This window comes from Eschrichtius robustus, chromosome 15, assembly GCF_028021215.1.
Source record: "Eschrichtius robustus isolate mEscRob2 chromosome 15, mEscRob2.pri, whole genome shotgun sequence".
Classification (NCBI taxonomy): domain Eukaryota; kingdom Metazoa; phylum Chordata; class Mammalia; order Artiodactyla; family Eschrichtiidae; genus Eschrichtius; species Eschrichtius robustus.
The window spans coordinates 6037423-6158342 of NC_090838.1; the positions used below are offsets into that span (position 1 = coordinate 6037423).

Here is a 120920-nt window from a genome sequence, read left to right on the forward strand (position 1 = left end):
AACATTATTAAGCATTAATACTATTTAATAATAGAATATAAAGAAAAATACACATAGTGGTATTTAAGATTGTAATCTAACACAGAATACTGACAATAGACATATAGAAGAGCAAGTGTTTGTATACGAAAGCCATATAACAATAAGACTGCAAGTAAAATGAATATATCCAACACTATGTACAAACTTTAATGTAATGGTCTAATTCATGAATAATAATGGGATAAAGGATGTTAAACACAAAAAGTAGATTTTTAACCAAAAATTGAACATCATTCCAAAATAACTAGTAGGAACAAAGATGTTTGATGTTTAAAAAAATGATTTTTCCCTATAAATACAGTTTACATGGATATAGATTTTTTTTTTTAAAGACTTTTATCTTTCTTAAACCCCAAACCCTGGTTTAAAACAAGTAAGACAATGGTGATGGTACAGCAAATAAAGCTGTAGTTAAAGTGCATCTTGGAAAAAAATGTAAGAATTGACGTTAGCTAAAGTCCCCAGTTAGCTAAAGCACAATGAAGATGAATGTAATATAAAGAGTGGGCATTCTGGACCCCCACTGCCTGGGCTTGAATCCTGGCTCTGCCACTTCGTAGCTGTGTGACCATGGGAAATTACTTAATCTCTCTGTCTCTCAGTTTCTCATTCGTAAATTGAGGATAGTAGTAATTAAGTCATGACGTTGTTGTGAAGATTAGTTAATACATGTAGAGAGATCTTGGGAAAATGTCAGGCACATTGTGTTCAACAAATGCAAACTTTTAAATTATAACAAATGCATAACGATACTTTAAATATCCAGAATGAATATTGAATAATAACTGATAAAATAGTCAACACAAAATGTTGAATTTGGGGGGTCAGTTGAACGTAAATCATCACTAGTCCATTACTGTTGCTAAAGATCACAACCCAACGTGACCATGGCATATATAATATTAAAGTCGTGTCACGTTTCATCAATCCAGGCAAGACTCCATCAACTGCAGGATCTGTCGTTACTTTAGGAAACACTGAGGGGGAAATGCTGCCATTGATGCTGTGGCTTATATTTCAGAAAAATCAAAGTGTGAAAAAATGTGCACCTCGGAATGGATGAAATACCAGTTGGAAAAAAACGGGACAGTGGTCAACAGCGTTAGATGGCAGACGGGTTTCTTTAAAAACAAAATGGTAGACACACAGTCTAGTTTTCCCGTTGCCTTCTAAGGGAGGGAGCTGTATTTCCTGGACGGGAGTGGCCACTAACATAAGCTTAGCTTCTCTTCAACTACCAATCCCTGCAGTGGGAGCAGGGGCCTCCCAGGGACCGCGTCCTGCCCTGCCTGCCAGGTACGAGGAGGAGGAACCAGGAGCCCCTGCGTCGCTCTAGGAGGAAGAAAGCTGAAAGGGTTGGTGGTGACGGCAGGTCTGTACTTACCATCAGATCCCAAGAGTCAGGGAGTCTGGGTGGCCTGAGTCTTTGGATTACAAAAAGGGTTCTAGAGAAGTTGTGAAACTTTCTTTTCCCCATTCCCAACCTTGCTTCGTTCTTCCTGCAACCTGCTCCATATTAGAAACTTGTGAAGTTTCTGGAGATGTAAGGAAAGAACTGGCTAATTGAAAACTACCTTACTCTAAAACCCTGAAATCCTAAATATCTTCCAGGTTAGGTGTTATGATTTTAACAGACTTCCCTACCAGAATGAAAAGCAAAATGTTGAAGAGATGTCTTCAAAAAGCACTGCTACTAAAGTTGAAAACAAGATGAGTTGCAGCCTTGAGTCTGCCATGGATCATCCACGTCAAGCACCTACGTGGCCGGATGCCTACGAACTACACGGATGTTTGCTCCTCCTCCGGGGCATGCAGTTCACCCAATTCCCCAGCCTCCCCTGCCCCTCAGCACGACCAGGGGACTTAGGAAGGCCGATGGAATGGGCAGACACCACTTCCGTGCCGGGACGATACAAACTTCCCACGCACGGTCCTCCACCCTCTCTCCTCCCCCGCGTATCAACAGAACACAGAAGATGGGGCAGAGGACTCTGAAGCCTTGGAGGCTGGTGGAGCCACAGAACGAAGGAATCACCTGGGTCCCTGAATCTTTGTCAACCTAGGTAACACTGAACTGTTACGGGAACAAGAAATAAAACTTCAAATGTGTTAAGTCGATGAGATTTTGAGGTTGTTGTTACAGTGTTTAGCCTACCTTAGTAAAGAAATTTTCAATGAACCCACAATGGCCCACTCATGTATAAAGGTCAGTACAGAATCAGTATAACCAGTATAACACATGAATTCTAGTTCAAATTTATCAGAGTGGTCAACCTGAGATAAGGAATGAGAGACAGCAATGAGAGCTGGTCAATGAAAATAATAACTAACTAAAAAAAAAAAAAGGTTGAAAAGCTGAGCCAGAGAAAGGGTAAACCTACCTACCAGATTCGGGGGCGGCCCTGATGCTACGTGCGCTCACTGTAACGGTTTACCCCGATTCGGGCTCAGAGAAAACAGGCTCACCGTAGCCGAGTCATACCTAAAAACATTCTCAGTGTTCTGAAGTTAAATGCAGGACTGAACCATTAATTTGATTCTATAACTGTATTAATTTATAAGATGGGCATCTCCACAAAGGACTAAACAAAGGGCTTAAGGCACACAGCGGGTTTTAAAATACATCCATGTAGAACAGAGAGCCTAGCACTTTAAAATGACAGCACTTAGCAAGATGGGCTGTGGATATTCTTCCCTGAGGGCTTTTAACAAAGCATGGTATTATGTCCTGAAAGATTCCCAGAGTCATAAGCTGAGAAGCTTACAGGGCCAGACAGGTAGCAGGTGGGTATAAAGTGATAGGGAAGGGCGGGGCCTGTAAGGAACTACAGCACACACACACACACACACACACAGTATGAAGGCATTCAAATTCAGCATTTTTACAATGTGTGGGCAGACTCTCCTAGTTTAGGTATACCTTATTCACTCATCAAGTACTGACTGAATGTCCACTGGCTATCTGAAATCCAGGATTTGGCCTTTCTTGAGGTTTCTTTCCCATTCTAATGCTCTGAAGAATGTTTTATGGTAAAACGGATGAATACATGACAACCAATACAAAACTTAAGACACAAAAAGAGAGAAAAGAACCCAGGTAAAAGATAGAGGGAAAAAAACACAAAGAACTCAAAAAGCAAATAAATTCTTTAAAAACAAAAAGAGTTAAGTTCACATTAAGTATAACAACATACAGTCTACAAATGCTCAGAAACACAGCCAGAAAGTGCAAGTGTCAGGAACTATGGTAATTTGAAAATAACAATCTGAATACTTATTAGACATTTGACCAAGAAGATGCTATAAGATATGAAATGTCAGGTTATGTAGAGTTTGTTTACATGCATTTTGCTATACATTTGGGCTTCCATCTAAAATTTTATAAAAGGAACACTTCATTCAAACGAATTCAAATTTTACAACTACTTGGAACAAAGAAAACTGGCCGAGGTGCACAAGTCTCTCTTCTTCAATCGACTGGATAGCAGGATTACTGAGTGGCAGATAGAATCTTCATTGCCCCCTTGTGCCTGGTGAGGAAGCCAGCAACTGGGAGAAGGTAACCGAATTGTCAGGAGGAATGGTCTATGGGCGGGGAACTAAGATCTAGAGCCCTTCTTGCCTTGAAAGAAAATGAGGTAAATTAAGTATAAAATGTATGTTACAATTAGAAAGTGATAGCGGGTAATCAAAACAATCTTAACTATTTCAAACAACTCCTTAACTTGAATAATATGGAGCATGTAGTTCTACACTCTTTTTTAAAGTAAAATTTTATTTATTCAAGTTCTAATAATTGTTTGATAGATTGTTTTGTGTTTTGTTAAATCCCGGCAAAACTAAGGGCTCGTAAGATATATCACTGGTGTTAAGTAACCCTACACCAAGCACATTAACCTCAGGAGATTAAGGACCTAAGCATACTCTTTGTAAACAGATGACTGCGGATCATCCTGTATAGACACTGTCAGAATATTCTGTGGACTTTAAAACAGTCACACTGCCTTTCTTGTACAGTAATTCACATCTTTTGTAATTCACATCTTTGGCCAATTTTGGTTGGTCCTCACTCCAGTTAGGTCAAATCACTGGCATTTTTATTGACTTTTAAGGAATCATCCTACTAATAGTCTGGAAAGAATTGCTCTTCCTTCTTGACTGATCCTTTTAGTCTTACAAATTCTTTGTTTTCTTAATGCCTCACTGTAACTGGAAACTCAGGATAGAGCTCACCACATAGCCAGCCAGGCCTATTCAAAGAGTCTTCTGCTCCAAGTGCTGGGAAGCCCCTTTAGGAAACCTCTCACCCACAGACCTGGGCACAGCAGACTTGGTGTTAACCAAGGTGGTGCTTTACCAGTAATTTTGCTTAAAAAGCTTTGACCATGTAGGTGACCGTGGTTGATTTCTAGCAATTGTTCTAGATATTTCTTACTTAACTCTACTTCTTAAAGTGGTGAGAATGTAAATTCTCTAATTGGTGAGAACTGTTTCAACGGCGGCTTAAAACTAATTACTTGGAAAACTAATTTTTTACATACCTTAGCTTAAACTGGATCCCTCTGAAGATCTATCTATCTCAAGGGCAGCATTTTCTTCCTAGGCATGAAAGGGTTTAAAATACGTAAGGTTTTAGATTCTCTTTCTAGTTAATCAGTCTCAACCAAGGATTCTCAACCTTTCTCAAGTGATGAGCCACTAAAAGACCATCCAAGTGCAGGCTCTCAGTTATAGATCAATTTCTTTCTATTTTTCAATTCATTTGCATAATTATAGTCTATGCTCAGAATTCTGAGGTAGGGAGGGGTAAGGGGCACCACAACCTGGAAATTAAAAATGCAGTCATTTCAGACAGCCCACCCAGGCTGGTCCAGCCCCACCCCTACCCCAAGCAAAAAAGGCTCCCCGGCTGTTCGGCTGTTTCTTCCCTTCTGCCGAGTGTCAGCACGGTTCTAGAAGGGCAGGCGGCGAAGGAGCCTAGATGTTCAGTGTCAAGTGTTTGTTAAAGAAGTTAATTTCATTGCTCCTTCCCTTTTACCTGCTTCTTCCCTCAATGTCACTCATTCATAGAGGGCACAGTGCCCTCTGGTTCTCTTTTCCTGGTAGTTACGCTGATTTACTCAAGGGTTAACCAGGAATTCAGGGATTTTTAAGCTCTAGGATACCTCTAAACAGGCTGAGAATTCCTGGTACAGCCAAAATCTATGTAGTTTTAAAACCTTTTAAATTTAGTATTTTAGCCAGAAAGATAAAGGATGTAATTTCATTTGAAAATATTTTCTAATGGTTAGTATTTGTAAGAAAAAAAATCATGATTACAAGTATATTTCACTCAGAACTATAACGTGCAAGTGATCCAAAGAGTCCTCAATTTAAGAATTCTAGCAAATTAAGTTCCTAAAACTATTTGGCTAGGCAATTAAAATTATTCTGACTGCTACAGAAAACTCACATAAATCAAATAGAAGACAAAAACAAGTTTTCCTGTTAATACTGAAAACGTGGGTTATTATGAATTTCACATTTCTCCAGATGTGAGAGCTGGTCCTTCAACGCTCAGCACCCTGAAAGCTGGATCAGCTGAGAGAGAGCAACAGCTTCCACGGTGAATGGACCTGGCTTAACGTTATGGCACAGGAACAGAACTATCGGTGGCTTAAAGTAAAGGCAAAACGGTTTATAAAACATGGCAAGACTCTGAGGCAGAATCTAAGGGACTAGCAAATTTAGAGCACCAATTCTCTTTTCTATCATTTTTCACCCAGCTTAAAGCAGAGTTTTGCATATGTGAGAGTCAGGCTGAGCTATGGATTATAAATAGATAACAGATACACATACACATAGACACACAGATTCAAAGGGATGATGGTGTGACTCAATAACCCATCTGGTTTGTCAACTTCTAAAACACTATGAAAAAGCAAACTTTTCCAGAATGTTCATACAACAATTAAATTGATACCCTCCCGGGATCTGGAAAACCTACTTCTTATAGTTACAGAAATGCACGCTACAGAGCTGTGCCGTGGGCACTAATGCTTCACAAAGGCACCATTCAGGCACTGAGCCACGCTCTCTCGGAAAGACTAGGGAGGGCAGCTCAGAACACTCCTGCCAGCTGCACGACTGCTACATGCACCTGAACATCTTTAATGAACTTTAGGCCTCTGACAAAACAAACACACAAATTATTTTTTATTTTTAATCGAATTGTGAATCATCGTCACTACAGTGAATAAAAATTCATGACTCGGAATAGCATGCAACTTTTTTTATTGTTTTCTAAATCTATCTGTACACTTAATACTCTGGTATTAACTTTACAAACAGAATAAAGAATACACTACAGTGATATTAAGCTGCATCTACTCACCTGAAAAGGAACAAAGTATCACCCCTGAAATAATTACTAATTACACAATACTGCAGGCTAATAAACACTGTAAGTACTAAAATGTTAACATTTCAACATACCATGTCAACAACATCCTGCCTTCTTTTTTAATTGGTTAAAACATTTGTTAAGGTCATGCAAAATAAACACTTTATGAAAATGCTAGATTACACTCAAACATCAAGGCGATGAAACCCAAAAGAGCAACTTTTTAATGCAACGACTGGTCAAGTAGATAAACTGCTCAGCATATTAATAAAAATCCAGTAAGTGAAAAACATCAAAAATATAAACACTAAATTTAGGTAACTGCTCGTCTACGATCTCACCACCTATACAATCTTATCTGTGACTGAAGGTATACTGCCAAAATTGTTCTACATAAGAAAGCTATGTTAAAATGACCAAAAACATGTCAGTGCATGATGCCAGGGTAAATGTCTAGTCCACACGATACTTAAATGTGATCATTCTCTCACCTCTGCCAACAGTAAATGAAAAGTCACACCCAGATTTATCTTCTTTTTACTCTTGCTTTGTTACATGTCTTTAAACTTCTGTCTACAAGTATTTCTTATGATCCTCCCCAAGAATTAACATGCTGATTTAGGAATAGGTGAAGCAGATAAACCCTGCCCTGGTATAGAAGGCAGTGATTTCGTTTTCCCTAACTAAATATTTCCTTGTCACTTGTCAACTGTCACTGACCTTTCTGCTACAGTTATGTCCTCAGTCTCCCATTCCAAAAAGATTTTTAGTGCCTATTATTATCCACGTCTCCCTGATTCTCCCAGAGGAAGAACTCATGTTTTTCCTCTCGTCGCTCGGCTCACTAAGGAAAGCTGAGCACACAATTTAAAGGAGTTACAGAGTAGACCAGGGCGGGTTCTCGGGCAGGTGGATGGTGCTTGAAGCCAGGTCTGGGATCTGGAGAGAAGAGCATCCAGGTCATAGGAAGGTGATCAGCCCCTCTCCACAGGCCACTCCCCTAGCAGCTCACAATGACCCAGTTACTGGGGGCTCTGCTTTGGGCACTGTTGACTCACTTTCTTACCAATTTTTAAAGCCCTCTTTATATTTTCTACTTAAAATTTAAAAACTCTTTGATAAGCGAATTTGTCTATCATAAAGAACACCGGTTCGCAACTTACAGAGCGTTAACCTTTAGTCTCTAGGTTATTCCATAAGCTGTAAGGTCTTATCTTTCACCCCTTAAGAGCAGAATGTGCTTCTGGTTCATTTAACATCATGTCTTCCCGCAAATATTTAATGAACGAATGTTCTACGAAAGGGGTCTCTAGCTTTTAATTTCTGTTGGCGAATTAAGCCCTTTATATTTAATAAACTATTTCTGACCTACCTTTATACTCAGGTCTTGTCTTGCAGTTATATGCCAACGAAAACAACATTGGGTTTTTAAGCTTCTACGTACAAAGACACCGGGGGCTGACAGATGAACCAGGCTATCTTATACTTCCCTCTGTTGTATAGTGTATGTCTCTTTCACCAAAGACCTTCTCATCCGTTAATTATTTGTGAGTGAAACGTACAGGTGATGTGCGTGGAAGGAGTCACGATAAAACTCAGGTCAGTCTTGTCACAGGGATTATAGCAACACTATTCTACTTTTGCTTGTTTTTCTTAAAGAATGCTTTCTCTTTCTTCTCCAAAGCCTGTACTATCAGAAGAGGCTACTGCGTGCAGCTCTGAAGCATCTTTTGAGAGCCTCGTATAACTCGAACGCTGGCTTCTCTTATGCGTCATGCCTTTTAGATTTTCGTTCTGAATGGCAGTTGAGTGGGAACTGGAACCGGACCTCAGAATGACTTGGGGCGTCTCCCGAATCCCCTCCACTTCATCAGAATTCTGGTTGGCTCTGTTCGCCGGAGCACTGTTGTTGTTCAGAGTCACTGTGCTGGGAGTGCGATTCAGATTGTAGGCTTTGTGGCACGCTGGCCAGTTTTCTTCAGGGCTGCTGGCTATCAAGCTGCATTCGGAAGGGCTTTTCTTGTCTTCTGAACAAATGGACATCCGAGCTACACGTGGGTCTTGCAGGCCACTCAAGCTGTGTGGTATTCCCCGTTTTCCACTGTGGCTGTCATCTTCGAGCTCTATGAGATTTGCCTTTTCAAGCTGGGGGTCATCAGCCGCTTCATTGTGAAGGGAGTGATTGGGAGAGCTCTCATTGGATCTCACTCCCGAATCAGATGAGTCCTTTTTGTCAAGGAGGGCGTCTGATAAATACTCTTTTGCCTTAATGAAGGTTCTAATAGGCTCTGCGCTGTGTTCTGGAGACTTCAACACTCTCTCTACTTTCCCTTCAGCTTTTTTGTCTCTGTCATCTTTGAGCAGCGGAGTATTGTCTGATTCTTCTGTCCCAGACTCATCTTCATCACTTGGAAGTTTCTGATAGCGCAGCCCACCTCCCTTCAGCTTCAAATCTGTCTGGAAGAGACTTGACCTTTCTGAGGACTTCTTGCTTGGGAGAAGCTTGCTGCCTGACTGATCAGATTTTTCATCTTCTTCAGTGATAGGATCCAGGGGTGAGGCATCGTTAGTGGAAACTCCTGATGAGGAATAATCTATAACATCTCCCCTCTTCATTAAAAATGACTTCCTTCCATCATCTGGCTTTGGTTCACTATCCCTCCCTTTCTCTGGTTCTAGAGTAGAGTGAATGGAGCCCCCGGATGAACTCTGACCCATATAATACGTGCTGTGTGGAGAAGACCTGCCACTCATTGTTGTGGAACCCGTGCCCCCTTCTAACTGAGACATCTGGGCAATATATTCTCTATAGGCATCTCTATACTCAGCCTGCACCTTATCAGTAAGCTTTGAAATTTCAATACTGGAATCCTGGGAAGTGAGACTCGATAGACTTGGGGTTCTGCGAGTTTGTGACTGTGAAGACAAAAAAATAATAATAATTTAAGAATTCAGATAAACCCAAAAAAAGGCACAATAAACATCAGCTTAGGAAATTTTATATATATATATATATATAAATTAAAATATATAAATATATATATATGGACAATAAGAATTTTTAAAGTCCTTAAAATACCAAATTCTTTTAGAAGAATTCTGCATAACACAGCTTAACAAAAGCTGTGAACTTATGAATAATTTTACCGTTATTAGAAAGCTTTACACAAATTTTAAAAAAATTAGTTTATTGTTAATATTTAAAAGTATAATTTAAGGTTATAGTAACAAATAACCTTAGGACTTGTTTTTATCATTTCAAACTTTTAAACTTATTTACGGAAAAAGTCACCTTCATTGATAAAATATAAAAGTTCCCCTTAGAAAAGAGAAAGAAGATGAGAGGTAAGGTATATCTCAAAAACAAAATACTCAAGTCTTTAAATGTATGTTAAATAGAACCTTTCTCAACTTGCACGACATGGAGTTTCTGTCAAATTCCAATTCAGAGAAAAAAAAATGTACTCAAATGCAAAAAAAAAAAAAGAAAAAAACAGATTTTAAAAGGAAAAGTATAAAGTGCAATGGAAAAGATAAAAAGATAAATACAGGATCCAAATGAACAAAAATGGAAGCCTTGAGGTCAACAGTCAGGTCCAAGTAAACAGAAATAAAATATTTTTAAAAGTTTGATTTCCAAGGTGAAGTTTTAGGACGAGAATTGCTAGAGACCCAGAAAAGGTTAATAACATGAGGAATAAAAAGTAAAGATTAGGAAAAACAGGAAGGAAATGGAAGAAAAAGAATCAAGGAAGTTTAAGAAAGGGCAAAAGCAAAGGTTGAAGCGAAGCAGAAATAAAGCAGAGTCTTCCTTCCACCGGGAGAAAATGACCCAGCTCCCTGAGAAGGTTCCCTGAGATCCAGTTCAGGACAGTGCTGCCCTCACTCTCAAATGCAGTATGTGGACCCCTTCTCAGGGGATCCACGAGGTCTAAACTATTTTCCTAAGAATACGAAGATGACCTTTGCCTTTCCACTCTCATTCTCACAATAGTGTACAGTGGAGTCTCCAGAGGCTGCATCATGTGTGATCTCCCAGGAGATTCAGTGCAGAAGCAGATATGGGAATCTAGCTGTCTTCTACAAAGCCAGGCATTAAAGAGATTTGTAACACAATATCATTTTCAGTAAATATGTTTTGTTTTGGAAAATAGTCATTTTTCATAAAAATGTTATTTATGTTAATATATAATTGGTTTAAGTTTCTCAGTTTTTATTTCTAATATAGTAAATACTGACAGATAAAACTTACATAAACGAAGGCTCTTTGGGGGTCTTCGATAATTTTTAAGAGTGTAAAAGGATTCTGAGATTTAAAACAAGTTTGAGAACTGCTGCATTGATAGGAAGGCTGTGAGAGTTTCCAGGTCACGGTGGTCAATACCAAGTATGGAAATGCAGAGGATGAGGATTTCTTAAGAAATGTTAAAAGGAATTCCAGGGAAAAGAAAGGAATTACTGTTGTTGAAACAGGGAGATAAAAGGGTCAAGGGCTGACTTATCGTAAAATAAGGAAATTTTTATCTTAGCTAACACACAATAAAATGGCTTCTCAACTTAAAGAAATACGATTGATAGTATGTAGGAAAAGATAATAACAACCAAAAAATATTTTTACTACCAAATCAAACACAACACCCTTAAAAATTATGGTAGACCTAACAGGTACTCCTTTCTCTAAATACGGCTCCGTTTCAGTAGAGAGTTCTTGGCAGCTACTTACTATGCTTCCTCCCTTGCTTGTCTTCTCTCTGTTCTGTACCCTGGCTCTAGGTTTTTTCCTAGTTTATTTCTCTCCTTGTCCAGCCCTTACTCCTTCTCACGTTCTCTCACTTTTGTTTTTATTCCTGAGCCTCGCCTCTCCTCCCTCTTCTAAGAACATCCAAAGAAAGAGCTCACCCATATCTAACATCAGATAATAAAAAGAAAACGGATATCCATGAACAGTGTGCAACATACGAACTGAAAAACCAGGTTACGGCGCTCAAAGGGATAACACGGCAGGTTATCCAATAAAGATGTGTTTTAGCCGATGATTACTGACTTTAACAAGGAAACAGCAAGTGAAAGATGAACTCAGCTAACCACCTAAGTAGGCCAGTTCCTGTTCACCCTCGATGCCATGACTCTATTTCATTATTTTCTCAATTCTTATCAATTTCTGAAATCACGTTATTTTCTGTGTGTTTTACTGACCGTCCTCTCCAGAAGAACACAGCTCCTGGAGAACAGGGACTCCTCCCTCCATCCTCTTCACTCAGGGACTCACTAAAGATTTTCTGAATGACTATACAAACGCACCGACATAATCTCGGAGAATTAAATACCACCCTCTTCTTCAGTAATATGAAGAATGGCATTTAATAAATACCTGCCAGCTTAGGTTACTGTGGCGTGGAGCCCCTTCATCCAGGCCGAGTGTGTTGAGCTCCTCAAAGCTGAAGTTCAGGGTGTAGGGAGCCTGATTGGAGAGCTCGGTGTGAGGCAGCTCGTGGGCCGAGCGGAGCGCAGATTCACCGTGAGCAACTGCGCTGCTGTTTTCACTCAGCAAACGTGGGTCCTCAGGGACCACCTGGTTTTCGGCATTTCTCATTTCTAGTACCTTAAGAGAGAGAGAGAAAAAAAAGTCATCAGTATCTGCACTGACAAATCACATTTTAGAAGCTTTAGAAATTATCTTAAAAATTAAACATAAAGTTACTCTAATGGAAATGAGAAAGCATACTTCCTGTAAGTGAATTTCAAATAATTTGTCCTTATCTGCTTATCTTTCTATATTAATAATACAACTGACCCTTGAACAACACAGCTTTGAACTGCACAGGTCTGCTTACACGCAGATTATTTTTCACTAGTGAAGACGGCAGTATTTTCTACATGGTCCAGGGTAGGTTGACTCCGCAGATGCGGAGGAACCTTGGATACGGAAGGCTGACTCTGTTATCAGTGGATTAATCTCTGAGTTGTTCAAGGATCATCTGTACTAAAAGAAGTACAGTCGGCCCTCAGAATCTAGTGGTTTTGCACGTGCAGATTCAACCAATCACAGATTGAAAATATTCGGGAAAAAAAATTCCAGAAAGTTCCAAAAATCAACACTGGAATTTGCCACACACTGGCAACTATTTACACAGCATTTACATGGTATGAGGCATCATAAGTAATCTAGAGGTGATTTAAAGTATACAGGAGGATGTGTGTAGTATGCAAATATTACTATGCCATTTTATATACGGGATTTAAGCATCTGAAGATTTTGGTATCCACGGGAGTCCTGGAACCACCCACCCACAGGTACTGACAGATAACTGTAATGACCACAACCAGCACACATATACTATACTCTAATCTGACCACTGTGTTACTACTTTAATTTAAAATTTAACTTAAGAACAAAACAAAATGCAACTGGAGTGTGTCAAAGAGAACCAGAGCTGGACAGTAGCTAAAGCAGTAAAAACAGATTTTAACCAGGAACTATCGCAATGGGGAAAAACGGACCTCAGGATAGAACTGGGCTCAACTCCAAAAGCAGCGTGGACACGTGGGCATTTACAGCCCAGGAACGAGGCGGGGATGAGTGGATGGAAAGTTGCTAAGAGGAAGCATCAGGGGTAAGGGGTGGGAGGGGGATTCTGGTTGAATTGACCTGACAGGATTCCTTCTGGAGGCAGGCCTGGGGTCTAGGACCTCACGGGGAGCGGAGGAGGGGTGGGGGATGAGGAATGTAATCGGATAGCGAGGGTGATCAGACACTGAGGGCGAGGTTCTTTCTCAACTGACTTAGCAGGATCCTTCCTACAACTGGGCGATGCAGGCCCAACGAGGACAGACACCAAGGTCGAGGCCTAGAGGCTTCGGGAAGCCTGACTGAGTGAGGTCAAGGAGAGTGTCCTGGTCAATGAAAGCAGGGAGAATTGGCGGGTGGCCTCTCTCCCAGATTTCCAAGTGAAATGCCCAAAAGGCAAATGTTGCTAAGCGCTGCTGTGTATATTCCACATAACGGGATATACAAGAGTTGTACACGTAAGTGTAAAATGTAATTTTTACATATTTTTTTTTTAAATATAGGAAAATATCAGTTCAGACCAGTACTTACTGGCACTTGTTTTATAAAATGTTGTAAATAATTCTACAAATATTAAAAATATCTTACTGTGCTCCTAAAAAGATGCCAGTCTCCAAAATTCATATTCATTTCCTTCTTCAGTTCATCAATGTTACACTGAGCTAACACACGGCCATTTATGTTTGCCTGAATAAAAAAAAACACAAATACAAAGATAAACAAAATGTGAGAGATTCTGAACTTCCAGTGATCAAAAAGTACATTTATATTAGAGACTAGAAAATATTGACCTAAAGAAGGTTATCACCCCATGTAGTAATTAATAAACAAGTAGACTCTGAATAACGTAAGCCACTCCATACTCTTGCAAGTGTCCTAGGCGCTCAAGTAAAATAAATCATTCTTCAGGGACCAACCCAAGAGCTAACCCTCCAACTATTTCCAAAACTACCTATTCTGCCATGAGCAATAACAAAACTGTTAGCTTTTTCCCTCTAATCATAAAACATGAACACGACGGCAAGCTGCTGGGAGGGGACAAAGACATCTGTCAGCATGTCGGTCACTGATGAACTTCTAAATGAAGTGAAGCGCGGACAAACTTGTTTATCAACTATACGAGATAACTTCAGCCACCAAGAATGTCCACCCACAAATTTCCCAGTCTATTAAATTCACAGAAAATGATCTTGTCACTATTGGGTCTCTGTAATTCTAGTCCCTTCCAAGTAAGAAATGATAGAATTTTCTTTATTAATAACAGGTAGCTTACTTATTTTACAAAATACAAAACCTGACTTTATTAACTGTGGTAAAATTATGGAATACCTGGGTTTAAAACCGGCAGAATGCTCAGTTTCCAAGTTAATTCTGAAGAAAAGAATGTCCAGAGCAAGCCTACGGCAGAGGTCCTGCTGTAGAAATGCAAGGAGCTTAGCAGCACTTAAGAGACCAGTTGCTACAATCGGCTTCAAACAGCCAAGGCCTGAGAGTAAAGAGCTGAGTTGGGGAGAGAACCACTGTCCTGAGGGAAACAAAATCGCCACAAAGGATCCATGTGGAGACCTCCCTCTTTCCTGACGCTCACCAAGCTGCCTTGAGGAGAGTCAGGTTTGTACCTTGGAAAGGCAGTGCTTGACACTTTCGCAAATGGGGATTAACACTAGCTAGATCTGTGAGAAAACTAACATTATCCGAACCTTTCTGACCAAACATAGTTTAAGATTAGTGAAATGGTATATGTGCTCATAATTCTTTTAAAAACTTTTTAGATGCCAATCTTTAAAGTATGTAAATATTACAGGCTTGTGGTTAATGTTCTCCTTCACTGTATCTCTGATAGAAAAAGTATAACTTAGTGGAAGTATCTATTAAAACTGGGACTGGGTTAGCCTTGTATATGGGAAGCCTCCTCAAAAATCCCAGGTTCGTGGTAGTTACTGGAATTGCAAGAAAAGATCTAGGAAGAAATAAACTTCCTCAAATGCATTAGCCCTTGCCAACCCAAACCTCTGAGGTATTATCAAACGGGACATGATCAGAAATCCTCTAAGACATGAAAGTGAGAATTTGAGGAAAATGAAGCAAGTATGGTTTACTTGGATAATTATTAAGTCACAAATAAATACTATAATTAAAGAAAATGTAACATAAAAGAAAAGGCCTTCAAATGTTCTATGTTGCATATTGGAAATATAAGTTATTTTCAATCTTAATGTGAAATCCTTTAGAGCTTTGTACTTCTCATCAAAGCATTTTTGACTTACATTAGATATTTTTTTTTTTTTTTTTGGCCATGCCACGTGGCTTGTGGGATATTAGTTCCCTGACCAGGGATGGGACCCAGGCAGTGAAAGCACCATGGCCTAACCACTGGACCGCCAGGGAACTCCCCCTTATATTAGATCATTTTACAGGAACGTTGTAATACAACACTTTATTTTCTTTTATCCGTTTCTAAACTAAGGGATAAAGGGGCAATTTTAGGATACAAATAGTGGGAAACCTGTTTCCACCTAGAGCTTTCCCATTTCAACAGAGACCTCGTCTTTGAGAAGCTAAATACAAAGTGCTCGCCATGCACTGAGCCCGCCACTGGTGCCCTCAGCCCTGTCTCGAGTCAGCGGGGAAACATGCTGGTCACCTTCTTGATGGTCGCACAATACTGAGGCAGCATGCTCTGGTCCAGCCCTTCTATTTGTTTCAGCTTCTCACAAACCGCATCCACATTCATTGAATTCAGTGATATTGTTCCTGAGGCTGGGCCCGATCCCTAGATAAGTCGTGGAAAAATACACGTATGAATAGCATTTAATGTCAGATACACGCAGTCACGTGACAGAGAAACTTGTGACGTTACACTATAAGTACTTTGATTAACAATACATTTTCAAACTAAAGTAAAGACAGTGAATGTGTGCAGTATGGGGAAATGCCATTAGGGAACAGATTTAGCTACTGTTATACCTTAAGAAGTATCTTTTATTATAGCAGATACAGCCTGATCAAAACCACTTTTCTAAGAAGACAGAACATTCCACGAGCCAAGCCGAGGCCAACTGCAAGAGAGCCTAACTTCAAACCGCAAGAGAGAAGGGTGTAGCCCTTAATAACAGAAGGACAGGGGGTTAAAAAAAGAAAAGGAATGGGGGGAATTACTGATGCCTACACTACAAAAATACAAAAAGTAAAGGTATGAAATAATTTTAAAAGTGCCTATACCAAACAGCTTTAAATGTCTTTACAGACTACCTTAACAGTCTACGACTCTTAACTACCTGAAGTTTTCAGATCGTGACCGCATTTTATACCCAAGGGATCTAAAACTTCCCCTTAAGAATCTATACAATAATCATGTCAATATGAAACAATAGTACTACTTCTTAACACATGTGGAAGTAAATATGATCCACTAAAATTTGTTCTCATTTAAAAGAAAAGTCAAAATAATAAATCTAGTATTTACTTAGAAGAAAAACATTTTCTGAATATGGTGACATACTAAAGAAGTATTTGCCTGTGGCCAACTGTATATGAAGCTCCTCAATTACAGATGTGGACACTGGCTTACAGAGAGGTAAGTTCTGGCTTCAAAGTCAAAGAATAAATAGCTAGTTAGTGGTAGATTTGGATGGGAACCCTAACTTATCAGGTCTTATAACTTCCTATTTTCTTTGTTGCAACTGTCTATTTTTAAAGAGTTTATAGAAACTATAACCAAAATAAAGAGAAGACAAACCAACTAGTATAGAGGAAAACGCTCCAAATGACCTGTCTTGTTTACCAGTCAATCTAGTCTTAAAATAAGTACAATTTATCCTATCCTCAAGTACGTGTAAACTTATATTTTCTACTGCCTCTTTTATCATTACCAAGGTAGACTATGACAGCCAAAACTGCCTGTTAGCTACCTGTTAAACATGATTTGTAACATGAAAGCGTAACATAATACTCTATTATGAACTGATAAATAAATAGACACACATAGTATATAAACAAAATATACCTATATTACATATAAATGTAAATACAGCTAGGAGATGAGACCATATTGAACAGACAGTGAGGCAGTAATTTTATGAGAGGGAGTCTTAGCACGTTTACAAGTGTGAGACAGTCCCATAAAAATTTGTAAATTAATGCCTTGGAATATACTGCACAAAACACATTTATTTATAGTTTGTTTTCAATTAAATATAAATTTAAAATATGCCATATATTATACGGTCTGAGGTTCAATTACTTCAAAAATACTAAGAGCAAAACACTAGTTATTTCCAGAATTTAGTTTTCATATTTTTATACATAGTTCTGTTTTCTGCCTGGATGAGTATAGCCAATATTCAAAGTGTTAATTATCCAGTATCTACTATGGAAACTTAAACTGCTTTCTATGAATTTTTAATAACCATATTTGTTTTGTTTTTCTTTCTTTCTTTTAAACAGGTTTATTTGAGATATAATTCACATACAATTCTCCCATTAAAAGTATACAATTCAATGATTTTTAGTATATTCACATAGTTGTGAAACCATCGCCACAATCAACTTTAGGACATTTTCGTATCCCTAAAAAGAAATCCTGTACCATCAGCAGTCATTCTTTATCCCTTCCAACACCTAGTCCCAATTCCCTAGCAACCACTAATCTACTGTCTCTGTGGATTTGCCTATTTTGGACATTTCATATAAATGGAACCACACAATATGTGACCTTTTGTAACTAGCTTCTTTCACTTAGTATGTTTTCAAGGTTCATCCCTGTTATAGCATGGATCAGTACTTCATTCTTTTTTATTGCTGAACAATACTTATCTTTTAAATGATCTTTAATACTGCCTTTCGTATGTTTTTATTCCTCAACCTAGCTCTTCTTTCTGGGTACATTTACACTTGTTTCCATTTTCTTGATTAGAAAAATCACAAACAAACAGTTTGATCACCAAAATAAATAATGATCATACCGGATTATAATTCATAGAAAAAAATATCCATGAATCCACACTGATATAAATAAAAAGTTGAATAAGTAAATAAATGAGGAAGAAGAGACAGCTTTTACTTATAGGATTCCAATTAATAAATGCAGAAGAAGGGAGCGGAAAATCCCCATCAGGAAACACACCACAAGTGGCTGTTCACAAGATGCGCCGGTGGACATGAAAGTTAATGGGCAAAAGTATGAGGAGAAACAGGGTATTTGCAGAGTTTTAGAGTATCTCCCCCTAAATATTTACTCACTACAAAGGGAAAAATAAAACTTCACAGTGTTGAAATCTGGCAGATGCCACCTTAACCACACGACTGAGGTTCGCATGACCAGTGGGAAGATTCAGGCCCTCACAGATGCTCAACTATGATGCCCTGAGAAGGACACGGCATCACTTCTGTGGGTCTCTTGCCAAAGATGTACAATCTTCTAATCATTAGGAAACAGCAAACAAACCCAAATAGAAGGACGGTCTACAAAATATCTGATCAGTTCTCTGCAAAAGTTTTAAGGTCATAAGAGACAAGGAAAGACTGAGGAATTGTCACAGATTAGGGAACGCTAAGGAGAAATAACAAAATACAACCGGATTGGATCCTGGACCAGAAAAATGACATTAGTGGAAAAACTGGTAAGATTCAAATAGAGTCCGTATTAAGAGTATTGTACAAACTTTCACTTCTGCTCTTGAGAAATACACTACAGTTAGGAAAGATGTTAACATTAAGGGAATGTTATTTTTGTACCTTTGAAGTCGAAAGTTATTTTAAAGTAAAAAAAATTTTTTTAATCACAAAAAAACTCTATTTCTGATTGTGCTAAAAAAAAAAAGCAAGTATAACAGACATGGAACAGATTAACTCTGTCTGCATGGGGTTGAGGGGGGGAATGTAAAATGTTAAAGAGTACCTTAAAGGAATCTGAGAATTCAGCAACGGAGACACATTAATAAAGATACTACCCTTTTCCTTTAAAACAAAAAACTCCACATTATTTTACTTTCATGATCCTTCAAAACTTTTACATTTTATCACTTGAAAACATATTTTGTCCCTCATTGGGGATTATGTAGAAAATATATATTATCTCTGAATGGCTTTGAGACGCTATAAGAAAAGACACAATGGATATCCCTGTAATTCCATCAAAGCTATATAGTCTGACTATTAATTATTTGTGAGTTGGGTTTTATCAAGAAAAGGGGTAAATTATCAATAAATTAAAATACATTACAGTATGCTTCTTTGAACAAAAGAGAAATAGTGATTACTTGCCAGGTCTTTTCTAAAATAATCATATATAATAAAATTATTTTGAAACCAAATGAATCTTAGTAGCCAAAATAATGATCTTTAGATAGAACTCTCATAAAAAGAAGGAGAAAGAGTATAAAAGTGATAAGGAAAAAGCATATTCAATAACTCAATATGTAAATTCTTAATTAGGAAACTAATTACATTACTTTGGCAATACAAAGAATGGTAACACTTTAAAGTTTATCATGCATTCTTACTTGAAATTTACTTGTTACCAGTCAAGAAAAGATCACTTCAGTATACATCACAATTCATTAAAACAATTTTTTTTCTAATACAGAAAGCTGAATGCAGAAGATGTTAGTCTGTTTAAACTGTTAAATATAAACTTCAAAATACATACAAATCAGAATTCCTCCGGGTCAAAGTAAAGCTAGTAACTAGACAGATTTAAATTACTTTGATATAACTATATGATTTTATATTATAAGTAGATTAAAGCTACACTCTGAAACATTATCATCTTTGGTAAATTTATTAAACAAGCACAGAATTGATTAGCCAGAAATGAGAGCCATGCAAAGGCTGAAAGCAGCTATTAAAATAAACCCAAGGCACCGAAATGAGCACAGATTTATAAACAGCCCAGCACGAAGCTGCCAATGATTGCTTCTAATAGTCTAAAACAAGAAAAGTGAGTAAGATTTCACTGAAAGTTTCTGTACCTGTCTCTGTTTGTTAAACCCCGAGTCACACGGCTTTAAGGAAGGAATAAAACAGAATGAAGGACACGAGCTTAAAGTAAAACATCAAATACACATACGTAATAAAAACAGGCAGCACTTTTGTCACCCCTCTTACTTTCCCATGACTTCGAACACACCACCTCTACAGCAACACAAAGCAAGGAACACTCGCATACACACACACACACACACACACACACACAGTAGTTTCATTTCATTAACATGTGCTTGGTAATTTTAAAATTGTACTCTCAAATTTTATATTCTTTCTCTTAAAAGAATAAATCATGGGCCATACATTCAACAAGAAAACCAGGTAAATAAAATTTGCTACAAAAAGTCAATATTCCTACTATGCACAAGTTTAAAATTAATTTTTAAATATTCTGATAAAAAAACTGCCACTATTAATTGCAGGGCAATTTAATAAGGTTTAAATACTTGGAATTCACACGCTCACTTCATAAGATAAAATATTATCTAGCCACACTATAGTTAACATTCAGAGATATACTTTTCAAATTTGGGTTTTGTTTCACTGGGCATGTGGCACGTAATAGATGCACTAAAATACCATTTGAAAAGAAAGGCCCTAAGAGCCTTTCAGCTCAAGAAATCGTAAATATAACAGTGAAAAATATCTGCATACTGTGAGTAATGTAACTATTTTACTGATGTAGTTCTTTAAAACTCTAATTCAAAGCAGACACACTGCTACTAATTATTCTTCTGTACAAATTAGGTTGGTCATAAACATTCTTAAAATAGTTAAAATAATCTACAGATTAACTTGACAGTATTGAGTCAAAGTTAATTTACAATGTTTTTCTTTTACTATGTCATTTTCTGGAGTACCTTACGGGAACCCTGTTTTCTAGTTTACATATCAACCTTATTATAAGTAGGTTTTTTAGAAAGTTAACTATGTATATCTGTGGAGACTTGAACTACATGAGAAGCTTTGGGTTGGCCAAAAAGTTCATAACATCTTATGGAAAAACCCAAACGAACATTTTGGCCAATCCAGTAATAATTAGGTCAAAGTTGACAGATGAGGTTTAAACACCACATGTAAGGGGGCAATCTTTAAAAAAACACAAGTTCAGGACACAATTTTGTTATTTTTTAACTTTTAACTGTACTCTAGGATTTCAATGATATCATTACTGCAGTATCCTACTTCTTCGATAATATCTCAATCAATTTAGTTGCAGTTTATTGTTTAGGAAAAAAGCTTTCTTGAGCTGAAGTCTGCCACAAAGACTTTGAAGCTGGAAGTGAATATAATTTTTCACTACATTACTAGAGAAAAAATATGTTAAAACTTTTCCAAACTGAAACAGATCAATAAAAAAGTGCACTCCTAAAATGCTTTAGAAAGTGTGAGTGAACCTCCTGAGAAAAGGTGCTGACTGCTGGCAGAGAGCACCCGCCCTAAGCCTGCATCTAAATGAAACCTGAAACGCGCCCTGCCTTACCCACGGCATCTTTAGCTTTCTCATCCAAGTCTGCTCCTGAGCGATGAGAGACAGCTTGATTTGGACATATATTTGTTTAATAGGTTATGAGTTCTAAACCAGTGGTGGAAATAAAAATGATCTACAGTCGAGTCCCATCTTTTTTTCCCTTTTAACTTGGTCACTCCACCAACTGGGTCCGGTTTAATGAAAACCAAGACCTTCGTTTTTAAGACTTTTATGAATTCAGTAAATTTCATCAATCTCTAAAAGTAAAAGTAACAGCACACTGGAAGGCAGGATACTGTTATTAACACTGCCTCTGCAACTCTGAAGTTCTCTGCAATTAAACGTTGTGCTAATTATTTTCATGGCTTTTCAGTGAGGTCGCTGATCTAAATGAAGCTATCTAAAGGTTTCTAGTAAACCCTGCGGCACAGAAGGTCGAGGAAGAATGACTTGGTAGCAACACTGATCGTTCCCGCTTGGCGGTCTCAAACCCATCACCTCCATGAAGGCAGGATTTCCATCAGTTTTGTTCACTGCCACATCCCACTGTAACAGTGAACCAGTGGATGATCACACAGGCATCTGAAGGACTCAGTGCTAAATAATTCAAGGAAGGATAAACGGGTAAAGAAATGCTCTATCACTCCTTCCTTCGAAAAAGTGCTTTTCAAGGAAACACAGTTACCACCATGAGCAGCATACCCTAAATAAAAACACACTGAATACAACACTCATAAGAACAACTCTTTGAAAGACCACAACAAAATGCCACGGAGGAGACCTGGCTCAAGACAGGCCCTCCTCGGTGGGTCCTTCCCTTCATGGTCACAGAATGGTCTGAATGCCACCACTTCCTAGGGGGGACCTGGACTGAAAGAAGGTAAAGGCACCAAGTAAACTTCTCCTGGGAAGCTTTCAAAACTGTAAAATATTTGGAGCATTCAGATAAGCTGGAAATCCTTCTAAATTCTAGGAAGACAAACCGACTCTAGGAAATCAAACCACCTTGTGGGCCAGAGAAGCATCAACAGATAAAAGGCGGAGTTAATCTAAACTGACTGGAGTGTTTATACACTACTCCCACCACTGAGAAGAGGTTATTTAACACAAAACAGTTTTAGTTTCTGAGTCTTTTTAAAGCTCCATGGAATTTGGTCTTTGGGACAGCAGTAATAATAACGATGATTAAGCACTTAAAGCATGCAAAGGCTGAGTAATCCTTAAATCAGACCTAGGAGGTAGGTCTGCTTTCTCCAGATGAGGAAGCTGCGTATCAGAGAGGTTAAGTAATTTCTCCAAGGCAAAGAGCTAATCACCAGGGCCTATTTAACTTGAATGACCAAGTACCTGACCAAGTCATGCTTAGCATTAACAGGGGCAAAGAGGGCAGCACGGTGGTGACAAACGGTCCCGGGTAACAGCCACACGGATTCCAGGTCGGCACCTGGTGCTCCCCTCCTGGGAGCCTCAGGTAAGTCTGCACCGTGGCACTGGACTAGACCACGGGTACTAGGCGTTCTCTGAGGATCCCCCAGAGGGAAGGCAAGTCCAAGGTGGGGGGCCAGAGTTCTTCTTTCACTGGTTTTGTAAACTAGAATTCTCATTAAGATTTCATTTCTAAAAAAGGCTTCTCTGCTTTGAAAGTTTGAAAAACACTAGTCCTTTCTTGCTCTAATATCCTGGGGATCATATCTTGGGCCCAATGTTAATATTATTTTTTTCAGTTTTATAAGATTTGGCACGTATTTTCTCTATTGTAAAATCACAGTGGAAAAAAGCCAGCACAGAGGCTTGTATTTTACGTCTTCGCCTTAGTGAGACACTCGGACATCTCTATAATTTATCTGGTAAGTCCCTGGCTGGTCTTCACAAGTCACAATCATTACAACGTTCCTTAATGTGAGAAAACTCAACTATTTTCATAAGGCTCTGCTTTATGAAGGTTTATGAGAAATTCCTTGAGGTAAAAAAAGATGGGACCACCCATATTGAAAAGACCACAGAGAGCTGGTTAGCTCTCTATGATCTGGTTTTTTTGGCGTTTTTTTTTTTTTTTTAACGCATTATTGTGTGTCCATAATGACAAGACAATTTGTCCAAAAATGTCTGCGTAGCTCCTGACTTATCTATAAGCAGCTCTTGTCATCAAGTGTTGCATACAGGAGACAGATGAATGAGCGGAGATGAACTCACCTGCAGTCTTCTTATCTCAGAAATCACATCGTTTTCTACTACAGGACTGGAAAACTACAGGAGCCATGAAAGGCTAAAAAAATTTTTGTATTATATTAACTACTTCTTTGTTGGTTCAGCTATAAAAATCCCATACAATGTTCTCATGTATAGATACTTCTCCACATTTCCACCACTGTTTTTGACACGGCTTTGAACTGTCTACTTGAACTAGTCTACTTCTAAATAAATTTTACATGCTATTGTCATTGTTAATTTCTTAAAAGCAAAGGAGGCTTGGGAAGCAACTATTATTCACTAAGCAGATTACAAAACTACCTTTTAACATTAAAAGAACAGCAAATAGTATGGTTATTTTACTAAACAAAGGCACTAATATATTCAGAGCATTTTTACTCTTTGTTATTGCGCTTGTAAACACTTCTTAAGAATTGCATTATTTCCCCTTCCCCAAAAACTCATTTTAACATTTGCCCAGTGCCCCTTCACTGGTCCCTGAAATTACAGACACCTTTCACTCACAAGTGTTTGTCCTTAAGCATGGGAATAGCTACTACTTCAGCATGTCTCTGTCATTAAGACCATCAGATTCTTCACAGGATCTAACTTTCATCAAAACTAACTTTAGCTCAGAGAATTGCACTGCATGCAGGAGACTATGTATTAAAGGCTCTCTGACTAAACTAAAAGCCAGTCGTGCATACAGTGGCAATGATCCACGGATTACATGTTCCCTCGACACCCAAATGGAATTACTATGGTTTATTGTGCCTGTCGTTCGTGGATAACGGAAGTCTCTCAAACACTTCAGCTAAAATGTTAATGCCTTAAAAAGAGTCATCAGCTCCTCAATGAAAACACCAAAATGGCTCTCTTCCTATTTCACTAATATTGCCTCCAAGAAAATTAAAGTTTAAAAAACGATTGCCTATTCAGATGTATGTTTTAAGTGAAAAATTATGCATAGATTCAGGATGCACTATTTCACCAAAGTCATTCTAACTGCCGTGCTACATTTCTTTAGATTAGATTGATCATGTTTACATGGGCATAACATTCTGCAAATAAATCAGCAGAACTTAAGACACACGCTGGGTTCTTAAATTCCACATTGACAGAATGAATGAAGATTTTATGGCTCACCACATTAAATGTATTTCTTATTAAGTACAAAGCCTTGAATAAAAAATATACAAAGAGACTGCCTACAAAAGTTGGTCTTTTAAAGACACCCATCCTAAAGTGTTGGGGGAAAAAAGTTTTAAATAATTCCCTTTACATGCTGTACTAGCTCTGTTTATCTGGAAATTTTATCTTAATAAATACTGTTGACCCTTGAACAACACAGGTTTGAACTGTGCGGGTCCACTTATACGCAGATTTTTTTCAATGGTAAATACAACAGCACTACACGACCTGCGGTTGGTTGAATCCGGAGATGCAGAACCACGGATAAGGAGGAGCTACTTCCGCAAGAGGGCTGACTATAAGTGACAGTCTCTGTTTTAGACTGCTAGGATTTTAGGCTGGTAGGAGGCTTGGTGCTCCTAACCCCTGCACTGTTTAAGGATCAACTGTATACAGATAAAGAAAAGTAGCGCTGCAGTAGTACTGAATTTACACTAAGCATGGGCACCTAGATTAAGCATGAGCCACTAAGGATCCATTCCTGGTCTATACCATCTAGCTCATAATGCCTTTTTGCAGTCTCAAGGTTGATCGGAGGTATTTTCAAACCTATTCTACATGTGTGGTACCAACGGCAGGCTTCAGAAAAACAGGCAAATGCGAAAATAAAGCCCAACATTAAGGAACTAATACCACCAACTGAATGCTCCTGACGACTGCTGGAAAAACCCCTTCCTTATTGGACGACAAAAAAAACCCCAGCCCATGTCATTGAAAAAGGGGAAAAGCAGGAGGAAATGAAGGGTAAAGTTAAACATTAGCTTTTTAATTAATCCGTGAACTACAATTATTAGTATTCAGCTACTCTACAGCAGCTGCCCATCACACTGCAGATGCACAGTTAGTGAACTGCTGTCATCGTGATTAAGACAGTCGTTACTGCTGCAGAAGCGGGAGAAGCTCGCGTTCCACACCACAAGACTGCTCCGTTACCCGCGAGGAGTCTGTGGGTGAAGAAGGCCCCTCGGCAGCGTCCTCCTTGATAACCTCCTAACAACACAGAACGAGAGTGTGGGTAAAAGGTGAAGGGTGAGCCAGACAAGGACGATGAATGAACATGATGCTAAAATAATACATAACACTGAAACCTGGCCGTGATTAGATGTTTTTCCTTCAATGATAATATTTTAAAATTTAAATAACAGTTTAATTTCTATAGCTTTTGCCTCCTAATTTAAAAACTATATTAACAGGGAATTTCTTTTTCTTTTTAATTGTTAACCTACGTTTATCATCAGGAACACCTAAAATTTTAGGCACAAATGTATTTTGTTTTGGATTAGAGTTAATAGTACATTTGAATACTTCCCTGATTCTACTTAATTTCTGCTATTCAATCAAAATGTTCTTTCAATACGTCCTCTAATTTTTATACCATAGGGCTAGCATATATATATAGATAGATAGATAGATACAGATACCATATATGTATGTCCTTTAAAAAGAAATCAGAAATTAGCAGATGTAAAGGTTTAGTTTTAAAAGTTTGATAACAAACATTATTGGCCAGAAACTCTGGTTGTAAAAAACTCATCATTTACTTCCTGACGCTGCAAGTCATTTTCCTTTCATAGATATTTACCAGAAATGAAAACAAAATACATTTTGTGTTAGTAACAGCTTATGTTTCTTAAAACTACTTATAAAATAAGTTGCGCTTTTACTACAGAAAGGACATAAGCAAACTTCTAATGCTGACTATGTTTCATATTAGAGTAATACTTTAGTTACGCTTTTTTATACTTACTAGGCCATTGCTCTGATCTCTGGGCAAATTCGTTTTTACTGATGGACGTGAGATGAGATGTTGGGAGCCGCCAGGGTAGTACCTTGGCGTGTAAAGGTAAGGGGCAAAGAATGGCTATGGAGAAAACACGTAACAAAACCATTACCGAAATCAAAGCGAAATGAGATGTAGCAAACGAAACTAACCAATAAAATACAACTCCACGTTTTTAATGTAAGTGACAAAACCAAAGAAAAAATGCCTCACTAATATTCTATAAGATATCAAACCCAAACTTAAGACATATTATTTAAATTTTTATATTGTTGATTTAATAAAGCTTTTTAAAAAGCAACTAAAGTTTTGTACCTTACAACTTGACACCAGAGCTTCTCTTTCCATTTAACAATTTTATGGGTTTACCATGTGTCAGGTTCTAAGTGATTTACAAATATTAACTCACACTCTCATTAAAAAAAAAAAAAAAAAAAAAAAGCAAAATAGAATCTCAGTAGAATACTCTTCTTTACCAAAAAAAGATTAGCCTTAAGTAAGACCAAAGAAAGTCTGAATTATATGAGAACCTCCTAAGCATGGATTCCAGGAATACTGTTACTCTGAATTCCTAGAGTTTACTTTATATTCTATATCCTGGACTTTACTCTGTCTCCTAAATAAGCAAGCGTATTTTTTAAAACGGGGAATTCATTGTTTAGAGGAGATCTATAACTACACCATTTATTTGTATCCAGCTTCATATAAACAGGAGCTATCAGATTATATGGGCTAAAAATAAAGATTAAAACATATTAACTTTCATTACACTGATGATCTTCCCTTACGTTTTTCACTCCTGCCATTTTAAGAAAACTGCTCTGCTTTTAACTTTCAGACTAAAAACCTCAAATAACTAGAGCAAAAAATAATTAGATCTAAAAACATGAGAAATTTTTAAATGTTTCAAAAATAATAAAACGATATTAAAGCATCACATCATTGTTATTCATGTGAAATTAGTGAACACACGGTCTCCACCTAGACGGTATGGTAATTTAATATTTAAAAAAAAAAATTCTTGGTCTCAAAACTTCAACTGTCATCTAACTATCAATTGAACCATTTTATGAAAAAATATAGCAGATTTTAAGACTGGCAAATAAAAACCCTGCATTTCACACTGCCTACCACTCAGTTAAAGTTTACAAGGATGAAATTATAAAATTCTATTATAAAATGCTATTGTTCCACCTTTTTCTCCGTATTTGAGTAAAAGAAGGGAATAACATTCATAGGACCTCTATAAATGGTATACCTAATAACTTACTTACATGGCTGACATTTCTCAAAAACTGGAAGATTTAGATTTTAGAATTCCCGCTTTGCCACATTTATTCAAATTTCTCTATCTTCCTAGCGTATATGAAATTTATTTAGGCATGCACTTGGCTTCTATGAATACTAGCCCCTGTGTTTTCTCAAATTAGACTAAAGAGGGAGAAAACAAAAATAAAGAAACTGCAAGGGGTCTTAGAGTACAGTTCCAGAAAAGTATAATACTAGAGCAGATCCTCCGTTTTCCTATAGGAAATATTAGGGTTTAAGACCATTAAAATGAGGATAGCTTGGACCTACTAAACTTGATAGGGTCTGAATACTGCTGATAATTAACTGTGCTCTCATCTTTTGAAGTAGAAAATTATCATATTTATACTCTGCAAATAATTATACAGGACTGAAGATAACCTGAAATAAAACTCTAGAAGTTGGCTACAGTGCTATTATTTGGCAATAGCACCTGAGTCCTACCAGCAGTATTTCCCATTATTATCTCACATTTAAAAGCTGTAACACATATTAAATACAGGTTTACTGAACTACTATAAAAATTATCATTGTTTTAAAGGCCAATATAAACTATTATACAAGATTCAACAAATGGAATATTTGCTTATAAACAAACAGAAAAACAGATCCCTTTGAAGCATAGGATAGTCTCTGCTGACCCCGTAGAGTTCACTTTCTTATTAAGATAATAAGTAAAAGCAAAAAGCATCTCTAATGTTCAGACTCAGTTGAGCTCTAGAACCGTTAAAATTCAAAATTCTTCTGATTTTTAAAAAATCATACTGCATTCAAACTTAACACTTTTTGTCTTTAAAGCTAAAGTACAGTTTTAAAATAATAACAGACTCCATTAGCAGAAAACTTCTAATACTTCCCTGGAAGAAATTCTTAAAATTTAAGATTCCTAGCACTTGCTTACTCTGTTGTAGAACGGATGCTGGGGTCCCGTCATACCGCTGTAATAGCTGCTATGGGGCTGTGGTGACACAACCCCTCCTCCAAACGGGGCATTGAAGGAGGTGGAAGAAGAGCAGACCGACGCAGGCTGACTGTAGCCCGACGGTGGTCTAGGGGGAGCTTCGTGCAGAGGTAGCGGGGGATACGCAAGTCCTCCGATATTAATCTGGTCTCTTGCAGCCCGAACATCTAAAAGATTAAACAACACCCCAGAAGGCAAAAGAAAATAGAACATTAGTATTTAGTCCAATTACCATTTCCTCCTTTAGGTACCAGACAGAAACATGACTGTTATCACTCTTGCCAAGGATTTCAACTGGGTTACAGAAGTAGACAGGAAATTTTGAATACTCCATAGACATTTTAGCAAGAGAAACTCAACTACTTTGCATAAAAGCTTTTTTTCACCATTTGAAAAGTCACCAACATTTGGATTCTTCTCCTCAGTTACCAGAACTATAAATTTTTTTCTGACTTTTCAAGGTATTTGTGCTATTCTAACAGTTCTTGTGACTCATAAAGTTTTGTTAATTTTTAATAATTCAAACTTGTGTAGTAAATATAACGTTAGCTAAGACTGTGGGTTTGCAAACTATATGTCTCATCCACCTCTGAACAAGAACAATAAACAATTCCATAGTCACAAAATACACCCCTGACAACAGCCTTGTAACAGGTATCTAAAGAAAGAATGCAGGAGTATAAGGCTCTCTCTTCATAATTCCTGGAAAATGCAAAGGTGGGTCAGGAGCACCTGCATCACACAGAAGATAGTACATTCCAGCAAAGGTTCTGTGTGTGCTCACGTGCATACAGCGGTGCCTCAAGAACAACTTAAGTTTCTCCAAACTCCTCATGTCACTGTCCGCAAGTTCTAGTCCACACATTTCAGTTAAAATTTTAAAAGTGATATAGATTTTCTTACCCCTCTGGATAGAGATCCCTATTAAAGACAGAAAACTGGTGACAGAAAAATTACAATGGACGGACATCTTAAAGTGGTGACTGTACCGTTAAAAGGAACCTGATTCCAAAGAAGGTTCAGCTGTGTAGGCTGGGAAACATAAAAAGGTCAATTTAACAAACAGCATTTTCCTAGCATTCCCAAAAGATGTCAGACTGCCGGTCCTCGGTTTCATTAATTCTCCTGTGTAGTGCTTGGTTCAATATTTCTCGGTGTTTCATGGAGCAGGAGAAACTTATTCAGCTAAGTTAGAAATAGGAAAAGTTTTCAGTACTTCAGAGAGGAAAAATTAAATTTATTACTAATACCCACCTGCAATTATTTCCCGTAGTTTGGGGTCTAGATTTACAGTGCATGGCAAAAAGGTTTTTACATCTCGAGCCACAAGAACTGGGGTCCTTGAAGACAAAAACACTTCAAAATTTCTTATATCTCCATCTATTTCCAGGAGTGGCTCAACATCTTTAGTTGTTGGAATATTCTTTGATATTCTTCAAATAAGAAACAAACAAAAATGGTCATTAATGTCACTATTGGGCAAATTCCGCATGTAACTTAAAATTTGTTATTTATAAAAATAACACATTATACACCTTGCTCTCATAATTTTTTTTAAAAAAAGAAAAGAACGAAACAAGTGGTACAGTTACAAAATTACTAAGGTAACAAGTGTGAGGTCAGAATTACATTGCCCTAATGAAAGGCAGGACTGGGGCTAGGAAAACAGAGAAAGGAAAGTAACATATACCAGGGATGTCACATGTTAATGATCACCTCTCAGTGAAGACTAAATGAGTTACCATTTTACACACGTGAGCAGTATAGCCTCAGACAGATTACACAGTGTGTCTAAGCCACACAACTAAGAGAATCTGACTGGCTCTAAAATCCATGCTCATTATAAAATACCATGGTTCTTGCCTTTGCAAAGAAAAGAAGAAATAAAGAATAATTCCTAAATAAATTACATGAACTAGAAAAAAGCACAGATTTTTCCTTTTTAAAAAAAGGTTCTATTTTCTATTATAAAAGTAATCTGTGCTTACTATATAAGCATATATGTAAGGCAAAGAAATACAGAAAAACAGAAAGGGGAAAAAAACCACATCATTTTACCAACCAGACACGATAACTATCAACTACCGTGTCACTTAGTCTATTTTTCATTATGCATAACTTTTAACCTAGTTGAATTTATATATGTAAATAATTTTGTATCAGGCAGAGGTCTTAAATTTGTAAAAACAAGTGACATTCATTAAAAAATACTTAGTAAACACTTCTATGTTGAACTATATGAAACTGCCATTTTTATAGGTCAAAACGGTCAAATATTGACAATTCCATAGGGTCCAACCTACTACATGCCAGGCCATGTGCCAATCTGAGGCAGTGAGTAAAAATACATCACAGAGAGATAAAGGAATGGAAAATATGAAGGAGCTTAAAAGACAAGGAAGTAGATGACAAATCTGGATATAACCCAAATGTCCACTAACAAGGAAAAGATAAATAACTTGTGGTATAGCCATACAATGGAATACTACTTAGCAATAAAAAGGAATGGACTTATTTATATATGTAACATGGATAAATCTCATAGTAAATTATGTTGAGTGAAAGAATATAGCAAATAAAGAATACATAGTTGTATTTTTTTCATTTCTATAAAACTAGAAAATGTAAACCAACCTACAGTGACAGAAAAAGGATAAAGGTTCCCTGTGAAGTCAGGGATGTGGGGAAGAGACACGACAGGGAGAGACTTCAAAGGAATGGGAGGGGACTTTAGGAAGTGATATGTCTGCTCTCCTGACGGCGGCGACAATTTGGTGGGGATGCGTGTGTGTGTGTGTATATATATATTTAAACTTCAGGAATTGTACAATTTAAATATGGCAGGTTATTGTATGTCAATTATATCTCATAAAGCTGTTTTAGAATCACTGTAAATCTGAAGATGTCTTCAAAACACTCAATTCCCAATTAGTCAAGAATATTAACTGTGAGATTATACCGAGTCTAGCTTCAGAGAAGCAGTAAGATTTTCATGCCCTTCAAAAAAGTGAAGTGGAATCTTACTCTAATACTAGTTATAGTTACGTTATTTCTCTGGGACTAGCACTTGACCACTCAGGCCCACTACTTGGCTAGTAGCCATTTATTAAAAGCCATCTAAAAGAAAATCCAGAGAACAAAATTAGCAAACAAGAAAAGAACAGGGTGCTGGTGAGAAAATAAGGATAGCAATTTTGTCTTAATGAATTTCAGGAAGTCCCTTTTATGGACTCATGCACACGTGCACAAAACAAAAAGCCCTCTGAAATGGGATTACTTCTTAATAAATTAAACTGGCTTTCAAACTGATTATTAAATATATTTAAAATGAAATGGAAAACTTGAAGAATGGTTTCACAGAATCATCTGCAGAAGTGGCCAAAATACCAGAGCTTAAACAGTTAAAAAGGTAGTTCATCTATTTCAGGAGTTTAACATAAAAGACTAAGAAGAGAAGCTAGAAAGATTTAGATGAAAACACACAGCTGACAAGTCACATGAAACAAATTAACTGGATTTTAACGCCAGCTCTGCTTAAGCTTGAATGTGGACAGTGTTCTCGATACGATGAACAATACTGCTGTTCACAAGCCAACAGTCTGCGGCTGGTTTCCAGATTGAAGTCTCTATTCTAACCTTTTGAGCTCAATACATTAAACTCTTCTACTGAAAGAGATATTTATGTAAATGATAATCTTTTGGCAGTAGGCCACCAAAATCATATGTGCCTTTATTTTTCAGATATTTTTCCGAAGGTTAGTATTTAGAGAATTTAAGCAACTTCACTTTTCAATTAAGAGTGAATTTAAACTTCCAGTATTATGAATCATGTGAATTAAAGTTGCCAGCAGTTAAATGGCCCACAGAAGGCATTATAAAACCTCAGGCATCAGTGATCTCCCAGTAAGTTTAAATGCAATCTCCTTCTATGCTACCAATCTAGCAGTACTTGTTAATGCCAACATCAATGTAAGTTAAAAGCATTTTGATTATAAATGACAGCAGTTTATAGAAAGTCCCTATTAATTCCTTGGCAGAAATTACATAAGCCATTCATATCACTTCCATTCAAAATAAGGTTTTAAATTACATAGAAAAAATTCCATTTTAAATCAAAATATAAATAGGTTCTAAGAGCATAATTTATGAAGGCATATTTACCTTACTTTGTCTAAAAGCAGCTGCCCAATAATGTCATTATTTAGTCGTAAGAGATTAAAAATTAAGATAAATTTTCTTTAAAAATTTAAAAAGGGAAAACTTTTAACTGCCTCAGAATTGAATTACTTTGAAACAATTTAACTTCCAGTAGACTCTCAAATACTTTCTATCAGTGAGTATCCATTTGTTAAATACTCTCTATGCACAGAACACTTGGAGATTCTGGAAGATAGATGGAACACACAGAAAACAGCCACTCAGCATTGTAGCCAAAGGGTGAGAAACAAAAGATACAATGAAATCCATTGTTAAGCCCATTACTATCTGCGGACAAAAACCCTAGACAACTTTGGAGCTAACCACACTCTCCCCTTCCGTCTTAACCAGGTTAATTCCTACTCATCCTTTGTCTCTCAGCTCAGCTCCCCCGCTTCAGGGAAGTCTTCCGCGAAATCACGTTGCATTCCTCTATTACAAACCCTCATAATAGCACACATGCTTTCTTACATACACATGTCACAATTAGAATGTTACATTATTCAGTAGTAGAATTATTTTATTAATGTCTACCTCCCCCCACTACACTGTAAATTCCATTAAAGCTAAGAACAAGTTTGGTTTTGTTCACCACTGTATCTCCAGTGCTTAGCGCAGAATGCTGTCATATGACTTTTGCTTAATAAATATTTGTAGAGTGAACAAACTACACAAAAAAGTATCGTTCGCAAAGAACTCTATTCTTTTAAAATAATTTTCACTTTAATTACCCTTTCTGATATTGAAAAACAACCTTGTGCTTGGGAAAGAGTACACTGATCCATTTCAGTTAATTTTTGTACATGCTGTGAAATAAGGGTCCAACTTCATTCTTTTGCATGTGGAAATCTAGTTGTTCCAGCACCATTTCTTGTAGAGACTATTCTTTCCCCCACTGAATGGACTTGGCACCCTTATTAAAGCTTAACTGGCCATAGATGTATGGGTTTATTTCCTGACTCTCAACTCTATTCCACTGGTTTATATGTCTGTCCTTATGTCAGTGCCACAGTGTTTTGCTTACTATAGCTTTGTAGTTTGTTTTTTTTTAAACATCTTTATTGGAGTATAATTGCTTTACAATGGTGTGTTAGTTTCTGCTTTATAACAAAGTGAATCAGCTATACACATACATATATCCCCATATCTCCTCCCTCTTGCGTCTCCCTTCCACCCTCGCTACCCCACCCCTCTAGGTGGTCACAAAGCACGGAGCTTATCTCCCCGTGCTATGCGGCTGCTTCCCACTAGCTATCTATTTTACACTTGGTAGTATACATAATTCCATGCCACTCTCTCACTTCGTCCCACCTTACCCTTCCCCCTCCCCGTGTCCTCAAGTCCATTCTCTACCTCTGCGCCTTTATTCCTGTCCTGCCCCTAAGGTTCTTCAGAACCATGTTTTATTTTATTTATTTATTTTTAGATTCCATATATATGTGTTAGCATATGGTATTTGTTTTTCTCTTTCCGTAGTAAGTTTTAAAATCGAGAAAGAGTTCTCCAACTTTATTCTTTTTCAAGATTGTTTTGGCTATTTGGGGTCTCTTGCAATTTCATATGAATTTGAGGATCAGGTTTCTGTTTCTGCAAAAAAAGGCTACTGGAATTTAGAAAGGGATTGCACTGAATCTGTAGGTCACTTTGGGTAATACTGACAATATTTAGTCTTCCTACCCATGAACATAGGATATCTTTCCATTTATTTAGAACTTCTTTAATTTACCAATGTTTTGTAGTTTTCAGTGTACAACTCTTTTACCTCATTGGTTAAATTTATTCCTGGATATTTTATTCTTTTAGGCACTATAGTAAATCGAAGTACTTTCTTAATTTCCTTTCAGATTGTTCACTGCACGTGTATAGAAACTCAACTGATTTTTGTGTTAATCTGTACCCTGAAACGTTGAATTTATCAGCTCTAGTAGCTTTCTTGTGAAACTCTTTGGGATTTTCTACATACAGCATCATGGAATTTGCGATTAAAGATAGTTTCACTTCCTCATTTCCAAATGGATCCACTTATTTCTGTTTCTTGTCTAACTGTACTAGCTAGAACTTCCAGTATAATGTTGAATAGCAGTGGTGAAAGCAGGTGACTTAGTCAACTCAGACTGCTATAACAGACTACCATAGACTGGTGGCTTAAACAACATTTATTTCTCACAGCTCTTAGAGTCTGAAAGTCTGCGATCAGGGTGCCAGCATGGTCAGGTTCTGATGAGAACCCTGTCTCTGATTTGCAGTTAGCTCTCCGATTCTTTTTACAAGGACACCAATCCCATCATAAGGACTCAGCCCTCATGACCTCATCTAAACCTACTTACCTCCCAAAAGTTCCACCTCTGAGTGCCATCACATTGGGGGGTAGGTTTTCAACATATGAATTTTGCAGGGGACACATTCAGCCCACAGCAGCAGGCATCCTTATCTTGTTCCTGTCTTTAGCGGGGAAGCCTGCAATCTTTCACCATCGAGAATGTTAGCAGTGCGTTTTTCCATAAATGCCCTTTACCACATTAAGTAAATTCCCTTCTACTCCTAGTTTTCTAAGTTTTTTTAAATCACGAAAGGGTGTTGCATTTTGTCAGATGCCTTTTGTGTATCTATTGAGTAGCCTGCAATCCTTTTTACTTTTGTAAGGTGGGTGGTAACATCCATATTTTCTGATTTTAGTTAATTCTGTCTTTTTCTTCTTCTGTCAATCTAGTGAAAGGTTTGTCAATTTTGTTGACCTTTGCAAAGAGCTTTGGTTTCATCAATTCTCACTACTGTTATTTTATTCTCTATTTATTTCCACTCTGATCATTATTATTTCCTTCCTTTTGCTAGATTTGAAATCTGTAAAATTTGCTCCTCTTTTTCTAGTTTCTCAAGGTTAAAGTTAGGCTATTAATACAAGATTTTTCTCCTTTTTAAATATAAGTATTTATAGCTATAAATTTTCCTGTGTGCTGCCTTTGCTGCATCCCATAAGTTTTAATCACCCCTCAAAAGTACCCTGAAGGAATTCCCTGGTGGTCCAGTGGTTAAGACTCTGCGCTTTCACTGCTGAGGGCATGGGTTCAATCACTGGTCAGGGGAACTAAGATCCACATGGCCCAGCCAAAAAAAGAAAAAATTACCTTGAAAATGATTCCATGCGTCACCTTTCATATTGTGTTGGAGAGAACGTTAGCATAGAGGGTCAGAAAAATAGACACTTTCCTTGCTATAGCTAAAGTAACAGAATTACTTTATTACTTCTGTTACTAAAGTAATTAAAAGCTGAAACTGTCCATATGCAGAAGGTTGTGCTGAGTGCAAAGCAACATTCAATGGAGCAAAGAACTTGTCGCAGAGAAAACAAAGAGGCATCTCCACGTGGTGGTCAGAGCTGATTTTCGAGACAACAGTGCGCACACTGTCAGGTTTGCTCACTCTCTAAAGTCACAAAAGTAATGTTGCATTTTATAGGCGTCCTATTCAGTAAGCACACTAGGAAACAACAAACAAAGCACTTGTACATGTGGCACACTGGGTATGTAATCATGCCAAGCTTCAGGCTTGCTCATTTGTTTCTGATGTCTGATATTTGATATGTGTGACTTGTATGCTCAAGGGTGATCTAATTAGGGTTGGTAACTACTGCAAACCATAAAAATACTTGTCCAGGTTGCCACAGGGATCACTGGCAGAGCTAAACAATGTTACTCTTTTACTTACTAGAAGAGCTTACTCTACATTTTTAAAAAACTATTTCCCATTGAGGGTGTTCATTTCCAAGGAGATCTATTTGGCAAAAACGTGAGGGCCCAAGATTACTTTTTTTTCCACTAATGGAGGAAACATGTAGGCCTGTAATTTAATGGATAAAAGAGTGTTCAATATGCAAACTCAGCAGACTACCATTAGACACACAATTTGTATATCTGTAGCTGGGCTTCAGCTGAGCTTCACCTGGGTAGCACAAGGTGTAACTTTGGTGGTAGAAGTAATAGGAGGAACATTTTATGACCACAAAAATCTCACTCTTGTTAAAAAAAAAAAAAAAGGCGCTGAATCATTTTGACACAAAGGCATTTACACTCAAAGAGAAATGAGGTTGTTCAATTGACTAGGAAACAAATGTAGTATAAGCAGAGTGTTTACTGCAATGACTTTCCTTAGATCCAGACTTGATGATCTCAGATTCCTTAGAATAAGGCTGTGATGTTTGACAATTAAAATTAAAAGCAATGAGACTTTTTTAAGGCATAAAAATGTATTTAAAGGCTGGGTCACTTGTTATCTGTCTGTGATCTGGGACAAGTCATTTAAACTCTCTAGACTCCAGCTTCCTTATTTCAAAGGGGCTGAGGCAGATTTCTAAAACCCTATCTATGGCCCTCCAGATGCTTCCCACGCCCCTGCCATGTGGGGAGATGCTCTTCCTCTCAAAGTGATGAAGGAAAGCTCTGGCCTACGCACATATGTCCCTTCCACGTCCGAGCTCCCTTGATTTGTGGTGCAAACACGAGACACGTAAGCATAATTTTACTGGCTGTAAGATTGTAATTTTGGTAACTACAGGGATGAGAAAGGATCAACAGGGAAGGTAAAACATGAAAGCCCAAAGAAGTAACTAAGAAAGTATCTGCTTAGGCTCAACCATAATACTGGTAAGGCACTGCCTTCATTCATGTGTATTATGTAAAATGTTCTGAGTGAGGTATCCCTTTCTCATATAAAATCTAATAGAAAGGATATCTAAATGTTGTAAAGAATTGAAAGGAAAATTTTTTTTAAAAACCAGTATTTGTTGAATACCTACTGCTTGCCATTCTTTGAGCCAGATGTTTTATCTGGTTTATCTAATTTCCCAACGTTCCATGAGGTGTTATTTCAGTTTTTAAAATGAGGAACCTGAGGCTCAGAGAGGAGAAGCAACTGGCCTGACATGGCCCGGCTGCAAGGGGCAGAGCTGGAGCCTGCGTCTGCCAGATTCACAACCCCGTACCCTGCTCCCTGCGCTGGTTCAAACCGAGTGCCACAGACATGGCTCACGATTCTTAAATTAATGATTTACCTGTTTTTAACTCCTTAAAATATAATAAAATAGAATGCTGTTACACACTAAATTTTAACACACTGAAGAAGACCAACATATAAGCCTGTGTTAGCAAGTTATCCTGGTTTTTTGTTTCAATTTTTTTGCAGACTTTGAAATAAAGTTTCTCCTCCATCTTCATGTATATATTCAAATTCCTTCATTGTTTTAAAATCCAGACCAGCACTTTTCCGTTAAAATTATGCAAGCAAGTACACTACTCCACCCTACGTGCCTGAGCACAGAGTGCCAAAGCTAGTTAGAAAATCTCAGTAATAATTCATGACATGACCTGGGTGACAGGACCTAGTCAGAGAAGCGGCACCCAACACTTCGACTATTAAAAAAAAAAATGTGAGCAGCTGTAAAATTATATTAGTGATTCACCTAAGAAACAAAATCCCCAATTAAACTTTCAAGTCTCTGAATCAGATTAATTGAAAATATCCCACCATTGCAAAGCAAGTTTAAAAGTTGGTTAACATTTGCATCTACTCATGATTTAGAATTTTCTTGATATTACATTACCAAAACTAAGTACAGAAACAAACAGATGCTTGATCCAACATCGGACTGCAACAATCATCCACACGTTCTAATTTTAATATTCTTCAGAACAGCTCATCTTCCTAACTGAATTTATCAGGAAGTGTTATAATTTAAATCAATTAATTTATATTCATTCTGCTTTATTTATTGGGTTTCTACGTAAGATTGAATTTGCAACAAGGTTTCCACCAGGGGGGAAAAAGCCTGAAAAACCATGTGCTATAGCATGATGCCTACCCCGTTATGCCCATGCAGGTGGTCAGATGATAGCAATTCAGATGACAAAACAGTAATTTCAAGCTAAGGTAACAGAGAAAACTTCAGTAAAGAGGTTAAGAGAGGCAAAACATTTCACAACAGACAATATGAAAATAGTTATCTCTCATTAAAAAAGCAAAGCCCTAGTTTTTATATCAAGAGTTTATATGATGATATGACATTTTAAAATATTCTGACAAAAGTAAATAAGATCCAGTTTTCATAGCTGTTTGAGGAACACTAATAACATCGTGAGGTGCTAGCAAGCAATAAGAGATGTTCATGTTATTGTTGCCTTTAAGAAATCTTAAAAAGTGTTACACTAATCATATACAGGGCGCAAATGTTTTGCAGTAAAACTCTGAATAACAAAGCAGGGGATGGAGGCTCTGAACTCAGAGTCTGCCTATAAATATGCCCAAGATTAAAGCAAAACTTTTATTATACAAGTTATCTTAAAGGTTTAACGTTTCATCAGTAAGGAACCCAAGATCTACAATGTTTAGGATTTAGTATTTTAATATATAAACATAAATTGGTAAGCAGATCAATTTAAAAAAACTCCTTGTTCTTCATATCCCTTTGCCCAATAGTAACTTTAAAAGAATTTCAGGAGAAAAAAAATACTACACTAAACTTAATAAGAACTATACCATACAATCAGATAACCATTCATTTGTTTATGATCATGATTCTCAGTGCTTACAAAAGTCCTGTGAAGCCATTCTTTAAATAATAGGAATGAAAGTTGAACCTTAGACAGTTTAAAATGTTCATTAAACTCGGTGTTTTTCTTGTTTTTCTGCCATGGAAAAGGGAAAGCAAAACGCATTCACTCTTATTTCTTGGCCGACCGTGCTAACAATGTTTCTGGTGAAATACTCCCCCCTCGTGGACTTTTTGGACATTGCAAACAGAGGTCACGTGCCTCGTGGTTTTACATAAGCATTTCACCATTTCCTTAGCACTTCAATTAGCTGGCATTTTTATTATACATTACTTTTGCTTATTCTCAAATTTTGAAGAGCCTTAAAAGTATTTTGACTTGAAATTCTGAAATCACAAACCTCTGTTGAAAAAAAACAATTTCAGGGAAAATACTGATCTCTACCTGATCTCTAATGGTATATTTAATTTTTTTGACAAATTTGAATCCTTCAATAATCGTATTTGTTTTTTAATGTAAATATGCATAATAGTCTTACTGTATTATAAAATAAACTATAAACCTGCATAGGTAATGATATTTTTTATTTTACATATTAAAACATATTTTAGAAAAACTGATTTTTTAATACTGTTTTCAAATAGTCTTAGTTAATATATTTTAGTTTTTCATGTTAAAGTTAGAAACACACAACTTTGAAACATTTAAAATTCCTTCTTTGTTCTATATTAGTATAAAGTACTGAAAATGGCATTATGAGCTTAAATGAGAAAATATTTAAAAAGTCAATTTTATCCTATTGAAAACAAAAGAAAAGCTATTGAAAACGCTATCAAGAAAAAAACTACAGACACTTAGCGTACATAAAAATGGTATAAAGGCTTAAACACACAGATGTACCAGCTGTTTAAGTGCTGAATATCACAACTGCTTTTTTTTTTTTTTTTTTCGGTTTTCCGTACAAAACCTACTGCAGTTAGTAGACACAATCAGAACTGAATGAAGCACTGATTTGGGGTTTTACATAAGTTGGTAAGAAGTTTGCATTTTTTTAATGGAAAAGATAAATTCCATCCTCTAAAAAAATGTGGATTTGCTATAACATTCCCATTGATACACAATAAATGATTCTAAATATTCACTTGAAAATGAATAAATTATATCTGGAAATAATAAAATTAGTTTAGTTCTGCATTTCTAATATCTCAGACCCACTGCCTAGCTCTGTAGTCACAGACAGCTTTCTGGCTTCCAGAAATGGGCTGGGGAAGCTCCAACAGCTACGGCCGTGTGACCTTAGGTAATGCCCACTCTCTCTGCCTCCCAGAGTTACGAGTATTAAATGAAATAATCTAGGCAAATCCAATGTGTGGCATATATTGAGGGCTCAAGTAATACTAGTTACTGCTTTTATTAGCACGTGCCGGCAGGTGATAAACTCTATAAAACATTCGGTTAATGAATGAACACAATCAAAATGTTTAGCATAACAAAAACGGAGTCCAGCTAAGTCAAAGGGCCTTTTTAAACAATACTGACAACAGCCTGTAAATAGAAACTGAAGAAGTGGGAGGAACCTGTCTAAAAGCGTGCCCATAGGAAGCAACACCAAACCGGGGCATTCATAAAACCATTACGAATGTAAGAAAAATTCCAAATGCAGCTGAACTCACCGTTACAGGGAAATGCCTACGAGAACACTGCTTTGATTTTACTGTCACCTGACAAAAGGCAGAATCTACTCGGTGTCAGCTGAAATATGTAGTCACCATTCAACCTCTGTGTTCTGAGAACCTTCTATGTGCCTTGCCCAGGGATCTACTGGTATTAATGACAAAGGAAAATGTTTACCCACGTTTAGAACCAAAGAAGGACACGTCTGTATGGACAGCTATTTTTTTCAAGATAAAATGTGGCTTCTCATTTACCACCTTCCCCAAATCCATGCTTTCCTCAACGCAAATGTCATCATCATATTTCTTTATTCTTTCAGAAATACCCACTACTGCCTACTCTATGCCAGGAATGTCTAGAAACAAGGAATTCAGAAAGGTTTAAGGAAGTTACATTTCGTGGAGTTAACAGTCTCGTTCAGGAAACAAATATTAAAGAAACAGCAACGCAAATATTTATAAAAGGTAACTATGGGAAGTACCATGAAGTAACATACCAGTCTATAATGAACACATCTAATAAAGTCTTGGAGACTGGGATATGCCTGGATACAAAAGGCTTCCTGAGGTAGTGACATTTAAGGTGAGACCAGAATAAGGTGGGAGAGGGGAGGAGGGGCCAGAGAGAAATACAGGTGGAAAGGTAAAAGGCAAGAGGGAGAAGGCATGAGAAGGGGCTGGAAATCCATGCTGAGATTGTTTGGAGCCCCAGATAAACCTGATTCCTGTATTTAGAATTCTGACCAACTATTTCTCGTTATCCTTAGAACCCAATTTGATATTGAAATGACCACCATTTCCATCTTACACTACTCATACATCAAATTCAATACTACTCTACAAGCAAGGTGCTCTGTACACCTATCAGTTTTCAGTGCAACAGGAAGCACCTTTCATCCACTCTCAAGCAGGGGTTTAGATGTGAAGGGTAGCGGGGCGGGACAGGACATGCAGTTGGCAACTCCAAAGGAAAGAGGCAGGTGAAAACACTGACCCAAAACACTGACCCAAAAAGTAGGCCCATATAAATCCATCGTTTTATTAGAAAATAAAGAATAAAATGATCTTAAGAAACACGAAGCTATTACAGCAGGAGAAACCGGCAGGGAAGTCATATAAATTCTTGCAGATGTTTAGAGTAACTAATGAGTTTTCTATCAGGACACTGCAACAAGACTATAGATGATGTTATTCATTTCTCAGCTTTCTCATATTCATGGAGTGCCACCATGGACCATTCTCTACCACTCATTTCATCTTTACTGTGCGACTGCCACCTACTTTCTCCACAACTTTCCATTTACCCTAATTTTTCTACCCAGTTTCACTGTTATCTTCTTCCCAGCACAGGATTCTGAAAACACACTCCCCCTTAGGTCAACAGGGTTCCCTAAGTCTGTTCCAAGTTATACTGATATGACCAAATAGCAGGCACCTTAGAGCATTCCGGGTATGTGTACAATTTTTTCAAGACCCTGCAGTGGATCTCCATTTTACTCAGAGTAAAAGCCAAAGTCCTTACGGTGGTCCTCCTAAAAGCTGTCGGTGACCCGCACCCCCTGACCTCCCTGACCTCATCTCCCCCATTTCCCCCTACAGAATTCCCTCCAGCCACACCAGATCCCTTGTTACTGCTGTTCCCCAAACATCCCAGGCCACTCTCTGGCCTTAGGCCCTTTGTCCAAACTGTTCCCTCTGCCTAGAACTGCTTTCCCTAGATACCTACTTGGCTAATTCTCTCTCTCCTCCTTCAAGTCTTTGGTCAATATTTCTCTCCTCAAGGAGGCCTACCCTGAGCCTCTTGAGCAGTGTGGACCCTGCACCACTCCTCCTCCCCCTAACTCTGCTTTTTATTTTTTTCCATAGCACTTGTCACCTTTTAACATGCTGTAGAGGTATGTGTTACAGAGACTGTTTGTCACTCATACCTCCCTGCTAGAGTAATAAGCTCCTCAGCTTAGGGATCTGTGTCTGTATTGGTCATGGACATATCCAGGCTCCTACAATGGTGCCTGGTCCATAATGGGTGCTCAATAACTATTTTCTGAATAAATGAATGAATTCTAAGCTTTCTCCCATTAATTTCTCTCATACCTTTGGATGTTGCTATGAGTCTGGTAGCAACAATAGAACAAAGAAGTAGCAAAATATATAAATAGATAAACTCAAAAAACAGTCAAACATGTCTAGTTTTCATGCTTCATTTTTTTTCTCCGAACAACAAAAGTAGGCGTGATTTGCAGGTATATCGAAGTAAACTAAAAAATTCTGCCCTTCACCTTTATTTATCTTTAGGAAACTGAATTTTCCAATCAATTTCCACAAAGACAATGAATAAAAATAAACAATGCATAATAAGAAATGCGTGTTTAACTGTCAACATTACATCTGTTTACGGCATCTTTGTTCATGGTTTGAAGACTCAATCTTCACATTAAACCTGGCAAATACACTGTTATTTATTTTATCCAGTTAAAATATGATTTCTATTTTAGATTATATTTTATTTTTTTCAACACAAACCTGCTTAGTTTCCTTTCCTATATGGAGAATTATTCATGATTTTGCAAAGAATTCGATCAGGTTTTTATTTTTTTTAAAGATAAAGATATTGATAAAGTATTGAGCCCCTGAATAAAGTATTTACATTATATATACATTAAGGGCAAGAGTGTTTTGGAGGAAAAAATGGAAATAATAATTATACACAAGACAGTAATTTAATAATGGTGGAATGACGACAACGCCAACACCTACAGAGAAGTCACACCGTATCAAGAAGATAGAATTTCATTAAGATTCTCAACTATATATAAAAAACACTAGAAGAGCATACATAAAACAGTATCGGGAAAAAATATTTATAGTATCTCAAAACCTAAATTAAGAAAAAATCATCAGCATAAAGAATGTACTTTGTACTACAAAGGAGGTAAGACTTCTTCACAAGTCTAAACTAACTACTGTCCAATTTTTTTATGCTATTCAAATTCATAACTTAAGTCCACATGCAAAAGAAACAAGCCTGTGCATAATCTGGGCCACATAATGGGGTAGGGAGGGTATCAGTAATCACCCAGAACTTCAAGGAAAGAGGAAGGCGGTTAGCGAGAGCTAAACAGAGGCATGAGATAACTAGGAGTGATAAAACTAATAAGCTTATGAAAACTTCGGCTGAATATCAGGAAGGAATATCAGACGATATGATGTTTTATTATGAAAAAGTCCTAAGTACAGAAATACTGCTACTTGAATAATTTAAAGATATTGAATTTAGGATAAATGTTACAAACTTGATGTCTGCAGTGTCTAGTCAGCAAGTAGTAGATATTTCCGTGAAAAGAAAATGGCTATGATTCTGAGGTTCTCTCAAAACTTATTAAATTGTTTTTAAAAAATCAAAATAAAGGACCAAAACAAAGTATTGTTTGGTAAAGCATTATCCTTATCACAAAACTAATTCTGACCACATCATCCTAAGTAAAAGGTTGGTTGAGCAGTGTCAAAACAGAAATTTGAAACATTATCTTCATGAAAACTATTTAAATTGATCTTTTAAAAACCTCTATCATTGCTTAAAATGCTTACTGAAAAATGTCAGAAATAAAGTTTTATACTAAAACATCTCAATGGTGTCTAAAACTCTGTAATAAAAGTAGACAGAAAATCTTTATCTACAGTTTTTATTTTACTCCCTTTCTTCTTACTAAATGTATGTTAACAAAAAAAACCCTCAAATGATCTAGACAAAAGCTTTTAGCTCAACACATAATTGCCAGAAAATTACAATAATTGTACCAATTAAAATAATCTTGAATGAACAGTATGTCATCTTAATGTTCCAATGGTTTACAGAGGGATCTACTTAATTAGCTGAAATTGCTTTCCAGTGTTAGTATCAAATGTCATTTGTTAAAAGTTGAACAATTTAGAAAATAATTTAACAAAGCAATTTTACCAAACACCAAGAACCAACATTTTCTTTTTCAGCTGAATAAAGCAAGCAGATGTGTCATCAAATTGCTATAAAAATAAATGAGGCTTTTTATGGATGAAAAAAATTTTACTACTAGTGTTAAAAATACTATTTTCTGATTGTTTTCACCAAATCAGATTTCTTTAATAAAATAAATGAATATCAATTATATACTGCTGCTTTTTCTCTGTTGTAAATAACACTTTTTATTATTCAAATGACATGCAATAGCATCAAAGAACTCAACTATGGTTAGCTAGAAACAGTCATCTAAGTTATTCTAACATATTCCAATATACGATTTTTCAATATGTTGATCAAATTGGCTTCCTATAGTTTTTCATTAAGAAACCATCTTAAATTACTTTGTCAATTCCTTAATGAATTCTCAGATTCTTACTACACTGTCTTTTTTCTCTTCCTTAGACTAGCTACAAAGCAGTCTTTGTTAAGTATTTGCAGGCATATAGGACACAATTATTTCTTTAAAAAAAAAAAAGGCATCTCAAAATCACCCTGAATCCAACCCATTCATGGATGGCAGGCCCACCAAGAGCTGAAGTCCAAAATAAGAGATTAACTTAATGGCAAAACAAAGTTCCCATTACCTCATTATACCTCTAATATGTTATATATTAGAGGTATAATGAGGTAATGGGAACTTTCAGTCTATAGTTATTTGAACAAAATAAAATATTCCCCCTACAAAAATTTACTCCAAGCTATTTTTATTACATGATTAAAAATACCCCCCCCCAAAAGCATTTCTCTGACAAATGTTCTACTGATATATTAATGAACAGGGTGAAAAATTACTATTATCTTTAAACTACAGGTGATACATTCTCTTTTGTCTGTAAGATATACTTTAATTAATTAAAAATATAAATTTTTGAAAGTTTCCTTGAATATTAGGAAGTCATATAAGCTTGAGGCTCAAATGCTGGAAATTAGGGTGAAAGTTTTAAAAGGTCAAGTAATTGCCTATTAGCAAATAACAGTAGTTTTAGCCTGAAAAGTTTTCTATCATCCAGAAGGCAATGTTTTAGCCTGATATTGATAAAAACCTGTTAATTGGCTGTTTGAGCCATCACATTTTACTTTCCTCCAGTTGTTTCAAATATGTATGTTTTACCTTCAATCAGAATGTAAGTTCCTCAACACTTGAGTATTTAGGGACAAAAGATATGTTGTAATGTAATACACCCTCTAATGGTCTAGGAAAAAAAAAAGTGTGTGTGTGTGTGTGTGTGTGTGTGTGTGTGCGCGCGTGTGTGTGTGTGGGGTAATGGTGTTTTGGGGAGATTCATGCTGAAGTATTTAGGTGTGAAATACACTTTTGGATGGTTTGGCAAAAGGAAAGTGTATGTATGTGTGTGTAGATATGTGTGTAAGTTGCTCAAGGGCCTAAGATGCTTTGTATAGTTGTCTCTCCATGTACCCCACCTCCTCAGCCAGCCCCTGGAACGCGTGAAAGCACAAAGGACAACAATCTAAGCCCTGACCCACAGTAAGAACTCACACTAAATACACATTAAATGAAGAAAATTAACTAGAATGGATAAACAAAAATCAAGGAAAGCCATTTAGGTCTCACACCTACTCATCTTGGTTTCTTTAAGAAAAGAGACAAGATTTCAGGAAGACATGTTTTATTCAAATGATAATATCTAAAGTGAGACTCAAATACTCTTCATCCTTTTTTATATCTTTTGTCTTCCAGCGACCATCTCAGCAAAAAAGTAACTAGAAAACTAGAAAACCATGACTTTCTAATTTAAATTACTGCCAATGATAAGTTAAAAGCTCACTTTCATAAAAACATGCTCAGTATTTTCTATATAGTTTGACAACATGCAGAAGAAATAAGATAAATTTCTGCAAAGAAATTAGACACTGTGCATTTGTAAAACAAAATTTTTTTAAATATCTATGATTTTTCACCTGAATAGCTCATTAACCCAAGAGTTGCAGATTCTAATCATACTTGACCTCATTGATGGACTGTCCATCTTACTTCCTGCAGGATCAGAACTGGCTAACTTGACTTCTTGGCATTTGTGGATTGCAGGTCTTAAAATACTAATGAACACTGCACCGTCGGCATCCACTTGCTCCGTGCCTTTTAGAGGTACCAGCTGATTCTAACATTAGAATCAATCAATCAATAAAGTGTGGTTTGTGACTCATCCTGCCACCATGAAACAAAATGGTAGGTTTTTTTTTTTTTTAAAGCTTTCAATAGAGCTATGTATATATACATAATGATTTTCAATTACACATGGCATGTGTGTAAAGGTTACTAAAATCACATAAGTGCACTAAGGAATACAGTTCTTAGATTCATTTAATGTAAACTATGTCCTTAAGTAAAAATCTTAACAAAGCAACAAATACTTACTGAACAATCGCTATGGAGAATAAAAGGAATGGGAAGAGGAAAATTTCTTAATAAGAACCAGGTACTTCATATTTGTATCCCTCCTCTCTTTTTATTTGCTCAAACCATAGCATTTATCGTCCTATATTTTACTTATTTACTGTGCTTTTCCACTGCTTTAAAATTTCTTTTTAACTCACGGAAAAGCTGAAAGAACAGGACAACCAACTCCCAAACACACCTCACCTAGATTCACAAACTGTCAACATAATGTCTCGATACACCTGCTATCTCCCTCCTCCCCTTATATATGTACATGTATACACATCCACACAATATATACATAGGTATACTTACAGACATATGCACATCTACACACACATACATGCACCTTCCTTTTGCCAAACCATCTGAAAGTGTATTTCACACCTAAATAGTTCAGCATGAACCTCCCCCAAATACCCTTACCATGCCTAAGGAAATTAACATTAATTCAAAAATTCTTACTCCCCAGTTGCCCGCCAAATGCCCTTCAGTGCCCTGCTTTTCTTCTGATACAGATCCCTATCACAGCTCACACACTGCATTTTGGCTGTGGGATCTCTCTCTTCAGTCTCCCCCAGTCACCAATATGGAATTCAAGCCAGATGTCTTGTAGAATGTTCCACATTCCGGATTCATCTGGCTGCTTCCTCAGAATTAGAATCATAGTACAACACGGCTGGCAACTGTACCAGAAAGGTGATGTGGTACCTTCTACCGCATTTTATCTAGCGGCATATGATGCTATGCATCCCATTAATGATGTCAGGCTTGACTATTTGATTAAAAATGTGGTGACAGCCAGGTCTCTCCACTGCAAGGGCATGTCTTCTCTGTAATTATATGTAACCTGGGGAGTGATATTTTGAGACCATGTGCGCCTCCTGTTCCCCAACAACTTTCCTCCAGTGGTTTCTGCAACCACCGGTGATCCTTGCTTGAATCAATTATCATACTGGGGATTTAAAAAAATGATAATTTTTCTATTTCATTCATTCCTTCCACACTTATCTGCTGGCATTCTCCTCAAACAGAGAATTATTCCTTTTTCCTCTCTTCTAAGTATTACTATGGACTCACTGGATTTCTTTTGTTGATATGCTATAATCAATTACCATCATTTTTCTTTGTGATTCTCAAATGGGCCCAAGTTTGAAAAAAGGTGCTCCTTCAAGCTAAGTCCTGTGCCCTTCTGTGCAGACCTCACTGTCTTTGAACAGTTCCTTCCTTGATTTCTGGCACATTACAATGCAGGCTCCCCTTGAGCTTTCCCTGCCTTAGACCTGGAATTAGCCATTTCTCCAAGGAGTCCCAATCAGAAAGCAAGATCTAGGCACCAGATGTGCTCACAACTTGGGGGTATTTTTGCTCCCTTTTGGTGGGCAAAACTAGAGGAAACCTCATTTTAAATTATGAGTTAGTATTTAATATCTCCAAATCCAGTCTACTACCATAGTGCTCTTCCTAATTTCTTCCATTCAATATCTGTATCTCCCTTCTCCCACAGGGGAAACACCAGCTTCCAAAAATATCTATTAATTCATTTTTTTACTCTATCCTATGACACATTCAAAAGGATTTCAGGAGTATAATACCAATACTATTATCAACAGCGAACCTACCAAGCTCAAGATTTCTTTGCAGTTAATTTTGTCTTCAGTATATTGTACTAAGAATAAAGAATCAGAGAACTGAGTTCAAAGGTGTTTGCATTAATTTTTTTCTGTGTGGTTATGTTTTCAATTCCATGTACCATTGGGATCATTTCTTTCTGTTTGTATTGAATATTAGGGTTTGCTTTTCCCACCCTTTTTGTTTCTCGATTATGATACAAAAGGCGGACTACATAAAAATGTGCATTCAGAGACATTTCCTTCCCCATCTAAGCATCCTCTTTAGGTAAACATTTTTATTAGTTTCTGGCTTACCCTTCCCATGGGTTTGTTTTATATTGTCATGAAAAATAATACATACCTACATATGTGTATGCAGAGGTTCTAAGTCCCCCTTCTTTCTTATACAAACAGAAGCATGTTATATACTCTTTTGCACTTTACATTTTTCACTTACTAGTGTATCCTGAAAACTCCTCCATATCAAATCATAGTTTTTCCTCATTTTCTACAGCTACAAGGTACTCTACTATGGTGGCTGTGCCATAATTTATCCAACCAATGTTCCCATGAATGTGCATTTAAATTATGCTGCTACCGATAAGGTCACAATAAGCAACCCTGTATACCCAGTTTTATAACTGTGGAGGTGCGGGTTTAAATTTCCACACGTGAGATTATAGGCTCCAAAAGGAAACATGTATTTACCCGGTCGCCTTTGTACCTCCAGCATCAGGAGCAGGGCCCCCAGGTAGCGGACACTTCACAGATTTTTTTTGATTGAATTCAATTATGAGTATTTTCGAGCTTTAAAAGCTTTTTATTTTCACATCTCTTCTGCTTCTATTTCCTGAGGACACAGACCCTCGTTCACCAATTACTCGCCCTCTTCACAGGACATGCAGAGGGCCCAGTGCCGGAAACCCTGAGCGCACAGTCCTTAACATGTGAGAAACTGATCAGTGTTCCTGGACTCCTGAGACACAATACACTTCTAAGCATTATATTCAGTTAAAGGAAGGCGAAGAGACTGACTTGAGTCCTACGTGTATCAAACCAAGAACTGTGCTCACCTAGCAAACGTTCATTCTTGGACAGCACCTGTGCTATGACGCAAACGTCTATTCATGAAATAATATTTCACCGCACGACCAGGGGGAAAACCAGCCGTGTTTCTTGCAATAGAAAGGCGATTTCTGCAACATCGAAGAACAGATGCGGTCAGTGACACTGCTCTACAGGCCCATGGTAGCTGTTGTGCCGCTGCCATCGACGCCGGCAGCTGTGTGACTTGACACAGCTCAGAGAATTCAATCTGTTTAATGCAGCACAAATTAAACAGCAAAACCTACAAGAGCTCAAGTCCGCAGACTAACACTACAAGCAGCCTCTATCTCCTAAAATCACTTACTCACCGAGAAAATGTGAGATAAAATAGGCACATGAAAAACGGGGATTGGAAAATAATGGAAGCCGCATGCTGACAATACGCTAAGAAAAATTACTTGGAATCTTAAAAGTTTTAATGTATAAACTCTACACTGAATGGCTCATCAGATTTCATACTTCATTTCATGTTCAAAATAATAGTGTCGATTATACCAAGCTTTATACAATTGCATACTTCCCTTGTATTATACGTTTTCTAAGAGGTAGTTTTATTTAGAGTTGTAATTGAAAACTTTGAAGGTATTAAGTATTCTGGTAAACAAAAAGGATTATGATTTTATTTGTTTATTTGACAAGAAAGTCAAACTCCTAAAACTTGACATGCTTGACATTTCATTGAGCGTTAACTGTCTGTCTTTCCAGAAAAAATTATTCAATTTCTTTACCAGGGGTAGATTTAAAAAGTACTTCAAATGACTGACTATAAAAGAAAAATAAATTGTCCTTTTTATTGTTTTGTAGAACAATTTATTGTTCTATCAAAGCACAATAAATTGTTCATACATTTTATAAATCCTTTATTGTTTAACGCAAAGAACGCTTTCCAGCCAGTATCCACAGTTCCCCAAACCCTCCAGACATAAAGCTGTGAATATACCTGCACTAATGATTCGGAAAATGTAACCTCCTTAATATTCTATAAAGACACTTAGAATAAAAAATAAAATAGAAATAAATAATAATGTTTTAAGGTTTGCATTTTGTGTATATGAATAACATAGCGCTAACAGGACTATGAGACATTTTTCATCATATAGGTTACATTGAGAAAGGAAGAATACAGACAAATAAAGCTGTAAATTTTACATAATGGGATATATACCTGTGCTAATACAACTCCAAATTATAACGGAATTAATGAGAATGATTAGTTGAACCCAGAACTCTACATTTTATACATTTTGTATTCATTTTGCTTTATATGCATTAACTTTCTTCTGAAAAGTCAACTCAGTCTAAGATAAATCTAAATACAAAGAGGTCAGATAGAGTACCTTTCATAGATGGTTTTTAATGTCATTTGATCTGGAATACCTTCAGTCTCTTCCAAATATAATATGAGCCATGAAGTTCGGTATGGCCACTGCTCAGTAAGGTTGATCCAGCTAGCAAGCCTGTCCCAGTTGAAACTTATCTGATTGGCTCTCAGTAATCGCCCTTTAAGGAACACAAAAAATGTTTTAAGTTAATAGGCATGTACTGTTAAGCCAAATATTCTGTATATTCAAAAATAATCCAACTTTAAATGTTTTAAAATTTGCCATTTAATTTACACTACAAACTGAAACCTAGTATTTATGTGGATATGGCTTAAACACAACTCTGTTTAATTCTAAAGTAATTTTTTTCTGATTTGCCGTTGGTGCTATACACTGCTTTGATGACATTTACGCAGGCAAAAATCTTTCAGGATGGCATGTCAGACAGTCTCGACCCTACCCACAATCATACAGCAGAATATCAATGCACCCATGATGAGCCCCATCCTCCTACGGACCTTGAACAAATCCAAATATGCTAGTCCACTCGTTTTATTACGGGTAAATGTACAACCCCATACCCTTTCATTTTTATGTACTAAGGGTGGCTTATGTAAGTAATCTATCAAGTGAATAATAATATGTTTCTAAAATTTGTTTACCTATATTTTAAAAATCCTGTCTCTCACCGGGGTTTTCTTAGGACTCTAATTCAGTGTTCTACCATTGGGCATGCCTACATTATTAGGACACTTGCAATCCTTGAACCTTCAGAACAGGTGATTTGTTTCATTGCTGCATCAATTTTTCCTTGATCTCGTTGGGATTCTCAACTGCTGATATCATTGCTTTTTACTTTTAAACACTGTCAGTTTTATTTCATCATTATCTAGACTAAGATATCTATTTGTTTTGGTTCAAACATGAATCATCCCTTTCCTTACTACTAATAGATGTAGATTTGTAATTCCCCCATCCAGTTCTTCCCATATCCTCAGACACTCATTCCCTCAGCAAATCTGCTTTTATGGGCAAACCACATCATCATCATCACCGGATTCTTTTTTCCCTAGAAAATGGGATCTGGTCTGCTAAATCACTGACAAGGTCCTTACCTTCAATCCAAGCGAGCTATGGTCACATGCATTTGAAAGCTACAAAAACTCACTGAAGTATCACAACATATGGATATATGATACTAACACAATATATGGATATATGATACTAATGCTTAACAAAAGAGATACGATCCCAGCCTTCATGAAGCTTACACTCCAGTGGGCCGGACAAATAAATCAAACAAAAATCATGAAATGACTGAGTCACAAGTTGTGACGAGAGGAGATCTACCCTCAGTAGAGTATAAACAGGTTAACACAGAACTAAAAGTTTAAAAAACTAGGCAACTAGAAGCAAGGCATTAAAATGTGCTTGCAACATTGACAACATACTTCTTGAACTTTAAAAGATGAAAAAACTGGTGAAAAAAACTTTTAGAACTGAATTGGAGACGTGGGTTAAAACAATATGTGAACTAATTTTCATCCCATAATGATTAGGCTTGATCCCCCAAACATTTGTGGGAAGGCAATGAAGGCTTCAAATCTAACTACAGTTGCTCTATTGAGTTTTTAAAACTCATTCATTCAGTATGTTAGTTACTGATGACAGACATAGAAGGCTTACTCCCCACCCTAAAAGAACTCAAGAGTGTACTGGAAAAGATGGATAGATAAGAAAACAATTACAATCCTAACAGATAAGACTCTACTGGAGATACACACATGTTGTTGTGAGAAAATAAAAAATGCACCCCAAATCCAGAAGCAGCAGTTACGGGAAGGTTTCCTTAAGAAAGTAACCCCTAGAACTAAGCTGTGCAAGATGAGTATGAGTCAATCTGATGAGGAAGGGCTGAGGCAAGAGGAGAAAGTTAGGGCAGTCAAACAAAGGGAACAGCAAATGCAGTCATGAATTCATGAAACTAGCAGATACAGAGAACTGAAAAACTATTTTAAAAGTATGAGTGAATAAAAATAACGTTAAGTATTTGATGTGTTCTAGCATACAATGGTTAAGAAATAAAGCAGTAGCCGGGGCTTCCCTGGTGGCGCAGTGGTTAAGAATCCGCCTGCCAATGCAGTGGACACGGGTTCGAGCCCTGGTCTGGGAAGATCCCACATGCCACGGAGCAACTAAGCCCCTGCACCACAACTACTGAGCCTGCGCTCTAGAGCCCGTGAGCCACAACTACTGAGCCCGTGTGCCACAACTACTGAAGCCCACGCGCCTAGAGCCCGTGCTCTGCAACAAGAGAAGCCACCGCAATGAGAAGCCCGCGCACCGCAATGAAGAGCAGCCCCCGCTCGCAGCAACCAGAGAAAGCCCGCGCGCAGCAACGAAGACCCAATGCAGCCAAAAATAAATAAATAAATTTATTTAAAAAAAAAAAAAAAAAAGCAGTAGTGGGAAAAAATTTTGCTCAATGGATGTGTCTACGGTTATCTTTCGATATTATCCTCCAAAATAATCCAATAAAACTAATTTTAAATAAAGCACATTTGATAAAATAAAGCACAATTTTAAAGTAGGAAACCACTTAATTAAATACTCACCAATACTTTATATACTAAAGTCCCAAATTATTTTCTGATATTAGCTCCATCCATTATATACCTTTCCTAATAGCAGCAACCATTTGCATAGTGTTCAACAGATAACATTATACATTTTTACATATAAGGGAATGAGAGGTACCAGAGGCTAATCAACATGCCCAGGGCTCAAACTCAAGTCTTTTGTCTTCAAATTCTAACTAAATAAATAATTTATCTATTCAAATAAATAAAATGTATTTCCCTATATACATCTAACTAATGGTAGCTAACTGAGTGAAAAATTTATCATGAAAACTATCAAAAATCCATTAAAATACAAAAGTTTAAATCTGTAGGTTATTTTCAACATAACACTTTTATATTTAAGCAATGAAACTAACAGCATTAAGATGCTTTCATAAAATGAAAAACTTACCTAGAATCCTTCATTTTCAGGCAGAGCTATATTTGATGAAACAAAAATATTTCTGATGTAACAATCTAGAAAGACTCTTTACAGTCAAAGACTAATACTAGAGAAATTCTTACATTTAAAACAAGGCTTGAGGAAAAAACTTTGGTTCTACTCCAAAATGTGTACACATCATTATTTTTTTAATGTGTATCTAAATATCAGCTGTTAAATGATATTTCCTTGCTCATCTTTAGAGGGCCTAAAGATGTCTAAACATAATACAAAGTCCTTACCATGGATATGGGGCTTGTAAGGCCCACAATGAACTGGCCACTGGCTATTTCTCTGACATCACTTCCCACTACTCTCCCGTCTGCTCCCCAAACTCCAACCAGACTGGCCTCAGAGTTGGGATCCCACCTCAGAGCATTTACACTTGCTGTTCCTTCTGCTTAGAATGCTTTTCTCAAGTTATTTGTAAAGTTCGGTTTCCACTTCAGGTCTCAAACTCATTCAACAACAGTGTCCCAGACACTGTCCTGGGTATGGAGGAAAGAGAAAATAATACAGACAAAAATCTTGGCCATGTGGGTCTAACATTCTACTGAGGGGAGACAGACAAAACACAAAATAAGTAAGTATGTTCATGTGTTAGAAGGTGATCGATTCTATGGAGTAAAATGAAGTAGGGAAGAAAGGAGTACGAAATAGGGAGGTGTAATTTTATATAAGATAACAGAGGGATGGTCTCATTGAAAAGCTGATAATTAAGCAAAGAATTAAAAGAAGGTGAGAAAAGCCATTATGCATCTCTCCAAAGAAAGATCCTTACAGACAGAAGAAATAGCAAGTGCAAAAGCCCTTAGGCAGGATCATGCCTGACGTTTTCAGGGAACAGCAAAGAGGTTGGTAAGGGCTGGAGGAGGAAAGTAGATGAGGTCAGAGGTAGGGAAAGGGGTGGAGAGAGACAGATCAAACGGCTTGTAAGAAACTGTATGGACTTAGATTTTTATTTTCAGTAAAATAGGGGCACATAATAGAGTTTTTAGCAGAAGCACAGCATGACTGGCTTCTATTTTTAATGGATCTCTGTGGCTGCCACATGGAGAATAGACTGTAGAGAAAAGATAGGAGCAGGGAGACCTGTCAGAAGGCTATCGCTATAACTAATACAGATGAGACATAATGGTGCGTTGAATAAGGGTAGTATGCTAGAAATGGGAAGAAGTGGTCAGATTCTGGATGTAGTCTGAAGACAGGGCAAAAGAATTTAATGCAGACTGGAGAAGATATATGAAAGAAAGATATCAAGATCTCTTTTTCCAAGGAAATGGAATAGGAGTGGCACTAACTCAGAAGGTAAACTATGGGTGGATTAAGTTTGTGTCACAGGATCTAAAGTTCATTTTTGGACATGTTAAGTGTAAGACGTATATCAGACATCATCAGGTATCAATTAGGCAACTGGAGAGCAACAGGGGTGAAGATATGTATTTGAGAGTCTTCAGCATAAAGATGGTACATCTGGTTTAGACAGAAAGAGAAGAACCAAGGACTGAGCCAAGGGCATTCCAATGCTAAATGGTAAGGGAAGATGAGGTTTTATGGCATTTATCATTACATGACTTTACATCTGTTTTCCCCCAAAGGGTAAGAATTTTATCTTGTTCACTGCTTATCTCCACAATGCTTAGACCAATACCTAGCATATCCAGACACTCACTATGTATTTGTTAAATGACTACATAAGTATTACTGATAATATACTAAAACATTTCCATTGTAGAACATAATCAAGTATAATGAGGTCTGTGACCTCACTTAAAGGAATTTAGTTATCAAAAAATTATGAATATACTTGATACAACCTCAGTTGCAATATAGTTCCATAGCATGCACCCAACATTAGTATAAAAACAAATTTCAGTGTAACTATCGTAAGAGAGTTAACACTGGTCAATATTACAAAGTACCATTCAATATCATGCAAAGAAAGAAATATATATTTTACAAATATTTATATTTATAAGTAAGCATTAACATGGTGGAGAGCAGAATTCCATGCAAGGAATTCAGTCACAAGGCAATAATCCTTAATTTTCTTGTCAATATTTTTATTTAAAATATCACTTGGAAACTAAAATAGAAGTGTAGAAAATGTGAATTTCAACATTTTAAAATATAAGCTAATTAAGACATCTTATGTTCACTGATTGGAAGACTTAATATTGTTAAAGTGTCAATATTTGCCAAAGCAATCTACAGATTCAATGTAACCCTGTCAAAATCCCAATGATATTTTCTGCAGAAATAGAAAAACCCATCCTAAAATTCACATGGAATCTCAAGGGACCCTGAATAACTAAAACATCCCTGAAAAAGAAGAACAAAACTGGAGGAATCACACTTCCTGATTTCAAAACTTACTACAAAGTTACAGTAATCAAAACAGTGTGATATTGGCAAAATGCAGACATACAGACCAACAGAACAGAATAGTGAACCCAGAAATAAATCCTCACATATATAGTCAGATGATTTTTGACAAGGGTGCCAAGACCATTCAATGGGGAAAGGACAGTCTTTTCAATAAATGATGCTTGGAAAACTGGATATCCATATGCAAAATAATGAAGTTGAACTTACCTAACACCATATACAAAAATTAACTCAAAATGGTTCAAGGACCTAAATTTAAGACTTAAAGCATTAGAAAACATAGGATAAAAACTTCATGATATTGGATTTGGCAATGATTTCTTGACATGACACCAAAAGCACAGGTAACAGAAGAAAAAAATAGACAAACTGAACTTAACAAAAAATTTTAAATTTTGTATATCAAAAGACACTATCTGTAGAATAAAAAGGCAACCCACGGAATGGGAGAAAATATTTGAAAATCATATATCTGAAAAGGGATTAATATCCAGAATATACAGAGAACTCCTAAAACTCAACAACAACAACAGCAAAAAAAGTCCAACTCAAAAATTGGCAAAGGACTTGAACAGACATTTCTCCAAAGAAGATATATTAATGGCCAATAAGCACATGAAAAGATGCTCAACATCACTAATCATTAGGGAAATGCAAGTCAAAACTACAATGGAATACCACCTCCCACCCACTGGGATAGCTACTATCAAAAAACCAGAAAACAACAAGGTTGGTGAGGATGTAGAAAAATTGCTTGTTTACTGTTGGTGGGAAAAACTTCTTTTTTAACTATGGAAAAAAGTATGGAGGTTCCACAAAAAATTTAAAATAGAAATACCATGTGACCCAGCAATTCCACTTCTGGGTATATACCAAAAAAAGAATTGAAAGCACTGTCTCCGAAACATATTTGAACACCCGTGTTATAGCAGCATTATTCACAACAGCTAAAAACATGGAAGCAACCCACATGTCCAACCCACATGTCCATAATGTTAGCAATGGATAAGCAAAACTTGGTATATACATACAGTAGAATATTAGCCTTAAAAAGGAAGAAAATTCTGAAATATGCTACAACATGGGTGAACCTTGATAAAATTATGCTAAATGAAATAAGCCAGTCACAGAAAGACAAATATTGTATGATTCCAACTATATGAGGTATTTAGAGCAGCCAAAATCACAGAGACAAAGTGTAATGGTGGTTGCCAGGGGCTGGGGGGAGAGGAGCGGGAGGATGAGTACAGAGTTTCAGTTTTACAAGATGAAGCGTTATGGAGATGGATGGTAGTGACAGCTACACAGCTATGTGAACTGTACCCTTAAAAATGGTTAAGATGATAAATTTTTATGTGTATTTCATTTAACACAATAAAAAAAGAAAAAATATATATCATTTGAAAACAGAAAGAGCAGCATGTAAAATCTGAATTTCAACATTTTAAATTATAAATTAATGATACTCAGTTATACACATTAGCATAAAATTATATTTATACAAAGAGAAAAATTAAAGCTGAGATGAAATTTAAAAATTTTTAAATCATCGAGTTTTAAAATAACAGTAGACAACTGGTAGTTGATTTTCATTGTCAAAGCTAATATTGGTTTTATTAGACACACTTAATGCAAATAAAACTGGTATGCAGCAGTGTAAACATATAAACCCAGTACATCCTTTTGTTTCTGAAATTGAATTGCTTTGTTAATGTTAAAACTTATTATCTACCATACAATAGTAAGAAAACAAAATTCACCTGTCACAGAAACAATATTAAGTAATCTTCTCATGGTCTGAGGACTTATGTCACTGAACCAGTCCTCTGTAACCAGCAGTTTTGTAAGATCAAAGGACATCTGCCGAGTAATCGTGCGCTGCATCTGCCTTCTTCGGTAAGTATCCTGAAACAGTGAACCCATACTTCGAGCCTGAGAACTTAAGGCTTTTTGAGAAGTTAATGTATGTTTATGTCAACAACAAAAACAATCCAAAATTTTAGTCAAAGAGGAAGACTACATAGTAATAAAAAGTATTATTATTACCTCCTGAGGCAAAATATTTACAGAACAGTTATAAAGTAACATTAGCAGCAACTGCATCAAATGCTATGGTTTAGCTTCAGATGTATTTTGATTTATAGCTGTACAGAGAAAGCTCGATGCCTTGAAGATCATAAATAAGCAGAATTGTGTAAAGAAAATTCAACTCAAACTCTTATGGGAGCTCAGTATTTATAGGAACCCTGAAATAATAAAGCAAATAACCCCTCCTCTAGATTTAAGGATTACAGCATTTTGATTTTTAGGTTATTTTTAAACGTATGACACAGCTGCTCTAACTATCCTCACATCTGCATAAGAATTAAAGGCTCTCTCCTGGCTGGGGTGGGGCAGGGAATCCCATCTAATCCGAGGAGGAACAGGCACAACGAAGGTGTGTTCTCATCTAAGGTCATGAGACAGGGGAATGTGGATACAATTACAGGGAACCCAAGAGTCCAGACTCCCAGGAGAGAAATTCAAAACTGTAAATCACACCCTGCTCTTAATTTAGAGCTGTCAACTGTCATTCATAATATTATTTTCACATCCATACTTGTACATGGTAGAGGCATAAAGTCAAAATATCACTGAAGACACATTTTTTAAAATGTAAAATGTCCCAATTTAATGTTAGCAAACCAGGGGGAAAATAAACGGCGCCAATGCTAGCCCAACCTAGCCATCCTTAAGCAGCACTACCACCATAACTTACCTGCAAGTGGACATCTTCCTGCCTTGTAATACTCCCTTATTCTTTACAAAAGAAGGTTCCTAAAGATAGGATAGGACAGGGAAACTATGGTGTTCCAGAAGAAAACCAAGGGACTGGGAAAGGCACAAAATCACTACGTGGGGAGAAAAAAAAAAAGAGTACACATCTCACAAACATCAGGGAAGGAGGAAGGCCAACAGGAAAACAAAGCAAGGAATTGTTCTCACACTACGAGCCTCTCTCTCCCTTACAGCTATGGTGACATGGGTCCCTGGAATGAACACAACTTGATCTGGAATGAACCCAGTGGTTCTCTAACCCTCGATGAAACCATCTGGGGAGCTTTAAAATCTCACTCTCAGAGGTTCTGATTCAATTGGTCTGGAGTCTGGAGTGGCACCTGGGCTGAGAGCAGGCTGGGAGAGGGCAGGCACTCATATATAATTTACAGTTATTATGGCTCTAGGTTCAGACATTCCTTGAAAAACCACCTGAAGCTGAAAGGAAATCCAATGATAAAATTTACTTGATGAGCTCAACGCAGTTATTTATAAAATATTACGTGGCATCACCTTGGTTTTACTTAAATAATAGCAATACAAACAAATGGCTCAAAACATAAGGTAACTTACCCGTCTATTAAGGGCCGTCTTACTACCAAGTTTTGTCATCTCTCCAAGGCTGTTTTGTGAAACTCTCCTGTCAGCATCTTCCTGCATCCCTTAAAGAATTTATCAAGAAAGCACCATTGTATTAAAACTCTGTTGTATGTGATATTTAAAGAGTAATGAAATATGAACAATATGTTTCAAGGTAAAAGGAGATGCACCGTAAAAAACTACGGAACTACTTCAAACCCAAAGTACCTGAGGACCTTGATCTTTACCTGTATTATCTGAGCATGGAATATCTCCATTAGTTGTTGAAGTTACAAGAAATTTTCTTGCACTGCTTAGTCCACGACTATTGAGGAAAACAGGTAGATGAACTATGTTGCGCATATAGTCATGTCCGTTGATGTTTGAGTCACGAAGCACGCTGTTGAGGTTCTGGTTAATTGCCTTTATAATAATATGTGGATCACTTGCAAAAATAGCAATGAATGGGCCTTTTGAAAACAGAACTCGGACCTGTGGTAGAAGAAATGTATAGTTATGATAAGATAAAAATTTTAAATTATCCAAAGTAATAAAACACCTTTTCAAAATCTGTGTTGTCCTTTGGTGACTATATTTTTTAAATAACATTTCCTTCTCATTCAAGTATTATTCTATATGAAAACAAATTTTACCAAAGTCTCAATCTGGTTTGTCACCATCTGACAATTTTTCAACATTTGACAGTGATAAGATCTCCAGAGAAAACAATTAATCCTGTCGTATTTCGAGACACTTATGGTCTACATAAGAGGTAAGATCAATACACATGAGAAATATTCATGAACATATATGACGTACTAAACACATTGGTCTCCGACCACAGTTACACACTGCTGCTTATAACGTACCTTACAGAGAGCCACTGACGTGCCCTACTTTAACAGAACTCTACAAAGTCTGTGGTTTCCCTACCCTTATCTCTATTCTAACCATAACTATCTGCAAAGAAAAGCTGGAGTCACACTATGGACTTTAGAGACCCTCTATTCACTTTTTTCTCACACTGCCGTTAAGCTAGAATTGTTTAAATCTGCTTGTGATGAAACTTTTACTCTTGCTATGTTTCTGCATAAAATATGGTTGTTTTTACAAAAGAAGTATTATTCAAACTCCACTTGAGATATTCATGAAGCGATTCCTCTCAGCTGCCACATATGTGACAATGACAAGTTTCAAGTTGGTGAAGACATACGGTGTCCAGCATCTGGAGTACTTTGTCCTGCTCACAGGCATCTAACCCATCAATGATAACCACCAGCCTTGTCTGATTCTGAGTGAAGCTGTCAATGGTTTTTGCCATCCTGGCCATCAATTCCACTTCACACTTAAGAACCTGTGCAAAAGAAAGGATACAAAGCGCTGAAATCTGAGAAAGTTAAGCACATTTCTTAAAAAGCCTGACAGAAAGTCAGCCAAAGGAAGAAAGGAAATCCGAAGTCCTCACTGCCAGTTGTGGTTCCACTTAAAACTGTAGCCGAGTGTTTCACCTAAATTAGAGCATTTATTACAATAAGGTAGACACTGTCATATCCATTTTAAAAGGACAAACTTGGTTGAGTGACTTACTTGCTGAGATCACATGCTCTGAATGTCAGAAGACATATTTGAATGCAAATCCAAATGATCTAAATACCACACTACATTTGACTCCCTGATGGCATGTGACCTTGATCAAAGTAAGGGGCTGCAGATAATTGTATAAAGCCCTTTTTTGTTCTAAAAGTATGTTCCTATCTTATATGTTTTGGTGGTTCAATCTGCTTACTCTACTACCAGGCTCTAGAGCAACCTGTATTATTAGGTAGTAATTACCAACTGTGGAATAATCTGCAACTTTTTGAGTATCTTATACAAGTCTGTTTTATAAAAATATGTTATTTTTGTAACTTTTCCCACTACGCATATGTATTTTCATAGGAAAAATCTAGAGTAAAACTAAAAACAAATGCAACACTTTAACACTTAGAGAATACACTCCCTAAAGCCCCATGGTCATGGGGAGCATATTCACATTAGGATTATTTTCTGCACGGCTTGTGGGGTCTTAGTTCCCCCCGACCAGGGACTGAACTCCGGCCCTCGGCAGTGAAAGCGCGCAGCCCTAACCACTGGATCACCAGGAAACTCCCAGGATTATTTTCTAAGAAGCAGTGAGTGCTTACTTTCATGAATCCTTCACTTTTCAATTTGTGCAGTTTAGAGGCAGCATTATGGAGGCGTTTCCTTTGAGAATTCAGGAGAGAGTCCAGCACCTGCCACCACGTACGACAATTCAGCACAAAGGCCAATCCCACTATTGACGCAATTGATATGAGGACGGCATTCACTGTCAGATGCTTTGGGTCAACTCTGAATATAGTCAGAAGAGTAATTCCAGCAATAATGCAGCCAAAGATAAAAAGGAAGATGACAAAAGATGGGAGACAACACGTTTTTTTCCATTTATTTTTACCTGTAATACAACAAAATGGTTTTAACATGTCAAGCATCCAGAAAATCTCAATCATTACGGTGACAGCATATGATGAATCTGATGTTCAATTCATGTTTTCATGCATTTCATCCATCCCATCCTCAAGCCCTACATACACACAAAGAAGAGAAGGAGGTCCTACCCTGCGTATCTTCAGTCTTGAATACTCGGAAAAGCCTGGTTGCCAAAAAGCCAAACTCTCTTTCACAAGCATCCGAGAGGGTGGCAATCATTTCAGCCATTGATGTTTCTCCACCTACACTGGACAACCTATTATAATCTGTAAACAAAAACCTTGGGGAAAGGGGAAAGAAAATGTTACTCAGCTATCTAAAGAAATGATTTCAACATATGTTATCTCTATCATTTAGCCTGTATTTCTTCATGTCTCTTTCAAAACGTTGTTTTTAAAATTCTAAGGAGGAAAAACAACTTGTAATTAGGTATCTTCCATTTCTAACATCTTATATACCTTTCTCAGGAAAAGGCAATAACAAAAGTTAAATGTGGTAGACTTATATGAAGTAATTCTGGCTAAAGGCAGAAAGGGAAAAAGATTCTGACAGCTTAGCCAAGGAATCAGACATCTCAACAGATCTCATGATACAACGATTAAAACGATTAAAAGGTGACACCCCATATCAGCCAAAAAATGCTGCATAAAGTTTTCCAAGCACCAACCGAAGAGATTAAAACCTTGAGAAAATATTATAGTAATTAAGAATTGAATGCCATTTAAAAACTCAAGCTTTAGAATGTTTTATTTATAGCTTAAACATCTACCAGGGATTTAGAAAGAAGCTATAAAATATTCATTTCACAGTTGTTCTGCAAAATAACTGAATTATTTGTATTTTGAGTCTCTGAATGGATATTATTTCTGCATTAGTTCCTTTCTTCCCTTCTACCCCTAAACTAAACTCTCATCTCAATCCTGTAGATAGGCGTTGCTTTCAAAATACAATCTAGGATCACACTGTACTATGTATATGCATGCTAGTTTAATTGTTCTAATTTTTTAAAAAAATACCATCTCAGTAAAGTGTTTTTATTTTATGTAAAAATATCTTCTCCATTTCTTTTATTACACTCTGCATGTTTTCTTTTTACGCTTTTCATTTTAACTTCTCATTTTAAATCCGTTTCTTAATACTTACTCCTATGTGCCAATTACTTGTAAGCTTTTATTTTTATCTTCCTCTCTTATATTATACTTTTGATGTCTTATCTGGTTTGGCCTATTTACTTTCAGCTTAACTTAAACATATTTTATCTTATAATAATTTTTAAATTCTTAATCTTTTAGTGCATATTTAACTAATTATTACTAATTATTTTACTAATTTCTATTGAATTCCTTTTGCTTTCAGTGTTCTAAACTTTTTTTTTTTTTTTTCATTTTACTTTCCTCTGGAGCCCTCTAGCTTTCCTTTACTCTTTGACTTACATGTTTCTCATCTTTTCTGAACTGTTTTCTTATACATTTCCTATTTGATATTAATAATAATTTTAGAGGAGTGTGTAAATACATTTCCACAGGTGAGGAAAGAGCAGCTCGGAGCACAAGCTGAGTTGCCGAAGTTACACCCTGATGTAAAGAGATGCCAGGACTCCTTTCACTCTTTTCAAATAGACCAGCACTCTTTTCAAATTTGTCCAAAGGTTGATTAACAGGTGTCATAAGGGGGGGGGGGGGGAACGTGGGTTTATGCTCAAATAAAATATGGTAAATCAAAGTTAAATTGATTTCTTTATGAAAAGGTGTCTCTGATCCTTTAATGTACAAGAGGGAGCTATAATATGAAGTGTTTCCCACACAGATTTGACCAGGGAGTATTTGTTTGCTTTATTTCTAACATTAAAAAGTTTAAGGGACCAATTTTTTTTGGAATATACATTGAGAAATGATGCATTATAAACTTTTACTTGCTTCATCTTATTAAAAGTTACTTCTGTCAAAGGGACCAACTCACCTCACAGGTAAAGCTTTAGTGGTTTGCTCTGGCAATTCAGGCGGATTCACAAACATCAATTTGAGGAGGAGCTCCAAATACCCAATATGTCTTGCCAATCTAGTACTGAGGACCCAGGCCCAGTTCCAATTCTCTCCTTCCCTTCGTCCACCAAAGTAAACAACAACTGAAATTCACGGTTTAAAACAAAATTATCCAGAACAATCATTAGTCAAGCAGCCTCTTTTCTCCAAACAGTCAAGTATCAAGTAGTAACAGGTAGACTTACATAATTTTCATGGTCCCATTCCATTTCCTAACTACTCCTCAAAGAATTCCTCAATTAATTAACCTCCCCCAACATACATCCGGTATGTGAAAAATGGAAAGTAAGCTGACTAAAATATGACATAAGAAACACAATCAGAAAGATAATGCCTTAAACAGAAACATAACCCTTAGTTCAGATTCAAACGTAAAAGACTGGTTTTATCACTATTTGCAACTGCTGAAGTTACCAGTAGTTCCTCCAAAGGTAAATCTATTTCCTTTCTTGCAACTGAAGACACTCCTGAGAACAGGGATTATATATATTTATTACTTTGCTTTTAGATAAAATAAAAATTACAGTCATGGTCAAAATGGTCAAGAGCACGCCATGACAGCTATAAAAACTTATTTTCAGAAAAAGATTTAAATATAAATCATTAAATAACATATAAAAGGGAAAGTATAATAAATAAAAGTTCTGCTTCAATATTAACAAGTACTGCACTAGTTTTTAAAGCTGTACCAGCCAGGCTGGGGACAATGTTCCTCTAGGCCAACTTACAAAATAGCAAAAAATCAATTTTCTCACCTAATTATGAAAACCTCTTAGAGACTTTAGGAGAAAGATATAGATACAATTTTAAGTAAAACAATGAGTTTTCACATTCTCTACACTTTTGAAAAAGACAAAAGGCAAGGACTTACTAAAAAATATATATAAGAGAGCCAAGAAGCTCAATGACACTGCTATTCCAAGATTTGGGTCAATCGTAAAAGCAAACAATAAACCAAGCCCTCCACAAAGGAGCAGGGTCAGAAATACTATAAGCCATGAAAACTGAAAAAGAGGTTCAATCTGTTGTCCTGCAAAGGTTTTCATTTCATCTGAAAGAGAAATTAATATGAAAACATTATTTCTGTTTTATTTAAGAAATACAACTTCAAACATTTTGAAAATTTCACATTTTCAGTATAAACATTTACTGAGCACTTACCAAGTCCCTAGATAGAATGCTGCTACTTAACCATTTTAACCAATGTTCTCTTCTGATAAGAATCTCATTCCCTAGAGGTACCTCTACCCTTGACCCTTGTCCTACCCACTCTCTTGCTTCCTACTGAAAATGCACAAAATCCTCTTTCATATATTCCCATCTGTCAAGATTTTGTTGGTATTTATTCTTGTGCTCTGTATTATACAATCAACAAGGTACTGTTTCCAGATATAAAACTAAAAACTATTACTCTGTTATGTGTCTTCAAACTATTATACCTAGCTAGCACCACCATTCCTCTCTGCTCCTCACCCCTCCTCCCTCCAATTATATTTGAGGATCACTGCTCTTAAAGGTGTGCGCTCAGTCCAGATGAGCCCTTAACAAGGCATTCTTACTACAAAACTTAGCAAGAATTTTACAGGCAATACTGACACCTGTCCTTGAAGAACGAGTGAGATTTTGCCAAACAAAAGGAGTGGGGCTTAGCGGGGAGGTGGGGGACCTGTCCAGGAAGCTCCTAGTAGAGGAGGCCACTCAGGAAGGGTCTGGTGGGCTCGTGTGGGCGCAGAGAGCCCCTACGCGTACAGCCCTGAGCACACACAGGGGGCAGTCCCAGCAGGGGTGCTCACGCAAACTGACAGTCTGTGAAGGGCCTGGGTAGGACGGTTATAAACAGCATTCGCAGGGAATGTGCTACGAAGGGGTTTTAAGTATGCTGTAACACAGCTGGATCTCTGTTTTAGAAAGAGAACTCAAATAACGGTGTGGAGGATCAACCACGTACCCATACATAAAACTCTTTTCTACCATACGACCCAGCAATCCCACTACTGGGCATATACCCTGAGAAAACCATAATTCAAAAAGAGTCATGTACCAAAATGTTCACAGCAGCTCTATTTACAATAGCCAGGACATGGAAGCAACCTAAGTGTCCATCAACAGATGAATGGATAAAGAAGATGTGGCACATATATACAATGGAATATTACTCAGCCATAAAAAGAAACAAAATTGAGTTATTTGTAGTGAGGTGGATGGACCTAGACTCTGTCATACAGAGTGAAGTAAGTCAGAAAGAGAAAAACAAATACTGTATGCTAACACATATATATGGAATCTAGGAAAGAAAAAAAAAAGGTCATGAAGAACCTAGGGGCAAGACAGGAAAAAAGACACAGACCTACTAGAGAATGGACTTGAGGATATGGGGAGGGGGAAGGGTAAGCTGTGACAAAGTAAGAGAGTGGCATGGACATATATACACTACCAGACGTAAAATAGCTAGCTAGTGGGAAGCAGCCGCATAGCACAGGGAGATCAGCTCGGTGCTTTGTGACCACCTAGAGGGGTGGGAGGGAGGGAGACGCAAGAGGGAAGAGATATGGGAACACATGTATATGTATAACTGATTCACTTTGTTATAAAGCAGAAACTAACACACCAGTGTAAAGCAATTATATTCCAATAAAGATGTTAAAAAAAAAAAAACCTCTATTCTTCTTTACTTAAAAAAAAAAAATACACAAGAGAAAACTTTGTTATACATGCAGACTTTTTACAAACATGCCCTATACCTTCTAGTTTCTTGAGCAAGAAGGATTTCCCACTTCCCCACTGTGCATACAGCCCCACACAAATGGGCGGCTGCATGGTAGGTTCACTGAGAATATCTGCCAGGGCACTGCTATACAAATCATAACCAAGCATGTCACCATCTGTTTCCGTAGGAGACAAGTGTCCTGTAATTATAAACACACCATATCCTTGCGTTAAAGACATTACTATTAAAAAGGAGCATCAATTTTCATTTATTAATTGTTTACTTAATTGAGGAAAATCACTTATTTTAAATGGTTAGACCTGTGTAAAAATAGGTTCAGAGGTGCTTAAGTTAATACCATATTTCATAGAACTTAAGATACCTACTCATTATAAGATGCATCATTATTATGTACAACGAAGAAAGAAAAAGTGCTGCCAAATTATGACATGATGCTTTCTTACCCATCAATTATAAGACATATTCCAACTTCAGGGATGCTAAAATGTGGAGTAAAGTACATTTTAGAATCAATAAAATGATTAAAACAGTAACTAGTCCCTCGGAATCATTTTAATATGTATAATACCTATCTAAAGGCTATGTTAGTGAAAATAATAATAGATAACCAGAGAAAAAGAGACATTCTATGGTTCCAGGCAGAAAGGTTCAACGACTTAAAAAGAGCAATTCTCTCCCAAATTAATCTACCACTTTAAGGCAATTCCAATAATAATATTCCATGAGAGTATTTTGAAAAACTGAAAAGCAAGAAGAACACGCAAAAATAGCTATGAAAAATAATTTAAAGACTACCAAAAAGTAGCTGTCTTTGGAGAAGAATCAAAATACATTATCCTAAAGCTACAATAATTACAACATCACAGAACTCACACAGGATATTAACATGTGGCATTTCAAATCAGTGGGGAATGGATGAACTAGTAAGTGGTGTTGGGAGAAGTAAGCCATCCATTTTTTTTAATAAAATTAAAACTCTGCATCTCATACTTCAACAAAAATAAGTTTCTGAAACATTAAAAAATTAAATGTAAAGAGTAAAACTATAAAAGTACTAGAAGAAAATATAAAAGAAAAAACTATAAAAATCTTTGTGTGGAAAAGGCCTTTCTTTCTCAGTATAATACTAAAGCCAGAACTGCAGGAAAAGACCAACAAGTAAACTACAAATTTATATAACTTTTGGATGGGGAATTAAAAAACCCCATCACCATAAACAAAGAATAAGCACAGGAGAGAGATACAATATATAGGCTGGATCCAGGATCAATATCCTTAAAGACACAAAAATCAATTTTTAAATAATTTTAAAAACTCAAGAAAAAAGAGAGCAAAGGATACAAAGAGGAAAATAGCAAAAATGCAAATAGCCTATGAACATAGTAAAAGATCTCAATCTCACTAATAATTTTACAATGCAAATTAAAATGAAATTTTTTCTTATTGATCTGATCAGGAAGCTTAAGGAAGCCAGAAATATCCAGTTTTAGCAAGGTTGCAGGAAACTGCACTATCATGCATGCTCTAAGGAAGGAGAAATTGTTACAACCATTTTGGAAAGTCTATCAAAACTGAACATCCACTGACTTGCCAATTCTACTTCTGGGAGTTTATTCCAAGAAAATAATCCTAAAAATAAGAGTTAACGGATATACGTACAAAAAAGATGTTCACTTCAGCATTAGCTTTTTTTTTTTTTTTAATTTTTATTTATTTATTTATTTATGGCTGTGTTGGGTCTTCGTTTCTGTGCGAGGGCTTTCTCTAGTGGTGGCAAGTGGGGGCCACTCTTCATCGCGGTGTGCGGGCCTCTCACTATCGCGGTCTCTCTTGTCGCGGAGCACAGGCTCCAGACGCGCAGGCTCAGTAATTATGGCTCACGGGCCTAGTTGCTCCGCGGCATGTGGGATCTTCCCAGACCAGGGCTCGAACCCGTGTCCCCTGCATTGGCAGGCAGATTCTCAACCACTGCGCCACCAGGGAAGCCCAGCACTAGCTTTTAACAGCAAAACAAACCAAATATTCATCAATAAAGAACTGAACGTACTATTAGAACTTAGAATGAAAGATTATGCAACAATTAAAATATGGTATAGTTCATTATTTAAAACTTTTATATTATGGTATCTCAAGTTTTTTAAGGCTATATACATAGTATAAAACATTTTTAGAAATATAAAGAAAATCTTGGCAAGTCATTCAAACAATTACAAATTAGGAGATAAAGGACAATGGGAAATTTGCACTTTCTACTATATTCGTGTTTTAATCCTTAAAATTTAATGTGTGCATTATTATCATCAGAAAAAAATATTTTAAAATACAACTCATAATGTTGAATAGAATCATACTTGCTTATGTAAGTAAACAGCTAAACTGGAAAGTGGCAGGATTCTACTACCTCCTGTTGGTTTCTCGGACTAACATATCTCTTTTTTAACTCTAGTAGAAAACTGTTCCGTATTTCAAAAGACCACATGTGAATGATCACATTCTCATGTGCATCCTTTACAAGCAAAAACTATTTTAGTATAACATTCAAGGCATTATGTGCTAGATATTATAGAGGATACAAGATAAGAAGAAAGAATCCCTGCCCTGAATAACCTGGAATCTGGAAGGGAGAAAATTCTAAAAGAAATAAGGGAGAAAATTTTAAAAGAAACAAAATAGGGCTTCCCTGGTGGCGCAGTGGTTGAGAGTCTGCCTGCCAATGCAGGGGACACGGGTTCGAGCCCTGGTCTGGGAAGATCCCACATGCCGCGGAGCGGCTGGGCCCGTGAGCCACAACTGCTGAGCCTGCGCGTCTGGAGCCTGTGCTCCGCAGCAAGAGAGGCCGCGATGGTGAGAGGTCCGCGCACCGCGATGAAGAGTGGCCCCCGCTCGCCGCAACTGGAGAAAGCCCTCGCACAGAAACGAAGACCCAACACAGCCAAAAATAAATAAATAAATTAATTAATTAATTAAAAATGCAACTGCGGGGGGGAAAAAAAAAACTTAAAAAAAAAAAAAAGTTTAAAATAAAAAAATAAATAAAAGGCCATTATAATAAGTATTAAAAAAGGAAATATAAACACAAATGCTTAAGTATTTAAATGAGGCAAAAATTGTATCTGGTTAGGCAGATCAGTTAAAACGTCACTGAGAACAAGACAACTGACTCCAGCCTTGGAGAGAGACGATTTTAACAAGAACATTCATGGGGATGGAGAGGACACAGCACAAGCAAAGGAAGAGAGCCACACTCTGAAAACAGAGTGTGTTTTGATAAAAGCACAAAGTATACCTGAGACAATAAGAGGGGGAAGAGAGTTTTAGGAAAGTAGGCTAGATTTCTAGAAGTCTTAAAAGCTGATTGTTGACTCTGAATGTACTTAATTTGAATGCTACAATATAATCCAAACAGCTTTAGACAGGGAAAAGTTATTTTTCTACAGTAAAGTAATAACTTTCTTAACTTTTATAATCTTCAGTTAAGTGAGAAATGCAAAACTGCTGGAAGTCTCTTAATTTTTTCATAGACATTCATTTCTTAAAAGCCCAGTCAGGTACAAAACCCAATACTTACTGGCTCCAAATATTTGAGTTAAAATACTTTTCTGATGGCTACAGTCAATGTTGTAGGGAGTCTCGCCTGCTTTGTTGGGCCTATAAAGTAACCGTCCATCTTTGGGATTTCTTAAAAGAAGTTCTGCCAGTTTCCGACTCCTCCCACGAATAGCAATATGCAAAGGAGTGTCTCCTTTCTGTAAAATAGTGGCAGGAAACTTGAACTTTCACATTTCTTACATATAGTATATACAGAGTAACAATGTTCATGTTTCTCTAAAATAACAGAAAATCCAAACTTTTCATATTTTTCATATAGAATGTATAAATAATGTGAATTTTTATCTCTGTATCCTCCCCACAATTTCTTTCTCTAGTTCCTTCCCTAGCTTCCCTCAGGTATGACTTCCCCCACAGCCTTCTAGAACGAAAGAGGACAAGCAACAGGCTTTTTCCTTGTGGCTCCTCCCAGGCCCTGGATCCACCCCCATCACAGGTCAGTAACCATCTATCATCCAGATACTTACTGTCCACAGATGTCAACCACCTTCCTCAACTAATTTATATGCTATTTCACAACGTGGTCTCCATTTGTCTAGAAAGCTTCCCAATCCATGCTGATATTCCACTAGCACGAGCGACCTCGTCCTTCCCCACGCCCTTTGTCACCATTATGTTAGTTCCCTACATTCTCTTCCCTGGAGTCCTCTATGTTGAATCCATCCTTCTCTGGCTACTACAACTTCTTCCGTTCTCCTCAGCTTTCACGGCTCCCTAACATCAACCTGCCTTCTTCCCTTATTAGAATCTCCATCATATTAGTATTCGCATCCAACACTAAGGAAAACTAATACGTAAAAAAAAAAAAAAAACAAATTCAGTCCGCAAGGTGTTCTCCACTTTTTACTTCACAAACATCTCTCTTGAAGACAATGACCCACAAGTTAACAAATGAAATTCTCAGTTCTCACCCACTCACTTCCTGTGGCTTCTATAGCACAACCTTATAGTGATTTTGAATCTCCTCTTCTGCCTCAGGTCTACTTCTTCCTTTTCTAGATTCCCTTCCTATATCCTAAATATGGCACAAAAGCTACATATTGAGCTCACTATATAGTAAGGCACTGAGCTGGATACTGTGGGGGATATGGAGATGACAGACAAAACAGTCCATGGCCTTAACTAAGTTACAACGTAACAGGAGGAGATTGGATAAACGTGCACAATCATAAAACAAACTAGAATGTGACACACGCTGTAAGGAAAGTTTGACCTCAGCTTTCATCTTTCTTCCAAACTGATGATCTTAGTCACTCCCATGCAGCTCTTATCTCTTGGTAACTAACTGTGAAATTCCTATCACCAGCCTTGATTTCTGGCCCAAATTCAAGCCCTATCGGTCACAGCCTCCTGAACGCCTTAGCCTTCAAACTGAACACATCTAAACTGAACTTCATCATCTTATTTCTCCACCTGAACTCCATTTCTTATCCCCAAACATGTGAGAAGGAAGAAATATCATCAGTAACATTTCAGCCAGACACAAAATTTCTGAAAATGCAGAGAAGACATCAACACACCCTGCCACTATGCTGAAGATAAACAGAGATTGGTGATGGGCCAGGTAAAAATAACATTAACCTTTATTCTTAAATTTTTTTTTATGTAATCCTTTATGAAGAGCCAGGTTCAAGACTTTTACAAGTTTGTATTCCAAATTCGAGCAGGACAGCACCTTATCCATCCTTTGTAAGTACGTGTGAGTGAATGCACATTCACTCCAAGAACATTCCAGGTATCACATGTGCTTCTCAGCAAGTATGTGCCGACTCAAGACAAAGCACACACAACAGGGTCCGAGACAGGGTCCTTCAGGGATTTTAATGAGTATGAAACAGTTATTTATAAATGGCATGTTACAGAATTAACGAGGCCATTGGAACCTTAAAGGGCACGTAGTCCAGTGGTTCCCTTTTGCAAATTAGGGGACCAGTGCCAGAAAGTAGTCAACAGCAGAATGAGAAAAACAGGCAATACAGAAGTTTTCTAGAAAGTTAAGTATATTCAATTTCAACAACTTCTCTTTGACTTTATGCCCTAACTTTTAAGATTAAAATTTTTCTTTATATCTTCTTCCTTTTATATTAATATGGTATTAATGTACATTAATATATATACCATATATAAATACATTAATATGGTAATAATAGGTGGGAGGCTTTTTTTAATAATGTTGTTTCTTGATAAAATAAAAGGCAAATATGTATTAATTCTGTGTTTTTTGTTTAATTGCCTCATGAATAATAAAAAGATAAACTTCAATCTATTATGGATTAGGAGAGCCCAAATCATATTATATACTCAGAGGGAAAAATTTATATTTCTTAGTTCATACATAAATCAATTCACTTCTTTTCTGTGAGGAAATCAATTTGAAGTAGAGAAAGAATCCTGCTTAAAATGTAGACAAACTAAAACCAGGAATCAATTCTATATGAAGTATTAAGCAATTTAGAGTTAAATTTATTATGGGAAACATGAACATTCCTCTAAAAGGATTAAGGCAAGGACACATGGCAGAACATCTCTCCTGCTGGTGAACATGAATGCCAGTCTCCTTTGAGAGTCTATCTTCTCCGGCCCCTTTTGGATTCTTTCCTCCTGTTTCTCTGAACAAGCTCCACACCTGATGACATCCTCCTTGCATGGTGGTCAATGCAGCTCGCCGTAACTGATCTGAGCCATAGAGGGAACCTCTGAAGCAGCTGCTTTGCTGCATACTGAGCCCACCCACTCCTCAGCATGCTCTCGGAACAGCCAAGAAGATCTCACAGCATCCAAATCCCACACAAATAGCCCCAGCAAGTAATCTCTCCCTCCACAAAATAAAATCAGACCCCCATTAAACCCACCGGATATACAGTCAGTCTACCTATAGCCCTCAAAAAAAACCTGCTCTCTACACTGATGTTTTTACCTTATCTACGGCAGATACTTTAGCTCCTTTATCCAGCAGCAGCTCTACTACTTCTATATTTCTCATCTTGGTAGCCTTTATAAGAGGAGTTTCGCCATCCTGTGGGCACACATAAGAAAGTTTGCCAGATTAATACCTTTACTCCTAAATCTTTAAAGTCACATAAACACACGTGTCAAGAATTCAAATATCTGACCAGTCTATATTGAAAATGTTCTCAAGAAAACATAGTTGGAAAAACTAACAAGTGCTTTTCCTTTCACAACCAATCACTTGTATCAAAATACTTTTATATCACTCAGCAGAGCAAGAGATGTGCCCCACTACCTATCAGCCGCTTCTGCCCCTCACCACTAACTGTCTTTCCCCAGGTCCCACCACTGACATCTGGGGCAGCTCCGCCAGAGGCTGCTTCCCGTTCTGACCACCTCACCCAAGCAACCCACTACCTAGCCTGTCAATGTCCAGGCAAGCCAGCGTCTAGATTTGTCAGATGTTTTTACCAGCGCCTCTGTGCACCTCAGGACCTGTGTATAAGGGGGAAACAATCTGATACGAGCAGTATGCCTTTGGGAAACCTCAAAGGAGTTTACAATTGCTTTCAAAATCAAATTAAGAAAGATAAGAAGAGACCACAGTTCGGCGCTGAATTAAGAAAAAGCAAAATCTGGTCAGAAGCCACGTGTGGTCACAGTAGCTGACACAAAGGTCTAAACGAAAAAGAAACAAGATTCCAAGCAGCCACCACCTGCAAAGCAGAAGGTATCCCAGGAAGAGCTCTGCCCCAGGGCACTGAGGTTACCACCACTGGTTTAGAAGATGCTGTTCCAAATCTCTAACGGATGAAACAGGATTGTCTTACGGGTGGTTCCGGAAGTTTGCTTTATTCATTCCTGCCACTTCAATCCAGAACTCCAAATATATTTTCCCCATGGACAACTATTACGTGTAAAGCCAAATATAATCACTAAAGTCCTATACAGTTCTATACTTTCCACATGATTTGAGTAAAATAGACTAAAAGTGGTTGGTTTGGGGAACCAATAACCACACACAATGACCTTTTAAAAGGAAATGTGTTCTGCATTCCAAACAACAGGAGCATAAAATAATTCTGGGGAAATGATCTGTCCACAATTTATGAAGGGCTGATACTGTACTTTCTGATTAAAATAAATTAAATAATAATTAAAATAAATTGCACACTGCATTTTGCTGTGAATACACAACTCCTGAAAGGATATAAACTTACTCCTCAACCTAATACAGAACATTTCCAGTTAAAACAGTATAATTCTAATATCAAACTGTAAAAAATTGAAAAAAAATAAGCAGTACTAACATTCAGCACTAGGCATTGCTAAGAGAACAGAAATGTCGTTGATACCTTTGTGCATATTTCAGTGTCAGGATTGCACTGTAAGATATCTCTCACCATTGTTGCATTTCCTTTCTCAACAGCCCAATACAAAGCAGTTTTATTGTCCTGTATAATAAAAAAAATCAACAATCACTTCATATAAGATATAATATTAAAAACTTCTATTTGTAAATATAAAACATTATTAACATTTCTATTAAAGCATTAATATATCTTACCAAGAAGCAGCATGGTGGAAAATAACATTAATCCTTATTCTATCTTGCATTTACTTGTGAGAAATTCTTTATGAAAGAAGCCTAAGAAAACTTAGTATTTCTTGACTGAGAAAGCAGCAACCCCACATAGTCGATAAGGTAAACTATGCTTTTGGAAAGCGAACAGGTTTCAGGACCCTGCACTGTGTTGGAAGTCATCAGTACCTGAGCTCTGTATCCTGTGATAAGCCACATAAATATTCTGACCTTTGGCTTTTGGCTTTTCAACTGCCCAATCTTTTCAAAAGATAATGCGTAAGAGTGTACTACACAAACATACGGTGAATTGTTTTATTACCATGTTTAGCTTTCTTAATCTCTACACTGCACCTATATACTGATCTTCATCAGATCCTTTAAAATCCTATCTAGTTCAAAAACCAAAAACAGATCCATGTGGACTTTCAATGCAGAGGTAGAGAACAAAAAAACTGACTAAAACATAGGAAAACAAAATTGACAGACACAAAGGAGATAGGTAAAAGTCTAAATAGGTGATCCAGTCACCAACTTTTAGTGAAAATATGATTTTATCCCAAAAGACAGTGAATGACTCTCTGCCGCTGCCACATTAATTTTCCTACGGCAAGATTTCCCCAACGCAGTTCCCTTCTCGACACTGTACCCTAGCTTCTGGCCTCTCTGGCACTACATCCCTTTCTATTTCTCTGTCTCCCATCCCACCCTCCCCGCCATCCCGCTGACAACCTGATTTATTCACCAACTAAGGAATACAGTCTTTCACTTTCCCTTCTTCCTAAATTTTCTCATCCCATTATTCCGCTATCCTTGCCTGAACTACCGAGCCTTCCTTTTCTCTCCCTATCTAACCCACTTTTTAAACTTAGCTCAAATTCTACCTTCCCTTAAAAGCTCTCCTTAAATGCCCGCTTTCCCCACCTCAAGACTCTTACATTTGAACCTTTCACTAGGCAATCAATCATATACTATCTTATACCAAAAGTGGCATCACTTTTTATGTTTACATAAAAACATAAGAATAAATATAAACAAAACAAACTAAAACCTTCCTAACTAAAACACATGTTTCTTCAGGCAAGGGACCCATGTTAAGACCTTCATGGCATTTGGCATAATATTTATCAGTTTGATTCAAAAGTGGATTTGGATACAAGCTAAATACAAGGAAAAAGCTGAGCAGAAATGTAGACTCTCCAACCACAAAACAGGCTGTTCAGTACAGATTTTTTTTAATCTAAAGCTCTTGACATATTGGATAAATTCTCAACTTTAGGGAAGCTTCTCCCTAAAATAAATAACCTTTACAGCTCTGTGAGCTATGACTGCCTTAAGCAAAATCCATAGGCACTACCAAGTGGTCCTGGGAAAGGCTAGCAAATGGGGGAAAAGGAGAAGAAAGATGAAACAACAGAAATAGAAGAACAATATATGGATGAAGAAGACAAAACAGAGGAAGCATACTACAAAAAATAAGCCACATGCACTCAAAGTGCCACCAACTGTCTCGGTATCATAAACTACTCATGTCAGAATTGAGTATGTTTAGACATTAGTAAGGGAGGTGTATTTGAAAAACATGAGTTTCATTATGCTTTACTTCCATCTAAATCTAACTTGACATCAATACAGAAATTTCATAATAATGGCAGTGAAACTTAATAATACAGGCATCCATTAAACGTTATTAGGATTTATACGTTTGTCTCCATAGGAAAACTGGAAGAATGACATTATGATCAGCCAACATATATAAACAATTATACTAAGATAACAACAGCCCTGTAATCACACACACCTGTCCTCTAATATCTATATCAGCATATTTTTGGAGAAGTGCTCGAACAATTTCCACATGACCACCTCTGACAGCACCAATTAAAACAGTATCTCCACTCTAAAAGGACAAAAGAAAAAAAGGTGAATTGAAGATGAGAACAAAAAAACACTGTTTTGAAGTTAAAATTAGTCATGTATTAATATAACAGATTTTTTCTGAAAATTTCTTGGAAAAAATTATCTCTAAATAACAGAAAGTTAACTAATATTAATACCTGATATTAATAACCTTCAGAATAAGGGACAGAAGACTTTATACCTCAAAATGAGGACATTCATACCTGAAATTCCAGGACAAAAGTTTAGAAAGATAAGTCACCCAGAACAATAAGCCCTTCTATTTGAAGGTAACCTCCCATTACAAATGTAAATTAAATAAAACGACACCGTGGCTGTCAATGAACCAGATGAACATTTGGAAATTACATAATACAAATCCCCTGGAATAATGCTATATGACAAAAGCCATGGATTCTAAAAAGAAGGGAGATATAAAGCTAGAGCCATCTGTGGGTTTATAACCACATTTAATTAAGGGAGAAGGTTGGTTCCCAGAAGAGCATCTATATTCTATCAATTTGGCATTACAGGCCAACAGTGCACAAGACTGACTCACCCCCCAGTACAAGGCTTAGATGAAGTTCATGACCTCATAAGGACATCTCTGCCCTGAAATTATATCCACCAAGCAATAATCATTATTAATTATATCTTCCCCTAGTTCAAATACTGTAAATGGCCTTTTCTTTGACTGCTAAATTACAAATCAGTTGTATGAGTTTGGGTTGGTGATTCCATGAGCTACAGCTCGTCTCAACCCTAAGTGGGCCCCAGTGGGCTCTATATCAAGATGCAGGTCCTCGAGGACTATTAAGTCTAGCACCATGATGTAGTACCTTAACTACTACATTAAAAGTGTAAATAAACCCATGGCAGACACATTTTAGTTGAGAATATTAGCATTAATGTAGGTTCAGACTAGTAAATTAATAAAAGGTCATAAATATTTCATTGCTTACGATGTGCCATGCACTGTTATAGGCACTAGGAAATAAGATAGACAAGGTCCCAGCTCTGAGAGAATTTATAGCCTAGAGGAGACTAACAGACAACATACAATAAACACAAATAAGAAATCAGATAAATGTAATGCAAATAAAATACAGTGATGTGATAGAAAGTGACCGGGTAGCTACTTTGGATTGGGTAGTCTTGAGAAATCAGGACTAATGTGTAGGATTTGGTGCTTTAACAACAGGATAGATGCTGGTACCACTTACTGAGAGGGAGAAGACTGAGGGAAAAGCAGGTGTGGGATGAAACAAACAAGACACCTGTTTCGCTGTAAGTTAAGAAGCCCATTAGACATTCAAGTGGACAGTTCAAGTGGAGTCAGACAGACAAGTGTAGACTTCCAAGAAGAGGTGAGAGCAAGAGATACCAATCTGAAAATTCTAGGTGTAAGGGTGGGAGACTTGAAGCCTTGGAACAATGAATAACACCAGCCATGAACAACACCTATAGTTAGGATGGTTTCAAGATCACATTTTCAATAACAGCATTATTTTTGAAAAATTTAAAAGAACACCCTTCACAAAGATTGGACAGGTTTTAACTTATTAGTTCTAAAGGCAGAAATAAAACATCTTAAATGTATGTCATGCAGGAAGAATCTTGAAAGGTGGTGAGAAGTTACGGTAACCTTCCATCAATGTCACCACTGAAAGACAAATTCTAAATAGATAACCTACCCTATCAGGTATGTTCACATATGTTCCAGCATCAAGTAGATCCTGTACAATTTCTGTATGTCCCTCCTTTGATGCAATCATCAAAGCTGTATTTCCATCCTTATCGGTTAAATTTACATTTGGATTCCTCTTCAGAATTTCTTTTACTGACTGTGTGTAGCCTCCTTTTACTGCCACAATAAGTGCAGTCATTGAATTCTACAAATCAAACAACGCCCAAGAAATTAGTACTTTCAGAAAACATATAATTTATTCTATAGTCAAAAAACTGATGTTTTCAAATAGGTGGCCTATTATTAACAGCTATTTCTGATAATAAAATACCAATATAAATAACCAGAAACAGACCAAAAGTGGCCAGAAGCATATTTTCCATTTTTGAAGATACATTAATTCTCTTCAGTCAGTAGGACTGTTAACGACATTCAATTCTTTAAATGATAATCCAAAATTGGAGTCACTTACAATGAACAAACCCTCTCACTAAAGTATTGACATATAAAATAGCTGACAGGATGATTCAAAATTAAACACATTCTAAGTTAAATAATCCAAAGTAAGAATCAATCAGACTTCAAAGAATTGTCTATAATAAAATCTATATGAAAAACTGAAGTAAAACAATGAATTAATAAGCTATAGAATATTTCAATAAAAGTATAACATATTCCTCTGTTTTCCACAGTGATCTAGAAACCACATTTTCAAAACTGTCTTATTTTTAGTGGTTCTTTTAAAAACTGCACATTTAATTTATAACAAAATCACATAATAGAAGAATCTGACTCATTACAAAAGAAATATTAAAATTTATTCTTGAGATTTTGATCTAGTTTGAGATACCATGCAATTTCCTTATAGAAATATTTCAGTTATTATATCAGCCCCCAGAACTAAGCCATAATTCTCTCAATATTAAAATAACATAGCCTTTTCAGATTCCTCAGCAGTCAGTAATCATAGAGACAAGCCACTCATCCACTTGATAAACTGTCCAGACAGGAGGCAAGTGAAGGGTATGACTTCCGTGGCTGGGTAAGAATCATGCTCTATCTCCGCACACCACTGAAATATTATATACCCCTGGAAGGTCATCAATGAGTAGCTTCTGTCAACATGGACAATAGGAGGAGCTGGTTGGTATTATGCCAGGAAGTCACTTTTGATGATTCAGAATTCACTTTTGTTACACTGCAGCCAGAGATTTGGTAGCAGCTCTTCTCAGAATCCTTTATGATCCATCTCACATAATAACTATAATTACGTTAACAGAAGTCTGTATTGTTTCTTGTGCATAAATGTCATCTCCTTTACCTATATTCTTAACGAGCTCAAGAGAAGAGCGATATGACAGGCTTCTCCAGTGTCCCCAGCACGTCTGGCACAGGGCTGGGTGGACAGTGGGTACTCAATAAGGAATTCATAACTGCTGGACTGTAAGATACACTGAACCAGTGTTTAAGCTATATAGGTTTTGACCACTGATTTTTGATATTTTTACATCTGTCTATGAGAGAAAACAAGTCACAGATTAAAATATCAAAAAATTATGATATTATTTTAAAATTTTAAAGAAAAGGTATTTTAACAGAATAGAAACTCTTTCCACAATAGTAATTCAAACAATTTGATTTGGGGAGTATTTTAATTTATACTAAGATTACTAAAAGATATTCCATATAGTTTTAGCCTCCCAAAATTTATGTGCATTAGCAATAAATCCTTAAAAGCACATATTTGTAATACATAATATCTATAGTATAATATATTTACCAGGATAACAGAAGATGTTTGTTTTTCTAAGTATCGTTTAGAAACTATAGGGAAATTTTTCTAGGTATATACTAAGGAAAAAGTATTCTCTCTCTTAAAACTAAAAACATCTCTCTACTACCAGCAGTTAAAATAGAAAAGATACTTACAGCTCCTTCTTGATCAACATCAGCTCCCATAGCCAATAAGTGTTTTACACACTCCAAATGACCCTTTCGTGCAGCCCAAACCAAAGGGGTGGTTCCATACTATTAAAGAAATAATAAATTTAAAATTATTATCTAAGGTATATTAAAAGAAACTAGCTCTCACCATGAATTTTGATAAAAATCATACTTTGAGTATTTTTAGATTACGGTTTATACCAATCATAATTTTAATCCTAGATAAATCATATTTTTCCCATACTATTTCTCCTGAATAGATGGATTAACCACTGTATGAAATATATTTTAATTAACTTTAACTTTTACAATCAGTGACAATTTTTCCATCATAATGTCATACAGCCTCTAATTTCCAACAAGCTTTCTTTGCTTCCCATATCTTGTAAAATATAAAGTCCAACAGTCTGAAATAGTAACAACCAAGTGCCAAATACAGTTCTAAATAGTTTACACGAGTTAACGTGTGTAATCCTTATCAGAAGAATAAGTACAAATCACAATATCAATTTTAACAGATGAGCAAACAAGGCCCTGAGAAGTTCATTACAGGCTCGAAGTCACAAAGCTACTAAGAGGTGGAGCAAGACCCATGAACCCAACAAGCCTGGCTTCAGTCTGTGCTCCTAACCGCCACCCCAGATCGGCCTCTGTACCTGACAAAATAAAGGTCCGCCTAGAAACTGCACTCAAAAGCCCCTTCTGCTGGAACGTGATTCAAAAGACATCAGAGAATGTAAATCATGCATAAAAGCAACACTTTATCTTTGGGGAGATTCATAAGGCAATGAAGAGACACAGGAATACTCACAGTGACATTTAACTACATGGGAGACTGCAGATTGAAATGAACGTTTAATGAATACCTACCTTTTATAACGGCCTTGACCAACAGAACTTCTGTGCACTAGCGGAGGTATGGACAGTGAACACTGGCTACAGAAGAAGGGGCATCTAAGGTGACTGGGTAAGTTAAGGACACTTAGCAGAGAAGCTAACACCTCAACTGAGCCTTGAGAAAACAAATAGGAGTTCATCAGGCAGAGGAGGTCGTAACATTCCTAGCAGAGGGAACAGGATAAACAAAGACACGCACTTCAGAGAAATTTATAAAAGTTCACAGAATGGGGCTTCCTTGCTGGTGCAGTGGTTAAGAATCCACCTGCCAATGCAGGGGACACGGGTTCGAGCTCTGGTCCAGGAAGATCCCACATGCCGCGGAGCAACTAAGCCCGTGCGCCACAACTACTGAGCCTGCGCTCTAGAGCCCGCAAGCCACAACTACTGAGTAGTAGTGCCTCAACTACTGAGCCCGCGTACCACACTACTGAAGCCCGCATGCCTAGAGCCCGTGCTCCCCAACAAGAGAAGCCACCACAATGAGAAGCCCACTCGCCGCAATGGGTAGCCCTGCTCACCGCCACTAGAGAAAACCCGCACGCAGCAATGAAGTCCCAACGCAGCCAAAAATAAAGAAAGAAAGAAAGAAAGAAAGAAAGAAAGAAAAGAAAAAAGTTCACAGAATGGTAGACTATCTTCTGTATCCAAAAGCTTAGTGCATATGGAGACGAATGGCAAGAAGTGAACCTGGGAAGAAAGACTGGGGTCCAACTGAAAAGTCTGGGCTTTGCCCTGAAACCACAGAAGCTATCAAAGCTCTCCAAAAGCAAGAAAGAATGAAATAATTAAATAAATATTTATCAAATATTTGGAGTATTAAGGATTTTAAAAAATGAACAGAACAAAATCCTGGGGAGCTTTCTGGAGCTGGTGGCACATGAGCTGAGTGTGAAGGATGAACAGAAGCTAAAGCAGACGAGGATGCGAGGGCACTCCACACTGTGAAAGAGCACCTGCAAGATGTGGAGGGTTAAAAACAGGTGGACTCAGGAACCTGCATCATTTGATAGTTGAGCAAAGGTAGTCAGGGGTAGAGAGAGCAGGAGAAAGGGTAGAGAGGGAGGCAAGGATTATCTTTACACATCATAACAGGGATTGAAGCCTTTCGGATTTTAAGTATGAGAGAGAAAGAACAAGACTTAAATTTTCATCATCTGGCAACAATACAGAGAAGGCAGATAGGACCTACAGTAGAAAGAAGAGCTACAACAGAAAATAATGAAGATAGGGAATCAACCCTATCTATTTTCCTGAGAATGATGAATGTGATATAAAAGACAATGGAAGGACACTTAGCACGTATGTAATACCTAGAAGGAACCCACCTACGTGTGTCTTTATAAAATATATTAATAAATATAAACATAAGATACATCAGAGCAGCCTCATGAGATCATATGAAAATCCTTGTAAGTTAGACACACTGAGTGGACATAATATGAAGTAGAAGCTGGAAAGATCCTGCTGACCTACCTTATCGGAGCAGTTGACTTTAGCACCATTTTGCAGTAAAAGTTGCACTATATCTGCATGGCCTCTCCCTGCTGCCCAGATGATTGGGTAAACACTGTACTGCTGGGAGGTAGGCAGGTGGGTGAGTAGGTACACAGGGAGGGAGGGAGGGAGGGAGGGAAGGAGGGAGGGAGGGAGGAAAGAAAAAGTCTTTTAGGTGGATATTTACAGCACATATTTGCTAAGAAGAGTAAACAACAAAGGGAGCAATATAAAGTAGTATTTTACAAAATCAAGTTATAGACCATTCTCCACTTTAAAAACACATGTAATATTCATAATACATAACTGGGAACTGAGATGCACTCAACCTTAAATAAATATATATTATGAACACATCTATTTTTATAGATTCAACACACAATGTAATTATCTAACCAACAGGTAAGACTAGTAAGAATATAAAACCTTTCTTTATAATCCGTCCATTAACTTGAATAAAACTTTCCTTTTTTTCAGCTGTACTGAGGTATAACTGACAAATAAAATTGTAAGACATTTAAAGTGCATGTAATGATCTGACATACATATGCATCGTGAAAGGAATCCCCCCATCAATAAAACAATTTCTTAATCTGCAGTCTGAGATCAAGTCTCAAGCAAAGTACAATAGTAATGCATGTATTACCACCTATAAGAATGTATAGAAAAGTGGCATGGATATTTGGTAAATGTTTCCTTTCTTTAAAAGAGTTTAGATTAAGAACACGTACGCACAGAAAACAGGTAAGATGACAAGGATTTCAAAATCTCCTTTTGAAATATTATATAGTTATAATTAACATTTAAACTCTAAGAGTTGCCTTTTTGTTGATAAAAATTGAGAAATAAGCTTAGCCTCAGAAAAAAATTCTCATTGTGTTTTGAAACCACATTCTGCGTTATTATCTTTAGTAAGATCTAGATCATTTTTATCCACTATGAAGTCCAAAGCATAACCAGCCTGAAGCATTCCCTAAAAGAACTTACCACTTATATTACAGATGGATTTTTTGTTAACGCTTACCAGACCAGTAACACTTGGATTGGCACCATGAGAAAGAAGCAACTCAACCACTTCAGTGCGGCCTTTATAACATGCCCACATAAGAGCGGTCCATCCTCCCTAAAGAAAACAAAAAGGTCGGGCGGCGGAGGGAAACAAAACACTGGATTGTCTCTAAGCACAAAAATGGCATTAATGAAGCTCCTTGTGTCAGCTTTATTCTTTATAGAACCATTATTTTAAGAAATCACTACTATGTAGTTTTAAATACCCAAGCTCCCCAGAGAAATACACAATAGTATCTGAAAAAAGTCAAATCTCTTAAGTCCAGTAATGATTACTCCAAAGTTTGTATTATATTTTGGAAATTGGCATAGGGAACATTCATGTTGGACTCTTTCCAAATTTCCAAGATTTATTTTGGCTTTATAAATACTTTCCTTCAGTAAACATTCTATGTCTCTAGATAGTCTCCTCCTGGTATGAGTCTAGACTTTTTCCAGAGAGGGATTCCAGCAACCCTATTCAACTCCTGCATCTAAACCCATCCTATAAATTCCAGATCATTATCATACCTCTTGCTAAAAAACAGAGGATGAGAAGGCAATGATCTGTAGATCATGATTTCCAAGGGCGGGCAAAGTCATTAAGTATGAGTTAGCGGCATGATAACTTTCTATTTTTTAAGCTACAGGAGTAGTGTTCTTGTTTTGGCAATGTTCTCTTTAGCTCTAATGCAATTCAATGAAAGAGACAAATGTAATCAAATTATACTAAGAAGTGAATGTCTTGTTTGCTTTTTTTTTTAAAATCACTATTTGCACCAATCCAAATTTGGGTTCAAGAATATAAATCACTTAATCCTTCTGATTCTGTCTCATTGTCACTAAAAAAGAAATTTTAAAAAATACTTGCCCTAATCCGAAAAGGCAAAACTACAGAAAGGGAAAGCAGATCCGTGGTAGCCATGGGTTGGGGAGTGGGTGGAGGGGCTGATTATGAAGAAGCAGCATGAGGGTACTGTTGAAATGATGGAACTGCTCTGTACAGAGCTGTGGTGGTGGACATATGACATCATGCACTTGTCAAAACCCACAGAACTGAACACCAGAGAGACGAATTTTACTGTATGTAAATTTTTTAAAAATCACCTAGAATATGGGGAAGAAAGACAGAATATAGACTGGGATGAATTAATTATATTACAAATGAATCACATAATTACTTAGAAGCTGATCTAGGTAACTCTGGAAAGCAATATTTTGACTGAATTCTGTAATAATGCTAAAGACGAAAAGAACTGTACACAAACAGTATATTTAGTAGCAAATCTGTTTCTCTCAGGGTATGGATTAGAAATTCTGAAACTACTTTATTTGTATACTAGAGTTGAACAAATAAGTAAATATATTGTGTAGATAGTGAGAGCCAGATTTCTCACAGTCAGAGGAGAGTTACAAATTAAGAAAAGGGAGAAGGCTACAGTGGATTGGGCTCATGGTTATCGACCTAGTCTATTTAAAAAAAAAATATATATATATATGTATATATATATATATATATCTATATATACACACACACAGATACAGAAAAGATGTATATATATGCAAGAGTTAATATACAGACATGTTATTTCCTACATCTGTCCACTGAGAAGGGCTACAAGCAATGACATCCCAGTAACAATAAGCATACCTAACCCCTAGATTACTGGTTTCTAAATATCATTTTCGAAAAACAGGAACTAGGGTTCCTTGGAAAACTGATTGATTCCAGGGCTGATAATCAGGGAAATAAGGCAGGGAAAATATAAGATGAACCTGAGCCTGAAGCATTTTGTAATGCCAGAAAGTAAGGAAGTGCTAAAATGTATATCTACATATATCTATATATAGATATATATTTAGAGAGACAGAGAAAGACAGAGACAGAGTCAGAGAGAGAGAACTCTTCTTTACAGAAGAATTCTAATTAATAAATGTAGATGGAATGATGAAAACAGAAAAATCACCATTATGACACCACAGTCATAACTGCTGCATGCAAGATGCACTGATGGATGCTAAAATAAATGAATGAAAGTTTAATCAAAAACAAGATATTTGTATAGTCTCAAAGTATCTTCTCTCAAATATTTAGGAATTACAAAGGGAAATCTGACAGACACTACCTTAGCCAAGATACATCACCAGTGATACATTCTGCTGATGTATGTACCTAGATGTGGTACACTAAGAAGGGCATATCACCTCCTTCCCAATAAAGCACAACCTCAATCTAATCATGAGAAACATCAGACAAATCCAAATTGAGAGACATTCTAAGAATGCCAGACAAGAAGTCTTCAAGTGTCAAGGTCATGAAAGACAAAGAAAGGCTGACATAATTTATTTAGGTCAAATTATAGAGCTGGGCATTTAGTCAAGTCTTAAACACACCAATATCTTAATCTGTAAAATTCCTGCCCAGAATTGTGTTAATATCATTCCCTCATTTTAATTTGTATAGTACCACCCTATGCAAGAATCTCTGAGATAAAAACTTAACCTTGAGAAACCTATGCCCAAATTTGCAAAGTGAAAAGATTGGAACTGACTGCCTATAGCAATGCTGTAGTTTGGTGTCCATTAAAGGTCTTCTCAAGGAAGAATCCTCACTAGACTTCCTGACATTATATCCGGGAATTACTCCTGAATCCCAGACAACCCCTGGTACACTCTCCTCTCCTCACACAAGTCCCAGGAACTCTGCCTTCCCTCACAGTTCAGCAGCTGCCACCACCCACCCAATTCTCTGAGCTCAGGGTCTCTCAATTCTAACTACTAAGGGAGACACAGTCCTCAGTTTCCCTAATTTGGGGTGTTTAAAAGCCAAACACAGAGGCCCTTTAAATGTTAAAATGTTCTGTGATTTGATAAGTACTTCAGGGAAATGAAAAATATGGAGAACTAAGAAAGTTTAAGAAAACATTTTTTACACATCTTGCCAAGTTTTTATACATTCATAATGTATACTTTATAGTTCCTAACTCCCTTGCTGATATATATGGAAGAATAATAAAGGAGAAAGCCTTTGGAGTAAGCAGTCCTGGGTTCAAAACTCAGTCTGACTGCTTAAGAGCTAAGTGACTTTGGGCAAAGAGTACTTCTTCCAGTCTCAATTTCCTGAACTATATATGCTGAGAACAAAATTAACCCTTAGCCCGTAGGATTCTTCTGAGAAGTCAATTAATGACAGAGAGGCTAAAAAGCACCTAAAGGGATCAGGCATACAATAGCTACCTAATATTAATTCATCTGATAAAATGGTATGGTGCTTTTAAAAAAATATTGAGAACTAGGTAATTCCATGAATTTCTCTTCTGCTTTATATGCCAGTTAAGATAAGAACACTGCATTTTACTCCTACCTGCCATATCCATCCTTTGCCTAGGTTACTGACATCATTACCTTCTCTCCTTAAATTTTTATAGCAATGTACTTCAATTTATTTTCAGAAATAGGGAGGATACAAATGGTTCTGTATCTTTCTATAAAAATAAGTATACCAACCACTTCACTAAGTTTTAAGAATAAATATAACACTGTAGAAGAACACTGTGCAAATTACATCGTACAATATTAAGTGCAAGCTGGTGGAGTGCTGCAGTTTCTTAAAAATTCAGACCACCTGTACTTCATAAAGCATCATCAGCAAAGTAATACATGTTTTCTATATCAAGGCAGTTCAATTCCTTCTTTTTTTCCCCTGTTAAAATTAATCTTTGAAAAGGCTGAACATTTTGCAGAAAAAATAAGCCAGAAATGATCCCTTTCTTCACCTTTATGCTTTAAGCAAATGCCAAGATCAAATAAGAGCTAAGATAATTAAGAATCATTATCTTGTTAAACTTGTAATGTGTACAGATGGCATTATAAACACAATTACATTTTGAAAATAAGTTTATAAATATTATTCTGAAAATCATGACTTTAAATAACTGAAAATATTTTTAAAACTATACTATGTCCCTCTTAAAGTTCTCCTTAAAGGGAACAACTCTCTCATGAGTTCTAAGACTGATACATTATAAAGAGTAATAAGTTGTTTTAACAACATTTCAGAATTAAAATTCTGCAATAAACAGAAAATAATGACTAAGAATATTCTAAAGGAGGTGCATTATATCACCGGGTTTTAAAACATTCTTGAGGGTCATTTCAATGCCCGATCCCAAATCCTAAAAACATTATTATAGTATCACCTCACACATAAAAATACAAGACTTAACACATATCCCTTACTGCTAATAAGATCCCAGCTGATTAACAATGGATAAAGAATGTCCATACCATATCACGGTGCTCCAGGTTAGCCCCACATTTAAGCAGTTCTTCCACAATGTGCAGGTGCCCTTCTTTTGACGCTGATATAAGTGCTGTCCAGTTATCCTTGAACACACAGACACAAATGTTATCATTTCAAAACCAAAAATAACATTCCAAAGTGAGGAAAAATAAATTTGAATTTACATACCAGATGATCATACCAAATTGACATGACCTGACCCACTCTAAACTACTCTGAAATTACACTGAAGCATAAGCTCTGTTAAGAATTTATCTGTCTACCTGTATGACTACAATGGTGTAAAAACGGTTTCACAACTGCGTGTTCAGTCTTTTCACTGGCCTTCTAATCACACACTGTGTTTTTACAGAGGAGAAAAGGTGACTATCGAAGCCTCAAAGCTAATCCTTGCGGTTAGCGACCATTACTATAAACTGAAATTAAAGAGCCTGCAATCAGACTTAAGAGCACATTTACAAACTATTAAACTCAAGCGATCCCATATGATGAGTTCAGAAACTGTATGATAAAGAACTATTCTTTATTTTTTTAAATAAAGCCTACAAGTATCCTATCCTAACTTTTATCCATGAGTGTACTATAATTTAATTCAAATGATCACTCAATTAAAATCACCAATTTAATATCATCAATTTGAATCATAAAAACAAACAGAAAAACAGATGTAGCTGTGTGACCCTGAAAAATAATTCCCGGGAAACAGAGGAAGTAAGCCTCTTGGAATAGTGATTTATCCCTCACAAATGATATGGGACCACATCTTTCTGGCCTATCATATGTGATATTTATAATAATAAGGTACCATTACGGGGAGTTACTTAACAATATGACTCATACATATCTTCTAGGCAGGCATTTAGTTTTAAGTATATGTGCTCCCTATTCAACCAGTGCCATCTATACATAAAAAACCTGAAGCGCTGAGAACTTTCACTGAAAGTAAAAATTTCTCTCCTGTTATTACCCCTTTTAAAAAATTGAGTTAGCATATTGTTAGGCAAAGTCGAGAAACAGAAGAAGTACAATCTATAATCTATTACTTTTGAATCATTTCTTAAAAGCAAAGTTAAGGAAAAGAAAAAGACAAATGAGTAAATTATTTCAATATATACCAAATCTTCCAGATTGCAATTAGCTCCATTCTTAATTAATTCTTTCACTATTTCCAGATTGCCTTGTTCAGCAGCTATCATCAATGGAGTCTGCCCACACTGGAGATATAAAAGACACAGAGAACTTGTCAAGATGCTGTACTTTAGCTGAAATACCAGTTAATTATAGCACACTTACTTTTTCCTGATGTTATGTTAAGTGCTATTTACAGTATTTCATTTAGAAACACCTCTGAATTCTTAAGTTTTCAGTTTACTAATAATGTAGAAGTCAAAGAGAAAATGAGACTTTTTTTATGACAGCATTAGCAATCTGTTTTTGGCACTGCAATTGTATTCAAAATAAGTAAGCATGAATAATACTAGGCACTGAAAAGTAATTACCACAATGTATATAAAAATCTTAGGATATCTGTGGTAACCAAATTCTCTACCAACACAGTTAGAATATGATACAGAATGTGGTTTTATTGTATGTATAAGATGTGTTATCAGGACTAGAGGGAGGAAAGTAAAGCAATATGCAAAAACAATACAGGTGCTGTATATATTATGTAGTTTTTTTAAGCCTTCCCTTTTAACCTTAATTCATTAAACTAAAGCCCTACTAGCTACCTCAGAGCTGCCCAGCCTGTGCCTAGAATGAGTCACAGCATACGACACAGTGCTCCCCAGCCCTGAGACAGCAGGGCAGAGCCTGGGCAGTGGGATCCTGGGACAGGTTCCCTCCAGCAGCAAGCCTGGCTATTGCAAGTGCAGCACACACATGATCATTTTCTGTACATGCCATGATATCAAACAGGTTAGATGCACTGGGTTAAAGGTGCTGAAACATACTAAGGTATACGAAAATTGCACCAAAAACTAAGTTCAATTAGAGAAATATTTATCTAAGCACCTACTTACTGAATGTATATCAGTGGCGGGGAAACATCAGTGATTTTTTTTTAAATGCTAATCTGACAATATTCCACTGCTTAAAACCCTCAATGGTTTCCTACTGCTCTTTTGGATGAGAACCAAAATCCTTACGTGGCCTGTGGTCTAACGATGGAGAGACGACAGCAGGCCTACCTTGAAGCCTGTGCCAGGCCATTCCCTCTTCACCAATGTGCCCTCAAGTTCTTTCCCGCCTCTGGACCCTCAGACAAAGTCTTCCCTCTACCCCACCCAGTTAACCACCACCCACCCGGCAGCTCTTGGGTCAAACATCAACCCCTTAGGGAAGCCTTGCTGACCTCCTCTAATTTCATTTACTATACTAATCCTTGTTTGTAACTACACCTTTATTTGTGTGATTAACAACTGATTATTGTGTTTCCTCTAAAGGCCCTGAGCTCCCAGAGGGCGGGAAGCATGCCGGTTTTGTTTGTGTAGTTAGTACTGTACAGCCCCAGCGAGAGGGACAGCCACGGCCACACAGGTACTCAAGTATTTGAGTGAATGAGTGCGCCAAGTCTGAAAGAATTTAAAAATCCACTAACGGCAACATACAAACCAGGAAATAATTATGGTAACAGGCAATGTACAACAGATGCTACTGTAAGAATACAAGAGAAACACAAATATTGAGTTAAAGTACAAAAGTAAATCGAATTAAATACAGACACTCATATAATGATGGATACTAAATTATATGTGGTAGTCACCTGTCATTCAACCAGGGTCATTAGGGAATGAGATATTATGCATCAATAGATTTTCCAGGTGAAAAAGTTTATCCTTTAAGTATTAAATTTGATTATAACTTTTATGATTACCATTTTTCTAAAAAGCAATACACACATTGCTACTTGTTAAACAGATTAACTTAAACACTATGTTTATGATTCTGAGTCATACCTACAGACATCAATTATTACACCAGGCTTGCCTCTGTGAGCTCTAATGTCTTTGAGTTACTTTCTACAGCATGTTCCTCCCTTCTGATTAGATTAACTGGGATAAAAAGTGAAATATCAAAATCAATGGCATAATATATAAATTAAAGCCAACTAATTGAATCTATGGCCCTAAGGATATATGACTTGTACATCAGTTTTCAAAATTGTAATTCCAAAGACTCAGGAGCTTTCTGTTTACTTTCTGGGGTCACAGTCACATTTCAGATAGTTCACAAAGACAGGTGCTCTTAGAGTATGAGGGAAAAAATAAGTTAGATGTGTATTAAAATCCATAACACAAATAAGACAGATGGTGTAAACGTGATTAACTAGAAACAAGCCAAATGAAAGACTTGAATAGTCATAACTTTCTCTTGCAGAAACTATTAGTTGTCTACCCAGTATCTAGAGCGACAGGATTTTGTTGGGGGTGGCAGCATGCTCAGCTAAAAACACCTACATTGTTCAGCCTTACTTGCAGTTGGAAATAATCCATGGCACCACTCTGGCTAGGTCTCCCAGGAAGGCTCAGTAATTAGACTAACTCGGCTGGCCCGTTCCCTTTTCCTTCTTGTCTGATATGTGGACACAATGCTGCAGTTGTATCAAGACAGCTGATGTGAAGTAACAAGCACACAGAGAGGAGTGGCCAGAAGGGCAGAAGGAGCCTGGGAAGATATCCTGACGCCATCATATCAGCCTTCGAATGGCTCCTCCAGCTTGTCATTACATGAGAAAAATAAGATCTTAATTTGATTAATCCACTATTTTGGGAGCTGTTACATGCAGTCCAAAGCAATCTTTAACCTTTTTTAGCTACACTATCCAAATAGATAAGTGATTTTCAGGAAAGGCTGCCATTAAGTTTTATTAATTCCCTTAAGGTAGAAGGATATTTACCTTATAAGTTGTGCCTTATCACAAAACATATTTATTCTACTAGTTCTTGCTTAGCAAATCTAGTAACTACAGTTGTGGAGATAGAGTGACTTAGAAACAGTCACGACGACTTTACTCTTTCACTTCAATATGAATCACTAAAGGGCCCTTCCCTACCTAACCCCACATACACATCCCAGCAAATCCCAAACCCATTTCTTTCCAAAAAATACAGGATCACATAACTCATATAATACTCTATTGATAATGACCTCAAACCAAAACACACCAAAACAGGACACTGCGCACCAACTAAGTTTCCGCACCACAGCTATCTTATTTTATCTCAGCTTCCCAGAAGCTACAATGCAAAAACATGTCCTATTCAGCACCTTTTTGCTCTTCCCAATTCCTAGGTAGTCCCACTTCTATTTATTCAGGTGTACTGGACCTAGATAACCATTGCCCTTTAAAGCAGTCACCTTTGGAGGATCAATACGTCTTCCAATAATTGCAGTGAAACTAGAACATTTTTTAATTCTCCTTTGAGGCTTCCTTCACGGTCTACATTTGTAAGCACGTAACAAAATTCACCTCCTGAATTTAGAGCCCTGTTTCGTTTTCTTAGACAGGGAATAATGTCCACCCTCAACACTATATCCTTGCATCAAGGAGAGCTGAGAGTGCTCTTTTCAAAAATAAAGTTAAATTAAATTAAAGCCCTTCACTGATCTACAAAGGGCAAAGACTTGCCATCATTGAGAACATTCAGAGGCCAAGAGATTTATCTAGTTTACAAATAAAGTAGAAAGAAAAAAAGGAAGGAAATTAGCATTTATTAATTGTAGCCCATCATATGCTAAGCACAGCATCAGGCAATTTTCCCCACATTATTTTATTTTATTGATGTAACATTTAAGAAACTTTTTGAAAACTGATAACCAAATATATTAACATGAGGTAATTAAGTACTTCACCTTTTAAAGGCAAGAAAGAGGGAAGGTCTAAGCAACTTTTTAGAATTCTATAAAAATTAAATTTAATCAGAAGCTGTAGAAGCAAAATGCTAAAAAAGGCCTTGAGAAAGCTACTTTCTCCACAACCTTCACATTAAGCCATAATGTAAAAAATCCCAGGTTGCTTCAAAGTATTATTTTAAAAATCCAATTTTAATTTACAGAATACTAAACTAGACATAAATATCACTAATAACCATTAAATGCTACTGCATGCATGATGACAAGTTAAGCTCTATACCAAATACACTTCATTTTTTATGTGAATAAGATTAATTTAAGTTTATGCTTATTATGTGCTATTTTTCTCCTTCCAAGTGAAGCTACGTTCTCAATATTCCCAAAGAAACTGTCTATGAAGTAAAACTTAATCTTTTTAAACTATCATTTTATTATTCCAAATATGCTAATATATGCTAATAAAATGACTACTTCCATAAGCAGTTCTTTTATAACAATGAACAATCTCCAACTATTAATTTTATCTCATTTATGCATAACAATTGTTGACTATTCAAAATCATAGAAGGGAATAATGAGCTCAACTAACCAAAATATAGTTTGTTTAATATAGAAACACTGAAGATATAGACATTATCATTAGATGAACATAAGTTAGATGAACACTGAAGATATAGACATTATCATTAGATGAACATAATTATCATTAGATGAACATTATCATTAGACGAACATAAGCTTAAGACTCAAAGACAAAGGAGCATAAACAGGTCATAGCTTGTTTGAAGTCGAACAGAATGGGTTCAATTTGGATTTCACCAGGTAATACCTTGGATAGGAAACTGAAGGATTAAGTCATTTATCTGTAAGTCAAGATAAATAAGAGTATAATTTTTTATGGAGTTTCTATGCAAATTAAATGAGCTAAATATACAGAACCATTACCATATCTGCATAAATAGTCAATAAAAACATTAGCTATCATCACTGTATTGCAATAATAAAAATTTTATATCACGATTTCTTTAACAAGAGCTAACATTTAATAAAACTAAGTACCCCATGTCAAAAATAATAATAATAAAGTAATAACTGTTGATTCAGCAGCTTTCAAAACATTTATAATATTTGCATACCCATGTTCATAGTAGCAGGATCCACAACAGCAAAGAGGATGAAACAACCCAACTGTCTATCAATGGATAAGTGGATAAACACACCATGGTACATACATATAATGGAATATTATTCGGCTTTAATAAGGAAGGAAATCTTGTCACATGCTACAACATGGATGAACCTCGGGGATATTACACTAAATGAAATAAGCCAGTCACAAAAAGACAAACACTGTACAGTTCCACTTCTATGAAGTACCTAGAGTAGTCAAATTCATAAAGACAGAAAGTATAATGGTGGTTACCAGGGGCTGGGGTCAGGGTAGGGGGAATAGGGAGTTGTATAGTAGATAGGGGGTTTCAGATTTGAAAAAGTTCTGGAAATTTTTCGCAACATGTGAATTACTTAACACTACTGAACACCACTGAACTGTACACCTAAAAATGGTTAAGATGGTAAATTTTATGGTTTTTCCCCACTGTAAAAAAAAATCATAAATAAAACTCTGCATGTCTACACACACAGATACATATATGTGCACACATATACACATATACATACATATACATTTGTGTAAAACTAAAATCAGTCCATGTTCATCTTATTCACTGGCAAAAAAAAAAAAAAAAAATTTACACTGTATTGAAATACAGTCCTAAGAAAAAGCATTATTCTTCTTAAGTTTTATAAAACATACATACTTTGCCACTTAAAAAATTCATACAATAGGTTTATTAGTCCCTAAAATGTTGCAGCTTGGCTGTTCACAATAAAATAATCAACATTTTACTTGCTTGTATTGTTGAATAGAAATATCTAATACGAGTTAATGAAAATGATCAATATATACTTCCCTGTCTCATTAAACAGAACACATGACCTATTTAACTGTCTCTTAAAGATGTAAGTCTTTAAAATCCCAAGGCGTGTGGAATGAACAACTTGGGAAGAGGGTTGAGGCTCCAGGAAAGAAAATATTTCAGAAAGTCCTAATTTTGTCTGGTTAATCTTTTTTTTTTTTTTGGTTAATCTACTTATGAGAAGATTGGGTCTAGAAGCTCTTCTAAAGTTTCCTAGAAACACTTTTGATTTCAGTAATTAAACTTCTTGAAGAGTGACTGTTCTATCTGGAAAAAAGCCAAACATAAGTCTCAATCACAAAGCAAAAATTCAATATTCAATCATTTATATAAGTTCAAATGCATTCCAACAATACAGAATTCAAAGCACTTTTAACTATAAGAAATTATATCATTACTGAGGGTGAGAACTACAAATTTCTTACTTACCTTTATCCTTAGCACAGTGCCTCGTACATAGTGGGTAGTCAACAAATATTTGTAAGAAGAATTTAATTTTAGAAACTTGGTCTTACCTCATTTCTCTCATCTACATCTTTGCATTTTTCAAGAAGAGCTTTCAAAGCAGGAATGTTTTCTTCTTCTACATAATTTATTACACTCTGTGATATGAGAACTGACATTTTCACAGAAAGCTACAATACCTGTTAAATCAGATCATAATTTGGGATTAGGAAAAAAAAGTTACTACTAACTATACTACTTTCTTAACCTTAAACTTGTACAAATACACCTCCACTGGCAGGAGTAAAAACAAGGCCCCGTAGCTCAGCTCTCAAAATGCCCACCCCTCTCTTCCCAAGACTCACACTCATCTCTCTCTTAACTCATCCAAACCCCAAACTCCAGACCCATCCCCCAAACGCTCCTCCTCACCACCACCCACAAATACAAGAAAGCGCTCCACTGCCTCTCCTGCTACGTTCTCCATCTCAGTAAACGGCCACTCCAGCTCCGTTCTTCCAAGGTCAAAACCTTGGCCTTATCCATGACTTATCTCATCCCTTTACACTCTACATTCAATCTATTAGCAAATCCTTTGGTTCTAACTATAAAATGTATTTCACATCTGGTCACCACTCACCACCTCCATCACAACCACCCTGGTCCAGCCACCGTGACCTCTCACCTAGATCCCAACTGCTCTCCCTTCCTCCATTTTGCCTTCCCCCCAGTCTACCCTCCACAAGGCAACCAGGTGATCTTTTGAAAATGTAAGTTGGACCAGAGCTTCTTAAATCATAACATACATCAGAATCCCCTCGAGCTTGTAAAACACAGATGCCTGGGCCCTTCCCTCGGAGATTCTGACAAGCAGGTCCTGGTGCAGCCCCCGAATCTGTATCTTTCACATGCTCCGCACGCCTGCCTTTGCTCAATTCGCCCCCTGCATTGGGAACCCACTCCTAAATCACTGAGTCGCATCTTGGCCATGCTGTGCTCCAAACTCCCCAACAGTTGTCCTCTCACTCGAAATAAAAACCCCAATTCCTTATCAGAGCCCAAAAGGCCCTGCTTGACCTACTCCAGCCCCTCTCCATGTCCCTGAGCTTATCTACCACTCTCTTTCTCCTTCATTTTGCTCAGGCTACGCAGGGTTTCTGTTCAAATGTCACCTGATCAGCGCGTCCCTGACCACTGTGTATGAAACAGCCATCACCCCCACTATCATTCCTCATGGCATAAGCCTGCCTTGCTTTTCCATACAGCACTTAGCACTGCTCAAGAAACCTTTGTTTTTTGGTTTTTGGGTTTTTCGTCTGCCTCCTCATTGCCCATCCCACCTCAAAAATGCAGCTCAATGAGAGTAGAGACTACTTCTGTTTTGTCTGATGCTGAATCCCCAGCATGTAGAACAGTGCCCGGCACACAGCAGACACCCAATATCTAAGAACGAACGAGCATGCCTACGCTGATCCACCCACCTGGAATTCTTCACCCGTCTTTAACTTTCCAACAAACCGAAACATTCCTTCAAAATCCACCTCAGGGGGCTCCTCCTCTGGGACCTTCCCCCCTTTCTTCCCCTCATTCTGTCCTGCCCCGCCCTGGTCAGTTTCACCCAGTACACCTATATGTCATGCATACCTGCAGTATTACACTTATAATAACATATCACAATTATTCATTTACTTTGAAATCCTTGAAAACAAGATCATGTCTCACCTTTTCATCCTCAGCAACTAAGGAAAGGCTTGGTACATCGTCATTAAATGGTTACGGAATTAACAGGAATATTTTATAAATTACAGAGGCTATGTGCACCCTAAATTTTAATGTTACACCTGGTGAATCTGGTTAAGGTGTAAAAGAGAGTTCTTTGTACTATTCTTACAAGTCTTCTGTAAGTTTGCAATTACTTTAAAATAAAAATTTTAAACACATGCAAATGTCTGACAAAGTCCTTATTTAGATCAAATATTTTTCCTCACTATAATATCACACAAGACTGGAATGAGCATAGTAAAGAAAATTAGTTATAGACACTGACCTCAGTTGTTAAAAAAAAAAAAAAAATTGAAAATCTTAAGATTTTCAAATCTTGTTACCTCTCTCCCCCAATCTGTTATGTGGATGGTATGTGTATCACCTTGAGATACATAAAACTTAAAAAGTTATCACTCATAGATTGTGACTAATATTAAAAGACTTTAGACTTAGATCCCTTTAGACTAAGATTAAGCAGAAAATGGTAATAGTAAAAAAAAAAAAAAAAAAAAAAATTGAAGCGGCCTTGCCTTAAGCCACCTGAAAGATATTCTTTAAACGACTCTATTAAGGAAAGGTGATCTACCTTTGTCATACAGTTCTGAGAAAATGCAATTCTACACAGCCATAATTGAATAACAGTTCGATCTAACAGTAGTGTGTTGGAAGTCTGTAATTTACAATGCTTCAGGTTATCACTGACAAGTTGAATAATACACTGTTTCTGGCCTATGGAGACTTAGGGCTCTTTAAAGTACTGGAGGAGAAAAGAGGTGACTGGGGGAAGAGAGAAATGGCTGAAATAAAATTGGTTGGCTGGAGCTGGGGGATGGGTACATGAGGGTTCATTACGATTCTGTACTTTGCGTATTTAGGGGGAAATATTAGAGCAGGCTTTGCTGATCGTTCAGCATTACACGCCTGGAATTCTGGTAATCTCTGCATTCATCCACCCATCCCTTCTTTACTGTTAAGTTTCTTAACGGGGGGAACTTCACAAGTCTTACCTTCACAAATTCAGAAGCGCCTAAAACCGTTTCTTGTGCATATTAAAAGAATTGTTAAATGTTTCCTGAATTGAATTTGATCGTCACATCACATTTATTAATTTAACAGGAGAAAACAGTCTACCACAGCTGACAGTTATAAAATGATTCCCATGAGCCAGGCTTCTAACAAATCAAGAATTTGATCTCAAGTGTGTCCAGTAAATCAGATTATGTTCTTCGACGGCCAGGTCTCCCAATCCCTCCCTCAGAGGCTTCACTTTTGATTAGCCATGCTTTCCCTCTTAAATGAATCCTTTCAACAGGTTGCATTCTCACCTAAAAACAAATACCCTCAACCGCCCACATCCCATCCTCCGCTCTTGTCATTCTCAGAAATTCCCTGTCAGCTTCAAGCCATCCTCCCCCTCCCCCTCACAAGGACCAGGATCTCCTCCCCATCATCCCGACATCCCGACAGACACGTATGCCCAACCCACCGACAGACAGCCTAGAGGTCTCAATTTAAAAGTCACTTCCCCCAGTGAGGTTTCCCTGACCGCCCACCCCACTCCCAGACCAGCTTAGGGCCTCCTCTCTCCCTCCTCCTTTCTCAGTCTTCCTTAAAGATACACTGCACTTCATTGCAGTGACTGTGTTCCCAGGCAGGAAGCATGTCTGCTTTGGTCACCACTGTTTCCCCCATGCCTGACACGTTTCCAGCAACAACGGACAGGCTCAATAGGCATCAGGTGAACGAAGGCAGCCCAGGAGGCAAGATCTCATCTGTTCTGCAAGTATTTCCGGGGCACCATCATGTGCAAGGCCCATGATAGCCTTTAGCGGATTCCTATCAAGCCTTCAACAAGCTTACCGTTCACTAGGAGACATAAAAGAACTTCATCACGAAAAGAGCATTTACATGTCACCTTATAGTTTGTGAGATGCTTCTATATCTATGATCTATTTGATTTTCCAATAATCTTAAGTATTATTTCTAATTTTACAGATGAGAAAACAGGTTTCATACACAAGTAACTTGCCCAACATAATTCAAAAAGCAAATGTGTAGTATCCAGATAAATCCAAGTCATAATTTAAGGCAGAACAGTGCTGGAGAAACCCAAAGCGCTATGAGAGTTCTGAAGAGAAGTTCCTACTCTTACTGGAATATCACGGAAGTATCACTTTGTGTTGATCCTTGAAGAATGGGTCCACTGGTGGGAAATGGAAGAAGGGCATACCAGGCAAAAGGAACAGAAGGAACACAGAGAGTGCTGAGTGACTATGTAGTGTATGCCCAGGAAACAATGAACAGCGCGGATAGGGAAGGTAAGTAAAAAGTTAGAGCTAAGACTGGAAAGTGAGGGTGGTTAGATCTGTAATCTCTGCAAGATAAGGGCTGTCTCTCTTTTGTTCTTATGTCCCCAGAACCTATTACAGGTCCAGAGCAAGTAGAAACATCGACGATAACTGCCAGACTGAATAACTGCATAGGTGTACTAAATATGCCTCTTCTGTAGGACTCTGCCTGCCCACAGCTCCCGCTACCCTCCACAGCCATCTTCTCCACCATCAGCCACAACCAGTGACGAGCACATGAGGACAGGTGACTGCTCACAAGATAAGCTGGGCCCATCAGATGCCTCTCTCCAGAACTGGAGATTAGAAACCAGAGACCCAGAGACCATGAACAAGATGATACAGCTGTGAGGCAGCCAGTCAGCAGAGAGGGGATCCAACAGATGTGAACAGAGAAGACGCCTCCTAAGTGAGAAAACAAACGTGGCCCCTGAGAGATCTACAGAAGGTGGAGCTGCCTTAGATCCCGATTTCTTTCCGATTCTCAGTCAGTCCTGCAAATCTCCTTCTCCCTGAGGTAAAAGAGTAAATCTCCGTCCCTCGCCTTCTCAACAGCCCTGACTAATATAGTAGCAGAGAAACTGAGCAAACGCAGGAAGAGGGGGATGGCACACTCACATGATCCTAGGAAAAATTTCCCCCAGCAGTGCATGCGGCCCAGAATCAGAACCCTGGATGCCAGTCAAACAACCACCAGAAGAGCCCACAGGAGAGGGGACAGGCAGTAGGGATGCAGAAGAAGTGAGAGATATGAACTTGAACAGTATAAAATCCCCCATATTGGACCCTTTGACCTACCAAAATATCCAGAAGAGAGATTCTGGATGTAGAAATTTTAAAAATTATGTGACCAGAAATGAAAGAACTGGTCAAAGGTGACTAGATACCAAGCATAGGTGATGAGAGGATGGTGGTGCCACTAACAAAAAAAAGAGTGAAGTCCGGAGAAGGTCAGGACCTTCCTCCGTTCGGTTAGTATCTCCTCCTTCCCCACCACTCCTGCATGCTGAACGTGAGGTGCTCGAAAAAACCTGGGTTGGAGAATCCACCCAGTTTTTGGAAAAACAGATCTGGAAGTCACTCGCACAGAGTGTAAAACAAAGATTCTCAAACTTGTGTGCATCAAAGTTACTCAGGAAGCTTGTCAATACACAAATTCCCTGGGCTTCTCCCCCCAGAGAATCCTATTCAGTAGATCTGGGGCGCAGACACTGACATTTTAACAAGCACCCCAAAATGATTCTGATGAAAGTGTCCACGCTCGTAAAGCTAGAGAACAAAGAACACAACCTTGCCGCCGCATTTCTCACCCTTGGCTCTGCATCAGTGTCTCCTAAGGTGCTTTAAAAAAATTTAGATGTCTGATCCTCAGTGTCGTCAAAGTGGGGACAGTGACAGAACGTATCACAGTCACCTATCTGAAGGGGTGATTCCTGAGCCACACCCCAGGCCCGCTGAATGGGAATTCTGAGGGCAAGGCTAAGAAAGCTACATTTTTAACCAGTGCCCCCTAGCGGCTAGCAAAGATGGCTCCATAAATGGTTATTAAGAAGAAAATATTCTTCACTGGTTTAAACCTGACTATGTGTCAAAACAATTTTAAAGAAAAATAATCCAACGTTACTGGCTGACAAATCGCTTCCCTATAAATAAGTCAAGGAAGCGTCGTAATCAATGGCTTGCTGATATTTTGCTGATATAACGGCCTGCACAGGACAATGGCGTAATGGAGCCCAATATGAAAGCAAAGGGAGAAAAACCAACCACCTCCTCCGTGGAAGCCCAGGGAAAGAAACCTCGAACGCCTGCCCTAGCGGTACCAGCTAAGGGGGTTCTCGAGGTGGTGGGTGTGCCTGCGGCTGCTCCGAAAAACAAACCAAAAGACACTTGTTTCACTAGCATCCCCCATCTCACCCCCCCAAAAGGCTGACCACCTGCGACAGCAAGTCCAAGACCTTCCCGGCGCCCCAGCACGCGCGGACCCGCCCGGAAAGCCGGACACCGGCCCCCCCGCGGCCCCGCCCCGACCCCTCCCTCCCTTCCCTCCCCTCCCTCGACCCCGCACACGCACTCGGCCTCGCACCCCCCTCACCCGGCCACGGCCCCTTCCCCACACCCGGCCTCACCCTTCCTCCGCTCCCTCCTCGCTCGGCCTCGTCCCCCTACACACCCCACCACGGCCCCTCCCCGCCGACCACCACACCGACCGTCTCAGAACCTGGCCCCAGGACGGCGTCCACAGCTCGGGCGGAAAGGGCCCGCTTTGCCGCAGGCGCTGTCAGAAGACTAGAAAGGGAGAGACCGCGGCTTTCAGCGCGTCGCCCTCACCTCAGCCAGCGGCCATCTTCCCCCCCAATCTCCGCAAACTGACAGATCACGTGACCCCGGGCTGAGGGGCGGGGCGGCGTGTGGCCACGCCCCGTGTCCGCCCCGGGAGCCCGAAGGAGGCGGGGCTGGGTGGGGCTGCCGGCGCCGGCGGGAGCAACGGGGAGGGTAGGCGGGCTGGGGCGAGGGAAGCGAGTCACCCAGTCCTGCCGCCCTCGGCACCTTCTCTCTGGCCTCCAAATTCTGGTGTATTTTGGCAAGCGCCCCAGGCAATATTTTCTTCATCTTCAGTGTCACTCTTCATGTTATGGCGAGTTTCTTATCCCAGTTCACCATTATCATCAAAGCTTATGCAGAGAAATAAACCGCAATTTATAACTTCAGACGACTCTGCAAACATACTGCGAATGGAGGCTAGCTGAAATCCCGTCCTCCTGAACCCAGAACACCTGTGGGATCTAATCTCCCGGCCCAGAGAGCCCACCGCCTCCGCCGCTTCCTCACTCCCCCCTCTGCAGCCCGGCAGCCCGGCCTCACCCGGGTCTCTGCAGAAGGAACCTCTGACCTGCCGGCGGCCAAATGTGACTGACCTTTTTTCCACTCACGGTTTCCCTCGCGACTCCCTCCTGGAAATGTTCACCTCCCTCGGCTTCTGTGACTCTGATTCTCCTCGTTTTCCTCCCATTTCTCTAGCTGCTCCTCTCAGATTTCACCTCCCTTCAAATTGGTTAACGTTCCCAGAGTTCATCTCAAAGCTGGACTCGTCACCCTCCCGACCTGGTGTGATCCTCCTGTAGTGACACTGTCGGGGGACCTGTCTCCTGCCCCCATCCACCGAGGCAGGAATTGGGAAGTCATGCACCTCCCTCCCTCCACCCCTCCCTAACGTCATCCGATCAGCCCACACCGCCTCACTGCAGTCACTTTCATCACCCCTGAGCTGCTTAAAGGCTTCAGAAGCTCCCCGCCAGGACTATATATCAAAAGCCCCCAGCTACCCTCCCTGCCTCTGCTGGTGCCCCACTAACCATCTCCCCAGGAGATTGGGATCATGTCACTTCTTTGATTAAACTCCTCAGCAGCCTTCCATTTCCATAGAGCAGATTCCCAAACAGTACGTAACAGGCAAGGCTCCTCTGGAGCTGGCCCCTGCCAGACTTCTTGCCATTGTACTGTCCACCACTCTCCTCCCATCCTGCCCCGCCCTAGGCTGGCAAGTTCAGTTCCTGGAACATTGGGCCATGCTCTTTCTCGTCTCCATTTTGTTTCCAAAGTGTGGTTCCCTCTCCCCTGGATAGTCTTTCCTGCCTCTTGTCCAGCTGAGTCCAACAGATGAATTCTATTTGTCTTTTAAGAGGCAGCCTAAGCAGTCCCCTCTTGTGTAGCTTTCTGCATGACCTCAACCAGAGTTCATCATCCATCTTCTGTATTCACCTTCTTACTCCACAGTCCTGGGGCACAGTAGGTGTTCCAAAAGTATGTGTTAAAGCATATTTAACCTGTTCCCTTGTCTCGCCCCCACTATAAGGTTCACTCCATTCTTGTTCCACCAGCTTCCCTCACCCTGTTTAGAGCAGTGTGAGGCCTTGGAAAGCCTTTAAGGAAGAAAGAGCACCATTTATGACTTCGTCACACGCTTTGGGGTGTCCTCTCATTGTCCATGCACGCCACACCAACATCTGATGGAGCCACATGTGGGCTCCTTGTTGGCTTTTTCCATGAGTTGCCAGAGTGATCCATTTCAGATGCTTTTCAATGGTGCCCAAAGGTGGCACATCAAAATCATCCGTAGATCTTTCTAAAAATCAAAACTCGACCCTTGCTGGGGATTTTTAAAATATCTTCCAACGGAACACCGTTCTCAGACGTGGTTTTTGTCCCATTGTGTCCAAATCGGTGATAGCAGATATGAATATCCCTTTTCAGTGTCAAGCAAGTCTTTGAGGACCTACACAGTATAGCAGGTGGCCTTTTAGTAGCCACTGGTTGTGAAAGCGACATGGGAATTGGAATCTGTGGTTTCACAGGGATCTATGGCCCCAGCGTGGGAGCCAGGGCTCTATCATAAGGAACCATCTGAATCATCAGCAAGGCGTTTGAAAGGCTTTCTTTTTCGTTCTTGTTATTTTTGGGGTGGGGGCTTGTTTTTTTAAATATTTTAATGAGTGCATTTTAATATTATTGGTGTCTTTTGTAATCATATTGATTTTATTTTTATCTATTTAAACACATTCTGAGAAGGCAGTCGTAGGTCTTACCTGTGTGCCAAAAAGGGCTACAACACAAAAGTGGTTAAGAATCCCTGGGCAAAAATATTAAAAATGAGATGAGACTTCCTACACTTCCTGACACCTCTGGGTTACCATGTGTGAAAAAGCTGCACTCTCATCCCACGACGGTTAGATTTGTTTCCAGGATTCCTAGTACTGGGGCAAATCTGGGTTGCTCTTCTTGCAAGAAAGTTGTCTGTACATTAAACCTTGTCTTTGAGTTTCTTGACCTTCTGAGCTACTCACCAAGAGATTTGCTCTTCCCCTGGGATGTTGACGGGCTTTCTGGATGAGCCTGGGGACACAAAGGGAAAATGTGGATTCCATAGCAGAGATTGGGCCCTGCAAGATCTCACTGAGGTGTGTCGGCTATGAAATGGTGACTCAGGGAGAAGGGGTCTTGAGTCCCTAAGTGCTTCCCCTATGGGACACCATTTTGAGAAGAGACCTGCCCCCCGTGACAGTCCTCACCGTTCCAGCCCGCCTCACCACGACCACCCCCAGCCGCTTCACCCCGTACTTTCTGTAACTCCAGGAGGCAACGCCTGGTTGGTGAGCTGGCCTCTCCACAGCAAGTCCAGGAGGCTGGCTCATGCCCAGCAGGCGTGAGCCACACTGAGCAGCAGTGAACCAACGCGACCAGAACGCCTCTCCTGGGGACGACTGGAATATAACAGAAAGCAGGGGGGGCGGGGGGGACAGCAAGCAGTGGTCCTCCAGCTGAGGTGGTCCCGAGCACCGCTGCACCGCAGCTGGGGGCTTCTCGGTCAAGGACTTTGCAAATCCCGGTCTAGACGTGGGACATTGAGTCCCAGACACTAAGACCATCACCCACACTACCTGAATCCCCTCCCCACTTCTTCTCCCCAGATAGAAATCCTGAAGATATTCGGTGTACAAGTTGTCCCTTCAGGCACATTTTAAAAGCAGTCCAGATGACAGCCTGGAAAGAAGCTACTAGAAACAGGCTTTCCTTTGGCAAGTGTTTGAATGGAAGATGAGAGAAGGGTCGGGTTCATGGATGGCAGGAAAGGGGAGAAGCCTGGAGCAGGGAATAGGGTTATCAGCTAGGGTCCCCCCTCCACTGCAGGCCTGAACTGGGGACGGGAGAAATCTTACGTTCGGGGTTTTATTAGTAGTCCAGGCCAGGCATTTCATTACTAAAATGAGAATTTTTAATGACCAAACGTGACTAGGTGATATTCAATGATCCAAGAGTAATGAGAAAAATTACAAAAATTATGAGACCTATTAGAAATTTTGTCTGGGAAACAAGAAGGAGAAGGGAGCATTTGCAGGAGCTGTCCTGAGGAAAGACAAAGTTGCTTTTTCTTAATTACTTTCTTTTAAAGTATCGTTAATTTACAATGTTGTGTTAATTTCTGTTGTACAGCAAAGTGATTCAGTTATACATACATATACATTCTTTTTTTATATTGTTTTCCATTATGGTCTATCGTAGGATACTCAATATAATTCTCTGTGCTATACAGTAGGGCCTTGTTTAGAGTAGCTTTTTGGTCCCACTGTAGCCCATTCTTCTTTATCTACATTATGGTTACATTTAATAAATTAAATATTTTCCAACTTCTGCCAAATGCTGTTGACTCCTTTCATATATATGGACTCAGACTCTCATGTTGTGATGATATGACTGTTGTAAAATAGAACTGAAATGCTTCCTCCTCAGTTTTGTTTCAAATGCATCACTCTCTCCACTTTCATTGGTCTCTTTACGGTTTATGCAGCTCGCCTAAATCTTTCTGGCAGAGGCATACTAAGGGTTTCTTGCTTCAGCAGAATCACTCAAATCACTTCAAGAGTCTGGCTTTTTTACTTGTCATGTATTATGGAGGAGGAAAAATATGAGCTATCTTTCCATTCCTCACCACTCTCCCCACCCAAAACTGTAATTTTAATCACGCTTTCATCTTTTTCAACAGTATCAGCATCTTGGGATGATGATTTCAGCAGTCCAATCTTTTTACATGGTTTCAGTTTCATTGTACATCAAATTCTCCATGGAAATGTTAAGATGTTTCACATACCATCTTGCTTTAAAAAATGTTTTTCTCTGACTCTAAAAGGAATATGTGTTCATTATAAAGTATTTGGAAAACACAGAGATATTTGAAGAAGAGAGATCTCCCCTAATTTACCACTCAGAGTTCTCTGACATCTTAAACAGAGATTTGAAACAAGAACTTTATGGACCAAAGTCATTATTTTAAACATTTCTTATTGAGAAGGGGATGGGTAACAGGGAGGTTCCTAAGATGTCATTTTTTGCCTTGAGGAGTGATGGTTGTCGCTATCATTTCTCTTGATAGCTTGGCCAATCTCCTCCCTGACTCATTTAATCAGCATGTTCCTGCTACACAAAAAACAGGTGGAAGGACATTTCCTCAACTCTGGGATGGCACCAGAAAGAAAAGGAGCACACTCCCGGACAGAGCTAAGCACAGATTTGAGAGGCAATAGAAGAGGGGCAAATATAAAATCCTGCCTTCAAGTGGGGGGTGGGCAGGGAGTGGTGGAAAAAGAGTCAGACGAAGAGTTGGAGGAAAGAGAAAGAGTTATAACTGAATCAATATAAAAACGACTTTGGGTTTTAGAGGTTGGCAAGCTCAACCTAAGTCAAACGAAGCTACCAGCAGGGCAGACACATGTTGGTGTTGCCAACCCATTGCCTTGCCATGGCTGTTTTAGTCTCTCTAAAGCTCTTTTCGATCATCAAATTCTTTGGAATTCCCTGGCGGTCCAGTGGTTAGGAATCGGCTCTTTCACTGCCGTGGGCCCACATTCAGTCCCTGGTGGGGGAGCTAAGATCCCGCAAGCCACGTGGCATGGCCAATAAATAAATAAATAAATAAATAAATAAATAAAAGTAAAATACTAATTTTAAAAAAACCTGCCAAATTCTTACTCACTAACAGAGATTGAAGATTCGGGGCCCCGCTATGAGAGTTCAGTCCAATTAGGGAGATGGGTAATATGCTAACAGAAAATACTATCAGCTCCAGATGGCATAGGCTAAGCCCCAAGGACACGGTGGCTCAGAAGAGCGAGCGGTGTCTGGGGATTGGTGGGAGGAGAGCAAAGCCCTCTAAGCAACGAGGAGAGTCAGCAGGGGTCGGGGAACTACATCGACCAGGAGGTGGGAATGGGCGTTACATGGTCAGGAAATCCTACTCAAGGTTGACACCCAACCGTACGCGTTTTGGGTTTTATATCAAAAGCATTTTTAGGGCAACCTTAAGTTAGTAAGAGGTCTAGTGCTTTGTTTCCTTCTTGAAAATGTGGAACTCTTTCCATTTCCAGGATCTCAGCATCTCGTTCTAGCTAAGTTGGAACCTTGAATCCCTCCTAGCCTCTGAAGCCAAAGTTCACTCATCAGCACGGATTCCCATAAAAGGGAACAAGAGCTGGAACAGAAAGAGATAGTTGATATTGCATTCGGTCCACTGGTTGATTTTTTAAACCCCTTCAGTTGGATGAGACTATGAATTAATGTTTAATTTTATTGTGCCATAAAAACTATGTAATTCAGATCTGCTAGTTGGTATATGTTTTGAAATTACACCTGTCTCTTATCTTAATCATGAAATTTAGTGTCATTTTTTCATATTTTAAATTATCAAGCAGTTTTTGCTTGCTAAAGATACATTAGAAATTTAGGATAGCACATCACTTAACATAGCATTAAATTCAACTCCTCTGTTACTAATGATTCTAATCATATAACCTATAGCTTTCTTTAAAACCAACATTTTGGGGGGAGGGGTAAATTAGGAGTTTGGGATTAACATATACACACTACTACATATAAAATAGATAACCAACAAAGACCTACTGTATAGCACAGGGCTATACTCAATATCTTGTAATAACCTGTAAGGGAAAAGAATCTGAAAAATAATAAATATATATTTTTATATATATATTTATATATATACACACACGTATATATGTATAACTGAAACACTTTGCTGTATACCTGAAACTAATACAACATTGTAAATTAACTGTACTTCAATTAAAATATTTATCCTAAAGGTAGCTGCTTTTCCATGTGTTTCTTATGAAGTATTAAATCTTTTCTCCTCTACTTCCAAATTGCCTACCAAGTGGTTCTTTATTGAGTTAAATTGACTTCAACTTGATTGACTGATGCATTTGGGTATCCTTGAGCCAATACAACACTGCCTGAATTACTATCACTTTATAATAAATTGTAATATTTTCTGGGATTACCCTTCCTGGCCCTTTGAGGTTCCACTGTTTATCCGTAAAGTCCACAGTAACTGACACTTTTCGTCAACATCAGACATTTCTCTAACATTCTCTCTTCTCCCCTTCTGGGACTCCAATCACTCATAGGCTAGACCTTTTCACCATATCTTCTACAGCTCCGACTCTCTTCTCTGTGTTTTCTAACGTTTTTTTCTCTTCATGCTTCACTCTGGATATTTTGATGTATGCTGTGAAAAGGAAGAGAGACTACAATTTGGAGGAAGCTGGGAAGACTTCTTAGTCAAGATAAGATTTGAGCTGGTTCTTCCAGCAGGTAGAAGCATTTTAAGCAGGAATGTGAGTGAGGTATAGTCAAAAAATGACGAATACAGTTATATAACCAGAGTATGGAAGGGGTATAAAGAAAAAGTAGATGATACCAGCCAAATAGCAGTGTATCGAGATATCTGAAAACTAAGCCTGGAGCAATGTGCAGTCAGTATAAAACGTTGGTAACCCCAGCTAACAGAACCCCCTGGAGAACTACTAGGAGATTACTCACAAGAAAATAATGAAAAAGCTACAGGATGTCTACTTAGGGATATACCAGGAATATCAGTAGAGGCTTTCAGTTGTAGGATCAGGTTCCATTCACTCACGCATTCATTTTACTCACCCAAACTCATGAACCCCTGTTATGTGCCAGATGCGTCTTGAATAAGTGAATGAGCCACTATAAGCTTCACTCAGCACCCTTTTAGATGCCAGGGATACAGCAGTGAGGATAAAATCCCTACCATCTCCCCTCATGGACCTTATATTCCAATGAGGAAGACAGACAACAGGCCAACAGTCAGCAGACAGAGGTAGGTGCCATGGAGAAAGGGAACATGCAGCAGACGGTTAGGGTGCGCAGGCGCAGAAGCCAGGCACTGTTTGGAGGAGAGGCAGTTCAAGTGCACCATCTGGAGGAAGAACAGTTCCAGCAAAGGGGACAGTAGGCACACAGCCGCAGAGGTGGCGACGTGCTTGGCGTGTTCAGAGAACAGCAAGGGCAGGGTGGCTGGAGCAGCATGAGAGAGACGGGAAAGGAGGAGGTGGTACCCCAGAGGCCAGGGTGGGCAGGGCCTCTTGTGCGACCACAAAGATGAATTTTACTGCAGGTGAAAATAGGGTTTTGACAGAGAAGGAACACACCTGAGCTGTTTTAGAAAACTCATTCTACCAACTGTGAGAAAAATGGACCTTCAGGGGTAACAAGGGAGGGACATAGGAGACCATTTAGGAGGCTTTTGTAGTAACACAAGTGAAAGGTGACAGCTTGAACAGGGGCACCTAGTAGTGGAAGGAAAGAAAGTTAGGTTCTAGGTGTATTTGGAACAAGATGTCCTGGGATACCCAGCACTGAAGCATCTGGAAGATGGAAGACAAGGTCTGTAACAGATGGAGCCAGAAGCTGGTCTATAAACGTTACTTCTAACACTAGGCAGGTAAAATTGTAAGCAGAAGATCTACACCTTCTCAAAAAGGAAGTCCTCTCCTGTCAGAATATGTTTAAGAGAAAAACTTCAGGCAAATTCCCGATGGAGAGACATTCTGCCAAATACCTGACCGGTAGTCCTCAGAGCTGTCAAGGTCATCAAAAACAAGAACAGTCTGAGAAACTGTCACAGTCAGGAGGAGCCGAAGGAGACATAACCACTAACGTGTCCTGCAAGGCATCTGGGGACAGAAAAGGGCGTTAGGAAAAAACTAAGGCTAAGGAAATCTGAATAAAGTGTGGCCTTTATTCAGCATTGGTTTATTAGCTGTGGTGAACGTACACACTAACGTAAGATGTTAACAATTGGGAAACGCTGTGTGGGGATATGTGGGAACTCTGTACTATCTTCACCACATTTTCTGTAACTCTAAGACTATTCTAAAATTAAAAGTTTATTATGTATTTAAACTATTTTATATACATATATAAAATAAACTTTTTATTTCAGAATATATGCATTTTTTTACAATGATTCGGCACTTACTTCATTCTTCTTTTTTGCTGAATCACACAATATAGAATTCATCAGAATCCCTGTGCTTTTAGGACAGAAGCCTGTAGCAGTCTACAGGGCTGTAGCAGTAGCATTACTACAAACTAACTACAGAGCAGAGAGTTTAAGCAGGGTAGGGAAGAGTGAGGACATGGGCTAAGATCACTGGAATATAAGCATGTATGGTGGCGTCAAAGAGTTGATGGAGTCTGTGTACTAGAGGAAGTGAGAGGGCAAGTTGGAGGGGGTTGGGAGTGGAGTGCTGGAAATGGAGACCGTTGGTGATAGCAAGGTCGGGGGGCAGGTCAGGGAGCTGGGAGGCCAGTGTTGGCAGGCTCTTCTCTAAGGATACTGACATCATCAAGGGCCTTGTGTTGGAGAGTGGCAACAATCAGCCTCTAATCTTCTCTAGCGGGGAGTTACCCAGGGAAGTCTGGAGATGGAGGCAGGAAAGAGGGATGATACGTGCTTCTAAACTCCAGTATTTTAGGAAGAAAGCAGGGACCACTGTCTGCACGTGACAGTGAGCAGGAGGGAGGGCACCTACCCCACCTCCAGGCCCAGTGGTGAGCGAGGGAAACCAGCTACTACTTGTGAGGTCAGCAAGGGATGTCACGTCCTGGGAGAGACGTGGGTTTTCGTTAGAGCAAAAGGTGGGGCTTCCCTGGTGGCGCACTGGTTGAGAATCTGCCTGCCAATGCAGGGGACACGGGTTCGAGCCCTGGTCTGGGAAGATCCCACATGCCACGGAGCAACTGGGCCCGTGAGCCACAATTACTGATCCTGCGCGTCTGGAGCCTGTGCTCCGCAACAAGAGAGGCCGCGATGGTGAGAGGCCCGCGCACCGCGGTGAAGAGTGGCCCCCGCTTGCCCCAACTAGAGAAAGCCCTCGCACAGCAACGAAGACACAACACAGCCATAAAAAAAAAAAAAAAAAAAAAAAAGGTGGAGGAAAGAGTTAGAGGAAATAGGGGAGACTTTACTAACAACGTGCCATGTGTCCCAGGAGAGTGGCAGGTTTGGGGGAGTTGGGGAGGGAAGTGGAAGATGGGCTGTACAGAGCTGCAGGATAGCAAGCTTTCTATTTTCAATAGTGATGAAAATGGAGATGACTTGGCAAACATAAACATGTTGAAATGCTATGACTCCAGACATAAACGACACTTCGATGTACTCACTGTGGCAGCATGAAGTGCAAATTGTTTAGCCATTCACAGAGGAAGTTGCACCATCATATACTAAAAATATTTACTCACATTGTGGCTTATGGGTCCATATTTCTAATGGAATAAAACGTCAGGAGCACATGATTATTGGCATAAAATTCCTTAGTTCTTCATTATTAGTCAGTCTCTCCCCGAGCAAACTGGTTCAGAAAGTCAGATGACAGGCATCTGGGCTGTTTCCTTATATTGGATCTATCTTGAATCATTCCATTATCCACTTTTCTGTTCTTGATGAAAGTTTATAAGAGTTCTAAATGATTTTATCTGTATATGGCCTAATGTGCCCCTGAAAGAAAAGTACTTTCAGGAAAATACCATGCACCAGTATAAAGGGAGAGAAGCAGATGTGACTTATTCTCTTCCTGCTTCAAATTCATTTATAAATGAACCTGACAACTGATTTTCTGTTTTTATGGGTTGGAGTAGGGTTCAATGAACATGTGGTTTATTTAATCTGCATATTAACTACATCCTTCATTTCTCTCTTTTCTTCTTGCTATTGCCCCTCTAAGTAAACTTATTAGGTGAAATAAGGAAAGAGAGGTACAAAATATCAGTGAAAAATGAAGCTTACAAAATTATTTTGCAAAATACACACGTTTATCTAGCAACAGGAAAAAAGACTAGAAATACCCCAGAATATTAAAATCGGTTATCAGTGACAGAATGATGGGTGTTTGTTTGACTTATTTGAATACATTTACGAGCTACGATGTGCCTAATATAAAGGTGGGGGGGGTGACAATCAGTTAGTGTGGGTGTGGAGGAACCGATGAAATAATTCCTAATCTGAAGGTCTGGATAGAAAATATTTAATCTTGCCTACAAAACACCTTCAGTCTTAGTGTTAAGGTTTTTGTTTTATGTTGGGCCATACCGAAGATTTTCTAAAATTAATCAAATTCCACAAAACCTTGTTGCTTTGTGTGAAAGGCAATTTATTAGTATCAACAGTAGAGGTTGTTTCAGTTTAGCAAATGCTTAACGATGACTGATTTTCTAAATGATTCTGTTTATACCCATACCTGAGATGTACGTGGTCCTCGTGCCTTAAATTTGGCCTCCAGGACTTAAGCACCTTAGTTTGTCTCTACCACGCAACGTGGAGACTTTGGGAATCTATTCCTACATCAACCACAAGTTGATGGTAATGAGGGTCCTTGGAAATGGAGGTCCTGCAGCTAAAGGAATTAGTTTATGAGTCTGGGGTAAATAGCAGATAATTATGAATTTGTGTATTGTTCTGCATTCATCACTCTACTTCCTTCTTTGGTTGTGCAACTCTGAACAAATATATATTATATATTAAAAATTATAGCACTGTGTGGTGAGTGTAAGGTGCATATGAGAATAGAGAACCTGTGACGGGAAGGTCCAGGAAGAGCTGCCTAGGGAAAAGCATCTGTTTGACGCTTAGCATTCATCTTAGTACCTGGCATACAGCACAAGCTCACTGAACGTTTCTGACTGTGACAATCAGGCTGCATCCCAATGATGAAGCAGGAGTTAGCTGGACGGGAGAGGTGGGGAGGATGCGGTGTAGGTGGTAATTCTGGGTAAAAGGAGCAGCAGGTAGGAGGCAAGGGAGAGAGACTGGAGGAAGTATGATTACCCAGCGTGGCTTGAGCATAAGCTGCCTTAGTCTGTTCAGACGCGGTAACAAAGTACCAGAGACCGCGCAGCTTATCAACAGCAGAAACTTATTCCTCACAGTTCTGGAAGCTTGGAGCTGGAGACCAAGGTGCCAGCATGGTCAAATTCTGGTGAGAGACCTCTTCCAGGGTGCAGACTGCAAACGTCTTGCTGTATCTTCACATGGTAGAAGGGGCAAGGGAGCTCTCAGGGGTCTTTCTCATTTTTTTAAAAAATAACTTTATTTATTTTATTTATTTATTTTTGGCTGTGTTGGGTCTTTGTTGCTGTGCGCGGGCTTTCTCTAGTTGCGGCGAGCGGGGGCTTCTCTTCGTTGCGGTGCGCGGGCTTCTCACTGCGGTGGCTTCCCTTGTTGCGGAACACGGGCTCTAGGCACGCAGGGTTCAGTAGTTGTGGCTCGTGGGCTCAGTAGTTGTAGCTTACGGGCTCTAGAGCGCAGGCTCAGTAGTTGTGGCGCACGGGCCTAGTTGCTCCACGGCATGTGGGGTCTTCCCGGACCAGGGCTCGAACCCGTGTCCCCTGCATCGGCAGGCTGATTCTTAACCACTGAGCCACCAGGGAGGCCCTCAGGGGTCTTTTTTAAATTGAATTTTATTTTTGATTTAAGTATAGTTGATTTACAATGTTGTGTTAGTTTCAGGTATACAGGAAAGGGATATCTATATATCTATATATATTCTTTTTCAGATCGTTTTGGAGTCTTTTATAAGGGCACTAAATCCCATTCACGAGGGCCTCCCCTCATGACCTATCACACCCACAAAACCCCACCTCCAAATACCATCACCTTGGAGTTAGGATTTCAACATGAATTTTAGGGGGACAGATTCAATCTACGGCAGCATGTGTGTACTGGGAGGGGTGTAAGTCAGGAGAGAGAAGCATGATGAAGGGTAAGCAGGGGTTAGATCATGGAAAGTTTTTTTCCACCATACTTAAGAGTTTGAATTTATCACAAAGGCTTTGGTTAAGTTTCATTTTTGAAGCAGGAAAATAAAAACCCAATTTGTTGACTTTAGAGAGATGACTCGAGGCTGCATGTTACAGAATGACATGCCTGGAGGATGCAGGACCAGTTGGGAGGTCCCTGCCGTGAACTAGGTGAGGAAGGAGGAGGCAAGGCCAGGCCGGTGAGATGGAGTCAGTTGTCTGGGAGACAGGACACACGGGAGCTGGCGACATGTGATGGTGGGTAAGGAAGAAAGAGTGAGAAGAGAGAGGGTGCTGCACAGGCTTCTGACTTGGGTAACGAGGGAAATATTCACGACATTTAATGACGGGAGCACTACGAGAGGAATCACACGTTTTGCACAGTTTTGGATGTTCTGAGTTTGCTCGTGATTTCCAGGTGCAGATATTTAGCTGGAGTGGAGTTGGTGGTGGTGGGGGGGATGTTAGGAGACAGAGGTCAGTGTTGAAGGTAGGGCCAGCACAGAGGACCTATGAGAACAGACAAGTGTGTGAACTGGGGCCAGGACGAGGGGTCTCGGCTGACTTAGATCATCCAGAGGCAGGAAGGAGGAGAAGCAAGGAAGGACAGTTTCACAGACACTGAGAAAAGAATCTCAAGAAGAGAGTGGTCGACATAGCCAAATGCTGCAGAGATTGAGCGACGCAAAGATGGAAAACTAAGCATCCCATTCCGCAGCAGGCAATAAATGACCCTTGCAGAGTGTAGGAGACAATTAAGGAAGCGGGGTGCTGCGCTGACGACTCTTTTCCGAAGATTTATAGTAAAGGTTCAGGACCGTAGGATGGATTTCCAGTACTCGCGAATTTCTTCTTTAGCCTCTTCTTGAGGCTGATGATTCGTGCATTAAAAAAGCGTGGAGAGAGAAACAGGAACTCAGCTTTCCGGGGGACTGGCGGCCCCCCTGCAGGGCCTCCTCTCCTCACGGGCCCTGGGTCTCCGGGTGCCGGGCAGCCAACTTCCCCGCTGATGGCTGTAAGCAGCTGGCGGCTAGGCTCAGATCCTAGGCCTGTTTGTATAAGGCTGCGCTCATGCCCACCCTGCAAAACGGGATGGCAATCAGTGAGTGGCACCCCTCTCCTGGGCACAGTGCGTCCAGCTCTGCCCCGGCTGGCGGATCCGGACCTGCCCTTCTGCTGGCGGGAGTCTCAGGCTGTGCTAACGGACACCATGGGTATCACTTGGGATGATGTGACAAAAAAAGAAGACACCAGCACAAAACAAAGCGTACCTGAAAAATAAAAATCCATCGTAATAGGAAGGATTTTACCAGTAAAGAGAAATGCCATCTTTTAATGACATTAAAAATCTGAGCTGACATCTGATTCCAGCAACCAGCAGACCGAGCCAACACAACCCATCTTGCTATAAACACCTAGAAAACTGTAGTAAATAGAGGACAAAATTATTTTTAAAATCACATAGCTAAGCTTGTAGGAAAGGTGACTAAATGAAAAGCTTACCAAAAAAAGGCTCACATTGACGTAGTTGTGACCTCTGAGGAGGGAGGGGGAAGGCAAAGGTTGGGGCAGGTATACTGGCCTCGTGTGCAACGTTCTTTCTATGAAAAAAAGACAAACTTTAAACCTAATGTGGCAAAGCAGAAACAGCTGTTCAGTCTGAGCGGTGGGCACTAGAGTCTGTTTCATTGTTCTGTACTGAACCATATGCTTGAAATAGTTTGTAAAGTCTCATTTCTTAAACATTGGCTAAATTCAATGTTTTCCTATTATTCCTTTTTCTACGTGGGGGAAGATAAGTTATTGTTAAACAGATAGTTGGCACACAGTAGAGCAAAACTTGCATAACTCCTGTTGTTTTTATTCTACTTGTGTAAACGCTATAAAATCGTTGACGTATGCTTTTCTGTCTTCCTCTAATTAACTCACCTCCCACCTCTTTGTCGGCGCAGTAAAACGCTTTCTCACAAACCCAAGTGCCACTCCTCTGTGCAGCTACCCCAGCCTCTTCCTGAGCTCCCCACCCCTCTAATAGCCCCAAGGCCCTTGTACTTGCCTCTAATAAAGCACTTACCATATTCTATGGTGACTATTAGCTCCTCACAGGCAAGAGCCGTGATTTGTTCTTTAGTTACCCAGCACGTTCGGTTGGAAGTCATTTAATGACTTTCGTAAAATACGAAACACCTTACAACGTTCATCTATGTACGATAGGAGTCCTGTTATCACCTGGCCTCCTGGCCTTCCTTACCGTGGAGCAAATCACGTTACCTTCGCTGTCACGCCTGTCGGGACAAGCACGTGTAAGTGCGGTGCTGGCAGGCAGCTCCTGGGTCCGTGCTGCTCCCGGTCGTGGCTCACTATCATGAATCTCAAAATGGGGTCATTTAAATCTGCCATCAAGTCCAAGGCCTTCCAGTGAGAAAGCACCACAACTGGACTTACTCACACGTGTTCATCTAGCAACTTTGTACAACAGTACAAGTTAGTACAAGATGTTTTCCCCCCAGCTGTTCACAACAGCATCTAGAAGAGCCTGGAAGTGCCCCCCAAGGTTCCCTTAAGTCTGTAATCATGGTACAGAAACCGAGCGGCCGTCCCAGTGCTCTGCTTCTCAAAAGCAAAGACCAGGTCCATATACAAGGCCAGTGAAAGTGCCAACCGCAGGACTGGGAAAGCCAACTCATTTTCTTTGTATCTGAGAAGAGTCAGCACCCTCTTCACTTCATAAGTCTGTTTTAAGAGAGAACACAAGATACTGTATACTAACCTAAGGTTCTTTTAATTGCCTCCCAAAATGTTTATAACGTGACAATAGTTTCTTTTAAAGAATTTTTAACCAGTTAAAAAGTCAATGACTCCTGAGAGTATTACCATTCAACTGAAGAATCCTTCCATGAAAAAAAGACCATTGCTTCTCAAGACAGGCCTGATATTCAGATCTAGAGGTGGAATTTAAAGCCTCTGAAATCAGCAAACACACACATATATTTTTAAACTACTGTTTAATCATTTTTAAAGACACACAGATTAGAAAAAAAACATTTATATGTTCAGTTAAAAACATCTTTAAAACCCAGCAATAAGCCACCAGTGCAGCTCTGAGGACACAGACGAGAAACGAGTGGTTATGAAATTATCACATCACAGTGTAACTGACATAGTGGTCATTTTAATTTACCGTACAACAGGAACTACTTCATGGATCTGTCGAAAAATAACACATCTTTAAAAAAATATTTTGGAATCATACAAACAGAAAGCACAGACACCACGTTCTATTCTCCCCCAGCGAAGGCAAATGAAGGGCTGTGAATACCGGCTGCTGGAGCTGGGGCCCCCCCTCGTGTTGGCGTAACAGTGTTCAACTCCTCCTACGCAGAGATCGAGATGCAAGCTTTAAAGGAAGGCAGGAATGAAATCCCACGTCTTCACTCTGCATGGAGGAGGGTTTCGCTTGTTCCGCCGGGATTATTTTTACTCTCATTCCTACTGCTTTCCATCGTGCCCCTTGGGGCTTGGGGAGGCAGGTGCGGACAGAAGTAGACAGAGTGACAGAAGATGGAGCATGTGTGCTGGTTTGATTCCTCTCTCCTGCGATTAAAAAGTCAGGAGCAAACGTACTTTGTTGACGAAGCCGTAGATACAGAACCAAAAATACTTAACATCGGAAAAGAAGCATATTTGAAAGGTCTGTCGGACTCTTTACACGTGTTTGCCCTTTAATAGGAAAAACAAAGAGGAATATTGACAAATCAACTTCTCAAAGTTACCCCAAAATAGAGACTGGGCAGGATACAGTCACTTAACGACTCCAGTAAGAGGCAGCCAGTCACTTTTTCCATTTCAAACACGTTATTAAGAAAATGGTGAGTCGTTCTACCGATGTTCCTCTGTAACTTCTGGTTTTTCATTACATCTCCGTTTCTTTTTATAGTAGCAAACTTTGATAAAATGTGACTGGAGAGATGGCTATCATCACTGAGGAAGTTAGACAGGGGGTTTTGCATGGATCCTTATACTCTTACCTATAGATCATACAGTCCTGGGGTTTCTTTTGTTTTGCTGCTTTATAAAAGGTGTACTGAAAGAAGACAGTTATAATCAGCTTTAAAGGCAAGACATATTAGTTGGCATAAAAGGGTGTCTTTAGGCTCCATTTCAGAAAGTCTTCCCGATCAATGACCTCTAGAGCTTGTCAGCTCTTTACTGGGGTTTGCATAACGTTAAAAACCTATTACAATAAATATTATTTGAAAACATATATAAAACTTTATTAAGCAGCCCACCAAGTAAAATGTAATTGGCTGCATCCTCTGTACAAGAGCTCCAAAAGCAGCTTAGTTGTTGATTCTAAGAGCAGTCCTACAAAATGCCAACATGGAAAATTTCATTTAAAATTTTCTTCTGTAATGAGTTACTATAAATAGATTTGACTAAGTGGTGCTGCAGGAAAACACGGTAGAGACCCTCTGCATCCTAACAGACCCTCTGCATCCTAGTCTTTCAAATCCATATTTCAGAGTGAAATTTCTTTTTTTAAAGCAAATCTTTTTCTTCAGCATAAGGAGTGTGCACTGATATAAACACACTTTTACAAGGAAGGGCTGTAGAAAGCAGAACTTTCAGCATCTAATTTAAGTGTCTAAACGATCAGCTACTCGTTAAATGTACACCGGGTTAAGTGTAGTTTTTATAAAGTCCTGGAGGGCAGTTAAGATTACATTTCACAGTGTTACTTAGAATTCTGCACCTCTGTTAAATACGATGTATTCAATATCAGCCAGGATGGACTATTCGTGGCTGAATAAAACTCTACGAAATACTGGTTCATATCTAAAACTCTGGACAAATGCTTCGCTGACACAGCAATAATAGGCACCATTCTGAAACAATTATTCTCTCAAGTAATTTTTTCTTTCGACTAAAATGCAGAACTCTTCAAATCAATCAACGAACAATTTTGGACAATTTAAAATAAGGAAACAAAAAAGCACAAATGTCCAGAGTTGTTCACGAACTTACAAATGAAAATTTACAAGGTATGCATTTTAAATAGGAAAGATTTTTGTCCTAAGTGTAATCTAGTCCTCGAATAAAAGTATAAATTTTATAATTATTTTAATGTCAACATTTTAAAGTAATTTTTTCTGTAGTTTAAAATAAGGTATAACTAAATTAAATATTCTTTAAATATCTTTGAATGAAATAATATTTGAGAAGTTATATGGTGGCAAACCCTGTCCAGTAAAATTGATAATTCATATAACATAGTTTTCAGCATATATATTCCTCAGTTTTACACAGCACAAACAGAAACCAAAAAAGCAGAGAGATCAAACAGAGAAAATATTTTCCTTCAGTGAAGACTATTTCGTTATGAAAGATTCATTTTAAGGGCTGTATTCAGTAGAAATGGTAGGCTGCACGCCTTCTGACTGCCTCAAAAAACTTTTGAAAAGTCAGGGCTTTGAGCTCAACTAGTAAAAATAAGTGACCATGAAGATAATCTTGATGGTGAATCTGCCCTGGTTCGTGACTCTTACAGATCTTGCTAATGGTTTCCATTCATTACAAACACAACTGG

At 38.3% G+C, this 120920-nt stretch overlaps 1 protein-coding gene across 9 annotated transcripts; it reads right to left on the minus strand.

Moving 5' to 3' along the window:
- Positions 1-6945: 6945 nt before the first annotated feature.
- Positions 6946-103814, minus strand: KIDINS220 (kinase D interacting substrate 220). 9 transcript variants are annotated; one of them, XM_068565150.1, is made up of 32 exons: positions 102868-103015; positions 96620-96748; positions 90387-90485; positions 89256-89354; positions 84946-85044; positions 83901-84002; positions 81513-81611; positions 79591-79788; positions 77799-77897; positions 75771-75869; positions 74384-74482; positions 71426-71603; positions 67871-68035; positions 66001-66180; positions 65047-65212; positions 63216-63367; positions 62763-63052; positions 61793-61933; positions 60828-61071; positions 60574-60662; positions 58944-59088; positions 51748-51910; positions 30135-30313; positions 28821-29047; positions 26579-26692; positions 25765-25821; positions 21463-21498; positions 19964-19996; positions 15637-15765; positions 13581-13679; positions 11796-12026; positions 6946-9340 (listed from the first exon to the last, which is right to left on the minus strand). In XM_068565150.1, exons 2-32 carry the CDS (start codon positions 96725-96727, stop codon positions 8078-8080), a joined length of 5382 nt encoding a protein of 1793 aa, XP_068421251.1. In that variant the 5' UTR covers positions 96728-96748; positions 102868-103015; the 3' UTR covers positions 6946-8077. The 9 variants fall into 9 exon arrangements, with proteins under 9 accessions (XP_068421251.1, XP_068421245.1, XP_068421247.1 ...); XM_068565144.1 differs by lacking the exons at positions 19964-19996; positions 21463-21498; positions 102868-103015 and adding an exon at positions 103576-103814; XM_068565146.1 differs by lacking the exons at positions 19964-19996; positions 21463-21498 and having other exon boundaries at positions 83901-83999; positions 102989-103037.
- Positions 103815-120920: the final 17106 nt, after the last annotated feature.

Coding starts and splice junctions, on each gene's coding strand:
- KIDINS220 (XM_068565150.1), bottom strand. CDS start 96,727: ATGTCAGTTCTCATATCACAGAGTGTAATAAATTATGTAGAAGAAGAA. Junction 71,604..74,383: donor AAGTATCTGCCGTAGATAAG/GTAAAAACATCA, acceptor ACTATTTTACAG/AAAGGAGACACTCCTTTGCA. Junction 68,036..71,425: donor AACTCAAATATTTGGAGCCA/GTAAGTATTGGG, acceptor TTATAATTACAG/GACACTTGTCTCCTACGGAA.